The 139,056-nt window shown below is 61.6% G+C and overlaps 1 protein-coding gene across 2 annotated transcripts; it reads left to right on the forward strand.

Moving 5' to 3' along the window:
• The first annotated feature begins 14,318 nt into the window (after positions 1-14,318).
• Positions 14,319-110,935, forward strand: EBF4 (EBF family member 4). Of its 2 annotated transcripts, XM_074951985.1 has the most exons (18): positions 14,319-14,576; positions 15,195-15,313; positions 33,798-33,954; positions 35,157-35,220; positions 36,128-36,183; positions 36,540-36,613; positions 38,832-38,900; positions 76,256-76,337; positions 80,724-80,841; positions 83,955-84,088; positions 84,745-84,871; positions 93,132-93,220; positions 104,337-104,402; positions 105,637-105,814; positions 106,223-106,408; positions 106,949-107,152; positions 107,958-108,033; positions 108,751-110,935. In XM_074951985.1, the coding sequence occupies exons 1-17, from the start codon at positions 14,319-14,321 to the stop codon at positions 108,026-108,028; spliced, it is 2,052 nt and encodes a 683-aa protein (XP_074808086.1). In that variant the 3' UTR covers positions 108,029-108,033; positions 108,751-110,935. The 2 variants fall into 2 exon arrangements, with proteins under 2 accessions (XP_074808086.1, XP_074808087.1); XM_074951986.1 differs by lacking the exon at positions 14,319-14,576 and having other exon boundaries at positions 15,165-15,313; positions 105,637-105,886.
• The last annotated feature ends 28,121 nt before the right edge of the window (positions 110,936-139,056 follow it).

The following is a 139,056-nucleotide window of genomic DNA, read 5'->3' on the forward strand; positions in this document are numbered from 1 at the left end:
CGGACGTCCCCCCTTTTTCGCTAAAGCCCTGGCTCTCAGCAGCCCTGCGTTGGCTACTCTGGAAGGAGCCATTGGCCACCGTGTCACGGCCACTCGGTTTTCCCCAGCCAGACCAGGGCAGGGGAACGTGCGGGCTGACAGGTCGGGGATGGTCGGGGTGGGGGCTTGGCAGAGGCTTCCCTTCTCATGCAGCTCCCCCCGGGAACTGGCTGCCCTGGCAGGGCAGGAAAGGATGCCATAGGAAGCGCTGGAGATGGGGCCCAAAGCCCACTGGCCTGGATGCGAATCTTTCCACTGCCTTTGAGCTGGTATCCGGGGCCATCCGAGGGGCCAGAACCGTCACCGGGCCTCGGTCTGCACCCAGCCCCGTGGCACCAGGGCGCCCTGCGCCAGTGTGATGTGAACGGTGACCAGCATTTAGCCCATGTCGTCGCCCCTGCTCCTTCGCCCCTGGCACCGAGTGGGTTTAGTGCAGAGCCGTGATCAGAGCAGTCCGGGCCCACGCTGTGTGCACCGTGCAGGTCGAGGGTCCATCCCTATGGGGCCTGTTCCACCACCTGGGACTGGCCCCCCGAGAACTCTCTGGCTCCTGCACTGATGTGCCCCCTTCCCCCCCACAGCAGACAGCTCCAGTGTGCCAGCGGGGGGAGCTGGGGGTGGCCCTCGAGGTCCCAGAGCGGGCTCTGAGTGCCAATGCCCTGGAAGGTGGTGGCCAGCCCCTCGGCCAGCGTGGACGGGCTTCACTCCCATGCAGTCAAGAGCATAACCGAGTCACGCAGCCGGGGGGCTGCTCCGGGGCTAGCCAGGCGATCGGAGCGAGGCCACGTGCCCGGACCGGGGGACCGGCTCCGGAGAGGGAATGGAAGGCTCAGCCCAGGAGCAGCGGGTCACGGGGCCGTGCGTGAATGTTGGGGCTCCTAGGAAGCATGTGTGTGTGGTGGGGGGGGAGCGAGGGCGTTTCGGCCAGGCCCGGAGGAGCCCGTGGGCTGGGCCTGCCGGGGTCAGAGGAGCCGTGTTCTGACATGGGGCTGGAAGCGCTGAGCAGGTCTGCCCCTCACCGCCGTGCCTGGGCACTGGCTTTATTCGGGTCTCTGCACGAAGGCAGGAAAATCCCCTCCCCGGGACGGGCCCTGCTGGCCAGCGCCAGAGCAGCCTGGTGCGAAGCGAGGGGGCACCAGGTGACGCACGGGGCGTCAGGGCTTGGGGCCGGAGACGGGCCAGAGGGCTGGGACGAGGCGGGCTCAGGACAGAGCCAGCAGAGAGCGCGGGGACAGGAGGGCGGAGGCGTCTGGGGCCGAGGGAAGGGGGCAGCATGTGAGGCGAGAGCAGAAACCAGCAGGTCTGGAGGAAGGCGCCTGCCTGGAGCGGGACCCCAGCGCCTGGTTAGCCTCTCTCCTGCCTTGGGAGGGCGACACAAAGCTGAGAAGTGGAGCAAGTTCTTCCACACACACACGCACCCCGGGCAGCACCCCGGGCCAGGCGCTGAGCGTGTCTCTGCGGTTTGCATCTGAGGCTGGGGAGAGGCAGGGATCTCAGCCCGGGGCCTCGCCAGCTCTCCCACCCGCTGCTGGGAGGGGAGACGACTGGGCCAGGTGGGACTCGGTCGCTGAGGGCTCCAGAGGAGACATAGGACCCCTCTGGGGTAAGGATCCAAGGAAGGGCCGGAGCCGATCCCAGACGTTTCCTCTCCGCACACCGATCAATAGCCTGGAACGCCCCAGAGGCTGCCGGTGGCCGCGCTGCTATGGACGGGAGCGTCGGCCAAGGTGGCACCTAGTGAGAGGCCGAGTCTGTCCCAGGGAGCTCCCAGGCCACATGGAGAAGACAGACAAAGGGGCGGGGGCTGGAGGGAAACTCCTCCAAAGTCCCATGGCAGCAGAGCCAGGGATACAGCCCAGCCCAGCTCCTGGTTCCCAGCCCTGTGCACTGAGCTCAGGGCACGGACATGCCCAGCAAAGTGCCCTGTGTGTGCACCTGTCAGGGGAGAAGTGGTGGCCCCTTGGTGATGGTGGATGGATATGAAAGGGCTAGAGGAGAGGCAAAGGGTTAGCTTGCCTGCCCCCCAGAACCCTGGCCTTCGGGGACATGGATTTATCCAGGGTTGGATGGGCAGGGCAGCCCAGTGCCCCCTCATCCTGTCTCTCTGGACCCGTGAGCTCCCAGAGGGGCCAGACGCCAGGCCTGGGGCGCAGACACCCACGGCCTGGCCTGGCAGAGAGGGGGCGCTGCGCTGGCTGAGAAAGGCTAGGGGCTGACCCAGGCCGGCACCATCCAGCCCCTCCGATCACAGATCCCAAAGTGCCCCATGGATCTCTCTCTCCATGTGCGACATGGCACAGTCACTGCCCCACGCTTGCCAAGTCTCATGATCTGACCCGCCGGGAGGTGGTTCTGGCCCCTGTTGCAGGCAGGTCTGTGCTGGGGCAAAGAGCTGCAGCCCTCACCTGGGGAGTTTTGGGGAGGCAGCGAGAGCCCCCACCAGGCAGTGCCAGGTGGCCTAGGGGAAGGTGCACTAAACTGCAAGCCCAGAGCCCCGTGCAGTCTAGTCTCAGCTCCTCTGCTGGCTGCTAATAATGTTTCTGTGCATTTCATAGCCCTTGTTAGGTGCCACGGTCTCACTTGTTCCCCTACTCCCACGATGAACCTATCGACAGCTTACGCGAGGCCTCTCCGGGCAGAGCTGGGCACAGAGCCCGGATTTCACCCAGCCCAGCCCAGGCTTCCCCGGGAACGGGCCAGTCTAGGTGCTTATGTGACCCACACTGACATAGTCTGACTGGGTCACGCTCTGCAAAGCAGACGGCGGGTACAGGCTTATGAGTGACTGCAGCCCAGACCCTCAGAGGCATCCCGGTGTCTAACGCACCCCGATGCGCAGCCGGGCCTCTGCCGTGTCATGGAGCTGGTGACAGGTTTCTGGCCCAAACACGGGCATTGTTACATTTGCTATGTGCAACCACTAGACCGCACTCTGCTCCCAGAGCCAGGCCCAGAAAGCAGGAATCCTGCTGCCTGGTGGCACCCTGCTCGTGACAGCCGGTAACGCTCCCCCATGTGGTCTGCTTCACCCGGAGGAGAGCAGCATGCCTCCCCTACACCTCTGCCGCCTGTCGTGCGGATCAGGGCTGTCTGCTTGTTCCCTGGGGCTCCCCTGCGATCTGGCTCCATCTGTTGTCTCCCACCTTGTGAGCGCTTTGGGGCAGGAGCGTGTCTGTACCGCACCTAGCGCAATCGGAGCTTTGGTCATGCTGGGTGCTATGGTGTGACGAAGTGGGACTGTTCTTAATGTTTCCTCTGAATAGTGTGGGGGGTGCCTCAGTTTCCCCTATCCAGTTCTTAAGTATCTAGGGGGTGGGATAAGGGTGTATGGTCGTTGCAGAGCCCTAGAGGGCAGGTGTGTGCAGGGGTCTGGACACAGACAATGGCCGACACCCTGTTTCCTGGCAATTGATGGCCTGGGCCCTTCCCCCCTGCAAGGTGAGAGCTAAAGGGTTGGAGAACAAAGGAATCAGGTGCCCTCCTGGCCCGGGAAAGGGACAAAGCTCAGAGGAGGAGGGGCTGGAGGGAGTTTTCAGTTTGGGGCTGGCTGGTACATGGAGTGAAGGGCAGAGGTGGTTGTCTGGCTCACTACCCCCCAAAATGGACCCAGCTGAGGGGTCCTGTTCTCTGCACCTACAAGCTCTGTGTTAGACTATGTTCCTGTCATCTAATAAACCTCTGTTTTACTGGCTGGCTGAGAGTCACGTCTGACTGGGGAGTTGGGGTGCAGGACCCTCTGGCTTCCCCAGGAGCCCCGCCTGGGCGCACTCGCTGGGGGAAGCGCACGGAGGGGCAGAGGATGCTGAATGCTCCGAGGTCTGACCCAGGAAGGTGGAAGCTGTGTGAGCTTTGAGTCCTGCAGACAGGCTGTTCCCAGAGAGCAGATGTCACCAGAGTCCTGACTGGCTTCATGAGGAGCAGTTCCAGAGCATCGCCCGGGGACTCCGTGACAACTGGTGGCAGAGGTGGGATGTACTGCACCCCATGGACGGCGCTTCCTGCAGTAAGTGACGGGGGAGCAGTAAAACGAAGGGGGATTGACGAGGACCAGGCGTGCTGAAGGCTCAGAGGGGAGCGGTTTCGGGGGGCGGTTAACCCCTGGGAGTGTGTGACCAGCGAGAAGGACTGTGCAGTAATGGGGTCCCCCTGGGGACTGCGGGGAGCAGTCTCAGGGGCGGAGGAGCCTGCGGCTTGGCCCTGGGAGAGAGAAGGACTTTTGCAGTAACAGGGTTCCCCTGGGGATTGCAGCAAGCGGTCCAAGGGGCGGAGGAATCTGCAGCTCGACCCTGGCAAAGAGGTGGTGACCTCGAGAAGGGCTGGCACACTAGGGGTTCTCCCTGGAAACCGTGGGGAGCTGAGAGCACACAGGCCTGTGAGTCCACAACAACTTGGGAAGAGCGGAGTGATGGCCTGTCACCGTCTCCTTAAGAAGGACATTGTAACCCTGTGCAGAAAGAGAGGGTTGAGCATTGGAAAGTTCACCAAAGCACAGTTAATCGTGCAGTTGGAGGAGGGTGACCGCTCTAAGGAACAGATTCCTGACCCCAAATGGGGCTATAGCAGGATCTGGGAGCAGCTGGAGTGGTAGCCAGGCATCCCCAAGACTCCTGTCCCCGACCAGACGGAGGTCTTCACGATCGGGTTCCCCATCCGGGGATCGGAGATGGACGGGATTGGAGCTGAGTCCGAGAGAGCCAGAGGACTGTGAGAGACAGCGAGAGCCCGAGAAAGAGCTGCAGAAGCAGCAGCTGCATGAACTGGCGGTGGGGGAGCGGAGAGGCCTAGGGGACCTCCCAGGGGTGAGTGGGGATAGACCCCGGGGGGCCAGTTCCACAGGGAACCTCGAGACTCAATTGCTGCCCCTTGTTAGGGGGGGGGGGGATGTGGATGCCACCTCACTGCCCTTGAGCAGGCTGGAGATTTGAACCAGGGGGACCCTGCGGAAAAGCCGGGTGTCTATCTCCCTTGCTGGGTCCCAAGGCCACAGACTCCGTCAGCCAGATGGGTGGGGAGGTGGACAGGCTCCCACTCCTGGTCCCAACCTATATGTCTGTGTGGAGTTTCCTGGGGCCAGGCCCCTCGGACCCCCAGTGGGAGCGGAAGGTGATGGTCAATGGGGAGACATTCCTGGGGTGGCGAGATCCTGGGACAGAGAGAACTGTTGTCAGGCCCTGGGTGGTGCAGCCTCAGATGCTGAGGGGCTGTGTGAGCTGGGTGAGGGTCCCAGGGACGAAGCCCCTCGCCCTGCCTATGGCCCAGATCCCTGTGCAGACCCAGGAGGGGTGGGGCTGGCTGGTTGTTGGGGTTCTCCAGGATACCAGCTGCGAGACCCTGTTGTGGGGTGACCGTGTCTCTTTGGGGCAGGATCCAAGCCCTGCTCCTGTAACTGCCGAGGGTTTGAATTTGAATCCAGGGAACCAATCGGTGGAGAGGGAAATGGTCACTGAAAATGCAGATGACCTGGCTGGCAGTGGGGAGGAGCAGCTAGGCTCAGGGTACCTGCCTGCCTGTGACCAGACCCCTGGGGCTGGGTGGGACAGAGAGATGCTCCCCGCCCCCTTGCACACCGGAGAGGGGGGCTCAGGGGGCTCAGGCTGGCTCTGATGCAGTGAGGAAAGCAGCGAGCTCGCTGCCTACCCCCACTGGGACAGCAAGGGCAGCGCTGAGCCAGGGGGAGCTGAGACCCCAGCTGAGTGGGGGGAGACACAGGCAGGGCAGGGGATCTGTGGGGAGTGGCAAGGTGTTTGGTAAGGAAAGTCTGGATGAGCCTAGGCAGCCTTGTGAGCTGATGGCTGTGTCTAGTCAGCAGGGCGGGAAGGAGAGGAGAGTGGAAGATGAGTGTCCCTGGACCTTACCTGTTAGCTGGGTGGAGAATTGTGACAGTGAAGGAAACGTGCCTGTGTCTGTCAGGGGTATTGACTTGCCTGTGGAGGGAGCTACCCTGATCTCCAAGCAGGTGTCTGTGACCAGCCTTGTGTGCTGGGACCAGGGGAACGAGATCCCAAGCTGTGTGTCTGGGAAAGGAGAAAGTGTGTCCGGCTCTTCTTGGTCTGTGGAGCAGACAGAAGGGGCCTTGCAGCCTGTGATGGTTGAGCGTTGTGCAGTTGTCTCAGAGCTGGTTCTGGATTCAGCTAAAGCCCAGGAAGGGAATGGCCCTAAGTTTGTGTCTGCTCAGGAGAATGGCCCTGTAACTAGGTCGCATCCAATTAGGGTCTATGTAAAATCCCAGAGCCCAGACAATTCTGGTGCTTGTATTTTGCCTGTTGCTAGTGTGTGGCTGGGAAAGGCTGTAGCAACTCTGTCTGATCAGGGTGAGATCCTAGCCAGGGCACAAGGGGAGCATGAAGGTGTGTGATTGTGTTACCTACTGAGGGGGTGGAAACCTGTAGCAAGAAGGAAAAGATTCCTGAACTTGTGTGTGGCAAAGGGAAGGAGAATGCTTCTGACCTTTTATCTAGGAAGTCTGTCAGTTTGCCTGAAAAGGGATTGTGGAGGAATCCGCCTGATGGGCCAGAGGTAATTCTGGATGTAAGGGAGACCCAGAAAGAGTCTGTTGTTGCTCAGGAAAGTGTTCCTCTAGAGCAAGCCCTAGGTGAAGAGGGTAAGGGCAGAATTTCTGTGAGGGGTGAATTGTTGCATAGAAAAGCCCCGAGGGAAAGGAATCCTCATGGAGTCTTTGCAAGCAGTTTACTGCAACTGAAGGGTGTGAAAGTGATTTAATCAAGAAAGTTTTAGTTCCTAACAGCCAGAAATTTTCTGTTGTGAATGGATCCACTGACTTTCCTGTTGAAAGACCCAGTGTGGATAGCTTTGAGAAGGTCTCAGATGAAGTGAAAGCTGTTAGGAAAGTTAACCAGTCCTCTAACCAAGTGGCTGTGTTTGGCCAGCTTGTTGGGGAGAAGACCCAATCCCAGTTTGACCCCCTGGGGTTTTGGGGTGGCTAAAGGGCACGGGCCACATAAACCTTCCCACATGCGGCTTGCAAGTGCTATCGACCACCCCCGACCTAAGGGAGGGCGTGAAACTGGAAGGGCCTGGAGTAACTCCCACCAAGGAATGGGAGAGATGCTGGGGCATCCATGGGAACGTTGGTGGCTTCGAACTTCCCCAGGTCACTGGCTAAAGTTACCCCACTCGGTTCGATCTCGAAGGGGGGGAGAGATGTGACGAAGTGGGACTGTTCTTAATGGTTCCTCTGAATAGTGTGGGGGTGCCTCGGTTTCCCCTAGGCAGTTCTTAAGTATCTAGGTGGTGGGGTAAGGGTGTATGATCGTTGCAGATCCCTAGAGGGCAGGTGTGTGCAGGAGTCTGGACACAGAGAATGGCCGACACCCTGTTTCCTGGCCACTGATGGCCTGGGCCCTTCACCCCTGCAAGGTGAGAGCTAAAGGGTTGGAGAACAAAGGAATCAGGTGCCCTCCTGGCCCGGGAAAGGGACAAAGCTCAGAGGAGGAGGGGCTGGAGGGAGTTTCAGTTTGGGGCTGGCTGGAGACAAGGAGTGAAGGGCAGAGGTGGTTGTCTGGCTCACTGCCCCCCAAAATGGACCCTGCTGAGGGGTCCGGTTCTCTGCACCTACAAGCTCTGTGTTAGACCATGTTCCTGTCGTCTAATAAACCTCTGTTTTCCTGGCTGGCTGAGAGTCACGTCTGACTGGGGAGTTGGGGTGCAGGACCCTCTGGCTTCCCCAGGAGCCCCGCCTGGGCGGACTCGCTGTGGGAAGCACACGGAGGGGCAGAGGACGCTGAAGGCTCCGAGGTCAGACCCAGGAAGGTGGAGCCGGGTGAGCTGTGTGTCCTGCAGACAGGCTGCTCACAGGAAGGCGACTGCCCCAGAGTCCTGCCTGGCTTCATGGGGAGCAGTTCCAGAGCATCGCCCGGGGACTCCGTGACATATGGTAACACACATAACCCATAATCCTGTAGTAGAGGTGGCTGAGAGCTGTGTGGGGTAGATTTGAGGGTTCAAAACCTGCATGTGTGTGTGAAAAAACACATGGCTGCCTAACTGTGAGTGTAGGACCCACAGAATAGCTGTCGGCCGGATCTGAGATCGCAAAACCTCTTAGCTGGTTGTTGTGCTAATAGCCGCACCGCCGTTGTGTTATCATGGCCTGTGTGTGGTTGTGTGGAGCTGTGCCTTTAAGAACCGGGTGGGGCAGATTGAGCGTGTTCGAGAGAGAGGGCAGTGTGTGGGAGACTCAGCCTGCCTGAGCTCTGGAAAGGTCGACCTTGGATTTAATCGACTGGTCTCTCCAGACAGCAGCCACCGTCTCCAAGGCATGACACTAGCATGTCTGGGGACTGGCTGCGCCAGGTGTTGCTAATGAACTCAGAGCCATTCACCAGCAGGTGACCCAGCTGAACTCAGCCCCACAGCGGATGGAAGCTGTTCCCATGCAATGGAAGCTCAGCAGCCCCTCTATGAGGTGAGTTTGTGAGGTCCCAGCCCCCAGGTCACCGACCCCCCATCATGGGTTGCACTTAGAATCATAGAATCATAGAATCATAGAATATCAGGGTTGGAAGGGACCCCAGAAGGTCATCTAGTCCAACCCCCTGCTCGAAGCAGGACCAATTCCCAGTTAAATCATCCCAGCCAGGGCTTTGAGCATGAGCTCTTCAGGGGCTGTGTTTGTACAGCGCCAGGCATGGTGGGGCTCAGATCTCTGCTTCCCTAGACGTTTCCCAGTTGGGCACTGTGTCCTTGACACACCTGTTGGGGGCGGGGCTGGGGGCAGCCCAAAGGCACCAGGGAATCTTCTGGGCCAGCCTCCTGCGCGGGGGGTGGTGTCTCGCCCAGTGGGACCTGCTGGGGTTGGCGAGCCTAGATCTGTGGTACCGGCTCGCGGCTCCTTCCCCGGCTGGTGGAGGGCTCGGTAGCCAAGCTGTTTGCCCCGCAGCAGGGATGCTGTTCCTCACGGGCAGATGACAGAGCCGTGTCGTGCTGCCCTCGGCCGAGGCTGCCAGCTGGCACCTGGGTGCTGGGCCTCGGGGGAAGCTTTTGGGGCAGCGTTTGGCCATCTGCCCCATTCTGGGTATTGAGGAGCGAACCCTTCTGCAGTCACTTGGTCTGTCTCCTCTTGCCGTGCCAGTCTGGGAGACTCTCCCTGCACTCACCTACCTGCCTCCTTCCCCAGGCCTGCAGTGGGTGGCACTGGCACCTCGCTGACTGGCAGCTCTGCCCATCTCTCCCCTGAGCTCCCAGGGCATCTCCATCCCCCCGTCTCCAGCATCTGGTCTGCCCTGCGCTGAGCGTACCAGCGCTCTCCCCATCTGACTCCCCCTTCTTCAGGGCCATTCCTCCACGGCTCATGCCGTCTCTGCCAGCTCCTGGTAAGGAGGAGCGGGGCAGAAAACCCAGCGGATCTCCCTTCCCTGCCCCATACCAGCTGGGTGCCAGGCTCCAAGTTCTCCACAAGGCCCTAGAGAAGGTGATCTTGCCTCTCGGCCCACCACGTTCGCTGGCGCCTGCCTGGGGCTGCCCCTCGCTGCCTGGGGCGCTGACCCTCCCTTGCCTCAGGCAGGGAAATCACTTGATTGGGCGATGAACCCTCCAGGGCACAAGCCACCCCGCAACTGCCAGGGTCAGGAAGGAACGCCTCCCTCCGTGGGCCCCTAACCTCTCGCTGCTTTGGCCTCGGGCTGCAGCCGGGCCCTGGCGTTTTTGGGGAGCAGCCCCAGGAAAAGACAGCAGAGTCCCAGGTCGCTAAATCTCCCTTGACTGCTCCATGGAGTTTGATTAAATAATGCCCACCTCCTCGCCCGCCCCGGGGGGCACTGACCACCCGCTGCAGGCCCCTGCGCCCAGGCACCGCCAGCCCCTCATCCCACCAGTGTGGCATGGAAGCTGGGGGCTGGGGCAGTTGCTGCTCCAGGCAGCAGCGGCTCCTGTCCCCTGGGGCTGGGCCTGATGTCCCGAGCTCACCCCACAACGGACGCTCCTGTCCACTGGGAGCTGGGTCAGGTGCCCCATTCCCAGCATGCAGTGGCATATGGGCTCATGGTGCCACTCAGGCTTGGCCCACCCCTCTGTCATGATGCCAGGGCACGGCCCAGCGCCACTCGCTGAAGTTTGGCCTGCCTGCCCCATCGTGGAGCCAAACCTGCATGGCGCTGCAACCCAGTGTGCCAGGTCTCACCGCCTGGCAGGGGAGCCAGGCCCAGCCCCATGGGCCTGCAGCAGAGCCAGAAACTTCACCCAGGTCCTTTGCACCCCAGGCCCGTGCCTTAGCCGCAGACCTTCCTCCTTCTCCAGCCCCCTTTGCCCAGCAGCAACAGGTCCCGGGAGCTCGCCCGTGTGTGCCGGAGCAGCCCATTCCTTGCAGTTGCAATTGTATTTTTCAAATGACATGGCTCTCCCCGCAGGGGGACCTGAGCGCTGGGAAGGGGAACAGAGCGAAGGGCTGAGAATCTCTCCTTCCGGCCTGGCTGGCTGGTGGGGTCAGGACTGCAGCCCCTTTCGGCTGGGCTGGGGCGCAGAAATACGGATCCCTTTGGAGAGCTCGGCTGTCTGCGCCCGGGATCTCTGAGCTCTCCGGCTGGGTGCAGTGGGCCAGGCGTGGGGTGCAGCAGTGAGCTCCTTTCGTCAGGGCTGGGTGCTGACAAGCAGCTCACAATGGAAAAGAACCGGTAGAGCATCCCTGGGTATCGATAGTGTCAACAAACAGCCCTCTCCAGAACTGATCCTTGTGCGACATTCCCCAGGGCTTTGCCCAGTCTCGTGCTACAGACGCCAAGCAACAGAGCTCCCACCCCTTCTGTACGGAAACAACCCAAAGCCAGAGACTTCTCCTGCCAGGAAACGTCCTGATGTCCAGCCAAAATGTTCCTGTCTTAATCTCATCCCGTTACTTGCTGGCCAGAACCCCACGTCCCACTCTTAACTCCTCTCCCTCCTGGGGGTGCGGGCCCCTCACACGCCCCTAGACTGGGATCGTGGCTCTTGCTCAGCTAATCCAGACTGATTCACTTTTTTCAGCTTTCCTCCCAAACCAGTCCCACCAGCATCCCCTCCCTGAACCCCCTGCTGCCCCGTCACGATCCCCTGGGGAACGCCCTGCCCTGGCACCAAGGCACTAGTCAGCCTCTCCCCAGAGAGGGACAGAGGAATGGCCGGACGGGCTCAGCCCCGAGAGCTGGTGTCCCGTCTCTGGTGGGCCAGCGCCGGCTGCTGCAGAAGGTGCGAGAACCCTGCAGTAGAAGGTGTGGGCTAGCCTGCCCCCAGGAAGGTCTCACCCTGAGAGTTGTTTAAACTCTGGTGCACGAGGCAGCCTCTCCCTTCCAGCAGGGTCATTCCCTGTGGCAGCCCTGATTAGTCTTGTCCATATCAATGCCCAGTCCCCCGTAGGCTGTGTCTACACCAGAATCGCTGGAGCAGCCCGGCTGGAGCGCTGCAGTGCAGACACTTGGGACAGCGACTTCCATCGCCGTAGGAAATCCACCTCTCTGCGAGGCAGCAGCTAGGCCGCTGGGACAATTCTTCCGGCCGCGCTGGGGCTTCAGCTGGCTGAACTATGGCACGCCGGCCGAGCTGTGTTCCCCAGCCCAGGGCGATGCCGCCAAGCTGACCTGGTTTTGCAGCGCAGAGCAGCCCTGGGAAGCCTGCTAGGTTCTGGGCTGCAGGGACAAGTCGCGCTTTGTTCTCTCTGCCGCTTGCAGCCCAGAACGCCCCTGGCCCTTTCTGGGAGCCACCGCTCGGTACTAACCCACGGGCTACTCTGCACGGCAAACAGGGCAGCTTAACGCCTTGCGCGGGGCTGGGGGGACGGCGCGCTCCGGACGCCGCTCGGGGACGGAAGAGTTCCTCCACTGACCGAGCTGCCGCCTCTCGGAGAGGAAGAGCAGCTCCAGCTCTGGAAGAACCGCGGCACTGCTGTCACCGCTCTAGTGTAGACGGAACCCGTGTCAAACTGGCTGCCTGCCCAGCCCGCTACGTGTCTCAGCCATTCCTCACCCACCCTCCTACTGAGCATCCAGGTTCTTTCCCCCCAGATATGTCAGCTGCAGGGTTCCCAGGGGACCCTATTTTATTTTCTACCCACGTCTCCTGGCCCCCGTCGTTATTTCCCATCCTTGCAGCTCTGCCCCCATTAGTGATTGCATCCCACCTCCCCAGTCCACTGTTTGTCCTTATCCTTGGTCAGGGTTTTCAGCTAATCTCCAGGTGTCCTTAGCGGGGCTGGAGGTTGGGGTGCAGATGGGGAGGTCCCACTTTTTGGAGTGCAGTGGGTGAGGCTTGCTGAGCTTGGCTGAGCAAATGGTGTGGTCCTGATCTCCCTGACAAGATGTTGAGGTGTGACACTGAGGATTTGCTTGAGCTGGGGTGGATGGGGGGGCACTACAGGGGAGCCCCTTTCACCGCAAGCCTTTAGGATGCAAAATTTGAGGAATCCCTTTTGCTAGCTGCAGCTCGGGGTGCAGAATTGGGGGCTCCTTACAAAGATCCATTGAAGGGTACAGTACTAAGGGTTGCCAAGGGGGAGCATTTTGGGGGTCTCTAGATGGGAGGGTTTTGGGGGGACTGTAATGGGGTCCTTTTGGATAAAGTGGATTATGGGGGAGCCGTTAGTTTGGGTGGATTTAGATTAGCAGAATTGGGGGTGTCTCTAGACAGTGGGCAGCAGTAATTTGGTATGGGGGATTCCTTTCATGGGTGAATTGGGGAGCCAGTATTGAGGTACCATTTACATGGATGGATGGGGGGGCAGCATTGGGGAGAATGAGGGCATATTGGGAGGTCCCTTTAGCTGAATGGATCTGGGGGGCAACATGGGGGCCCATTTAACCAGGTGGATTTGGGGAGGCAAAATTGAAGCTCCCCTTGGATGGGTGGACTCGGGGGCAGCATTGGGGGCTCTTTTGGGGGCAGTATTGGGAAGTCTATTAATTTGGGTGCATTAGTGTGTCCTTGAGCTGTGTGAAGTTGGGGGTAGTATTGGGGTCCCTTTCACCTGGTGGATTGGGGGGACCCATATTGGGAGGTCCCTTTGGCTGGGTAGATTTTGGGGCTGTATTAGGCCTTTAGCCTGGTGCATTTGGTGAGGCCGTGTTGGGGGTCCTTTTAACCTGGTGAATTTGGGAGGGTTGCATTGGGGGTCCCTTTAACCAGGAGGATTTTGGGGGACGTGTTGGGGTCCCTTTAACCTGGTGGGTTTGGAGGGCATGTTGGGGGTCCCTTTAACCTGGTGGATTTGTGGGGGTGTGTTGGGGGTCCCTTTAACCTGGTGGATTGGGGGGGAGCATTGGGGATCCCTTTAACCTGGTGGATTCGGGGGGGGTGTTGTGGGTCCCTTTAACCTGCTGGGTTTGAGGGGCTGCATTGGTGGTCCCTTTAACCTGGTGGATGTGGGGGGCCGCGTTGGGGTTCCCTTTAACCTGGTGGATGTGGGGGGCCGCGTTGGGGGTCCCTTTAACCTGGTAGATTTGGAGGGCTCTGTTGGGGGTACCTTTAACCTGGTGGATGTGGGGGGCCGCCTTAGTGGTCCCTTTAAGCCAGTGGATTTTGGGGGGCCACGTTGGGGGGCCCTTTAACCCAGTGGATTTTGGGGGGCACGTTGGGGCGCCCTTTAACCCAGTGGACTTTGGGGGGGGCCGCGTTGGGGGGCCCTTTAACTCGGTGGGGACCGCATTGGGGGTCTCTTTAACCTGGTAGATTTGGAGGGCCGCGTTGCGGGTCCCTTTAACCCAGTGGATTTTGGGGGGCTGCGTCGGGGGGCCCTTTAACCTGGTGGAGGCTGTGTTGGGGGTTCCTTTAACCTGGTGGATGTGGGGGGCCGCGTTGGGGGTTCCTTAACCCAGTGGATTTTGGGGGGCCCTTTAACCTGGTGGAGGCTGCGTTGAGGGTCCCTTTAACCTGGTGGATGTGGGGGGCCGCGTTGGGGGTTCCTTTAACCTGGTGGATGTGGGGGGCCGCCTTGGTGGTCCCTTTAACCCAGTGGATTTTGGGGGGCCGCATGGGGGACCCTTTAAACCGGGGGGGCTGCATTGGGGGTCCCTTTAACCTGGTGGATGTGGGGGGGCCGCGTTGGCGGTCCCTTTAACCCGGTGGATTTTGGGGGGCCCTTTAACCCGGTGGATTTTGGGGGGGCCGCCTCGGGGGTCCCGCTCAGCGGGCGGATTCAGGGGCGGCCGCCGGGGGAGCCGCTCCCTGCCCTGGCGCTGCCCCTCGCCCCCCGCCGCCGGCTCGGGGAGGGGCCGCTCCTCCCCGGAATGATGTCAGCCTGCCCGGCTCCGGCCCCGCCGCCCGCCCGCCCTCCCCGGGGAGGAGGCGGCGGCGGCGGCATGGCCCGGGTCGGCCAGGCCGGCAGGGGACCGGGCCGCCCGCGGGCGCAGAGCGGCGGCTCCCCGGGGGCCGGGCCGGCGGCGGCGGCGGCCGGGCGGCTGGTGCTGCTCATGGTTCTCCTGCCCGGCGAGGGGCGGAGGAGCCGCAGCGGCAGGAGGCGGCGGGGAGGCGGCCGGCCCGGCGCCCCGGCCCCGCGGCTCCCCCGGGAGCGCCCGCGGCGGCGGCGGCGGCTGCTGCCCGCTGCCCCCGCCTGGATGGTAACCAGCGCCCCGGCCCCGCGCCTGCATCCCGGCTCCCCGCATCCCTCCGCCGGCCCCATCCCTCCGCCTCCTCCCCGGCCCCGCCGCTGGGATTTCCTGCCCTGCTCTGCTTCCCCTCCCCGCGCGAAGCTGCCCCTCCCCGCTGCTGATTTCCACTTGGCTCCTGCTCCTCTCTCCAACTTCCCTGGACCTCCCACCCCCCCCGAGCACCACCCCTTCGCCGCACTTGGAAACAAACAACCCCAGATGCGGCTTCCCTGGCTGCTGGGCCAGTCGCCCCTGGCACCTGGGGGTCGCCTGGGCTGTTGCTGGGCGGGAGGTGGCCAGGAGGACACTGGCCTGAGCCTGCGCCGGATCCAGAGCCCTGTGTTGCTCTGAGCTGGGATCTGGGATCAGCTGCAGAGCTGGGGGCTGCCTGGGGCTTTGAGGATTCGGACCCCCCGCCCCCTTTTTAAATAGCATTTTCTAGAAGTTTGGCCAAACAAACTTTTGGTGTCCATTGCTTCAGTGGAGCCTGGATTCCTGTCTCCCCCCGGGAGGTGGCCTGGGGGCGCTGAGGGGCGAGCTGATCCCCCCCTTCCCCTTTCAAAGGCGGTTTTGATGTTCTCCATCCAGGAGGGTCTCCCCAGAGGAGGGCTGACCATGAAAGAAGAACCCTTGACCAGTGGACTGACATCCGTAAGGTCCTGGATGCAAAGCACTGGGATCCTGGATGCCAACACCGCAGCCCAGAGGTAAGGGACCAGCCGGCCCCAGCCCTGACACTTCACAGCAGAGCAATCTGTCATGCCACCGCTCTGTGCAGGCGCACACGTCCTCCCAGAGCCAGAGCCCCGAAAGCCAGTCCTGCTGAGTGCTTGCTTCTGTGTGTGGGCATGGTACCTGCCAGACCAGTACACACCTGACCCACAGCTTTATGCTCGAGGGGGAGAGGGTTTATGGAGGAAAGTTGTTAGTTTTATTCTAAATGGCCTCTATTGTTTGAGCTGGTTGGTGAGGAAACGGCCAAAGAAGTAAACTGAGGCTTCCTGGAAGGAGAATTAACGAAGGAATTTCAGACCCCAGGTTTTTTTGTTCTTAGTACATGTTATCCTTCCCTCTTCCCGCCCCCTCAGGTTCGGGAAGGTTAATGTTACCATCGTCTTGTCGACGCGCCGAGCGATGATAAACCATTGAGACCTGTTCTGGTACCAAGGAGACCAGAGAGAGAGAAACGCGCTTTTGGGGGTTGTTCTTAGAGCTGTGCAAACCGTCAGAACTTGCAGAAATATAAATGCTTTCAGATGTATCTCTCCACAGCGTCGAAACGATTTAGATTGGAAGGGACGAGGGAGCTCAGTTGACATGACTTTAAAAAATCGGCGTTGCGTTTCCTTTCCCCAGGCCGCTGGAAAGTGTTTTGAAATTAACACTTCTGGCTGAAACGGCAAAACTCTGTTGCCAAGACAGCTGAGGGTCTCCAAGATGCAGGGAAAATTGTTCCTTTCCCCCCCTCTCCTCCCTTGCCTAACACCCAGAGGGTTGAAACTTCAGATCCATGACTCTAACTGGCCGGGAAAGTTCTCAGGACTGGTAGATGTGTGGGGTTAGGTTGGGTTTGGTTTTTTAATCGGTTGCTTTATTGATGCTCCGTACCAGGCTGATGGATTTCAATGTGGAAATTTAGAAGCGTGGCAGGCTTACTTTTCAGGTTTCTAATGCACAAATAGACACCTCTCTTTGTTGTGTGGGATGGCTACGTCTGTCTACAGTGGACCTGACTTCATCCCCATTAGATTGTTTCCGTACACTGCTAAACAGGAATATGTGAATCCCATGTCTCTGTGCTTGGAGGACATAGATTTGTGCTTCCTTTGATTTAAATTGGTTTTTGTATTGATCTTGAATGTTGCCAAAGCTTTGATTTCTGCTCTCCTTGAGCGTTTATTTTAGTTCAGTTATGCAGAGGGGAAATTGAGATTATGAAAATAATGTGCATTAGATAATATGTAAAGTGTGTGTGTGTGTGTAGATAGATATATAATATGATGTAGCATCTCTGTTGTCTTTCCAACTCACTGTCCAGCTGGCTTTTCACAGAAGAAGGAAAGGTGCTGGAGCGCTTGACTTTAGGCAAAATTCCCTAGCTGGGTATTTTCCTAACCTTCTCTATGAAACAAGAGGCAGTGAACTTGGCCAAACCTTGGTCTAAGCCCTGATCTTAATGTAGCCTCCTTCCCTGCAGCGTGTGACACAGCAGCTCCTTGGGTGTAATGTATCATTTCCCTCCTGCTGTTCTGGACTTGGACACTCACCTCAAACTGTCAAACAAAACTGAAATATCCAGGGTAGAATTGTGGAGGAGACGGTAAAGACCTCTTAGTTCCTGTCTGGTCTATCCCCAAGCAGGCTGTTCCGTTTTCTCTGTTTCCTAATTCTGAGTCTAGGCTAGTTTTAAGCATCAGAAGCAAGCAGGCTGAGCAGGACTTTATCTATTAAATGTATTTTGGGGTGGTGTTTGTGTGGCGATCCCTGGAGAAATTGTAAAGGCTTATTTTAAAACCCTGTGATCATAACCATACAAAAGATCTATCTATCTATCTGTCCCCAAAGGTTACACTGAGATACTTTCTGTGGACCAGATGGCACCAGACAAAGCAGGGTAGATTAGCAGGAATTCTGCCCCATCTCTCTGAAGCACCCCCCAGATTGTGCCCGACACCGGGGAAGAGCAGAAAATCCTTCAAACCCAGCCAGGAGGGCTATGTGCGGGGCACAGAGGAGGGTGGAGCTGGGCTTTCACAGCTGACCTGGGCTAGGTTTCTGGACCTGCACCGTGCCCTGCCTTTCCTCAGTGCTATTGCTAATGCTCGCCATAGGGATCAGCAGCCCCTTCTTCCACTCCTGGGCTTGGTGGGGCCAGTCCACAGAAGCATCTTTTAGGCCAGGCAGCCTTGATGGCTGAGGGAATAACCACCTGCAACGTCAGACACAGCGGCCGCGCTTAGCTAAATTCTGCCCTTGGAGCCGCAGGCCCAGCTCCGATCAGCGGAGAGCGGCCTCTGTGTGTCCGAGGCTGGGTTCTGCCCCGTTAGCACTCCTACAGCGCTTTGCAAACACTGAGCAATTAACCCTCCCAGCCCCCTGCCAGGGAGGGGAGGGGCGAAACTCCGATTGAAAAATAAATACATAACGCGGGCAGAATGGCGTAGGATGAAAGGGGAGATTTATTTTCCCCCTCGCACTGGTTGCAATAACAGACAGAACCAGACGTTCACAGGGAAACTGACAAATTCCAAGATTCCTCCCTGCTTTTCGGGGCTCCCGTATTGCCTAACCCAACAAAAATTATGCTTAGTAAAAGATTTCCAGCCTGGCCTTGTAACCGAACCTTCCCGCTGTCCTGGAGAGGTCAGGTTGAATTCTGAGGTCAGAGGGGGGAGAAGGTTTGCACTTAGACAGGTTTCCTGCAGTACAGAATGTGTGTTGGATTTTGTTCCAGGGATTAACTCCGCTGTCCAAATTAATGCCCCTGGCTAATAATGCTGGCGGGCTCTGCTTGGGGGCGGGGGGTGGGACAATGGGTCCAGAAACACGCAGGAGTTCTTCAAACTGGTGCTGTTAGAAAGACGTCCTGGGAGCGTGAGGCTGTCCTTAACTTCACTGCCTTCTCCTGATCCCCAGGCCCCCTGGCCCAGATCTCCCTTCTGTCAATGTCAGCTGAGGGAATTGATCAAAGGCAGGAACAATTTGAGCTCCTGGCTAATTGCACCTGATGGGGATTTTTTTTCCTTTTAAATCTTTCAACATCCTTTCCCAAGTTGCTTTCCCCCCCCCACCCCAACTCCAAGGGCTGGGTGATTCCCTTTCCCTGACTGAAGAGAAATTTTACCAGGGCAAAATCATGGTTCCCCAGAGTGGGATTTTCAGTCCAGGGTTTGGGTACAGGCGCTAATTAATCCTTAGGGTTTGGAGGATCATGCTTGGCCTTTCCAAATGCACCATTGGGATCCGAGTGCAAGACAATAAGCGATGCATGGAGGGTTGGGGGGGAGAGACGAAATGCATCGGGCCAAACCCTCTGCGAGCGTAAATCAGCAGGGGTCTCTTGACTTCAGTGGAGCTGGTCTGGATCAATTCCCAGGGGCGTGTTCTCTAGCTGGGACTCTTGGGCAGGTGTCCTTGGAGAAGCAGGGCACTGGGATGAGGAGGGCAGGGATGTCACAGAGCTGTGCAGGGCGTGGGGCCGGTGGAGCGGGGCACTGCGGGATGGGGGAGTGGGCAAAGTGGAGGCTGGCACCCCGGGCAGGGAGCGTGCCTTGAGGGGAGACGGGAGGGAGGGGCAGAGCAGTGCCGGGCTGTGCACGGGGAGGGTGAGACACCTGAATTTGTTGCAGTGGAAAAGAACAACATCGCTCCCATATTCAAGCAGATTTAGGCCCTCTACTGATTTACGCCCAGTGAGGATCTGGCCCTGTGGGAAGTGTTATGTCCCCGGGTGGCAGGGAGCAGCTCCCCGAGCACAGCGTCATAGAGCTGGGGTCTAGCCCCGCAGCCGCCTCTATTCCGAGCTGTACACCAGGGGCCTGATCCTGTCTTCCTTGTGTGCTGGGACCCAGGATCGGCCCTCTGGAGAGGGGGCAAAGGCTTCCCGCTCAAGCCCTGGGTGCAGGAGCAAAACGCCCCCCGGCACAAGTCTGGGGTGCTGTGGGTTGAATTAACCCCTTGAGCGCTGAACGAGGCCTGGCCTGCCATTGCCAGGGTCCCCGTCTAATGCTTTCGCTGAGCTGGTTAACCCGGCCTGGCCCCCGGGGTGACCATTGAACACTGTGCATGCTGAAAGCGAGGAGAGCCCCAGCGCCGGGGAGAAACCGGGCCTGATTTCCAGGGGGCAGACCCAGGCCAGCCAAGGAACTAGTCAGGCAGCAGCCTGGGAGCGTATGTACCTCTGGCTGGGCAGTGCCTATCCCAGACCGCCACACGAGAGCCAGGGCACCTGGGGGCCCACTGACCCAGGAGATGGCCTGGAGGCCGCCGGCTTTCCCTGCGGTCCCCCATTCCCACCCTCGTGTCTCCCAATGTCTGTCCTGACCAGATCCAGCCAGCGCCCGCCACGCAGGGGTGGCACACTGGCAGACCCAGGCGTGGATGTGGGCTGCACGCACACGCTCGCTCTCTGCCATCAGGCAGCCGGCGGGGTGCTGCAGTTTGGGTTTGCCCTGGCACATTGCCAGGCTCTTTATGGGAGTTGCTCCTGGGGCTGCTCCGCTTGCGGGCCGGTTATTAAAAGTAAAATCCTGCTAGTCGCCACCTGCAAAGACCCGTTAGATCCCATTCCCCCCCCACCTCACTCCAGCCAATGCAGGATCGTTCCCTCCCACGGGCTCCCAGCAGGAGGATAAAGTCAGTGGAGACCTGGTGACCCGGTGTGGCCATTTGCAGATCCGAAAGGCCAGGGCCCAGCTGGTGTAAATCAGTGGCTCCATCAACTTCTGCTGATTTGCGCTGTCTGGGCTCTGGCCCCTCTCTCCCCCGCCCCTCTCTGGAGTTAACGAAGGAAGAATCTCGGCAGTGTAATTGCCTCACGCCCCTTGTTCCTGGAGGATCCGGGAGTGGAAGCTGGTGCTTTCCTGTAACAGACATTCACTGGTCTTGTTTGCTAGGAAATGCTCTGATTTCCTTTAATAATTAATGGCAGCCGGGCCCGGCACTCAGCGCACCGGGGTCTCCGCAGCGCTGAGAAGAGAAGCAGCCATTAACCGCGTGACGGCTGCCTCGGTCACTCAGAGTTTGCCTGTTTGTTTATTTCTCTCCTCCCCGGCTGTGGGGAAGTGGCGTGGAATTAAAGGCGGGCTTGCGGTCTCCCCAATGGGCAGGGAAAGATCGCGGGCCTGGGTGCCAACTCCCGGGAGCTGGCGACAGGGGTGCCTGTGCCAGGGGATCGTGACACTTCGCGTCAGACTGGACAGAGTGCCAGGACACCTCCCGGGGGGAGCCAGACAGAGGGGAGAGCGGGGGGAATGGGCCAGCGGGTCACTGAATAGGTGCTAGAACATGGGGTGATCGTCCCGAGCCGTCGCTGGGCCATACACGGCACTGCGGCACGCTGGGCGGGGCGGGCGTCGTCGTCATCCCTCCCTTTCCTGCCTCCTGCGCCCACTCGGGAGGGACGTTGTAGCCCGGCCTTCGCCATGGAGGACTCCTCTGCCTTGCTAGCGTGTGCGTGGGTGTTTGGGTCTCTCCAGACGCCTCTGCCCCAGCAAAGCCCCATCGGGGCGGTTTAGCTACGTTTAATTCCAGGCTCTCCTTGGTTAGCGTGGGGAGCAGGGCAGCGAGGTGGCTCGGGGCAGCTCGGAGCCCGGCGGGGCAATCGAGCACTCTCTCTCGTTCGTTGTCTGGCGCGGGATGGGGTCTCTGCTGTGCCCTCGCCCGCTGCGTGCTCCCGGGCCCCGGGGAAGGGTCTGGCTCAGGCAGCCTTTCCGTGCTCGGCCCCAGCGCGCTCCGGCTCCCCTGGTCCTGGCAGCTGCGCGCAGCCCTCCGCCAAATCGGTCCCACCCAGCTGCTCGGGCCAGCTTTCGGACAGGGCCCTCGATGGATTAGCACTGACGCTCGCCTGGCTGCCTGCTCACGTGTGGGCAGCAGGGGCAGGGAAGGCCCCGATCCGGCAGACTGACTCTTGCGAGGCAAGATGTACATGGAGCCCTATGGAGCTAACGAGGCAGCTCCAGGGATCGTGTCACCCGTGGGTGAGAGCGTGTGCAGGGTCAGTGCTGGGGCCCCCCAATCCCGGCCCCTCTAGTCGCGGCTGCCTTATTTCAGGTGAAAAACGAAAGGCGAGGTTGGATTAAAATCCCCCCAACCCAAACAGCAGCAGCAGGGTGATCACTGTGCCGGAAACCTACCAACGCAAAGAGGACGGAGAGAAGCCGGGGGAGGAAGGGAATCGCAGCGAGCGGAGGGAGCCTGGCGCTCAGCACAGGGGGCTGCGTGGCTGGGGGTGGGGAGCAGCCCACCTGTGTTCCCTGCGCTTTATTCGGGAGAAACACTGCAGCTAAACAAGCTTTCTACCTGCGGCGGGGGGTGGGGGGAAGCGATCCAGCTGTCAGCTCTGTTCTCCTCAGCCCCTGGCTGGGAAGAGCCGGGCTCGCTGGCTTCGCAGCAGGGATTGTACAAGGAACCCAAAAGCAAAGGGGAGGCAGCCGTCCGGCGACGGGGGCGACTCTGGAGCGCCCGTGCTCGCCGTACACGGTGCCGGCGCGGGGCTGGAGGACAGAGTCATGGGGCCTGTCGCGCTTTCCTCTCCACTCGCTCTGCTCCCCCCCGGCCTCTCTCACTCCTGCGGGGAGCCGCAGCTCCCCAGGGCAACGCTTGAGCCTTTCAATCCCTCGTGCAAACGGCCTTGAGCCTGAGTCTGGGTCGGCCCCAGGGGCCTCGGCGCGTTCGCCAGCTCTCCTCAGCCATCAGGCAAATCGGCTTCCACAGCCGACCGGCGAGTGAGCTCGCTCGCTTCTGCCAGCCCAGTGCATCCTTCATTTATTTTCTTCTTCCCAAAGGGATCTTTTTAACCATACCCCCCTCCCCCACCCCGGTTATAACCCAAGAGACCCAGCAGTGCTCTGACAAGCCAGAGGTTTCAAGGGACCCCATATGAATATTGGGCTAATCAGGATTCTGGCCAGAAGACTCTGCAGTGAACACCCAGGATGCCCCCAGCCTGGCTTTGAGCATCCCCCAGGGCTGGCTGCCCCGTCTGCACCCCGCTGTTGGAGCTGGTCCAGGGGGCGTGGAGGTGGAAGGCTTTCCCAGGGGGGCCTCACGCAGCGAAGGCTGGTGGGTTTGGCTGGCGGGGGTTTGCCGTCGGTACTGAGCGAGTACTGGAATGGCTTTTCCTGGGACAGTTTGTGTGAACTGCCTCTTGTGTTCCCGCTCGCTGGATGTTTGAGCCCTGTGGTGCTCTAGCTAGGGTACTATCTGCCCCATCTCCATAGTAGCATCACTCTGTGCTGGCTTCATCCTCACGCACCCCTGGGAGCTAGGGCAGGGCCAGTCTCCCCATCGTACCGAGGGGAAACTGAGGCACAGAGTGACTGGCCCACGTTACAAGGACTCTGTGGTGGAGCAGGGAATTGAACGCAGGTCTCTCAAGTCCCCATCCATGACCATCGCCTCGTGGCTGCCCTCCTCTCCCTTCCTAGAGCACGCACGCAGGACACGCTCACATGGATGCTTGCCAGGAGCATGTTCCCAGCCATGAAGCACTCGCTTGGGAGCTCTTGCGCTTTGCCCTGTGTCGTCAGGGGGCTGTCACGTGACCCACAGGCCTAACTTTGGGCAAAGGGGGACGATAGTTGGCTGACAGCTGGTTGAGAATCTGCTGCGGAGGATGCGCGAGCGGGCGGGGGGCCGGCTGCTCTCTGCATGGCCAGGGACAGTCACTAATGAGCCCGGGGGTGGGGAGCGCTTGGCCCAGCTCTGGCTATTGGAAGGTGAGCCAGAGAACAACGGCTGTTCATTCCCTCTGGGGCACCTGGCAATGGCCACTGTCGGCAGACAGGATACTGGGCTAGCTGGACCTTTGGTCTGACCCAGTCTGGTCGCTCTCATGTTCTTATGATAAAGCCGGCGTAGGTCCCTTCCAGTCAATGGAAGCGGGCCCATGGGCATGAGGGCCGAACGGGCGCTGATGAGCTCCAGAGGAGTTTTGCCATTGGTTTGAATGGGAGCAGGATCTGGCCTTTCAGCTACAGTGGGTTTTCCTCTCGGCCGCAGCTTGGAAGGGAGGGAAGGAGCGGCTCTGTTCATGGATCCACCCGCCCGCTTGGCCACTTTGCTGCCCGGGGGCTCGTCTCGCCACGTCCCCTTGAGTTCTAACCTGGCGACATCCTGGCCCGCCCCCAGCTCTGGCCTCCCCGGCCCGCCAGGGGACGAGGGTTACAGACAGGCACCTGGCCTTGGCTGAGCCTCTGCCGACATGTCTGCAAGGGTCTTGGGGCCACTCTGCTGGTGGGGGGGGCACAGAGGGGACCTTTGGCTGAGCCCTGTGGCAGCAGACAGGGCTCCAGGGAGCCCCGTGCCCTTAAAGAAGTCTGGGCTGGATGAATGGCCGGTTTTGTTCAATATCTTCATTAATGATCTGGAGGACGGTGTGGATTGCACCCTCAGCAAGTTTGCAGATGACACTAAACTGGGAGGAGAGGTAGATAGGCTGGAGGGTAGGGATAGGATACAGAGGGCCCTAGACAAATTGGAGGATTGGGCCAAAAGAAATCTGATGAGGTTCAACAAGGACAAGTGCAGAGTCCTGCACTTAGGACGGGAGAATCCCATGCAGCGCTACAGACTAGGGACCGAATGGCTCGGCAGCAGTTCTGCAGAAAAGGACCTAGGGGTGACAGTGGACGAGAAGCTGGATATGAGTCAGCAGTGTGCCCTTGTTGCCAAGAAGGCCAATGGCATTTTGGGGTGTATAAGTAGGGGCATTGCCAGCAGGTCGAGGGACGTGATCGTCCCCCTCTATTCGATATTGGTGAGGCCTCACCTGGAGTACTGTGTCCAGTTTTGGGCCCCACACTACAAGAAGGATGTGGAAAAATTGGAAAGCGTCCAGCGGAGGGCAACAAAAATGATTAGGGGTCTGGAACACATGACTTATGAGGAGAAGCTGCGGGAACTGGGATTGTTTAGTCTGCAGAAGAGAAGAATGAGGGGGGATTTGATAGCTGCTTTTAACTCCCTGAAAGGGGGTTCCAAAGAGGATGGATCTAGATGGTCTCAGTGGTGGCAGATGACAGAACAAGGAGTAATGGTCTCAAGTTGCAGTGGGGGAGGTTTAGGTTGGATATTAGGCAACACTATGTCACCAGGAGGGTGGTGAAGCACTGGAATGCGTTACCTAGGGAGGTGGTGGAATCTCCTTCCTTAGAGATTTTCAAGGTCAGGCTTGACAAAGCCCTGACTGGGATGATTTAGTTGGGGATCGGTCCTGCTTTGAGCCCGGGGTTGGACTAGATGACCTCCTGAGGTCCCTTCCAACCCTGATCTTCTAGGATTCGATGATGGTGCTGTTCACAAGAGATGTACAGCAGCCCGGAGGCTGGAGACACGCGCTGCCCGTGGGCGTCCAGCGGGCTCGCGGAGGACCTGCCCCTGGCAAAGGGCTGTGTAGACGTGCCGAGAGAGACGGGCAGGGGGCTAGGTGGTGTCATGCCCCTCCAGGTGCCCAGTGTCCTCCGGGAGCTGCAGGAGACGGTGGAGCTCCCCGCTGGCCCCGCCTGGGAACGCTGCTCAGTGGTCATGGGTGAGCTGAGTTTGGGAGGGCTCTGCCCAGCTCCTAGAGGCAGCAGCTCTACAGCAGGGGGGCGAGAACTGCCTAGACTTGGGGAGCGGCTCCCCCTGCCCCCCCGAGGGGGCTCCCTGGTTGAGGGCTCTGGGGACACTGTGGGAAAGTGCCCACAGCGTGACTGTGCCCCTCCCTGGCCCAGGGCTATCCTGGCTCCTTAGTCCACCCAGCCCCCGTCTCTGTCTCCAAGGGGAGTGCAGTGGAGCAGGAGGAGAGGGGGCTGGGGGCGGAGAGGACGGCAGCCCCTGGGGGTGATTGCTCGGGGGTCCCTCACCCCGCATGGCCCTTGGCCTGGGACTAGTCGCGGAGCTGCTGAGAGCTCACAGGACTGACAGACAGGCCCAGACGGACAGTCACAGGCTGCCCGTCCCTCTGGGTGGATGCGGGGAGGCGGGTTGCAGTCTGGTGACCCCTGGATGGGCAGGTGAGCCCGGGCATCGCAGGAGTGGGGGGGTTGGTGGCCAGGGCGCAGGCTGAGGTGAGTCTGGGTCTTGCCACAGGGGGCGGGGTGTGTGTATACACACACAGCCGGTTGTGTAGCTCTATGTGTGTGTTTTGGGGGGGAAGGGGAGGGACCCGGACTCCTGGGTTCTGTTCCCAGTTCTGCCACTGATTTGTCGCGGGGCATCAGGTGAGTCACGCCCCCTCACCTTGCCTCAGTGTCCCTGTCTGTACAAGGGGGGCAATGTGCCTGGCTGGGGGGACGGGGGAAGGGCTGTGCGAATTAACTCACTGCTGCCTGTAAAGCGCTCTAAGCCCCCCTCAGGGAAGGAGCCGGAGGTGGGCACCGGGCAGTCAGTATGACCCTCCTGCCAGCTGAGTACGGGGGGGCCCTGGAAATACCCCTGGCACAGGGCAGAGGGGACTGCCTGGGGGCAGGCTGCACCCCTGAGAGACCCCCTCTGTCCCTGTGCAAGGAGCTGTCACACACACACCCACACACACGCACACCCAGAGGGGGCCTGGGCGGCATGGAGCCCTGGGTGTCCACAGGGCAGGCCCAGCGCTGCCAGCTCTCCCCCCGGATGCCCTCCCATGTGGGCTGGTTTCTGTCACTGCTGAGCACGGCTGGATCACAGCAGGTGCCCCCCTGCCCCCGTCCTTAGGGCACTGAGCCCCACAGCACCCCACAAGCCAGGGCTGGTTCTCGGTGGCTCCGTGTTGGGGCTAAGGGGGCCATGCACCTTCGCACTCCTCGCCCTGTGGTGATCAGGGCCCTCACCGGCCTCACCCCCACCTGTGCTCTGCCGCCCCCGCGCCCCCACCCCGGGGGAGTCTCTAGGGGTTGGCTCCAGAGACAGGGTGGGGCCGACAGGGGCTGGGCGTGTAATGTTCTCAGAGCAAGCCCAGCTGGCCAGGGCCCAAGGGCCCAAGCCAGGGGCTCGATGAAACGGGGCGTGGGAAAGCCGCTGGTGCAGGAGGCCTCCTTGGGGACATGACGGTGCCTTCTTTTTAGATATACGATGAAAGAGTCCAGAAAGTGGCGATTCCTCTTGGGAGGGCGAGGGCGGGTCTGTGGGGGGCAGCCCCAGAATAGCTCTGATTCTGGGGTCCGGGGGCGGGAGGGCGGTGGCTGCAGCGTGGTGTGGGGGGAGCCCGGGGCTGGAATAGCAGCGTGTGGGAGTGTTTGGGGGGAGGGGGGTTAGCGATTTGGGACCTGCGTGTCCTTGCTCAGATGTTTCTGTGATCTGGTACATCACGGATTGCATCGCAAGTCTCGTGGTATTTGGTGTGTCTCTCAGAGCCCCTGGAGTCAAGTGATGGGTTTAGAGGAAGGCTTAAATTCACGTGCAGAGTCCGTTTCTGCCCTGCCTGGTTGTGGGGAGGCTTGGAGAGGTGACCCCAAGCAGGCAGAGAGAGGCTGGGGACGGGGGACGGGTTTGATTTTTTTTTAAATCACAAAACATTTTGATTCATGCACAGCTTTTGTCAGTGGGTCTGGCTGGCAGAGAGCTGGTTCCCGGGCTGCAGCTCCGCACCGTCTCTTTGAGGGTTGGGTGTAACCTCCTCGTTACAGGCAGCCAGTCTGAGGATGGGGTTCAGCTGTGTGGGGGGCTCTGCCCTTAGGGGCAAGGCCCTTGTGACAACCTGTAGCCGTGCAGCTCTGACTTCTCTGCTCGCCAAGGCTGCCTGGAACCAGATGGCAGCAGCTGGAGTAGGACTGGGCTCCTCCAGCTTTCAGAGGCACCTGAGCTGCCGGAGAATCTCCGTTAACAGTATAGGGTCCATGACACGCAGCCAGCCACTCTGATCCCCTCCGGTGGAGGCAGGTGGGCACACAACAGCCATGTGCATTGTGGCAGCGTCAGGTGGTGGTGTGGATGTTTCAGGAAGTGCCCAGACGGAGGACACGGACCCAGCCAAGGTGTGGGACGGGGAGCTGTGACCTGATGGACTGTCCGGAGATGGGGCTCCTCCAGATGAATGGGGGTTGATGGGTGGGGAGTCAGAGGGGTCCCTAGGCTGGGGGTTCTGGGCTGGGGCTGGCTGTGCTGCATGAGAACCCCAACATGGATGTTTAGGGGTACACTCACTGGTTCTCTAGCTCCCCCACCTGCAGGGGGGCCAGGACAGCCACAGTCCTGCTGCAAAGGGCTACGGGCTGCTTCCTCCCCTGCCTGTGCGCGCGGGGGCAGGGCCGGGATCCATCGGGGCCGGGGGGGCCGGGAATTGAATGTTGTGAAAGTGAGGGGTTGGTTAACGCTGGCTAGAGTCAGGGGTGAGTTGTGCAAGCTCCCCACACGCAGCCCAGCCAGTGCCCCTCACTCCCGACCTATTGCCCCCTGCTAGCCTAGTCCTGGGATCCCCCCCTGGCTCTGCCAGTGCCCCTCACTCCCGACTCACAGCCCCTGCTAGCCCGGCCCTCCCCCCACACTCCGCTGGTGCCCCTCACTCCTGATCCACAGCCACCTGCTAGCCCGGCCCTGCCCCCCAGCTCTGCTGGTGCCCCTCACCCACAGCCCCCTGCTAGCCTAGTCCTGGGATCCCCTCCCAGCTCTGCCAGTGCCCCTCACTCCCGACTCTCAGCCCCCCCTGGATTTCTGCAAAGTGTGCGGTGATTTTCTGATAGGTCTAAGCCACCTGATTCGGTTCCATGTGGTGACCTGACCCAGAGATGTCAGCAGGTGGGGCGGGGCGCATTCTCTCTGGGGAGCTGGGGCTGGCTGCAGAGGGGGAGCCCTGGGGCTGCCCCATTGACATCAATGGCAAACTCTCACTGGTGTCCAAGGGACAGGCTCAGCCCCTCGGCTATGGAGAGACGGGTCACAGGGGGCACTAGCCCATCCTGCAGGGAGCTGGGCACCCTCGCACCCAGGGCCCTGAAGGCTCCCCACACCCTGTCTGTCTGTCCGTCCAGTCACCGGGGCATCTAGGCTCTGTGGACAGTGGGCTCTGCCCTGGAGGAGCGATACCCTCACCCGGGTACAGCCTGGCAGGCCCCTGCCCCGGGGGGCTTGCCGGGGTGTCAGCCGGGATCCGGCCTCGGGCAAGCACTGAAGGGTCAAGGCAGGGGAGACTTCCCGGTGCACTTCGCAGAAGGGCCAACAGGGGGCAGTGGTTTATCGTCTGTGCTGTGGGTGCGCGGGGCTGGCACCAGGCGCTGGGCAGACGTGCCTGGAGCCTGGCGCCCCCTCGTAGTCCCGTTCCCCCCCCTCAGCCTGGGTGACGGCTGGTCCGGCTGCCCCCCGGCCCCGCTCTGGGCGTGAGGGGAGTTCCGGTAGCCGCCCCGTCCAGGCTGCCAAGGCAGGGTCCGGTGCTGGCGTGGTGGACCCTGGCCCTGCGCGGAGCGAGGCTGAGACCCCCGAACTCATGGCACGTGGGCTCGCCCAGCAGCCGTTAGCCAGGAGCGACTCCCGGACTCGAACCAGCAAACGCGGCACCGGGCGGGGCAGCAGGACACGGCCCCCAGGGAGAGCAGGCGCCACTGCCCCGGAGACGCCCAGGGAGCTCCCTGCTGTCGGCAGAGGGGCCAGGCCGGGGTGCCTGGGCCAGGGCATCCCGGGTCTCTGCACACACAGGCCCAGCCGAGGCTGAATTGCCGGCTCCCTGCGGGGCGGCCAGGGGGCTGGAGTGGGGGCCAGGGCTCTCCGACAGTCCTGTCCTAGCTGTGTGGGGCAGGGGGAGTTTGCCCCACGCCCACCCTCCCGGGGGCTGCACGGATTGCAGCGGAGAGGTGGGTTCAGGAGGGCAGGGCCCAGCAGGCAGCCGCTCAGAGGGGCCGGGGGGGCTCTGGACCTTTGTGTGCTGAGTTATCTGGGGCGGGGCTGCTCTTTGGGGCAGAGACAGGGCGGGGGGGGGGTCTCTCCAGAGCCAGCTGCACAGGGGTCTCCTCAGGCTGCGTCTTTAAACGAACAACCCCCCCGGCCCGTGCACCATACGGGACAGTTACGGCTCCGTCACTCGGGCTCCGAGTCGGCTCCGGCACTGGGAGACGTGGGCAAAGCAGGACGTGAAACCGCCCTGCCTCGCGGCCCTGTCCCCATCCCCGAATGGGAGACGGGGCCAAGAAAGCACACGGAGTAACTCCCCGGCCAGCTGGGACAGCTGGACTCGGTCACAGCCGGCGGGCGCCCGCTCTTTGATCACGGGACGTGAGGAATTATTCCTGATCTATATTTCCCTCGGCATCGTCCCCCCGATCCGCTGTGTGCGCCGCAGGCCTAGATCCAGGGCCAGATCCTGCTCTCAGGCACACCCAGAGAATCGAGAGCGCTGCCGTGGCTCCAGCCCTCGCCCGGGTACCTGAGGGCAGCGTCTGCCCCGCTGCGTATGACGTGGGCCCGCGGGATCGCCGTAGTGGGGCAGCCTGGGGGGGGGGGGCAGTTGTGGTTGGACATATCCCTTGGGGTTTCCTCACGTGACATCATCTTTAACTAAAGACGACTCTTTCATCCCTGGAGACTCCCGGCCAGTCCTGGTGGGTTGGCACCCCCTGGCAGAGCCGGCTCAGATGCAGACCACGTGGGTACCCCTGGCAAGGGGCGAATGCAGCGGACAGGGGTTTGTCGTGGATCTGGCACTGTTTGGGGGTTTGCTCGGAGCTCCTGCTCTCGGCGGCAGGGTTACAAGGGAACCCAGCTTCTGTTTTCCTAGCTCTCAGCGTGGCAGAGAAAAGCCCTGGCCGTGTGACCCCAGCACGACCTCCAGCCTCCGAAACCGGAAGGCAGAAAAAACCGGCAGGGAGTTTTGGTGCCCGGCTGGTGATTTTTGAACACTCGGGCTTGTCAGCACTGTGGGTTCCCCCCATTCGTGCAGGTAGTCCACGCCGACCCCTGTGCATGCCGACGGGAGGGACTGGAGCAGAGGCCCCTCTGCAATCTGTTGGCTAGACAAATCTCCACTCCCTGCCCTAAGCTGTTGTGTAGCAGTGCTGGGTGCTGTTAAACAGCTGCCGCGCCCTGTTTCAGAGGTGGCTGCATTTTGGTGGTAGGTGAAGTGATTCGTGTGTGTGTAAAGGCTGCAAAGCCTTCTGGGATCTGCCGGGGTGTGAGGCGTTGTCTGACGGGCAGACGTGGTTGTGGCTAAACAGCTTCTGAAAGCGTCATGGTGCCGGCAGGGGCTTGGTAAACAGCGTGAAATTGGTCAGTTGTTTCCGTAGCTTCTGGTACCCCAGGGCTGGCTGACTGGAAGGCCGGGGCTGCAGTTCACACCAAGGGACCCAAGCCCCTCCCAGGAGCAAAGCAATACGGGGCGTCTCCTCCCAGTGCCCATTGGCGTGATCCATGTTCTACTCAAACCATGCCGCGGAAGGGGGGGCTGCTCTGCATCTAGGCACAAACCAACCCCTTTGTGCCGGTCGCTGGTGATTTCGAAGGGGGGCACTGGCAGAGCTGCAATCTCAGGGGAGGGGTCTGTGCAGTGCCCGGCATGATGGGGGCCCCAATTTCGGGGGAGAGTCTGTGCAGTGCCCAGTGTGACAGGGCCCCCGATCTCAAAGGGGGGGGGGCGGTGTCTGTGCAGTCCCTGGCACAACGGGGGCCCTGATCTCAGGGGAGGGTCTGGGCGGCGCCAGCGCGACGGGGGCCCTGGTCTCAGGGGGGGTCGGTGGGAGCCTCTGGCAGGACTGAATAGAAAAGGTGATACCCCACCAATACGTCATGCTCCTTGATCATGTGCCCGTGGCCAGAGAACAGCACGCAGGGGATAAAACAGGCCCGATGGGGGGGCTCTGGCAGAGCTGGGGGGTGGCCAAGCCTAGACTAGCCGGGGGGATGGGGGTACCTGTGGACCGCACTTAGCTCCCCACGACCCAGTCCCGTGACGACGAGGAAAGGATTGGCATTTTCAAAAGCAGCTAATGAGAGACGCAGGATGCCACCGGCTCTGGCGCCATGGGGCCCTTTCCCTGGGCCGTGGGCAGCCCCCTCTTCCAGCCCTGCCCCAGGCCCTTTGGCTTGCTGGGCAGCGTCTGGGCCATGGGGACTTTGGAGCTCACTGCTCCAGGTTTCCGAACCCTAAGGGAGCTCCCCGGGGTTGGTCACGTCTGCAGGTTTCCTGGCGGGTCTTTTGGCCGGTCACTGTGCCCGGGCTGGCTGCCCCAATGGCCCTGCGGCTCTCTCGGGTCCCTCGCCAGGTGGGAGCCTTGGACATTTACCCTCCGGGGGTGGAATCCTGCATCTCTCCCACCCCTCGCCCGGCCCCGGGCTACAGCCCCCGCGTACCCGCCCCACATACTGGCAGGTCTGACCGGGCTCTGGTGGTTCCTCCCGTCGGGAGCTGTGACCAAACCCCCGTCTTCACACCGATGCTGCGTGGGGCCGAACGCAGGAGACAAGGGGCTGTAGCAGCTGCCAGCTGCACCCACGTCTGCCTGGCCCAAGGCATCCGTGCCATGACCAGGTGACCACATGCCCTGCACCAGCTACCACAGAGCCACTCCGGTGCCCTCCCAGCCCCATCTTCGGTACTCCTGTGACGGGTTCCCAGGGTGCCACCTGGAACTGGGGTACCACTGAGCCCTCTGACCCACCAGCCTGAGCTCCCTCTCACCCTGGGCTGCTGTGACGATGTCCGAACCCCTCCAGGCTTCACACAGGTGGGGACACACCCAGCTGCAGTTACACACAGGCCCTCTAACTACCAGCTTCCCAGCCTAGGACCCAGAGCAGTACTGTCCTGCCCTGGTCAAATCTGGCCAGTATATGGGTTTAACACCCGGTCCGCCTCTCCCTCAGTGTGAAGAGAACAACGCACACTTGTGGTAACCATGCAGAGATTTTCCCCAAGCACTCCAGTCAAAGCTCACGGGTTTGGATTAAAACTGAAAATAAGTTTATTAACTACAGAAGGATAGATTTTAGGTGATTATAAGTGATAGCAAACAGATCAAAGCAGGTTACCTAGCAAATAAACAAAACCGCAAACTGAGCATAACACACTCCATCGATAGGAGATGAATTAGCAAATTCTCACCCTGAGTGATAAACAGGCTGGCAGATTCCTAAGGCACAAGCTGCCTTGGCTCTGCAGCTTGGGTTTCTCAGGTTTTCATACACAGGCTACACATCCCTCGAGCCTGGGACCATCAATTCTCCCCGTTCAGTCCTTGCCCCTCAGGTGTTTTCAGGCGCGTTGTTGTAGGGAGAGTGAGGTACCCTCGTGATCTCATTGTCCCCTTTTTATATCTTCTCCCCACTTGCTGGAAGCTCTTTTGCTGGGACCTGGGTCAAGCAGTTCCCGTTGTGGAGCGCTGTCTCTGAGAGGTTTCTGTTGTACACAGTTCCTGAGGTAATCCTGGTGCTTGTGTGTCTTTCCCGAGTGAGCCATTAACGTTGTTTGGCCCTTTGTACGGTTGTACCTGAAAGGCTGCTTGTGGGTGTTTTCAGCCTCACAACACATTCCAGTAACACATACAGAGCCAAACTCCATAACTTCACACACAACGGTAGCGCATACCGTCCAACGAGATACGACTGTCTAGCAGACCAAGACTTTTAGAGTGACACCTCACAAGGCAGACTTTGTACAAAACATGTCCTAATTACATGCCAGTGGTGAATATTGGGGTGCTCTGGTGGTTGGTGCTCTGCTGGAAAAGCCAGGGCTGCCAGGCCTTGGGGCAGGATGTACCGTGTCTAGCCAGGCAGGGGGAGCTCAGCCATGTGTTCTGGCTTCTTCGACATGCCTCAGCAATGGCCACTGGGCTCTCCTGGGCTCTCTCCCACCCTGGTTCTGGATGCAGGCTCGTGGCAGGGGGCTGTGGTGGTCTCTGGGGGCCCGTTCACTCAGGGCAGCTGTGGTGGGTGTGGGGGGAGAAGCCTCTATCACTACCAGAGCCTCAGCCTCAGCTGCATCATACTCACCAGCCACGCATTGGTTAAGTCAGGCCTCGGCCGCGCTAGGTGCTGCATGGGGCAGACGCAGCCCATGCACCTCCCGCCTTGTGGCCAGGGTCTGTGTAGCCCCGATGGGCGCGCGGGGGGGGGTGAGGCGGACGACGGAGCCCAGGCTGTGCTCGGGAGAGGAAGGGTGGGCCCAGCGGGCGGGGAGACCCACTCGCTAGGACTGTGGGTGTCTGGGAGTAGTGTCGCTCCAGCTGTAACGTATCCACCGCCGGCAGCGAGGTGCCTGGACGCCCTGGGGAGGGGGCCGGCCAGGGTGTTTCTCTGCAGCCGGCGTTGGGCCAAGGCAGAGCAGGGAGCTGTGGGGCAGCCAGGGGGACAGGGTTGGACCGGGTGGGGCCTGTGAGGGGCAGTGCAGGGAGCTGGGGGGCAGCGAGGGGGAGGGGGTCTGAGCAGGCAGGGCCTGCGAGGGGGAGCCCAGGGGTCCCGGGGGGAGCCGGGCGGGGGAGGCTGGTGGAGCCCGCGACAGGGACACCGGGCGCTGGGAGCGAGGGGTGGGCACGGCTGGGGGGGCCCGGCGGGCATCTGGCACTCAGCACCCTGCGCTCTCCCTTGCAGTGGGGTGGGCCTGGCCCGCGCCCATTTCGAGAAGCAGCCGCCCTCCAACCTGCGGAAATCCAACTTCTTCCACTTCGTGCTGGCCATGTACGACCGGCAGGGGCAGCCCGTGGAGATCGAGCGCACCTCCTTCATCGACTTCGTGGAGAAGGACAGGGTGAGAGCCCGCCCTGCCCCCTCCTTGTGGCCAGCGTTGCCCCCGCCCCCTCCCCATGGCCAGCCCTGTCCCCACCCTGGCCCCGCTCCTGTCCCATGGTCAGCCCCGCCTCCGCCCTATGCCGCACCCCCACCCCATGGCCTACCCCACCCCCGTTGGGGTTGCCAGGTGTCTGGTTTTCGACCTGAACGCCTGGTCGAAAGGGGACCCCAGCGGCTGCGGGCAGCACTGCTGACCAGGCCGTAAGAAGTCCAGCTGGCGGTGCAGCGAGTCTAAGGCAGCTCCCTGCCTGCCCTAGCTCTGCGCGGCTCCCGGAAGCAGTGGCATGTCCCCCTCCGGCTCCTAGGCCTAGGGGCAGCCAGTGGGCTCCATGCGCTGCCCCTCCCCAAGCGCCGGCTCTGCAGCGCCCATTGGCCAGGAACCATGGCCAATGGGAGCTGTGGGGGCGGCGCCTGCGAACAGGGCAGCGTGCAGAGCCGCCTGGCCGTGCTTCTGCATAGGTGCCGGAGGGGGGACATGCCGCCGCTTTCGGGAGCAGCTTGAAGTAAGCGCTGCCCGAAGCCCTTACCCTCCCCCCATCCCCTCACACCCCAGCCCCCTGCCCAGCCCTGATCCACCTCCCACCCTCCAAATCCCTCGGTCCCAGCCTGGAGCCCCCTCCTGCACCGCAAATTGCTCATCCCTGGCCCCACACCAGAGCCTGCACCCCCAGCCCAGAGCCTGTACCCCCCCACACCCCAACTCCTTGCCTCAGCCCGGAGCCCCCTCCTGCACTCCACACCCCTCATCTCCAGCCCCACCCCTGAGCCCCAGCCGGAGCCTTCACCCCCCCACGCACCCCAACCCCCTGAGCCAGCCCAGTGAAAATGAGCGAACGCATAAGGGTGGGGAGAGTGAGCAAGTGAGGGGGGGGATAGAATGAGTGGGGAGTCCAGCCCCAGCCTCCCGCTCAGACCAATCCCCCAAGGGGGCCGAGACCCCCCCCAGACTCACATCACGGGCGGGGGACCCTGTGCAGCCGGCAGATCCTCAGCCCATCCCACCCCGTCCGCCTGCGTGGTGGAGGCCACGCCAGCTCGGGCGGGGGCGGGGGCTGGAGGGGGGGGCAGATAGCCGTGTCCCAGGTACCCCGGAGGAGGGGCAGGGCCAAGGGCTCGGCTCCCTGCGAACGGCCAACGTCGACCTGCTGTCTCCCTCCCCAGGAGCAGAACGGTGAGAAAACCAACAACGGCATCCACTACCGCCTGCAACTGCTGTACAGCAATGGTAGGGGCTGGGGGGCTGCGGGGCCGGGGGGCTGCGGGGCGGGGGCCTGGGAGACAGGGGCTGCGTTGCAGGGGGGCGGGGGGCAGGGATTATGGGGCCAGGGGACTATGGGGGATGGGGGCTACAGAGCAGGGGGGCTGCAGGGCCGGGGGCTACAGGGAAGGGGGGCTGCGGGGCCGGGGGCTACGGGGCAGGGGGGCTGTGGGCCCGGGGGCCTGGGAGACAGGGGCTGCTTTGCAGGGGGGCAGGGATTATGGGGCCAGGGGACTATGGGGGATGGGGGGATGGGGGCTACAGAGCAGGGGGGCTGCGGGGGCAGGGGGCCGGTGGCAGGGGTTATGGGGCTGGGGGTCAGGAGTCCGGGGAGCAGAGGGGTGGGGGGCAGGGGTTATGGGGCTAGGGGACTATGGGGGATGGGGGCTACAGAGCAGGGGGGCTGTGGGGCCAGGGGCTGGGGGTCAGGGGGCTTGGGAGCAGGGGCTAGGGGCCCAGGGGGCTAGGGGGCTGGAGGGCAGGAGGCTGTGGGATCAGGAAGTTTTGGGGCCGGGGCCTCAGCACCATGAATGGCACCCAGGACTGACTCCCTGCCGCAGCCCAGCGCCTGCGGTCCCATCCCCCTCTCCTGTGTGCCCTGCCTCCAGAGGGGCCGGATGGGTCTCCTGCCTCCCCATCGATGTGCCGAGCTGCACGTTCTCAGCTGCTGAACTCCCCGGACAGTGGCCTAGAACTACAGGGGAAATAGCATCGCCTGGGGGGGTCCTGGAGTATGCGGGGGCTGCGGGTCGGGAGTGAGGGGCACCGGCAGAGCTGTGGGTTGGGGGGAGCCCAGGGCTGGGATAACGGGGGGCTGCGGGTCGGGAGTGAGGGATCAGTGGCCAGGTGAGAATGTCTCCTCTCCCCCGCGCAGGGCTGCGGACGGAGCAGGATCTCTACGTGCGGCTCATCGACTCCATGTCCAAGCAGGTAACGCTGCCAGCTGGGGACAGTGCAGGGGGAGGCTTGGTCCGGGCTGGGGGCTGGGGGTTCAGACCGGGTCACCCCCCACCCCTCCCAGTAAATCCTGTGCCGCTGAGGTGCCACCCAGCCCCCGCCGGGCCTGCATCTCGGGCCTTCTTCTGCCCCCAGGGCTTCCCCCGCAGCACCCGTGTCCTTCCCCGCGGCCCGCCGGCCGGGCAGCTCCCGGTCTGCTCCCTTCCCGCGGGGGCTGTGAGAGGCTTGGTGCCGGGTCCGAGCCGCCCCCCAGCCGGTGCCCGTTGCGATCAGAGACCCCACGGGCTGCGCGCTGGCAGAGCCCCTCACCCGGCGCTCTCTCCCGCCAGGCCATCATCTACGAGGGGCAGGACAAAAACCCCGAGATGTGCCGCGTGCTGCTGACCCACGAGATCATGTGCAGGTAGGTGCCGGGCTCTGCCGCGGGGCCGGCGGGGCAGCGAGAGTGCGCAGGGGCCACGGCCCCGCACGGCCCCCGTCCAGCCACTCGCGCGGCCGCAGGAGCCGGCCTGCGGGCCCAGCACGCACTGCGCAGGCCGCCGGTGGGGGGCACTGCCAGCCCGTTCTGCCGGGGCCCGGCGCACTGGCCGCAGCCGCCCTCCTCTCTCCGGCTCAGCGTTCCCACCGCGGTGCCCCCGGGGGCGCCCCGGGCGGGGCGGGAACGCAGGGCACCTGCCGAGGGCGGTGGAGGCAGAGCCGGGGCTGGGTTGTTGGGCGCTGTCACGGAGTCCCCGGGCGAGGCTCCGGAATGGCTCCTTACCGAGCCAGGCCGGACTCTGGGGCAGTCTCCTCTCGGGGAGCAGCCTGTCTGCAGGACACACAGCTCCCCCGGCTCCACCTTCCTGGGCCTGACCTCGGAGCATTCAGCCTCCTCTGCCCCTCCGTGTGCTTCCTACAGCGAGTCCGCTCAGGCAGGGTCCTGGGGAAGCCAGAGGGTCCTGCCCCCCAACTTCGCAGTCAGACGTGACTCTCAGCCAGCCAGTAAAACAGAAGGTTTATTAGACAACAGGAACATGGTCTAAACCAGAGCTTGCAGGTGCAGAGAACAGGACCCCTCAGCTGGGTCCAGTTTGGGGGGCAGTGAGCCAGACCACCATGTCTGCCCTTCACTCCATGTCCCAGCCGGCCTCAAACTGAAACTCCCTCCAGCCCCTCCTCCTCTGGGCTTTGTCCCTTTCCCGGGCCAGGAAGTCACCTGATTCCTTTGTTCTCCAACCCTTTAGCTCTCACCTTGCAGAGGGGAAGGGCCCAGGCCATCAGTGGCCAGGAAACAGGGTGTTGGCCATTCTCTGTGTCCAGACCCCTGCACATACCTGCCCTCTAGGGCTCTGCAAGGATCATACACCCTTACCCCACCCCCTAGATACTTAAGAACTGCCTAGGGGAAACTGAGGCACCCCCACACTATTAAGAGGAAACATTAAGAACAGTCCCACTTCGTCACAGGTGCGTTGGTGGGAGGCAGGGGGCAACTGGGGGGCGTCTGTGCCTGGCAGGCTGACAGAGCCGAGCTGGCCCGCCCGGAGCACCGCCCTGGGGCACTGGAGGCCCGTGTCTCCCGGCCGGCTGCACGCGGGTGGGGTTGGGGGGCAGCGAGCCCGCGGGGCCGGGAGCGTCTCTCCCCCAGCTGCGTCTCCGCGTGGTCCCTGGTGCCCCATTAGAGCTGCCTTGTTTATGACACTCGTGCTCGGTGTTTGTGGGAATTAGCGGCTGTGTCAGCGCCGGCTTTCCCAGCTAATTGATCTCCAGGAACCTCACTAATGATCTCGGGGCTCAGGGAATAGGGGCGGCCTCCCGCTGGGTTGTTTATCCCTCGTCTCCATCCCAGCCCTGTTTTCGGTGCCTGGAGACCCAGGGGCCAGGCCGCAGCTCCCGTCCTCAGCCAGCCCTGACCATGGCTCCAGCTGCGACTGGGGGCCGGGCTGGGGATGGGGGGCAGAGCCTCTCCCTGCAGGGCCAGCGGTTCAAACCCACCTGGCTGGCAGCGAGGGGGCACCAATGACCCCCCCCACTTACCCAGCGCTCGGGGTGTGTAGCTAGAGGGGCGCAGGGGGACCCGGGGCTCTGAGCGCCCCCAGCAGACGAGCCTCTTGATTGGTGCTTTGCCCCCAGGCTGGGAAGGGGCGCGGGTCACCCAGGCTCACAGCAGGGCCCCAGAGCACCCCCAGAGCTGTGCGGGGACCAAGACACCTTCTTCCACCCTGGGAACAGTGCTCCTGGCCCCCAGGGCACCCCCCAGCTCTCTGGGGCCTCCCACAGGGGTCTTGGAGTCTGGGTGCTGCCCCATACAGGCTCCCCACAGTCCTGGCTCTGCTCCCTCCATGGGGCAGAGCCTGAGCCTGTGTGCTGCGGGCCTGGCTCTGGTGGTGGTGGGGGCATTCGTGAGGGGTGTCGGGGAAGGGGATTGGAGAAGCGGGGGGCAGAATGGCGGGGAGGGGCGGGGGAAGAACGGGGGGAGGGGGAGAGGTACGGAGATGGGACAGGCAAGGGGATGGGGAGCTCCTAGCCTGCCCCCCTGCCCCCATCAGCCGTCCCTGGGGGTGGGAGGGGCGCCAGGCCCTGGGGGTGCAGGTTCTCCTCCCCCACTCACCCCGACTTCTCTCCCCCTCGCCCCGGCCCAGCCGCTGCTGTGACAAGAAGAGCTGCGGGAACCGCAACGAGACACCCTCCGACCCCGTCATCATCGACAGGTGAGCGGACCCCGTGCGCCGTGCCCTGCGCCAGGCCATGGGACCCCCCGGCCCCAGACCGTCCTGGGGTCCTGTCCCTGTGCACCATCCCCAGCGCGCCGACAGACCGTGGGACCCCCCCAGACTGTCCCAGGGTCCTGGCCCCACACGCCATCCCCAGCACCTCACCAGGCCATGGGACCCCACCCCGTCCCGGACCGTCCTGGGGTCCTGTCCCCGCACCCCGTCCCCAGCACTACAACAGGCCGTGGGACCTCCCCAGACTGTTCCAGGGACCTGGCCCCACACGCCATCCCCAGCACCCCACCAGGCCATGGCACTCCCTCCCCCACGACCGTCCTGGCCCTGTGGGCTGGATCCCCGTCAGGCGGGGCTCAGTGCTGGGGCCCGACCCTGCCAGCGGCTGAGCACCCTCAGCACGGCCAGTGGGGGGAGCTGGGCACAGGCTTGGGCCCTGAAAGACTGATGGGCACCTGGCTTGGCTGAGCTGAGGGGTGATGCCTGGAGCCCCGTCCTCTCCCTCCCCCGCTGCCTCGGGATGCCCTCAGCTGCGTCTCCCCGGTCCCCGGGCTGTGTGGCTGTCTCCTCCCTGGACTGGGCCCCGCGCTGTCTGGCTCCGTTCAGCCCCTCGTCTGCTCCTGCCCGCTGGCGTCGTGGCTGGCCCGGTGCAGAAAGGGTGACCGCAGGATGGGGAAATCGGGGGTTCCTGGGTCCAGCCTGGCTACTGCCCTGCTCCATGCCGCGGTCCCCCCAGCTGTAAATTGGGGGTGCTGATGCAGTCCTACGCTCCTGGGGCTGTGCAGTGAAATGCGTTAAAGCTGGCCAGTGGCCCTTGGGCAGGAGAGGCTGGAACGTCTGTTCTCACCCAGCACATGTCTGGCCTGTGGAACTCACTGCCACAAGAGAGCCCTGAGGCCAAGAGCTTTGCAGGATCCCAGGGGAGCAGGCCTTGGCATCAACAAGGAGAACGCCCAGTTACATTGAGGGGGCAAGGGAAGGGGATGTAACTCCTGCTGCTTCTGGACATCAGCCACCCTCCCGCCTCCGGGCCTGGGATGAAACCCCCCCGGGGCAGGTTATTCCATAATTGGCCATTGTGGGATTTCTTGGGGTGTCCGATGCGGGCTGCTATCAGACAGGATACTGGACTGGACTAGCCAGACTCTGTGTGTGACTGCACTCTGTTGGAACTGTTCTGCTCTGTGTCATAGGCCCTATACTGCCAATAGCAGCGATTCTCTGTTATCTGCAGCAGCAGGAGAAGTGGAGTTCTGTCCCTGCTGTTGCTGTTCAGTGCCTCCAGCATGGGCATCGTGCCAGCTCTGGGGCTGCGTCCTAGGGGCCCATGGCTTTGCTATGTGCTGGGGACGGGGCGCCAGCATGTGTGACATGTGGCGAGGACATTCCCTGACTGCCAGCGCAGACAGCAGGGGAGAGCTGGCCTGGGAGCACGAGCCAGATCTGTGCTCCCCCTTTCCGGTGTCTCCACTGCCCCGTGCACCGCGTCTCGTCCCCAGCGTGTTCCCCTGGAGAAGAACCATCCCCAGCCAGCTCCGGTTTCCTGCGTGGGCGGCTGCAGTGCCCAGAGCCACGCTGCAGTGATGCCGCATAGCGGCCATTTCCCTCTGAACAAACCGGCCCGTCCAGGTGACATGCCATGGGGCTGGTGCCTCCCGGCAGCACCCAATACCTGTGCACCCCTACTGTGAATGGGGCGGGGGGGCGGGGAGAGGTGGTGACACGAGGGAAGAGACCTGGGTCACAGAGCCCCTTCCTGCACTCAGACCCCAGACGGCTCAGGAGCTCGCAAACCCGGGTCAGCAGGAAGGGTTGAGGGGCAGTGGGGGGGCACTTGCCATCTGTCCCACTCGGCTCCCTGCCTCCCGGGAATAAGCAGGGCTGTAAATTCCCCCATTAAAACAGTCTCACCCCAAAGGCCTCCAAGCCTCAGGCTCCCCTGGGGACCCTGGAAGCCCGAGAGGAGGCGGAGAGCGGGCCGGGGGGACCTCGGGGCTCCAGGGAGCGAACGCCTGCTTCATTGATGGGCCGAGCTCTGCAGTGCCAGCGCCAGCCCCGGTTTCGAGGCTTGGCCTGGGTTCTTTATGTTGGTCCCAGCAGGGCTGGGTCTGCGCACGCCCCGGCTTGGGGCCCGAAGCTGGTCCATAAATCAGGCAGACAAGGAAGCCTCTGTCCCCACCACAAACTATTAGCATCAGCTGCCTCCATAGTGGCTAAGGGGCTGAATTCATGGTGTCGTCCCAGCCACTGCTGGTCGCAAATTAGGCCGTGCTTTGTAAATTGCCCTGGCCCCTCGCTGCCCCCCACGCAAGGCGATGGCTCTGTGTCAGAGCCTGCACGGGGCTGGCTGGCCGGTTGGGGGGCCCGTGGGCTAGGGATTGTGCTGGCAGGAGCCTGTTGAGGGGTGCTGGGGACCCCAGGAATCCAAGGCGGCAAGGGTGTTTGGGCCAGGTGAGCTTGCTCGGTTCATGCATTAGATCAGCTCCCGGTTCTGGGTGTTTGGGTCAGGGGAGGTCCCACAGGCCCCGCATTGGATCGGATGCGGGGTGGAGCCAGGTCCCTCAGGCCCCGCATTGGATTGGATGTGGGGTGGAACGAGGTCCCTCAGGCCCCGCACTGGATCGGATGCGGGGTGGAACGAGGTCCCTCAGGCCCCGCATTGGATCGGATGCGGGGTGGAATGAGGTCCCTCAGGCCCCGCATTGGATCGGATGCGGGGTGGAGCCAGGTCCCTCAGGCCCCACGTTGGATCGGATCCAGGTGGAGCCAGGTCCCTCAGGCCCCGCACTGGATCGGATGCGGGGTGGAACGAGGTCCCTCAGGCCCCGCATTGGATCGGATGCGGGGTGGAACGAGGTCCCTCAGGCCCCGCATTGGATCGGATGCGGGATGGAGCCAGGTCTCTCAGGCCCCACGTTGGATCGGATGCGGGGTGGAGCCAGGTCCCTCAGGCCCCGCATTGGATCGGATCCAGGTGGAGCCAGGTCCCTCAGGCCCCGCACTGGATCGGATGCGGGGTGGAACGAGGTCCCTCAGGCCCCGCATTGGATCGGATGCGGGGTGGAACGAGATCCCTCAGGCCCCGCATTGGATCGGATGCGGGGTGGAGCCAGGTCCCTCAGGCCCCGCATTGGATCGGATGCGGGGTGGAGCCAGGTCTCTCAGGCCCCGCATTGGATCGGATCCAGGTGGAGCGAGGTCCCTCAGGCCCCGCACTGGATCGGATGCGGGGTGGAGCCAGGTCTCTCAGGCCCCGCATTGGATCGGATGCGGGGTGGAGCCAGGTCTCTCAGACCCTGCGCGGATTAGTCCCCGGAGCCGAGGTTCGGGGCGCTGACCCTGCCTGTGTCTCCCCCAAGGGGGGTTTCCCCAGGGAGGTTTGCCTGATGAGACGTCAGTCTTTTCGCCTGCTTGGAGCCCCTTCCGCAGGGACACAAGCCGCATACTCGAAACCAGGTTCCCTCCTGGCTCCCTCCCTCCTGCTCGCGGCAGCCAGGCAGCCAGACGCGGCAGATGGTGGAAGTGACATTTGCCGTCAGCGCCGCACTTTCACTGCAAATAAAACAAATAAATAACACAAACAACAAGATGCTGCTTGAATTAGCCAAATGGGGAATGTGTGTCAGCGCCGCTCCTGCTACCCTGGGACGCGACAGCCTCACCGAGCGTGGGACATGCGCCATGCGGGGCTAAGACACACCTGGACACAGACACGGCATCCACGCGACACACACAGAGACACCAACCCAGACACCCCCGGGCCCCCACCCGTCCAGACATAGCCAGGCCGTGCCCATACAAACGTCACACGAACCCGCCGCGCCCCCGCCCCCGTATGGACGCAGACGCCGCCAGCTCGCGAACCCGCCGCGCCCCCGCCCCGTATGGACCCAGACACCGCCGGCACCCGAACCCGCCGCGCCCCCGCCCCCTTATGGACCCAGACACCGCCGGCACCCGAACCCGCCGCGCCCCCGCCCCGTATGGACCCAGACACCGCCAGTTCGCGAACCCGCCACGCCCCCACCCCGTATGGACCCAGACACCGCCGGTACCCGAACCCGCCGCGCCCCCACCCCGTATGGACCCAGACACCGCCGGTACCCGAACCCGCTGCGCCCCCGCCCCGTATGGACCCAGACACCGCCGGCACCCGAACCCGCCGCGCCCCCGCCCCGTATGGACCCAGACACCGCCGGCACCCGAACCCGCCGCGCCCCCGCCCCGTATGGCCGCAGACACCGCCGGCACCCGAACCCGCCGCGCCCCCGCCCCGTATGGACCCAGACACCGCCGGCACCCGAACCCGCCGCGCCCCCGCCCCGTATGGACCCAGACACCGCCAGTTCGCGAACCCGCCGCGCCCCCGCCCCGTATGGACCCAGACACCGCCGGCACCCGAACCCGCCGCGCCCCCACCCCGTATGGACCCAGACACCGCCAGTTCGCGAACCCGCCGCGCCCCCGCCCCGTATGGACCCAGACACCGCCGGCACCCGAACCCGCCGCGCCCCCGCCCCGTATGGACCCAGACACCGCCGGCACCCGAACCTGCCGCGCCCCCGCCCCGTATGGACCCAGACACCGCCGGCACCCGAACCCGCCGCGCCCCCACCCCGTATGGACCCAGACACCGCCAGTTCGCGAACCCGCCGCGCCCCCGCCCCGTATGGACCCAGACACCGCCGGCACCCGAACCCGCCGCGCCCCCGCCCCGTATGGACCCAGACACCGCCGGCACCCGAACCCGCCGCGCCCCCGCCCCGTATGGCCGCAGACACCGCCGGCACCCGAACCCGCCGCGCCCCCGCCCCGTATGGCCGCAGACACCGCCGGCACCCGAACCCGCCGCGCCCCCGCCCCGTATGGACCCAGACACCGCCGGCACCCGAACCCGCCGCGCCCCCGCCCCGTATGGACGCAGACACCGCCGGCACCCGAACCCGCTGCGCCCCCGCCCCATATGGCCGCAGACACCGCCAGTTCGCGAACCCGCCACGCCCCCGCCCCGTATGGCCGCAGACACCGCCGGCTCGCGAACCCGCTGCGCCCCCGCCCCATATGGCCGCAGACACCGCCAGTTCGCGAACCCGCCACGCCCCCGCCCCGTATGGACCCAGACACCGCCAGTTCGCGAACCCGCCACGCCCCCGCCCCGTATGGACCCAGACACCGCCGGCACCCGAACCCGCCGCGCCCCCGCCCCGTATGGACCCAGACACCGCCGGCACCCGAACCCGCCGCGCCCCCGCCCCGTATGGACGCAGACGCCGCCAGCTCGCGAACCCGCCGCGATCAGCTCCATTAGATCAGCTCCCGGTTCTGGGTGTTTGGGCCTGTGCAGATCATACATGCACACCTGTACCTGTACCCCCCGGCCATGCAGACTCCCCGCTCAGCTGCACCGACACACATTCGTTCATGCCACGAAGACGAGATGCCCACACACAACCCTGCCATGCCCCTGCAATGTGCCCAAAGCACCCCTTATAGAGGTGTAGACGTGCCGTGCGCCAGGACCCACTCATGGAAGATGCCGGGAACACGCAGGCATGCTGAGACGCACAGGCCAGGCCGTGGTTTTCTGTCAAGGGGCCAGTTGTAGTGGCAGGTTTTGCAAAGCAGAGATTTGTCCACTAGGAACTTGGCTGAGGCCCCCCAGACTCACTGCACGTGAGCTGCCTCACCACTTGTGAGAAGGCAATGACTTTCAGCCCCAGCCGCCGTGGGATGGGTTGGGTTAACGGCTTTGTAGCCAACTCCAATTCCCTGAGACACCCGGCACTCTGACTCAGACTTTTGGGACCTAGACGGTCTCTGGGCCTGAACCCCCCAGCGGCACTGAAGGGGGGGTCCTTGGAATATTTAGTTTCTTTTGTATAATCCCAGGTGACCCCTGTCAAATGACTTAATGTGATCAAAGAGACTCAAATACGGAACCCCCAGAGGAGACGACCATACCTGGGTAGCCCTGGTCCGACCGCCCAGGGAATTACTGAGGGTGCCTAACTGTGTCCCTCAGACTCGCCTGTTTGCAGTCCCACATAGCTTTCTGAAGAGCTGAACTTGCAGGCTGAAATTTCCCTTGTTTGGATTCTGCCCACGGGTGTATATTTCTGGAAAATTTGGGTACAAGCAGCTTAGCTGTTTTTGAGTAAGAATAAAATGACCAAAAAGCCCCACAACAAACAAACCCAAAACACACGCACACTTTTCCCCTTGCCAAAAAACACTCCTGCAACCCTTTTTTTTTTTTTGGCCGCCTTTAAAGCCAAAGGGCGAAAGTTAAAAATTGGCTCCCTGGGGAGGAGCGTCTGTGAATGTCTGGGTGCAAACAGGTTTGGATTTGACGGAATTAGGACCCATGCAGTGACGTGCATGGCGAAAGGAGGCTGTGTTGGGCATACGTGCCTGGCTCGTTCAGCTGGTGTGGTGTGGGTGTGCAGTGCCTGGGACAGGAACCTGTGTATGCTGGAAGACAAAATCTGACCGGCTCCGAAGCGAGCTGTGGGAAAGCCATTGTCCCTGCTGATGTCCTAAGCTGTGTCACTGTTCCGGGAGGGTCTAGCCACTAGTGACCCGGTCTGGAGTGTTCCTTTTAAACAACCGAGGCAATTCCACCCAGACAAAAACTTTGTTAAGGGAATTTTAAGGATAAACAATCAAAGGGCAGGAAAAAGCCAAGGCGATGGGCTGGGTTCTTCCTGGACTAAAATAACACCTTGCTCTGAGCACCTCAGTTCGCCTGCTTGTGGAGTACGGTGCTACTGAGCATGGGGAAGGGTGCTCGAAAGTTACCCCTCCCTCTTGCTTTACACAGCAGTCTGTGAGGACTCGCTGGCTAGCAGACAGTACAGTGTAACCACCTACCGGGGGAATTGCTGATCATCATGTGCAGCGTTTCCCCCGTCCTTGTCTCCTTCCTCGTTCCCCCCGTCCTTGTCTCCTTCCTCGTTCCCCCCGTCCTTGTCTCCTTCCTCGTTCCCCCCGTCCTTGTCTCCTTCCTCGATTTCCCTTTTCGCAGTGCTCTGACCTGTCTTTTGCTTTGTGTTTTTCCCGTGCGGCGGTTTCTCCGAGGCTTGTATCTGCAGCGTTCTCCCAGAGCCTGGCATGATGCGGTTTCTTTTCAGGCAGTAGCAGGTTTCCCTGTGCAGTCCAGGGAGGAGAAGACTCGGAGGGGACATGATAGGCAGCAGGGCCCAATGGGCAGGGCAGCAGGCTGGTGCTCGGAAGAGCTGGGGTCGGTTCCTGGCTCTGCCGGCTGACACCCCGCCCATTGCTTCTCTGGCCTGTCGATGCCGGTAGGGCACTGCTCGGGGCAGGGACGGTCTCTCCCTGCGGGTGCGGCACCGCCTGGTGCTACTGCTCTGTGAAGACACGCTGCCATGATCCTGGCGTGCAGAACGAGGGGGGAGACGGGAGCACTCTGAATACAAGCGCCGTCAATGGAGCCGAAAATCCGCAACTCTCAAATAGCCGCAGGGACCTGCTCTTCTCCCCGGTGAGCCTGAGCTGCCAGGAGAGAGCGCCGCAGCCAAGAGCTCCGTCAGCTTTGTCGAGAGACGTGGCATTGCCTGGAGAACAAGAACATCCCCAGTGGTAGGTGCTCGAAATCTGCCTCCTCCAGCCCACGAGGCAGCCCTGCCACCCAGGTATGAGCAGAGAATTTCTCCGAGATGATCAGGGCTTTAGCCAAGATGGTCAGGGAGGCAGCCCCGGGCTCTGCGTGTCCCTAGCCTGTTTGCCAGTAGCAAGGGGATGGGTCGCTTGATGATTCCCTGTTCTGTTCGTTCCCTCTGGGGCACCCGGCACTGGCCACCATCAGAGGACAGGAGACTGGGCTGGATGGACCTTTGGTCCGACCCAGTCTGGCCGTTCTGATGTTCTGTGGGCAGGTGGTTCTGTAATTGTCACCAGTGGCATTTCTTCCGCTGACTCATTGGTCACTGGCCTCTGGTGGAGGCAGGAGACTGGATGGGCCACTGCTCTGACCCCTGCCAGCCCAGGCTAACAGGATGGGGCTCTCTGCCCTGTCTAGTGGTAGAGCGTGCAGAGAGGTTTGCCCAGGAGGGCTGGCCCTGGCGCTCAGGTGGGGAAGCCTCATGCTTGTAGATCCCCGCAAGCCACTCACCCAGTCGTTACAAGTGATGGTCCATATGTGGAACAGACCTCTGAGGGACCTTTCCCAGTCTGTAAGAGGTTTCTGACCCTCCTGCTGGCTAACACACCCGGTCCTTCCATGCAGGCAGGAAAGCCTTGTGCATTTGCTCCAAGAGCTCTTGGGTTCGATTCCCACAGCTGTCCCAGACGGGATCGGCATTGCATCCCCGCTTCCCCAGGTGCCGCACGGGAGGCGAGGAGGTGGAGATCCCTGCAGGTAACAGCCGTGTGCTTCAGCTCCCGCTGTGGAGGGGGGGACAGTTCCATCCCTGCAAGCTGGGGAACGCGCTTTGGGAAGGGTAGAGGAGCCCACCCCCCACCAGAGTCCGGGGTGTCTTTGCAGCACCCTGACTCTCCGGTTCCACAGCGCTGCAGTAGCCAGGGAATGTGTGCTGGGACCCGGGACATAGGCGCGGGAACTGGGGGTGCGGCGGGGAAGCTGCAGCACCTCTGGCATGCACTGGGGGCTCTGCTCCTGGCCCCATGCCTGGGGTCCCAGCTGCCGGCCCCATGCCCAAGGTTCTGTTCCAGGCCTTGGCTCCCGGCCCTGCGCCCAGGGTCCCAGCTGTGGCCCCAACCCCGGCCCCCTTACCCCTGTCTGGGGGTAAAAAGTTTAGGGCCAGTTTCGCTGGCTTTCAGCAGCCCCACTATAAAAAATATTCCAGTGTCCCTGACCAGGGACGCTCCTGCGATGGGGCTGGCTGGGGGAGAGCTGGTCCTGCTGGCCCGTAGCCCGTAGTTCCCTAAAACAATCCTGTTCTATCAGCATCCCACCTGTCACCCTGCAGGGCCCAGTGAACGGACCTGAGCAGGAGTTATACACAGGCACCTTCACCGGCCTCGGCAATGCGGCTAGCTCTGGGGGGGTGGCAGCCGCTGCCCAGAGGTGCCACTCAGCGGTGTAGGAGAGGTAGCGAGGTGGAATCCTGTGTCCAGTGAGACAGTAGGGGCTGTCTGAGGGCAGCCGGCTGTGGTGGGCTGGACACCAGGGTTAACACTCCAACTCTGGAAGGAACGTGCCTGGGGACCCCTGATGGCCCCCGGTGGTCAGGGCCACGCTACCTCTGGCTCCCCGCAGGGAAGAGCTCAAGGTGAGGGGGAGTGCCGGGGCAGGGAGGACGTGCGGAGCAGAAAAGGGATGGCTGACAATTAATTTTGTGGGTGCCAGGGTGCATTGTGGGAGAGCGATAGGAGCCCAGCTGTCAGTTTGAGAAATGAGGTGTGATGCCGGGAGCCAGATGTGCCGACGAAGGGAAGAGAGCTCGTTAGCTAATTGCACATGCAAATCACCGTTCTCTGTCCCTTGGCACCAGGACTGGTCCGTGCAGCTGGGACCATGGCGGCCAGGTGAAGGGGAGAGTGCACCCCCCCCATGCCTGTGCACCCCAAATGCTGCTTGGGCTGGGCCGCGAGCGTCCTGCTCCTGGGAGAGACCGTACCCCTCCTGTGGGGCAGCGGGGGACAGCCTTCCTCTGTGGGGATGGGGGGGATGTAGGGACCCGGAACGGCCAGTTGAGGTCAGGGGATGCTGGCTCTGAGCCATTCAGGCCGGTCGCTGGGTCAGACACTGAGCTCCTTCTCTGGGGAGCCCCGTCCCCGCCAGGGGGGGCACCAGGGCTTTTTCTGCCCTTTACGTCAGAACAGGGGAATCCAGGGAGAACCCTCCTTTTCTTCCCATCCCTAGCAATTCAGGAACACGGCAGTGCCATGCTGGGCCAGACATCAGCCCAGCTCCAGCGGGATCTCCCCTGCCTGGCCAATCAGGACGGACCATTGGCCCATCTCCAGTGGGATCCGCCCTCCCTGGCCAATCAGGATGGACCATTGGCCCAGCTCCAGCGCAGGGATTTCCCCACACCTCCCCTGAATTTCCCCAACACCTCCCCCCACCCCAGTTTTGGGAACTAGTTACATGCAGTATTGCCAATTTAGTGATTGTTTGGACATTTGAATTAAAATGGAAACATTAATACACACTTTAAAAGCATACACAGTGTATGATAAAATACGTGTATCTGAAGAGGTATAATAGATTTGAAAAGTATGAACAGAGACCAGCTTCCTTACACAGCTGTTGTTTTTATGACTATGTCACTGCCTTCATTTCGGTGATGTTGGCCAACCTAACATTTCAGATGATGATTTGTAAGCAAAGTCGAAAGGAGCTCTCCCTGACAGCTAGTGATGAGCTGGGGCTGGGGGGAAAGGCTCCAGGACCAGATTATATTTACATTCACACCTAATCTACCCAGGTATCCAGCAAACAGAGCTGCGTTGCCCAAGTGATAGATTTGGGCTGGGGTTAGGTTACAAATCACTTGAATGTGGGGGGTGACGGGGGATGAAATGTTGTTGTTCTTATTGCAGGAGTAAAGGGCAGTAGAACTGGACGTAGCCTCTGCTGACTGAGGGCATCGAGAGGGAGGGTGAGGACAGGTGTTTTGCTTGATGGTCTGCCTGAGTCACAAGTACGATTTGACCTGCCCCTCTCCACTGTTTAAAGACAGAGCTGATTAGGCTCCATAGAGAGTCTTTTGTTCTGTTAAGTGACGACTACTATAGCTGAAATCAGGTCTAAGTGCTTAGACCTGCGGTGGGACAGTGTTTCTGTGGCAGAGATGGCCCAGTCTGCACCAGCAGCGAGGTTCCCCCACTGAGAGCTCAGCTGAAATCACTGAGAGCTGGTGGAACCTCAAGAGACCCACTGGCAGAGGTCACAGTGGCAGGTGGCAGCAGAAGGTGACAGCACAGGGCCATTGGCAACAGAGCGAAGGAGTGAACGGTGGCACAATGAACAGCAGTGGCCAGAGCGAACCGTGAGCAGCTGGAGGAACGAGCGAGGTGCCTTCTTGCCGCCCGCCTGGGAGGTGAACTCATGTGAAAGCACCTCTGAACTGTGAGTCCCCACTGACCAAGGACAACACCCGTGTGTGTTAATGATGCATGTGGTGCAACAGTGAAAGACTCAACAGCTGAAAAAGTGAAGACCTCTCTCACCACATTCAAAAAATGTGCATGCCTGGCTGATGAATGCACCGTTGCAAATGGTCATCAAGTATTAAGTCACTGTGTATGTTATCTTGATGTCGGGGTAGGCCAGTCGATGCATTTCTAGATGTTCAAGTTATAGAAGACACATCGGCTGCATCTGTGACAACCCACATCTTAGAAGAGTTAAATGCTTGTCAGCCGGATCCCAAAGAGATGGCTGCTTGTGCATTTGATGGAGCTGCAGACTTCTCTGGAAGACGTGGTGGAGCACAAGCTTTGCTCAGAGAAAAGTGTAACCCTAGTGTCTCCTATACACCCTGCAGAGGCCATCTACTCCAACTAGTGCTAGTACGAGCTGCAGACTCTTCAAAAGACATTAAAAAAGCTATAAATGGAATGTCTTCCTTCTATTCTTTTTTCAGCAAGAGTCCAAAAAGACTGACTATCTTGGAAAATATAGAAGATACACTGGGACTGAAGTTCAAATTAGTCCAACCTGGGAAAACCCTCTGGCTTTCTCATGAGCGATTCTTGGCTGTTGTCTTAAAATTACTCCAGCCATTATTACTGGCTTTGGAAAGGATCTACCAAGATGGGATGGATCTAAGTAGTGAGGCTGGTGGATTACTTTTGCTACTACGTTCAGAGAAGACTATCGCCATTCTCTCTCTTGCAAGTCTATTCTTGAAACCACTTGGGTCATTAAACAATGGCCATCCAGGCATCTGCTACAACAGTAGCAGATCTTTGTCCAGCAAGAGAAGCTACATTTGGATCAATCCGAGAGCTATCCACTGAAAAAGTACTGGAAGAAGCAAAGACTTCAGTCCAGAAGTTGACTAATGAAGGCATTTATATCGAATCCTTAAGTGAAGAGGACAAGAAGTATTTGTTAAGACAACTGGAAAAGTCCACAGACTTGATTCTTAAAAATCAACAACAGCGACTTCTAGATTCTACTCAACCTCCACGTAGCTTTTACAGATCCCTGTTCTATAAAACGCCAACAGCTGAGTGGAGTGAGGCACTGCCAGCAATGGGGCTGCCGTGTGCTCAGGATAGAACAGAGAATTTGAACACAGAGTGGAATATCATATGACGAATGAATGAAGATTTGACTTCAACTTCTTTTTCATCATCGCTAGTGGCTCGGACGGATCTTTGTGCTCTGTTTCCTGGGCTGGAAGAAGCAGGAATTCATCTCTTGCGGCTCCCAGTCACAACAGCGACAGTCGACCGTTCTTTTGCCGCATTGAATAGAATTTTGTGCCCTGAAAGACGTCGCCTTCTGCCTGATCCTGTGAATGATCTAATGAGCCTAGCACCTGAAGGAATGGAAGTACCGGACACACGAGAAGCCACCAAAGATGAATGCATTGCATTCGAGAAGTTCATTAACAGAGTTGTGCAAAATTATAACAAGAAACCAAGAAGGATGTAGATGTCGTGCTTCATAGAAGGCTTGAGTAGCCAACTTTAATTTGTGCGATGATTTTAAAACATGAGTTAAATCTAATTAAATGGTCATGAAACATTTTTCAGTTTTTACTATGGTGCCTGTCATGGAGTCACCAGGGCGATGCTCTGGAACTGCTCCCCATGAAGCCAGTCAGGACTCTGGGGAAGTCTCCTTTCTGGGAGCAGCCTGTCTGCAGGACACACAGCTCACACAGCTTCCACCTTCCTGGGTCTGACCTCAGAGCATTCAGCATCCTCTGCTCTCCATGCGCTTCCCACAGCGAGTCCGCCCAGGCGGGGCTCCTGGGGAAGCCAGAGGGTCCTGCCCCCCAACTGCGCAGTCAGACGTGACTCTCAGCCAGCCAGTAAAACAGAAGGTTTATTAGACGACAGGAACATGGTCTAAAACAGAGCTTGTAGGTGCAGAGAACAGGACCCCTCAGCCAGGTCCATTTTGGAGGGCAGTGAGCCAGACAACCACATCTGCACTTCACTCCACATCCTCAGCCAGCCCCCAACTGACTCACCCTCCACCCCCTCCTCCTCTGGGCTTTCCCCTTTCCCGGGCCAGGAGGCCACCTGATTCCTTTGTTCTCCAACCCTTTAGCTCTCACCTTGCAGGGGGGAAGGACCCAGACCATCAGTTGGCAGGAGGCAGAGTATTGGCCATTTATGTACCCTGGCCCTTTGCTCTGCAACAATTACACCCCCTTATCCCACCACCTAGTGACTTAAGAAATGTATAGGGGAAACTGAGGCACCCCTACAGTATTCAGAGGAAACATTAAGAACTGTCCCACTTCGTCACAGTGCCATAGGGCCACCTTCACCCTCACGGTCTCACCCCTCATCGGCTCTGACCACCCCCCCCCAATTTCAATTCCTGGAGAAAACACTGCGCCAGCGGGATCCCCCCTCCCTGGCCAACTCAGAACAAACCATTGGCCCAGCTCCGGCGGGATCCCTGGCCAATCAGGACTGACCATTGGCCCATCTACAGTGGGATTCCCCCTTCCTGGCCAATCAGGACAGAGCAGTGCCCATATAGTCTGGTAACCCCGACCTGGCCAGCAGTGGATACGTCAGGGGAAGGTGGACCCCTCCCGCCGTGTGCCGGGGTTGGTGCGCCATGGCCAGTGGGTGCAGAAATCCCCTGCTTGCCCACTCTGGTAAAGGCACTGGTGGGCACCTTGGTGGGTCACTTCATGGTCACCCTGGCGGGCCGGGGATGGAGTCTGCTCGAGTGCAATAGGCCCCCCAGCCCTGCATGCACTGCGTCCGCCCTGCGGTAGGAAACAGAAGGGCCAAGAGGTGGGCGCAGGGGGTGAGATGTGACCCCACGTCTGGGCCTGTGCACACCCACCCTCCCGCCCGGCACTGTTCCCGCTAGCTCTCCCCATGCTGGTCCGTCACAGGCGGTACAGGGGGGCACCCGCTGGGCTCACTGCGACCTGGGGGCTGCAGCCAGGGACAGTGCCGGAGCAAGTGCCGCGGCCTTTCTGCGGGTGGCCATGGTGAGGCCGGCAGTCGCTGCTGTCGGGGTTCGGACTGTCAGCGGGGGGCATTGTCGGGGGGGGGTGTCTCGGTGTGGCTTCAGGAGTCGGTGTATACGTGTGTCTGGGGTGTGATGTTAGCGCGTGTGTGTTAGTGGGTGTGTGCGAGCGCGCACCTGGAATCATAGACATGTGGGACCCTGGGGGATGCTCAAGTCCTGGGGCAGGACCGAATGCGCCTAGCCCAGCCCTGGCAGGCGCCTGTCCAGCTGTTCTTACAAACCTCCAAGGCCGGGATTCCTCAGCCTCCCTTAGACACACGCCTGGGCTAGAGCTTAACGAGTTTTTCCCAGTATCTGACCCAAATCTCCCTGGCTACAGATTAAGCCCATTGCTTCCTGTCCTGCCTGCAGTGGACATAGAGAACAAATGATCTCCGTCCCCTTTATAACAGCCCTTAATATACCTGAGACTGGGATCAGGTCCCCCTCTGTCTTTCCTCAAGACTAAACGTCTAGTTTTTTTAACCTTAGAACGGCCAGACTGGGTCAGACCAAAGGTCCATCTAGCCCAGTGTCCTGTCTTCTGACAGTGGCCGATGCCAGGTGCCCCAGAGGGAATGGACAGAACAGGGCAATTAGCGAGTGATCCGTCCCGTCACCCAGTCCCAGCTCGGGCAGCCAGAGGGCAGCTTTTTGAAACCTTTCTCCCTTTCGTTGCTCTCCTCTGGACTCTCTCCACTTTGTCCACGTCTGTCCTGAAAAGGGCATCTGAAGAAGTGGGGTTTTTACCCACGAAAGCTTATGCTCAAATAAATCTGTTAGTCTTTAAGGTGCCACCGGACTCCTTGTTGTTTTTCCTAAAGAGTGGCACTCAGACCTGGACTCTGGACTCCAGCTGAGGCCTCCCCATGCCGAGCGGAGCAGGACAATGATCCCCTGGGTCTGCCGTACGGCACTCCTGTTAATACACCCCAGAATATATTGGCCTTTTGTGGAACAGCATCACCCTGTTGGCTCATGCTCCGCCTGTGATCCACTAGAACCCCCTGCTCCTCTCCAGCGATACAGCCGGCTTGGCACTTCGTCCCCGTTTGGGAGCTGGGTGTTTGGTTTCCCCTCCCCACGTGAAGTACTTTGCACTTGTCTTTCTTTGACTTTCAGCCTGTTGATTTCAGATCAATTTCCACGGTGTGTGAGCCTGTTGTGTGGCTGGGTCATTGTGTGCATGCATGTTAGTGAGTGTGTGCTAGCATGTCTGTGTGCAATAACAATCACCTGTCTCTCTCCGTCCCCCTCGGAGGGCTGGAGAATGGGCTGGGAAGAAAGGCCCTTCCCAGCGGTGATGGGGGAGCGCTGATAGCGCGGTGACCTTTCTCCGGGTTTTGTCTGCCTCGATAGCATCTGATGTGTCCTGTTGAGGCTGGAGCAGCGGGGACACTGCCTGTCACTCCACCGGCAGCCAGGGAGCCCGCAGCTGGGAGGAGAGAAAAGGGGCTGACAGGGCAGCAGACAAGATTAGAAGGAGAAGAATCAAACCCATTACAGCCAGTCCACACACCCATTGTGTGCTCCGGCCTTTCGTACTCCCCTCCCCCACCCGCCTTAACCCCTGGAGCCCCAGTGCGGGGAGCAAACGCAGCCCCCTCGGGGGGCTGGGGAGGGTGGTTTGGACAGGGAGGTTGTGGGTCGTCCTGGGGAGGGCACTCTGGCTGGCTGGCTGTCCCTATACACGTTTGTCTGTCCATCTACCTGATCCTCTCCTTCCATCCGCTCAACCCCTGCCCTCTGTTGCCCTGGCATGAATCCAGGGGAGCTCTGTGGAAGCACCCAGGGGGAACAGAGATTGGGTCTGAGCCCCAGGTTTACATTGCCCCCGTCAGCGCAGGTTTGTAGCACGTAGCCAAAGCCAAAAGAGCTGCCCAGGCACCAGCGAGCCTCCCCTGCGCTGGTCACGGAGCCCCGGGCAGGCTGCCTCTTTGGGCCAGCGTGGCCGGAGGGGTCAGTGCCGGGGCGGGTCTCCCAGAGACGGGGGAATGGGCTGTGGCAGACGGGGCTCTGTGCGGTCAGAGCACTTAACCAGGGCAAGGGCAGGAGCAGATCCGGCCCCTCTGCTGTCGTGCCTACCCGTCCCTTTAGCGGAGAGCAAGGTGACAGGGCACCTTTAAGCCAGAGGCGCCAGCGAGCGCCGGCTGGGAGCTATTGTTCCTGCAGGGAGCATTGTGCTGAGAGTGCCAGGAGACAAACTGGCTTTTCCCAGCCTGTGCAAACAGAACCCGCCTTCCCTGCCACCGCATTTCATCCCCTGCACAAAGGAGCCCAGTGGCTCAGTGCCCTCGAACGGAGGGGAGCCGGGCCGGGCTGTCTGGGGAAATAGGAGGCTGGAGGGCCCATTAGAGGGAGTGGACGGGGAGCGTGCTCGGGGGAGACAAGCGGCTAGGTCTGAGTCTGCAGCGGGATATGGCAGCTGCAGCAGTGGCTTGTGCGGGGCTCTTGCCCCACGGAGCTGGCAGGTGAGAGACCCTCGGTGTGCGATGGGTGGTGCCCGCACCCGGGACACTGCGTCCATTCCTGGGCTGTCTGGCAGGCGGCAGGGCAGAGGAGAGCAAGGCCAGCCTGTGGCCCGGTGTCTGCTGCAACGCTGCTGCCCCGGGGGCGTGGTGCTGCCCATCGCACAGACCCAGCCGTAGCCAGGGGCGAGAGAGCTGGCTCCTGTCCTCTCCGGGCGGCTCCAGCCCACGTGGCAGAGGGCTCAGCTGACGACTCGCGCGGGCACCGGCCCAGGGAGGGCGCTGGGCATGATGAAGTGGGCCCAGCTCAGAGCGAGGGGATGGGCCGAAGGAAGGGTAATGGAGGCCAGGGACCCAAGGGCGTGGGCGAGAGTCCCGGGAGCCGGGCCAAGCCGAGTAACGCTGCAGGGGCCGGAGGGGGCGAGAGGCCAGCGGGCCCTGTCGTCTCCATGCGCGACGCTCGCTGTGACTTGCTATGGGAGCTGAAAAGCCGTCTCTGGGCGGCTGGTTGTGGACGGCATTGTTCTAGGGGTACTTTGTATTGGGCGCCCGCTGGGGCAGAACCTGCGTCGTCCGCTGGGCTGGGAAATCACCCCGTGCGTTGTAAGGGCTCCTGCCATTTGAGTAACGCCAATAAGCAGTAGCTTGTGACTTCCTCCAACTCTCTGGCCCTGTCACAGCAGGGTCTGAACAGCCCCTAGCCTTCGAAATAGCCGAAATAACCCTCTCTCCCTCCCTCCCGAGTGTGCAAGTGAAACAACTTACTTAGTTCAGAGAGGCTTCTCTGGTTCATTTGGGTGGGGCTGTGGGAAGGGGGGCTGGGTGTGTCTGAGGGAGGAATGTGTGTGTCTGGGTGTGAAGAATTTATTGAAGAAAGGAATGAGCCATTTGGGTCTTCACAGGCTGTGGCCTCTTCTTTCTAGTGGCAGGGAGTTCCACAGTCTGGGCCCAGCTCCTGTGTAAATTCTGTCTTCTGCGCTGCTGAGCATTCCCTTGTTGGCTTCGTTGCCCTAGCGGGCTCTGTAATCTAGCAGAGAGAGGCAGAACAAGACCCGAGGGCTGGAAGCTGAAGCCAGACACACTCCAGTCGGAAAGAGACAGACATTTTTCACACTGAGGCCGATTCACCATTGGGCCGAGGGCAGTGGGGGAATCAAGGCTGGCTGCGTTCCTGGGAGACACGCTAGCCAAAGTGACTGGGCTCCAACAGGGGCAGCGGGGTGCGGTGTAATGGCCCCGGCTATGCAGGGGGTCAGAGCGGATGATCTAATGGTCCCTCTGCCCTTCTGGCCGCTTACGTTTCAAGCTCTGAGCCTGGCAGCCGGCAGCCTCACCCTGGCTCTGCCCAGCCTGGGTACTCCTGGCAGGCCAGCCTCTGATTCCTCCAGCCCCAAATTCGCCCCCAGTCGCTGTCCTGCAGGGATTGGCCCCACGCTGGGCCCTCCCAGAGCCACCTGCACAGAGACAGGAAAACACCCCGGCCTGGCCGCGGGGTGAAGTGATCCCAGGTAACGAGGAGAAAGCCAGTGGCGGTTACTCACATCGAAAACATAACCTAGCAGACCCAGTCTTTGTCCAAGACGGTTTCTCTCACCCCCAGGCTCCTTTCCAGCTTTCACCGGCCTGGCCAGGCCCCGTCCCAGAGAACAAGTCGCTTAGCTCCCGTGTCGGCCAAGGTGGAGGCTAAAGACAGTCTCTCTGTCCCTCCTATCCCCAACGGGATCGTTTTGTCTCAGTCAGGGAGGCCTCCTGGGGGCTCCATCTCCTTCGTCTCCCTGGGTGCAGATGCCATGGCACGTCTCTGCCTCCCGAGTTCAGGCCCGCCCGGGACAGCCCCTGCTGAGCTAGCTCCCTGGCTTGTTTACAGCTAACGTGGAAACCGGGGTAAAGCCAGATTCCTTTGGCTAGGCAGCCTGTCCCGAGGCCCGGCTGCCTGCTCTGAGGGTTGCAGTGGCATCACGTCACCATGAACACCCGCCTTTCACAGCGATGTTCAGACCCGGCCTGTCCTTAGCGCTCCGGGCAGAGCGCACGGCACCCTTTGCACAGCGGCCATGACAGCCGTGTGTTGGGGGCAGAGAGTGGGCTGGGTCTGAGGGCAGACAGTGCCCCAAAGCCACTGGGCACTAGGGCTCGGAGGGTCCCAGGGAGCTTTGCCACTGACGTCAGTGGAGCCCGGCTTTCACCCCGTGGGAGGCAGCTGGCTGCTGCTGGCCCCAGGCCGGATGTCTCTTTGGAGTGATCTGTCCAGGCTCCCACTGGCGTATCCTCTGCTGGGTTCCTCCTGCCCTGACTTGTCCCAGGGAGGGACGTGGGCCTATCAGGCAGTGGGATGCCAGACATGCAGGGAGCCGCCAGACCACTGAGTCCCGCGGGCTGGCACTAGGGAGGGGAGATGGGGAAGATCTGATGCACCCCCAGATGCCCATGGACTGGACACGGGACGCGGTGCTGGTGCTGTGGTTAGGGGCGAAGCATCGGATACTCCGGAGTGGTGGCGGATGGAGGGATCACTTGCCCTCGGTTCCTAGAACAGTGGCTCCTACGGCCTCTCCCAGGCTGGAAGATCAGAATGTCGCGCTTCCGGCCCCGTCTGGTGTGCGGCTTTCGGGTGCCCAGGGCTCCCAGCCCCGTCTGGTGTACGGCCCTCTGGTGCCAAGAGCTCCCTGCCCCGTCTGGTGTACGGCCCTCGGGTGCCCAGGGCTCCCAGCCCCTTCTGATGTACGGCCCTCGGGATAGGACACAGAGGGCCCTAGACAAATTAGAGGATTGGGCCAAAAGAAATCTGATGAGGTTCAACAAGGACAAGTGCAGAGTCCTGCACTTAGGACGGAAGAATCTCATGCACCGCTACAGACTAGGGACCGAATGGCTCGGCAGCAGTTCTGCAGAAAAGGACCTAGGGGTGACAGTGGACGAGAAGCTGGATATGAGTCAGCAGTGTGCCCTTGTTGCCAAGAAGGCCAATGGCATTTTGGGATGTATAAGTAGGGGCATAGCGAGCAGATCGAGGGACGTGATCGTTCCCCTCTATTCGACACTGGTGAGGCCTCATCTGGAGTACTGTGTCCAGTTTTGGGCCCCACACTACAAGAAGAATGTGGAAAAATTGGAAAGAGTCCAGCGGAGGGCAACAAAAATGATTAGGGGAGTGGAACACACGACTTATGAGGAGAGGCTGAGGGAATTGGGATAGTTTAGTCTGTGGAAGAGAAGAATGAGGGGGGGTTTGATAGCTGCTTTCAACTACCTGAGAGGGGGTTCCAGAGAGGATGGATCTAGACTGTTCTCAGTGGTAGCAGATGACAGAACGAGGAGTAATGGTCTCAAGTTGCAGCGGGGGACGTTTAGGTTGGATATTAGGAAAAACTATTTCACACGGAGGATGGTGAAGCACTGGAATGGGTTCCCTAGGGAGGTGGTAGAATCTCCTTCCTTAGAAGTTTTTAAGGTCAGGCTTGACAAAGCCCTGGCTGGGATGATTTAGTTGGGGATTGGTCCTGCTTTGAGCAGGGGGTGGGACTAGATGACCTCCTGAGGTCCCTTCCAACCCTGACGTTCTATGATTCTATGATTCTATGTCCAGGGCTCCCTGCCCGGTCTGGTGTACGGCCCTCAGGTGCCCAGGGCTCCCGACCCCGTCTGGTGTATGGCCCTCGGGTGCCCAGGGCTCCCTGCCCCATCTGGTGTACGGCCCTCGGGTGCCCAGGGCTCCCTGCCCCGTCTGGTGTACAGCCCTCAGGTGAGCAGGGCTCCCTGCCCCGTCTGGTGTACGGCCTTCGGGTGCCCAAGGCTCCCTGCACCGTCTGGTGTATGGCCCTTGGGTGTCCAGGGCTCCCTGCCCCGTCTGGTGTACGGCCTTTGGATGTCCAGGGCTCCCTGCCCCATCTGGTGTATGGCCCTTGAGCGTCCAGGGCTCCCTGCCTGGTCTGGTGTACGGGCTTCTGGTGCCCAGGACCTCAGCCTGAGGCCCCATGTGCACAGGACAGAAAGCACCAGGCCTGGCACTGACGAGCCCCTTTGTCAGCAGCCGCGGCCCTGAGGCCAAGGACTGAATGGCCCATGGAGACTGAGCTGCTCTCACCCCTGCAGGGCAAGTCTGATGGGTGGCTCTGGGTATGGCTGAGCATGCATCTCCCCGTCCCCCTCACCGTGCTGGTCTCCAGCCTCCAGGACTGTCCATCCTAAACCTCCCATCAGCCCAGCCTCGGGGGCAGGCTGCAAGGGGGACCCTCTGTGCGCCTGCTAGCTTCATCCAGGTGATCCCCCCTGGCGGCCCAGGGGAGCAGCCTCATGGTGCTGTCATTGCCGGTGGCTGCCGGGTGACCTGAGCACCTGGCGAGCCATTGCTTTCCCGATGCGGACACGTGCGAACGAGTCGTGGGCCAGCTGGGGGAGGAGATGGGGTCGAGCTCCTGCCCACCACAGCCTCCACGGGAAGATGCTCCCAGCTGACTGGAACCGGATTTCTGCCCCCTGCCCCCTGTTCCCTCTGTTCTGAGTCAAGTGGATGCTGGCAGGTCTCTGGACACCACGACACACAGTAACAGCAGCAGCATCTTCTGCAAAGGGGAGGCCCTGGAGCGGGACTCAGGAGTTCAGCGTTGGAGTCCCAGGACCCTAAACGCCATGCTGCAGTTCCCGGCATCCAGCGGGGTCCTGGCCGCCCAGGGCGTGGCTATGGGAGGCGTCGAAGTGCGGGATAGACAAATCTGCACCTTCATCCCGAAGGAAGGACACTGGTGGTGGATGAGCCACATCCATAAACCTTCTCCGGGAATGGCCACACCGACAGCCAAGCTTTGTGTTCTCGGCCCGTGAGCCCTGGGGTGATGGGATCTGAACCTCACTGGTGTTTCTGGGACAAGAGCTGCATGAGAGCCTGCTCCCACTGGCCGGGCTTGCACGCTGTAGCCAATCCGGGAGCAGAGACAAGCCCATATGGTTATTTGGCCAGTCACAGAGAACCGGTGCGACTCAGATCCGGTGCAACTCAGATCTGGAAGGCTAGAAGTGCCCACGAGAATCCTTGGAGTGAATAAAACAATTCGAAAAGATGTGTCTGATGAGGAATCAATGAGAGGGAATTGCACCTTGCCCGTAGGCGTAACAGGACCACAGGATCCTCAGGAATCACATCACGCAACCACCAGTGAAATGCAGCCACTGCTGGGCTGGAACACGCTACGAAACCGCCTCAAACAGGAAAGGAAGAATCCCAAGGAGACAGGAGCTGGGTTTTGGCCAAGACATGGGTTGATATCCCTGCTCTTGGGCTCTGTCAAGGCACAAAGTGTTTGGTGGGGTGGTCATTTCCAGCACAATGTCCACCAAACCCCTTCCGGCCTTAGGGGAGTCACTGTGGCTGTATGCCACTGGTGGTCCCATGGGAGAGGCTCTGGGATCCCTGACGTGTTCTCTTGACCTTTCTCCTTCCCACCGGAGCAGAGATAAAACCCTCTGCTCTCCTCGGGGGACGCCATCCCATCTTCCCCCCACTCGCCATCTTCCCACCCCTCACTCTGCCATCACCACCTCGCCCTCTCCCTCCGGACACTGCTACCAAGGCATTGTTGACTGGGACATTTTGGTCTCTCCTGACAGACAAGAGACTCCGTATTGTCTCCTGCGTTGAAGATGCCGAGTTCCCTTTGGGGCAGGCCAGGGCAGGGGGAGCCGCCTGACCCATCAGGCTCTCTCTTCCCGGGTCCAGAATCCTCTGCAATGTCACTGCATCATTACAGTTCCTCCCCCCTGCCCCCCATCTCCGTCTGGCTGTTCTGGCTTCTCCCCCTTCCCCACCAGCTTCTTCATCTAGCTGGTGGGGAAGGGGGAGAAGTCAGCTCAGCCCCATCCTTCTCCTCTTTCCCCCTGCACCTCCTCTCTCCAGGCAGAGATGGCGCCGAGCCGCTCCAGGTGAATGACTGTTGGCTCTGGGGTGAGAGGGGCTCAGTGCATGGGGCCGGGGTTTCCTGGGGGAGACGGGAGCCTCCGGCAGATCTGTAGGGGTCAGGGTCTCCTCGGATCTCTAGGAAGGCCTAACAGCAAAGCAAACTGCCCTTAGGGGTCCCTCCCCCCCAACACCTGCTGCGTAGCCTAAGGGGCCTTTCCTCCATCCTCACCAGGGCTGTTCCCCCCCAGCAACACTCCCTGTCCCCAGAGCGCTGTGCCCAGAGCCCTGCTTGTGGGGGGCAGAGGTGGGGGCAGCTGTGCAGGCTGAGGCTGAGGCTCCTCTCTGACCCCCTGGAGCAGCCGAGGCCAAGTGCCGCTGGGCTAGCCACGGCAGGGGCTCTGACAGCAGCCAAGGCCAAGTCCTGGGTTCCAGGGCGAGAGCCGGGAAGGGCCAGGTCTGGTTTGGTTCCTGTTCGCAGGGCGGGTGAACTCCCAGTGCGACGGCCGGCATTCATTTCTGCTCTGCGTGCCCAACTCCGGCTGCCCAGGGACCCACAGGGGAGGGGCCCAGCCCCAAAATAATTCCCCTGTAGGCGAGGGGCCCGGCCCGGTGGTGAGTCCCCCGTAGGTCAGGGGCCAGGCCTGGCGGTGATTCCCCCGTAGGTCAGGGGCCAGGCCTGGCGGTGATTCCCCCGTAGGTCAGGGGCCAGGCCTGGTGGTGATTCCCCATAGGCAAGGGGCCCGGAGGTGAATCCCCTGTAGGGGAGGGGCCTGGCCCAGCGGTGAATCCCCCCAGGCGAGGGGCCCAGCAGTGATTTCCCAATAGGTCGAGGGGCCCAGCAATGAATCCCCCATAGGGCAGGGGCCTGGCCCGGCCCTGAATCCCCACCTAGGCAAGGGCACCAGCCCAGCGGTGATTCCCCCGTAAGTGATGGGCCCGGCTCGGCAGCAAATCCCCCGTAGGTCGAGGGGCCCAGCCGTGAATCCCCCATAGGGCAGGGGCCTGGCCCGGCCCTGAATCCCCACCTAGGCAAGGGGACCAGCCCAGCGGTGATTCCCCCGTAAGTGATGGGCCCGGCTCGGCAGCGATTCCCCCATTGGCTGGGGGCCCGGCCCGGCAGCAAATCCCCCGTAGGTCGAGGGGCCCAGTGGTGAATCCCACATAGGTCAAGGGGCCTGGGCCCAGCAGTGATTCCCATGCGAACCAGATGGGGAAATGTTCAGGCTGCAAGAAGGTCTCATAGCTCTGCCTGTACCCACATGTATCCCCCTCCCCTCTTGGCCCGGGGGGAAGGACGCTCCATGGCCAAAGGGCCGGCACAGCCCTGAGCCTCGCACCGCGAAGCCTTCCCCAGGAGGCTGTGGCGATCCCCAGCAGGGCAGGGCTCCGGGACGCCTCCGGCCCCGGCCCTTCCGGGGTGTCTGACTCGCTGCACCTTGGGAGGCTGGGGTGTCTCTGTTCCTTCCTCCTCTCCCCCGCCTCATGCCTCCCTCTTTCATCCCCCCTGCGCCCCCCACCAGTGCTCAAGGGATCCCTGTCGGGCCCCTCCTGCTGGGCAGACCCTCTGCCCCTTGTTTGAAACGTGGTAGCGCTGCGGGGAAGGACCATGTAACCCGCTAACCTGGAGCTTGTGAGCATGGTGCTGTACACTTGGGGCAGCGGAAATGCGAGAGGGCATTTCCCTAAAAGGTCCCTTCAGATAAAGCCTGGCCCTCATTTTTCCTGCGGGTTTCCCTTCATGCCATCCAGCATCGGTGGCCACCATCTCTCCTTCCAGCCTCCTCTCTCTTCCCGCCCCTCTCCGTCCATCCCTCCCACTCCGAGAGCAACCCTGGCCTTGCTCAGGTCAGCTGGGGGGCAAGGATCTCCCCAGCCCACCACCTTCCTCCAGCCTTCCTTTCCCCTCGCCGCCCTGCTCCCGCGTTCCCTGATGCCCAGCCCCACTGGTTTAGGGAGCCCGATAAGTGCCCTATCAACATGTTAATCAAATTACTTAGGATCTAAAATTGATGCTTTTCATTAATTATACAAGATTATTCTAATTGCAAATTCAAATTTATGCGCTCGGAACAGAAGGTGTTCGGCAGCGTTGCTGGGAATTTGCATATTAAATGGGGAGCGTTGTGCATTATAGATGCTAATGTATGCACATTGTCTTTATTTTTAACTCCCGGGCCCATATGCGCGGCTGCCGCTTAAGGAGGTGAAGAAGTCCGACGTGGGTTTATTATTATTTTTCCCCCCTCCTCTTAGGCAAAGTCGGCGGTGCCGGAGGGGTGTGGGAGCAGCCATGTGGGGGTTCATTGGGGGATCAGAGCTCACTTGCTGTCAATCTTGGATCCTTCCTGGGATAGGGAGGGGGAATAGTGTCCCCCCCCCACTGCATTTCCACGTTCCTTCCTTTCTTTGATTACCACCTGGGACGGTGGCTGGGCCTCCTAGAAACGGGATCCTTACCTAGGTGCCCTTCTCGCTTTCTGTCGCTCTGTCTTCTACGTTCTCGCGCTCTTGGAGGTTATCTCCTGGACTCGATTAGCCTCAAAGGCTGGGTTGTTTCTTTATTTCTTTATTTGAACGGGAGACATGACGAGAGAGATTTTCTCTCTTTCCTTCTTTGGATTCCCCGAGACAGTTTTGTATTTTCAGTGCGTTTAGTTGGACTGATTGACTTTTCCGGGGGAGGAATCGCCCCCTTGCCTGGACCCTGCCTCCAGCTGGCATGGGGGAGAGCCATGCAAGCGGGGCGAGACAGTCCTGATTGAATGCGGGAGGGGGGTTGCCATGTGCATAAGATTGAGACTGCCTTAGAGGTGCTGTCCAGGCCGGGGGCAGAGCTGAGCCGTTCTAGGGTGGGCACGGAGGGGCTCCAGCACGTCTTCATGTGGGTGCTACAGGTTCTGGAGCATTTCCGATGGGGTTCGAGAGCAGCAGCGTGTGTTAAGGACTCTAGATGGCGGTTCTAAAGCGGTGGCGTGCACCGAGGGTTCTAGGTCAGGGTTCTAGAATGGCGGCGCACCCTAAGGGTTCTGGAGGTGGTTCTAGATCCGCCGCTTGTGCTCGGGGTTCCAGACCGCCACCCCCCCGCCATTCTCTCCACGAGGTGGATTTCCGTTCTCTGGGGCTGGAGGTGTAGGACACCTGCTCTTTGCACCGGTTTGTCTGAGCTCAATCTGCGAGGGAGCGTTCGTGGGCACCGTGCCCTGGAGCGGGGGATGGGGCAGTCCCTCGCGGGGCAGCTCTGCTGTGGCCGGGTCTGGATTAGTGCCTCCGGGTCAGGACGCCACGTGACCAGGGAGGTATTGAGAAATGCTGGGGAGCTCCGAGAAGAGCCACGAGCAAGCTCGGGGTTGGGGGGGCTGGAGGGATAAGCAATGACGAAGGAGGGACTTGAGAGTTGTCTGCCAGTGCCTGATGGGCAGTGACCCTGGGGGAGAGCCTGGGGTCAGCCGGGTGCAGCTAAGAGGCTCGGGGCTGGTGTTCTTTGTGTTGTGCTGGGTCCCATTGTGCTGAGCAAGGCCCAGAGCTATGCGGAGACGTGGTCCGCGCCACGCAGCTCTCATGGTCTAATTAAAACCAGACCCAGTGGGCCAGACTCTTAGCTGGTGTTGATGGGTGTGGCTTGGCTGACCTCGGTGAAGCATCACTTGCTGGTGGATCTCCTCGGACCTCTAGGAAGGCCTAACAGCAAAGCAAACTGCCCTTAGGGGTCCCTTCCCGCCCCAACACCTGCTGCGTAGCCTAAGGGGCCTTTCCTCCATCCTCACCAGGGCTGTTTCCCCCCAGCAACACTCAGTGCGGGGTAGGGAGGTGGTGTTACAAACCATAAAGGGATGGGGAAGGGAGGGTAAGTGGGGTCATGATAATGAGCCTGCAGGTCTGTCTGCTGCTGATTAATTATTCTTTGTACAGTGGTAGCGCCTAGGAGCCCCAATCCCAGAGCAGGGCCCCACTGCGCCAGGCGCTGGACAGACAGGGCAAAGAGAGAGTCCCTGCCCACGGACCAAGAACCCACAGGAGGATCCAGGTGGATGGGGGAATACAAGGGAGCGAGGAGCTCATGCTGGGCACCATGTGCATGGCTTGGTGGTTCCAAGGCATTTCAGAGTGGGGGCGTGGGGATTTTAAACATACTAGATAGGGACTGGCAGCCCCACGTGCCAGGATCCCTGCGGCTATGCTGCCCTGCCATTGTCACAGCAGCTGGGGGTCTCAGCCCAGGGCTCCCCACACTGAGGGAGGTTGAGAACAGGTGTTGGGGTCCTTGCCACCCTGCCCTTCCCAGCTGGCTAAATGGGGGGGCTCGATCCTGGCTAACCGGGGGGGGGGATCGCAGTGGGGGAAAGGGTGATGCCCTGGGCTTTGGGATCAGTGTAGAGGAGTAGGGGGGAGTGATATGGTAGGAGCCATGGGCCAGCAAGACGACTGGAGCATGTTGAATGGAGTCGGGGTGAGGCACGGCTGCCTGGAACCTGCTGCAGACCTGAAGCCAGGTATGCAGAGGCCCCAGTGATGAGACACGAGCGTCTCTGCCAGCCCCCGCTGGGATGGCCCCATAGAGAGCTGCCATGCTCCGGTGTGGGGGCACGCAGGGTGTTGGTGGGATGCTGGTCACGGCAGAGACTGCCTCTCTCCATGCTCCATCCAGCACTGCGCACACTCGACAAATAGTAACAACTGCAGGTGTCTGCAAGCGCCATCATCTGCATAGCGCGCCCACGGGGAATCCGGCAGGCACCGGGGTCGGGGACGTGCCCACGGCCCGGACGTGGGGTGTGGCAGGGATGGTGTGCGTGCAATGGGGGTACGGGAGTGCTGGGTTTGTGGGGAGTGATGTGTGTGGGGCGTGGGAGGGCAGGGTGTCGGTGTGGGGGGAGGGCGGGGGCCGTAGGGTGCAGTGTGTAGAGAGGGGGACTGTATTAAAGTGCTGGTGATGGAGTCCCACTCCTGGCTGCCTTCTGTTTCCTGTCCCCTCCTGTCCACTCTGCCGCAGGGGCTCCGTCCATCCCCAGCGAGCTCTGAGCCATGGAGCAAAGGGCAGGGAGGGTGGCTCTGGGTCTGTAACCACACCCCTGTGTCCGGGGTCCTGGCTGGGGCTGGGGGCAGCAGCAGATGTTGCAAAGGAAGGTGCAGGAGCCTCACAGTAGCAGATGTGGGATAATCTGCCCCCTGCATTCATAGACTCGTAGACAGGACGGGCTGGAAGGGACCTCGAGAGGTTATCTAGCCCAGCCCCCCGTGCAGAGGCAGGGCCAGGTACACCTAGACCAGCCCTGACAGGGGTTTGTCCAACCTGTTCCTAAACACCTTCAGTGACAGGGATCCCACAACCCCCCTTGGACGCCTGGTCCAGAGCTTCACTCCCCTGAGAGTTCGACAGCTTTCCCCAATATCTGACCTAAATCTCCCTGGCTGCAGGTTAAGCCAGTTACTTCTCGTCCTGCCTCCAGTGGACACAGAGAACAGTGGATCCCCGTCCCCTTTATAACAGCCCTGCACAGCTGTTATCAGGTCCCCTTTAGGCGTCTTTCCTCCAGACTAAACATGCCCCGTGTTTTTAACCTTCCCTCTCAGGTCAGGTTTTCTGAACCTTTTCTCGGTTTTGTTGCTCTTCTCTGGAGTCTCCAATTCATCCTCCTCTTTCCTAAGTGTGGCACCCAGAACTGGCCACAATGCTCCAGCTGGGGCTTCACCAGTGCTGAGTAGGGCGGGACAATCAGTGCCTACAGCCCGGAATATTGGCCCTTTTGGGGGACTGCATCCCATTGGTGGCTCTTATTCAATTTGTGATCCACGTCAGCCCCCAGAGGCTTGTCAGCCGTCTGCCGCCTCGCCAGCGAGCCCCCAGTTTGCTTTTCCCTTCCACACTGAAGTACCTGTATGCTTGTCTTAATAGAATTTCACCTTGTTGATTTCAGACCAATTCTCTAATTTGTCAGGGTCCTTTTAATCCTCATCCTGTCCTCCAAAGTGCCTGTAACCCTCCCAGCTTGGCGTCGGCCACAGAGCTTATGCACAGACTCTCTACTCCATTGCCCAAGTCATTAATGAATATGCTGATTAGTAGCACGCGCAGAGCTGAGCCCTGAAGACCCCACTAGCTGTGAGCTCCCAGTCTGACAGCAAACCATTGATAGCTCCTCGTTCATCCAGCTGGACACCCACTTTACAGTCATCCAATCGAGACCACATTTCCCTAATTTTCTAGGAGACTGTCCCGTGGGACTGTGTCAAAAGGACTAAAATCAAGCTCTATCATGTCTGCTGGTCCCCCCGATCCACTAACCCAGTAACCCTGCCAAAGAAGGAAATTTGGCTGGTTTGGCATGATTTGTTCTTGACAAATCCATACTGGCTATTCCTGATTGTTCAATAATTTGTTCCAGTATCTTTCCAGGTATCAAAGTTAGTCTGTAACGCCCCAGTTCTCTTTGTCCCCCTTTGTAAAGACTGATGCAATGTTTGCCCTTCTCCAGTTCTCTGAGACCTCACCCGTCCGGCCTGAGTTCTCGAAGACCATCTCCAATGGTTCTGAGATTGCTTCACCTAGTTCCTGAAGCACCCTCGGGTGGATTTCCGCAGGCCCTGCCGACGTGAATCCATCGCACTTGAGTACATGCAGAGCTGGAGTAGCTAAGGTTGGCCGAGGCCCTGAAGCAGGAGGTGTAATATCCCTTCTGGAACTTGGGGGGTTAGTTGGGAATCACTTGGGATGTTCTTGTTATCCATGGGAAAGTCCAGCCCCTCTTTGGATCTTGCTTCCCCGAGAGGAGAATGGGGAGAGCTGGAGGCCGGCTGATGACCTGGAGTCGTTCCCTTGGGGCAGGTTCCTTCCTTTCCCGCCATCGTCCACATTAGCGGTGATACCCTGGAGTGTCCCTCGCCCCCAGCCCCACAGTGATCCTTCGTGGGAGCGTAGCCATCCCAGGGGGCTGCAGGGCTTTGGCACAGAAGTGGGGAGAATACTGGGGGTAGCGAGGCCTTGGAGAACCGGCTGCGTTTGCTTTGGGAGCAGAGGGGCAGCTGGTGAGATCTCGGGGAAGGAGCTGGCAGAATGACAGGGAATAGGGCTGGGAAAGATCTGTGTGGTCCCCTCTCCTTCAGTTCCTGGGGCCACTGCAGGTGGGTTCATCCTCCCGGGCTGTGTCCTGTCTACTCTGCCATGTCCCAGGTGCCATCCTCCATTCACAGCCCGACAGACTCCCCTCCTGCGGCCGCCAGCCGGCTCTCCCTTCCCCTGCCCAGAGCACCCCGGCCTGCTGGAGCCCTGAGCTAATGGCTCCCGGCGCCGGGCTCCTCACCGCGCACCCATAGAATCATAGAATCATAGAATATCAGGGTTGGAAGGGACCTCAGGAGGTCATCTAGTCCAACCCCCTGCCCAGAGCAGGACCAATCCCCAACTAAATCATCCCAGCCAGGGCTTTGTCAAGCCTGACCTTAAAAACTTCTAAGGAAGGGGATTCCACCACCTCCCTAGGTAACACATTCCAGTGTTTCACCACCCTCCTAGTGAAAAAGTTTTTCCTAATATCCAACCTAAATCTCCCCCACTGCAACTTGAGACCATTACCCCTTGTCCTGTCATCTGCTATCACTGAGAACAGTCTAGATCCATCCTCTTTGGATCCACCTTTCAGGTAGTTAAATCAGCTATCAAACCCCCCCTCATTCTTCTCTTCCACAGACTAAACTATCCCAATTCCCTCAGCCTCTCCTCATAAGTCATGTGTTCCAGACCCCTAATCATTTTTGTTGCCCTTCACTGGACTCTCTCCAATTTCTCCACATCTTTCTTGTAGTGTGGGGCCCAAAACTGGACACAGTACTCCAGATGAGGCCTCACCAATGTCGAATAGAGAGGAACGATCACGTCCCTCGATCTGTTGGCAATGCCCCTACTTATACATCCCAAAATGCCATTGGCCTTCTTGGCAACAAGGGCACACTGCTGACTCATATCCAGCTTCTCGTCCACTGTCACCCCTAGATCCTTCTCTGCAGAACTGCTGCCGAGCCATTCGATCCCTAGTCTGTAGCGGTGCATGGGATTCTTCCGTCCTAAGTGCAGGACCCTGCACTTATCCTTATTGAACCTCATCAGATTTCTTTTGGCCCAATCCTCCAATTTGTCTAGGGCCCTCTGTATCCTATCCCTACCCTCCAGTGTATCTACCTCTCCTCCCAGTTTAGTGTCATCCGCAAACTTGCTGAGGGCGCAATCCACACCATCCTCCAGATCATTAATGAAGATATTGAACAAAACAGGCCCCAGGACCAACCCCTGGGGCACTCCTCTAGATACCGGCTGCCAACTAGACATGGAGCCCAGGCCTGCCAGGAATGGCTACGGCGAGGTGGGTGCGCCGGACACTGGACGGAGAGGATCGGGCACTGGGGGAGCAGCCTGCCAGGGAGGGCTCCTGGGGCAGGTGCCCGCAGCAAGAGGGGGAGCTTGCTGGGGCCAGTTACCTGTGGGGGGATTACTTTACTGAGACCCTCTCCCTGGGTCCAGCCCTGGGGAAAGGCACTGGGCTGCCACGACAGTGGTGGGGCCGGCTCCCTCCATGTGCCCTGGCAATGGGCCCCCTGATGACGGGGGGGTACGCAGTACCAGTGGTTTTTTGAGGTGCAGCCACCCGTCCCATTGGGAGCCAAACTGAGACCCCCCCCGCCACGCTCGTTCCCTCCAGGGCTGGACTGGATTCCCCTCAGGTCAGAGGCCCCATCCCCTGAGCCATCCAGTTCCCCCAACCTCTGCAAATGTGAGCCTGCAGCCAGCTTGGGGTGCTCGCGAGGCCCAGGGGTCCCTGTACCTGGGGGGTGTGGGGGTGGGTACAGGGCTGGCACCGGGCCAGGGAACGGCTGTGACCTGGCCCCTGCTGCCCCCTCTGATGCCGCTTGGTTTCCTCCGGGCCCAGAGACGCCCCGATTCTCCGGCTAGCCGCAGTGACCCCAGCTCCTCTCTGCCCCTCCCCTGCACTCCAGACTCGCTGCTCAGCGGCTAATGGGGCTGCTGCTAAGTGGGCTCCTTCCTGCTGCGGCTCCTCTTGGCTGAGTCAGCTCCCCCTCCACCCCCCCATCAGCTGCCTTCTCCTCACCCCCTTCCCCCATCTGCCCCTCCGCCAGCCCCCCCTTCATGCACCTCACGGTCCCCTGGCCGCATCCCCCTTGCTCTCCTCACCTCCTTTCCCCACAGTCTGCCCAGTCTGCTCTGCCCGTGGCCCCAGCTCTGCCCTGGCTCTGCCCCCTTCCCGGCAGTGGGGCAGGAGCAGGAGGAGGGATGGGATGGGTGTGGGGGAACAGCTGGGGTTGGTGCAAGGTGGGATTGAGGTGCATTAGCAGAGCCGGGGCGGGGGGGAGGGCAGGCAGACGGGCTGGGCTAGCAGGGGCTGCAGGCTGGGATGGGGGGCACAGCAGTGAGGCAGGGGAGCCCAAGGCTGAAGCACTGGGGCTGTCGGTGTGGAGTGGGGGAAGCAGGGAGCGGCCTGGGGTCCCAGACCTGGCCCTTCCCTCCGTGGAATCTACTAGGCTTGTGCACGTGCCCACCAGAGACACGTCCTGATCGGTGAGTTCCCAGCCCCCGCGCTACAAAGGGGGAGCCGCGTTCCCCGCCTTGCATGGCCCCGGCCACGGATAACCCCCTGGGGCTGAGAGCAGAGCCCCGATCCACAGCTTGTGCGCACACACCCATGCATGCACACACCCATGCACACACCCCCATGCGCACACCCCCACACACGCACATGCACCTGTGCACACCCCCATGTGCGCACACCCATGTGTGCGCACACACCCATGCACACACATGCACACCCACACCCATGCACACATGTGCACATGCCCCCCAACATGTGCGCACACACACACGCACATGCCCCCCCCCACACGCACAGGGCTCCCCTCGGCACACTCCCTGTGTTAACACCTGCGCGGTGTCCCTGCTGAGGCGAGAGGGGAGCTGGCCCCGCTCCAGCTGGCCCGAGTAGCCAGGCAAAGCTTCTGCTCCCAGCCCTGGCCTTACGTTCCCTCCCACTCCCAGCTGCGGGTGCCGGCAGAGAGGCTCCTAACGCCAGCCCCGGGCACTGGCAGGGGCAAACTCCCCGCAGCCGACCGTAAAGGCTGAAGACGGAGCAGACCTCCCAGGCCCGTATCCTGGGGCCAAGGCAGGAGCGAGCGCCCAGTGTCGCACCCATTGGGTGTGGAGAGGGTCTGGAAGGAATCGCTGCTGGGGTCCTGGGCCCCAGCCCTGTGGCTGGCCCTCGTGTGAGTGCAGGGGGCTCCAGGGTCCTCGTGCTTCCCCGGGTGCAGGGGCTGCTCCCTGCTTGTGTCTGGCTCAGTGGGGTGGCCATGGAGCAGTGGCTGTGACCGGGGGCTGTCTGCAGTGGGGGTACAGTGCCCTGGCGTGGAGGGGAGGGTGTGGATTGATTTACTGGGGGAGCAGGGTTTGTATCACAGAAGCACTTAGAGGCCTCGACTGAGATCAGGGCCTGGTGGGCCAGGCGCTGCGCAGACACATGGTGAGAGACAGGCCCTGCCCCAAAGAGCTCACAGGCTAAACAGAGCAGGCAAAGGGTGGGAGGGGAAACCGAGGCACAGAGCAGGGCTGGGACTGTGCGTTTGTGTAGCTGGCTGTGAGGGGGTGATCTAGGTCACAGGGTGGCTGGCTCTTTAAGGTGTGGGGTGCCCAGACTCACCTGTGACTGATCAGCCAACCAAGCCAGTGTAAAAGCCAGGGGGGAGCTGCCAGCAGCAGGAAGATTGGCAGGAAGCCCCTGGACCTGGAGGGGTGGATCCAGGGAGTGGGTGGGCTCCTGGAGCAGGGTGACTGAGGCAAGCCGTAGGGACTAGAGAGGCCTCAACGGAAGATCCCAGCTCTGGGGGAAGCCTGGAAATTGCACTGAACTGTTTTACCGGAGAGAAAAACGGTGCGGGTCTGGCCAGAGCTCTGGACGTGGGGGCGGCCGAGGCAGGGCAGGCAGGTCAGACCATGCAGTGGCTCAGTGTGCCTGGGCTGGAGGTCGCAAGCGCGTGATTTAGGGCACGTGCCCCTTGGCACACACCCCGTAAGTGGGATGTGGAAGGCTCCAGCCGGATACTTGTACGTTTGGTTTTGGGGGCACTGGCTGACAGGAGTGTCCTAAATTCTAAGCCTGACTTGTTCAGCCGTGTGTCCCTCCCCCACTCTCTGCCTCAGTGTCCCCATCTGCAAAATGGGGGTGAGAGTCCTGTAAACGGGCAAGCGTACATGTGTCACCACTGCCCTCTGCTGGGTGGAATCAGAACTGCCCCACCACGTCTCATAGGCCCTGTGCTGCTAGCAGAGAAGATTCTCCTTGAGCAGCCGTGGCAGGGGCCTGGGCAGTTAGATCAAGGGATTCAAGTTCTAGCCCCCTTCCCGCCCCCCATGGCTGTGAAGTTCCATGGGGTGCAGCAAGGGGCCCCCCACATAGGGTATATTACTCCTGCAGGATCCTTCCACCTCTTTCCTGGTTCCTGCAGCCAGCTAGGCGGGTTCTCCCCAGCCTTCCCCTCCCCTGGGGCGCAGGGGTGCCCCTGGGGAGGGGGGACTATGGTGGGGGGCCGGAGGGTGCCAGCTGTGATAGCAGGGATGATGAAGGATCCCCTCCACGTGTCACTTACAAACCTGGCCCCCTGGAGCCACTAATGAGGGGTCACCTGCTAACGAGGCACTAGGAATACCCCAGTGTCCCCAGCCCCCGGCGGGGTAAGTGAGAGGGGAAGCGGGAGGAAGAATTATCCCTGTGGTAGAGATGGGAACTGAGCCCCCCACCCCCGTCTGGTGACCGCCCCGGCATTCTGCAAGGCCCATCTCCGTGCCCTGCCCCTGGGGGAGAGGGGCATGTTAAGGGCTAGTGATGGGGGGAGAGAACTTGGGCTGAATAATGTTCGGGGCAGGGGGGCTTTTCCTGGCTAGGGGCTGAGGGGCAGCGGGTGCTGGCTTTCCCCAGGAATGGGCCGTATGCTGGAGAGCTGGCCAAGGGCAGGCGCGTTAGCCCAGGAGATGAGGGGTCTCGCGATGGGGACAACTCAGGGGGAGCTCGGTGCTGGGTGGGGGGCCCCGGCTAGACTGGACACGGCATGTGTTGGTGGATCTTTGGGTCTGTCCAGGTAGGTGCGGGTTTGTAGATCCCCGTGTGGCCAGGTGTGTCTAGGTGTCTGTGCGTAGAGGTGTGTGCTGCTAGACCCCTTGGTGTGGCCAGGGTGTGTGTCTGGATGTGTGTGGGCTGGTAGATCCCTGTGTGGCTGGGCGTGCATGCGTGTATAGCTGTATGTGTCTCTGTGTGTAGGTCTGTTGCTAGGTCCACGTGTGTCCGGGTATTGGTAGGTCCTGGGGTGCCCGGCTGTGTGTGTGAGTAGGGATCGGGGTGCCCGGCTGTGCGTGTGGGTCAGTCCTGGGGTGCCCGGCTGTGTGTGTGAGTAGGGATCGGGGTGCCCGGCTGTGCGTGTGGGTCAGTCCTGGGGTGCCCGGCTGTGTGTGTGAGTAGGGATCGGGGTGCCCGGCTGTGCGTGTGGGTCGGTCCTGGGGTGCCCGGCTGTGCGTGTGAGTAGGGATCGGGGTGCCTGGCTGTGTGTGTGAGTCGGTACTGGGGTGCCCGGCTGTGCGTGTGAGTAGGGATCGGGGTGCCTGGCTGTGCGTGTGGGTCGGTCCTGGGGTGCCCGGCTGTGTGTGTGAGTAGGGATCAGGGTGCCCGGCTGCGCGTGTGGGTCAGTCCTGGGGTGCCCGGCTGTGTGTGTGAGTAGGGATCGGGGTGCCCGGCTGTGCGTGTGGGTCGGTCCTGGGGTGCCCGGCTGTGCGTGTGGGTAGGGATCGAGGTGCCCGGCTGTGCATGTGGGTCGGTCCTGGGGTGCCTGGCTGTGCGTGTGAGTAGGGATCAGGGTGCCCGGCTGTGCGTGTGGGTAGGGATCGGGGTGCCCGGCTGTGCGTGTGGGTCGGTCCTGGGGTGCCCGGCTGTGTGTATGAGTAGGGATCGGGGTGCCCAGCTGTGCATGTGGGTCAGTCCCGGGGTGCCTGGCTGTGCGTGTGAGTAGGGATCGGGGTGCCCGGCTGTGCGTGTGAGTAGGGATCGGGGTGCCCGGCTGTGCGTGTGGGTCGGTCCTGGGGTGCCCGGCTGTGCGTGTGAGTAGGGATCGGGGTGCCCGGCTGTGCGTGTGGGTTGGTCCTGGGGTGCCCGGCTGTGCGTGTGAGTAGGGATCGGGGTGCCCGGCTGTGCATGTGGGTCAGTCCCAGGGTGCCCGGCTGTGCATGTGAGTAGGGATCGGGGTGCCCCGCTGTGCGTGTGGGTCGGTCCTGGGGTGCCTGGCTGTGCGTGTGAGTAGGGATCAGGGTGCCCGGCTGTGCGTGTGGGTCGGTCCTGGGGTGCCCGGCTGTGCGTGTGAGTAGGGATCGGGGTGCCCGGCTGTGCGTGTGGGTCAGTCCTGGGGTGCCCGGCTGTGCGTGTGAGTAGGGATCAGGGTGCCCGGCTGTGCGTGTGGGTCGGTCCTGTGGTGCCTGGCTGTGCGTGTGAGTAGGGATCGGGGTGCCCGGCTGTGCATGTGGGTCGGTCCCAGGGTGCCCGGCTGTGCATGTGAGTAGGGATCGGGGTGCCCGGCTGTGCGTGTGGGTCGGTCCTGGGGTGCCCGGCTGTGCGTGTGAGTAGGGACTGGGGTGTTCTCCTCCTAGGCCAGCCCTGCGCGAGCGCTGGTGCGGCCCATTAATAATTGACGGCGTGATGGCGATTACGGGGCCTGTACAAGCGTCCTGAATATTTCCTCGGGCCCTGCTGCTGCTGGGAATGGATGGGGCTCCCTCCTCATCCATCGTCCGCAGGGGGCTCTTCCCTGCTGCTGCCTCAGCTTCTCCCTGTGGGGCCGGGCTGGGCTGCCCCACACTCCTGGACTCCTCTCCCCTTCTCTGGCCCAGCCCGCTCTGCACCCTCCCCATGCCTGGGGCTCTCACCCCCTGCTCTCCAGGCTGCTCCTCCGGGGGGCGTCCTACCCACAGCCCTCGGCATCAATCCCGGCTCTCCCCTCCCCCCAGGACTCCTGAGTCCCCCGGCTCGGGCTCCCTGGTTGATCGGCTCTGCAGCAATAAAACCCATTAGCTGCCTGCCGCCAGGGAGGGCTCAGGGGGTGGTCGATACCCAGAGCGGCGGGGAGAAGCCGCTGGAAGGGCCAGCCCGGCGCTCGCCGGCAGAGATAGCTGGAGATGTGTCTGTGGGGACCGATGGGCCGCGGGTGGGCGGGGGCATCTGCACGCGGGAGTCGGGGTGGGGGTGCTCTAGCCGGGTGCTGGGGGTGCTGCAGGGGGGCATGGCTGTGACTGGCGTTGGGGTGGGGGGGCATGTGGGGGTTCGTGTAGCCTGCCACAGGTCTGCCAGCCCTCGCCACCCCACCCCCCGCTGTCGGACCAGCCACCCGAGCTTGCTGTCCCCCCGGGGGGGCGGAGGAGAGACCTGGCATGGCATCCCGCCTGGCCTGCTCGGCCCCCACCAGGAAGCCAGAGCCCTGGGAATGGGGCTGGTTCCCCAGGTCACCCCAAGGGCACTGGCCTGGTCCCCGTCATTTCACAGCGGTGTGGGGACTCTCCCCGGGACATCCCCACCCCACAGCCCAGGTGGGGAGACACCCAAGGCTCGGGGGGGGGCCCACGGGCTCTGCCCCTGCTCAGTGGGTACGGATCTCCCTGGGGGCATGTGGGATGGGGCAGGCGTGGTGGGATGGGAGATGTATGGGGGGTGGGATTGGGAGGTGAAGCCATAGGCTGCGGGACCAGTAGGACAGGACCCCCCCCACACACGCATTAAACATCCGGATTTCTCCCCTTTTCTCTCAGGTTTTTCCTCAAGTTCTTCCTCAAGTGCAACCAGAACTGCCTGAAGAACGCGGGGAACCCCCGGGACATGCGCCGCTTCCAGGTGAACCCCGCCCCCCGGGACAGGGGCCCCCGCCCGGCAGGGCGGGCCTGCAGCACCCCCCAGGCGCCGGGGCTGGGGACGGACAGCGGGGGCTCGGTCAGGCCTGCAGCCAGGCCCCCGCTGCCCGCTCTGCTGCTGTCCCGCTGCGCCACCCCCTGGGTGGGGGGAAAGGGGGCGCTGGGCTGAGGACGGGCCCCATGGGCCCCCCAGCAGGTAGCTACGAGCGCAGCCTGGGACGGGCCTGGCGGGGAAGGGCACAACCCCGGGGTGTTCCTGACACGGAGGTCTGGGGGTGTGGAGGCGGCTCCCCTGGGAGGGCTGGGGGGGTCCGTGACTTGGGCCAGGCCTGGCTCGCAGGGGCAGGTGGCCTGGCTGCCTTCTCGGTCTCTGCTCCCCGCGGCCGGTTGCCTGGGAGGCGGCTCACGGGCTGGCTCAGCCCGGGCCCCTGAGGGTGACCAGTCCAGTCTCTGGGCAGTGACCGGTGGTGAGGGGGGGCACATCTCAGCCTCCTCTCGGCCCGCAGCGAGGGGAGAACCCCGCTCCCCCAGGGGATCCCCGCGGTCTGACGTGGCCAGGCCACGGGGCGGGGGCAGCCTGTGTCCTCGCTCATTGCAGAGACTGCAGCCAGGCCTGCTCTGGGGACCCCTGGAGGGCCGGCACGTGTGGGGCTAGGAAAGATGGGTCCTCTGCTCTCCGGGCTGTGGAGTCGGCTCCCCTCGCCAGCACGAAACCCACCAATAGATCCACACAGCGACGGCTCCCGGCCCTGCACCGTGACATCTGCGCGCCTGAGAGCTGTAGGAGTTTCTGAGGGGCCTAGGGGAGTTAGGAGCAATCCCCCCCAGAGTGACTCCACGGTCTGATCTTGCTGGATTCTGGCACCGTTGCTCTCCTTGGAGCTGCTTACCTGCCCCCTCGCCCCAGCCCAGACAGAAGGAGCCGAAAAGTGGCACCTTCCCCCTTCCATTAGCCCCTCGCTGGCTCAGTGCAGCAGCTGGGGGCTGCCTAGATGTCTGGGGGAGGGGTGGTTTGGGGACGTCTCTGTCTCTGCGGCTCGTGGCGTTACGTGGGGTCGGAGGGCTGCATTGTGGCGTGGAAGGCAGAGGCAGTCGCAGCTGTGCCCGGCGGGCCGTTCCCCAGGGGGAAGGGGGGTCTGTCTGTCTGCCTGTCCCGTCTGAGGAGTGCCAGAGTGATTGTGACACTGGGGACTGTGTGAATAACCAGCCTGGCACCATCGCCAGCTCCTGGGGGCCTCGGCGGGCCTGCCAGCCCAGGGCCACCTCAGGGTGTTGGGAGCCCTGTGTCCGAGGCCCCAGCTGCACTACCAAGCTCACCGGACTGAGCCGCGTTGTGCCGGGCGGCTGTGGCCCAGCCCGCAGGAACGGGGCATCCAGGAAGCTGGGTTCTTGAGGGACCAGGGCTTTGGCCAAGGCGCACTGTGGTTCATTCTGTAGGATGGGGGCGGGCAATTGTATTGGACCCCCTGGGGCAGCTGTTCCCATTCTACCACCCGCACTGTCTCAGGCAGCCAGGGATCTGTAACCCCAAAGTATCTCTCGTCCTCCATTCTTCTGCACTTCTCACATTTCACAGATGGGGAAACCGAGGCATGAACAGTTCAGTGACTTACAATCACCCGCGGTGCAGTGGCGGAGCCAGGGCCCGCTGTGCGTAGGGTCACCGTTCCCCGCTGGCTCTCCCAGCCAGAGGGGTACATCCCCTCGTCACAGCGACCGCCGTTGTCTCACAGGGCAAGGGCTCGTTAGCAGCAGTACAGCCCTGCCTCTCTCCCAGGTACGCCAGCCCTGCCCCTGCCCGCCCCCTGCATCGTGTGCCTCCTCCGGCCTGCCATGCCCAGCTCCCCCGTGGTGCCTGGCGGGTGCAGCTCGGCAGGCGGAGGTGGCGGCTCTGGCCCGGCTCCCCAGCTCACCCCCAGCGCGGCGCCTTCATTAGGGCCTCTCGGAAAGATATGATAATTGTGACATTTTTACATGATTAACAACCCATCCAATTTGCATAGCGCCGCGGTTCCTGGGAGAGCAGCCAAGCCCGCCACCCCGACGAGCCAGCGAGCGGGTGGGGGCAGGGAGGAGACCTGGCAGCCAGGCTGGGGGCTGGGGCTGGCCTGGCCCCCTCGCCCCCTGGAACGCTGACCCTCGTGTAACGAAGCGGCCTTTGGCGGCACACTACTGAGAGTACCAATTCAGGACAAATTGCTTCGAGCAGGGCAGTCACAGCCCCAGACTGGGGTTTCTGTGCACCCCAAGGCAAACCAAACCAGCCAGCCAGAGAGGACTTCGGTCTCACCCCACTGGCTAACCACAAGTCACACAAGCAATTCCCTTAGACACCCCAGTTTCCCAGTATCCCCACCAGCACCGCTCCTTATGGGGATGAATGGTTATGAAAACCAATACCCCAGTAAAAGTAAAAAGGTTCTCTCGATCCCAAAGGACCAAGCCCCAGACCCAGGTCAATATACAAATCAGATCTTACCCACAAATCACGCTGTGGCCAATCCTTTAGAATCTAAAATCTAAAGGTTTATTCATAAAAAGAAAGAAATATAGATGAGAGCTAGAATTGGTGAAATGGAATCAATGACATACAGTAAGGGCAAAGTTCTTGGTTCAGGTTTTCAGCCGCGATGGAATAAACTGCAGGTTCAAATCCCGTCTCTGGAGAACATCCCCAGCTGGGAGGGGTCCTTCAGTCCTTTGTTCAGAGCTTCAATCTGTAGCAAGGTTCCTCCAGAGGTAAGAAGCAGGATTGAAGACAAAATGGAACGGTTTCCAGGGCCTTTTATATCCTCTGCCATGTGGAAGGACACCCCTTTGTTCTTACTCTGGAAAATCGCAGCAGCAAGGTGGAATTTGGAGTCACCTGGGCAAGTCACATGTCCACGCATGACTCAGGTCTTTACAGGTAGAGCAGCCATTGCTCACATGCTACCTTGAACGTTTCCAGGAAGACTTTTCATATGTGGATTGGAGTCTCCCAAGATCCATTGTCAGTTAAGTGTTTCTTGATTGGGCACTTACCGAGAATAGTCTTTTCTCAAGAAGCTGACCAAATGCTTCCCTGAGGCTACCTAGAATCAAAACACATTGAGATGCGAGTACATAGCCAGTATTCACAACTTTAACTACAAACATGACACACCCACACAGATAGGATAATCATACCCAGCAAATCATAGCCTTTCCGTAGACACCTCCCACGACCCCCTTTGTACAATATTTGCTGCAAATAGAGAACAGTGGTGGCAACGCTGATCCGTGCGGTCCCCGTTCATACTAGTAACGTCCCAGCGGTCCCAGTTCACGTCAGTAACTTCACACCTGGCTCTGCAGGGCACATGGCAGCAGGGAGTTGCCGCGGCTCAGGGTTCAGGACTGAACAGCTGCCCTGCCCCAGAACCTCCCCTCCCAGCTTTCCCACAATGCACCAGTGGGTGGCGTGGGCCATCGCCTAAGCAGCGTCAGACCCTGGTACTTAGCCCCTAGTAATGGCATCCCCCACCCCCTACCCCCGCCGGAGAGGGCTGGGCCACGGCTGGCATTCAGGGGCCTTGCAGTGCCTTGGGCTGCCCCATTGGGGGTAGGGTTCAACAGACACTGCCGTGCGATGGGCTGCCCCATTGAGGGGGCCTCCAAGGACCCTATGGTGCAATGGGCTGTCCAGTTTCGGGGGGGTTCCAAGGACTCTGCATTGCAATGGAGCTGTCCCATTGAGGGGTGGTGCTAAGGACTCTATGGTGTGATGGGCTGTCCCGTTTGGGGGGCGGGGGTGCTAAGGACTCTGCATTGCAATGGGGCTGCCCCATTGAGGGGTGGTGCTAAGGACTCTATGGTGTGATGGGCTGTCCCGTTTGGGGGCGGAGGGGGGGTTCTAAGGACTCTGCATTGCAATGGGCTGCCCCATTGAGGGGTGGTGCTAAGGACTGTGGTGTGATGGGCTGTCCCATTTGGGTGGGGCGGGGGTGCTAAGGACTCTGCATTGCAATGGGGCTGCCCCATTGAGGGGTGGTGCTAAGGACTCTATGGTGTGATGGGCTGTCCCGTTTGGGGGCGGGGGGGGGTTCTAAGGACTCTGCATTGCAATGGGCTGCCCCATTGAGGGGTGGTGCTAAGGACTGTGGTGTGATGGGCTGTCCCGTTTGGGGGGGGTGCTAAGGACTCTGCGGTGGGATGGGCTGTCCCGTCTGGGGGGGACTCTACCCCTGACCTGCACTCTTGGGGTACAGGCAATGTCCCAAACTGGGGCGGGGTCCCTGAGAGCTGCCGCGGGGGCCCGGGCCATGCAGTGCACCGGCTGCCGAGGTCTCGCTGGACCGGCTCTCCTGCCGCACGGCTGCCATAACGCTGAGATGCTCTTGGCCCCCAGGTGGTGGTGTCAACGACGGTGAACGTGGACGGGCACGTCCTGGCGGTGTCCGATAACATGTTCGTCCACAACAACTCGAAGCACGGGCGCCGGGCACGACGGCTGGACCCCTCTGAAGGTGAGCACCCCCCGGCTCTGCCGGAGCATCCAGCCCCCTGCTGCACGCAGGTCGGCGGGAGCGGGGGGCTCAGAATGAGCAGCCGCTTTGGGAAATTGCAGGGGGCGGGCCCCAGCTAAGCGTGCAGGGGGTCTCCAGGCATGGAGTGCCGGGAAACAGCCGCAGAGAGCAGCCCTGAGCGCAGCCCTGTGAGCACTCCCCTCGCACGGGTCTCCCCAGCACCGACCACCATTGCACCGCCATGATCTCCATTTCCCTGTGCGATCGCACCAGGCCACGACCCACCCCACCCACCCGGGTCCACTTTCAAGTCCTGAGCCAGAAACCAGCACCCCACCCCAAAATAAAAGCAGCACGAGCCCTCCCCAAGACCTGGCCCCTGCGCTCTCCCCGTGGGTGGCTGGGCCCTGGCCAAGGCCCGTCCCCTGGAGGCAGCCAGCCGGCTCTGCTGGCATGATGCCCAGCATTGCAGAGGATCCCGACACACGCCATCTGCCCTAGAAATGGCCTGGCACCAAATCCCACAGCGCTGCCCTTTGAATGACCCTGTCAGCCCCTTAAGGACTTGCTGGCCCTGCCCCAAACCTGCCGCGGCCCAGCTGCCCACGGGCTTGATGCTTCAAACGGGGCAGCCCCAAGTTCTTGGCTAGCGGCCAGCACATCCCACCGCGGGCTCCGTAGGAGCAGGATGACCTGCCCTGTTGATGGCAGTTGCCCAGCGCAGGCTGTTCTGGGAGAGATGGGGGGACCTGTACGTCACCCCAAACACACCGCTCCCTGCACAGCACTCGCTGTCAGCGCTACCGGCCCCGTGGTGGGTGCTCTGGGCAGCTGGGAACACTGAGTGCCCCCAGGACACCCCAAGCCCAGGACACCCGGGACCCCCCAGCCCCGGGCCCCCTTTCTAAGCCGGCAGGTGGATGATCGTTTCCTCGCTGCCCCACAGTAAAGGGGGGGCTGAGCCCTTCGGGGGGCGCTGCCGTCTCAGGTGGCGGGTGCACAGAAGCTAGACAGCCCCCCCCCGCAGGGGCCCAGTGTGTTCTGATCGGCTGCTGCTGCCAGGGCCCGGCACCCACGTCCTGGCCCGTTCCCGTGTCATGTGCGTGGCGAAGCCTGGCTGAGACGCCGGTCACCCCCCACCCCTGCCCCAGCAGCCCCCAGACTCCCCGATCTCCACCATCAGGGCTCCCCCGGGCAAGAAACTCCACTGGCTCCTGCTTCGCCCCTCCTGCTGTCGAATACAGCTTGGGGGGTGGGGGTGGCGAGGGGCAGGGCCTGGCACTTGGCTCTGGGGCCTGCTGTGATGCAATGCCATCGGCAGGGCACAGGTGCAGCCAGACCCACACATCACGGCCCCGGGACCTGCACCCAGCGGGATGGGATCTGTGGCAGCACCGATGCGGACCCGGCCAGGCTGGCACTGGCCTGGGGTCTGGCTCCTGGCATGGTTCTGCCAGGGCTGCCACTGGCCATCCTCAAAGCCCCTGGCCCCAGGGGGGCTCTCCTGAGCCTGGAGAGTTGGACCCAAGGCCCACTGATGGCACCCGGAGGCTTCCCAAGGATCTCACAGGGGTTCGGGTCCTCCCGCCTTCCCCCCAGGCCTGCCAGGGCTGGGACCGGGAGCTCTCCGACGCGGGCCTTTGCAGCAGGTCCCCGGGGGAAGTGTGTGTCCCCCGCGAACCTCCACTCGCCTGCCATGCCCTGGGATCCCTCCCCACTGCAGCTGCTGCGACACCGCACAAGTCCACCCTCTGTTCCTTCCGCTCCCCACCCCACCCCCTCTGGCATTTGGGGGCCAGGCCCCCAGCCACGCTATGTTACGGCCTCTGTGGAACTGCCAGTCCCAGCTGGCAGACCCCCGGCTCGGCGTCTGTGTCTCCCCCAGCGCTGACCCCCCGGGCCTGGCAGGCTAGACCCTCTCTGGAGCCGGCAGTGCCCAGCGGCCCTGCAGTGCCCCGCTCTAGAGCTCCCCCCAGCCCCCTCCCCGGCCGAGGGAAGCTTTGCCATTCCCACGGGGAACGAGTGTCCCAGCCCTACTCCCCTGCAGTAAGTCCATCTGCCCCCCTCCCTCCATCCATCCGCCCTTCCATCCTTCCCTATTCACACCCCTCCCTCCATCCATTCTTCCCCCTACACACCCCTCCACCCATCCTTCTATCCACCCCACCCTCCATCCATCCCTCCCCCTACACACTCCTCCACCCGTCCTTCCATCCACCCCTCCCTCCATCCCTCCCCGTACACACCCCTCCCTCCATCCATCCATCCCTCCCTCCCTGTACACACTTCTCCATCCATCTCTCCCCAGTCTCACCCCTCCATCACACCCCTCCATGCATCCACCCCCATACACACCCCTCTGTCCATCCTTCCATCTCTCCATCCATCCTTCTCCATCACACCCCTTTCTCCACCCATCCCTTCCCATTAACACCCCTCCCTCCATCCTTCCGTCCTTCCATCCACCCCTCCCTCCATCCCTCCCCATACACACCCCTCCATCCATCCATCCATCCCTCCCCGTACACACCCCTGTCTGTCCCTCCCTCCATCCCTCCCCATACACACCCCTCCATCCCTGTACACACCTCTCCATCCATCTCTCCCCATTCTCACCCCTCCATCACACCCCTCCATATATCCGCCCCATACACACCCCTCCGTCCATCCTTCCATCCATCCCTCCCCATACACACCCCTCCATCCATCCATCCCTCCCCCTACACACCCTCCATCCTGCAACCCCATCACACCCCTCCCTCTATTCCTCCATCCATCCCTCCCTGTACACACCTCTCCCTCCATCCATTTCTTCCCATTCTCACCACTCCATCACACCCCTCCATCCATCCGCCCCCATACACACCCCTCCGCCCGTCCTTCCACCCCCATCACGCCTCTGCATCCATCCCTCCCCCTACACATCCCTCTGTCTGTCCCTCCATCCATCTGTCCCCATTCACACCCCTCCTCTCTACCTGTCTGTCTCTCATCCCAGCCCTGCTCTCTCCTCTCCTCGCCTGCTTTCTCCTCCTCCCCGTCCCGGCTCTCCCCGTGCTCCCCGCTCTCTGTCACCCCCTGACCACGCGCTGTCTCTCCCTCCCCGCCCGCAGCAGCCACCCCCTGCATCAAAGCCATCAGCCCCAGCGAAGGGTGGACGACGGGCGGTGCCACCGTCATCGTCATCGGCGACAACTTCTTTGACGGGCTGCAGGTCGTCTTCGGCACCATGCTGGTGTGGAGCGAGGTGGGTGAGCGTGAGCCCCCTTCCCCCGGTGCCTCTCCGCCCCCCCATGCCCGCCCCCCACGTCTCTGTCCATCCTGAGGCCTCCCGGCGCCGCGCAGCCCCATCCCGACGCGCCGGGCAGGGCCCCTTCGGGCTGGGCCGGGGGTAGCTCTGGGTCAAGGCGAAGGGGCCCTGCCCTGTGGGGTGCAGCCCCTGGAGGTGCGGAGCCAGGCTCCCTTCAGAGCTCCGACCCCGCCGGATCCTGTCTCAGCGGGCACCGCGCCAGATCCCTCCCGCCCATCTCCCAATGCCAGGCCACTTCCCCGGAGGGAGCCCCGGCCCAGCCTGGCCTGGGGAACTGGGCAAGGGCAGAGGGCCCGGGGGACGGGCTCCAGAGGCACAGCGGCACCCTGGGGGCTCCCCACGAGGGGGGGCTGGGATGGAGGCTCCTCATGCCCCTGGTTAGCCAGCGAAGGGTCCTTGGACCGGCTAGTCTGTGAGCTTGAGAGGCTGGGGGAGCCGGCTGGGCTCAGCCCCGGGGGAGGAGAGTGAATCTGCTCCTGAATCGGGGCCTTAATCTCCTCCCCCCCCATTGCCCCTCCGGTCATCATCTCCCCTCCTCCATCCCCCCCTGCACTGCACATGGGCTCAGCCCCCCTCTCTCCTGCCCCGTGCAGCTGATCACCCCTCACGCCATCCGGGTGCAGACGCCGCCCCGCCACATCCCCGGCGTGGTGGAGGTGACGCTCTCCTACAAGTCGAAGCAGTTCTGCAAGGGAGCGCCCGGCCGCTTCGTCTACACAGGTGAGGGGCGCGGCCGGGCCGGGCAGCTCTGCCCTCGGGGCTCACCACCCTGCTCCACCACCGCTCGGCCACGGCGGGACGGGTGACGTGCCCAGGGCCAGAGAGCGAGTGGGTGGCAGAGGTGGGAGTGGCACCCCAGAGTCCTGCCCCCTCTGGTGTAACTGCCAGGCCCCGCCCCGGGGGAGTCTGGGAGTCACTGGGGGTCTGGGTGGCCAGGGACTGGTGGGTGATCTGTCGCCCCCGAGGCCTCCAGCCCATTGGATGGCCAGGAAAACGCATTCTTGGTGGCCAGCGTCTCCTTCGTCTGCCCTTGGGATGCCGTTTCCTCCTGCCCCAGGGCGAGGGGCGTCGGGGAGGGGTGCTGTGTCCTGGGCTCCGGGAGGGAGCCGTCACATGGCTGCTCGCAGGCGTGATGGGAGCAGCAGGCAGCCCCTCTGCACGGCCGCCCACACGTCTCCCCGCCACCGGCCCAGCAGAGACCGGGTCCCTGCTCTGAGGGGCGCCCCCAGCCTGGGCACGGTGGAGCCACGCTGGAGGGGCAGGGCAGCAAGGACCTGCCTCTCCTGACCCCGTGGAAATGCAGGAGTGGGAGCGGGGCCTCCGTCTGGGCCCTGGTGAGCTCTGAATCACCCCCCCAGCCCAGGCTAGGCACAGAGGGCCTGTGGGGGCGGGCGGGAGGACAGTGAGGGGGCAGATGTCTCTATAGGGCTGGTTTGGTGATAGATGTGTGTGCAGGGGGGAGGGGCGGAGGGGTAAATGGAGGTAGGTAGGGGTACATGGGGTAGATTATAGAGGATTGGTTTGGTGATAGGATGGATGGATGGGTAGGTAAGTGGGGGGGTGGGAGGGGTGGGGATGGAGGGAGGGAGGTGGATGGAGGTGGGTCGGTAGGTGTGGGGATAGATGTGGGGGGCATGATGGATGGATGGGTAGGTAGGTGGTAGATGCATGGAGGATGGGTAGGTGGGGGGATGGGAGGGGCGGGGATGGAGGGAGGGGGTGGCTGGAGGTGGTCAGTGAGAGGTAGATGCATGCGGGGGATGGATAGGTGGGTGGGGAAGATGAGAGGGGCGGGGATGGAGGGAGGGGGGCGGCCGGAGGTGGGTCGCTGGGGGGTAGATGCATGCGGGGGATGGGTAGGTAGGTGGGGGGGGATGGGAGGGGCGGGGATGGAGCCAGGGGGCGGCCAGAGGTGGGTCGCTGGGGGGTAGATGCATGGAGGATGGGTGGGGGGGATGGGAGGGGCGGGGATGGAGGCAGGGGGGCGGCCGGAGGTGGGTCGCTGGGGGGTAGATGCATGGAGGATGGGTGGGGGGGATGGGAGGGGCGGGGATGGAGGCAGGGGGGCGGCCGGAATTGGGTCGCTGGGGGGTAGATTCATGCGGGGGATGGGTGGGTAGGTGGGGGGGATGGGAGGGGCGGGGATGGAGGCAGGGGGGCGGCCGGAATTGGGACACTGGGGGGTAGATTCATGCAGGGGGGACGGAGGGCAGAGACTCGATGCTCCCTTTCGTAGGGCACTCGTCCAGGTCCCCCACTCCCACTGCTGCTGCTCTCCCTGCTGTGCGGGGGCCCGAAAGGGGCCTGGGGGGGTTCCCGGCTGTCACAGAGTCCCCAGGCGATGCTCTGGAACTGCTGCCCATGAAGCCAGGCAGGACTCTGGGGAAGTCTCCTCTCTGTGAGCAGCCTGTCTGCAGGACACACAGCTCACCCAGCTTCCACCTTCCTGGGTCTGACCTCGGAGCATTCAGCCTCCTCTGCCCCTCCCTGCGCTTCCCACAGCCAGTCCGCCCAGGTGGGGCTCCTGGGGCAGCCAGAGGGTCCTGCCCCCCAACTCCGCAGTCAGACGTGACTCTCAGCCAGCCAGTAAAACAGAGGTTTATTAGATGACAGGAACATGGTCTAAACCAGAGCTTGCAGGTGCAGAGAACAGGACCCCTCAGCTGGGTCCATTTTGGGGGGGCAGTGAGCCAGACAACCACGTCTGCCCTTCACTCCATGTCCCAGCCAGCCCCAAACTGAAACTCCCTCCAGCCCCTCCTCCTCTGGGCTTTGTTCCTTTCCCGGGCCAGGAGGTCAACTGATTCCTTTGTTCTCCAGCCCTTTAGCTCTCACCTTGCAGGGGGGAAGGGCCCAGGCCATCAGTTGTCAGGAAACAGGGTGTTGGCCATTCTCTGTGTCCAGACCCCTGCACATACCTGCCCTCTAGGGCTCTGCAATGATCATACACCCTTACCCCACCCCCTAGATACTTAAGAACTTCATAGGGGAGACTGAGGCACCCCCACATTATTCAGAGGGAACATTAAGAACAGTCCCACTTCGTCACATCTCTCCCCCCTTCGAGATCGAACTGAGCGGGGTCACTTTAGCCGGTGACCTGGGGAAGTTCGAAGCCACCAACGTTCCCATGGATGCCCCAGCATCTCTCCCATTCCTTGGTAGGAGTTACACCAGGCCCTTCCAGTTTCACGCCCTCCCTTAGGTCGGGGGTGGTCGATAGCACTCGCAGGCCGCATGTGGGAAGGTTTATGCTGCCTGTGCCCTTTGGCCACCCCAAAACCCCAAGGGGTCAAACTGGGATTGGGTCTTCTCCCCAACAAGCTGGCCAAACACAGCCACTTGGTTATAGGACTGTTTAACTTTCTTAACAGCTTTCATTTCATCTGAGACCTTCTCAAAGCTATCCACACTGGGTCTTTCAACAGGAAAGTCAGTGGATCCATTCACAACAGAAAATTTCTGGCTGTTAGGAACTGAAACTTTCTTGATTAAATCACTTTCACACCCTTCAGTTGCAGTAAACTGCTTGCAAAGACTCCATGAGGATTCCTTTCCCGAGGGCTTTTCTATGCAACAATTCACCCCTCCCAGAAATTCTGCTCTTACCCTCTTCACCGAGGGCTTGCTCTAGAAGAACACTTTCCTGAGCAACAACAGACTCTTTCTGGGTCTCCCTTACATCCAGAATCACCTCTGGCCCATCCGGCGGATTCCTACACAATCCCCTTCCAGGCAAACTTACAGGCTTCCTAGATAAAAGGTCAGAAGCATTCTCCTTCCCTTTGCCACACACAAGTTCAGGAATCTTTTCCTTCTTGCTACGGGTTTCCACACCCTCAGTAGGTAACACAATCACACACCTTTATGCTCTCCTTGTGCCCTGGCTAGGATCTCACCCTGATTAGACAGAGTTGCTCCACCCTTTCCAACAACACACTAGCAACAGACAAAATACAAGCACCAGAATTGTCTGGTCTCTGGGATTTTACATAGACACTAACTGGATGCGACCTAGTTACAGGGCCATTTTCCTGAGCAGACCCAAACTTAGGACCCTTCCCTTCCTGGGCTTTAGCTGAATCCAGAACCAACTCTGAGACAACTGCACGACCCTCAACCAGCACAGGCTGAAAGGCCCCTTCTGTCTGCTCCACAGACAAAGAAGAGCCGGACACACTTTCTCCCTTCCCAGACACACAGCTTGGGACCTCTCTCCCCTTGTCCCAGCACACAAGGCTGGTCACAGACAACTGCTTGGAGATCAGGGTAGCTCCCTCCATAGGCAAGTCAATACCCCTGGCAGACACAGGCACGTTTCCTTCCCTGTCACACTTCTCCACCCAGCTAACAGGTAAGGTCCAGGGACACTCATCTTCCACTCTCCTCGCCTTCCGGCCCTGCTGACTAGACACAGCCATTAGCTCACAAGGCTGCCTAGGCTCATCCAAACTTTCCTTACCGAGCACCTTGCCACTCCCCACAGATCCCCTGCCCTGACTGGGTCTCCGCCCACTCAGCTGGGGTCTCAGCTCCCACTGTGCTCAGCGCTGCCCTTGCTGTGCCAGTGGGGGTAGGCAGCGAGCTCGCTGCTTTCCTCACTGCATCAGAGCCAGCCTGAGCCCCCTCTCCGGAGTGCAAGGGGGGCGGGGAGCATCTCTCTGTCCCACCCAGCCCCAGGGGTCTGGTTACAGGCAGGCAGGTAGCCTGAGCCTAGCCGCTCCTCCCTGCTGCCAGCCAGGTCATCTGCATTTTCACTGACCATTTCCCTCTCCGCCGATTGGTTCCCTGGATTCAAATTCAAACCCTTGGCAGTTACAGGAGCAGGGCCTGGATCCTGCCCCAAAGAGACACAGTCACCCCACAACAGGGTCTCGCAGCTGGTATCCTGGAGAACCCCAACAACCAGCCAGCCCCACCCCTCCTGGGTCTGCACAGGGATCTGGGCCATAGGCAGGGCGAGGGGCTTCGTCCCTGGGACCCTCACCCAGCTCACACAGCCCCTCAGCCTCTGAGGCTGCACCACCAGGAGCCTGACAACAGTTCTCTCTGTCCCAGGATCTCGCCCCCCCAGGAATGTCTCCCCATTGACCATCACCTTCCGCTCCCACTGGGGGTCCGAGGGGCCGGGCCCCAGGAAACTCCACACAGACATATAGGTTGGGGTCAGGAGTGGGAGCCTGTCCACCTCCCCACCCATCTGGCTGACAGAGTCTGTGGCCTTGGGACCCAGCAAGGGAGCTAGACACCGGGGCTTTTCCGCAGGGTCCCCCTGGTTCAAATCTCCAGCCTGCTCAAAGGCAGTGAGGTGGCATCCACATCCCCCCCTCCTTAACCAGGGGCAGCAATTGAGTCTCGAGGTTCCCTGCGGAACTGGCCCCCCGGGGTCTATCCCCACTCACCCCTGGCAGGTCCCCTAGGCCTCTCCGCTCCCCCACCGCCAGTTCATGCAGCTGCTGCTTCTGCAGCTCTTTCTCGGACTCTCGCTGTCTCTCTCAGTCCTCTTGCTCTCTCGGACTCAGCTCCAATCCCGTCCATCTCCGATCCCCCGATGGGGAACCCGATCATGAAGACCCTCGTCTGGTCGGGGACAGGAGTCTTGGCGATGCCTGGCTACTACTCCAGCTGCTCCCAGATCCTGCTATAGCCCCATTTGGGGTCAGGAGTCTGTTCCTTAGAGCGGTCACCCTCCTCCAGCTGCACGATGAACTGTGCTTTGGTGAACTTTCCAATGCTCAACCCTCTCTTTCTGCACAGGGTTACAATGTCCTTCTTAAGGAGATGGTGACAGGCCATCACTCCGCTCTTCCCAAGTTGTTGTGGACTCAGAGGCCTGTGTGCTCTCAGCTCCCCACGGTTTCCAGGGAGAACCCCTAGTGTGCCAGCCCTTCTCGAGGTCACCACCTCTTTGCCAGGGTCGAGCTGCAGACTCCTCCGCCCCTGGGACCACTCGCTGCAGTCCCCCGGGGGACCCTGTTACTGCAGAAGTCCTTCTCTCTGGTCACACACTCCCAGGGGTTAACCGCCCCCTGAAACCGTCTCTCTCTGAATCTTCAGCACGCCTGGTCCCCGTCAATCCCCCTTCCTTTTACTGCTCCCCCGTCACTTACTGCAGGAAGCGCCGTCCATGGGGTGCAGTACATCCCACCACTGCCACCAGTTGTCACGGAGTCCCCGGGCGATGCTCTGGAACTGCTCCCCATGAAGCCAGTCAGGACTCTGGGGAAGTCGCCTTTCTGTGAGCAGCCTGTCTGCAGGGCAAACAGCTCACACAGCTTCCACCTTCCTAGGTCAGACCTCGGAGCATTCAGCATCCTCTGCCCCTCCCTGCGCTTCCCCCAGCGAGTGCGCCCAGGCAGGGCTCCTGGGGAAGCCAGAGGGTCCTGCACCCCAACTCCCCAGTCAGACGTGACTCTCAGCCAGCCAGTAAAACAGAGGTTTATTAGACGACAGGAACATGGTCTAAACCAGAGCTTGCAGGTGCAGAGAACAGGACCCCTCAGCTGGGTCCATTTTGGGGGGGCAGTGAGCCAGACAACCACGTCTGCCCTTCACTCCATGTCCCAGCCAGCCCCAAACTGAAAAACCCCCCAGCCCCTCCTCCTCTGGGCTTTGTTCCTTTCCCGGGCCAGGAGGTCACCTGATTCCTTTGTTCTCCAACCCTTTAGCTCTCACCTTGCAGGGGGGAAGGGCCCAGGCCATCAGTTGCCAGGAAACAGGGTGTCGGCCATTGTCTGTGTCCAGACTCCTGCACACACCTGCCCTCTAGGGCTCTGCAATGATCATACACCCTTACCCCACCCGCTAGATACTTAAGAACTTCATAGGGGAAACTGAGGCACCCCACACTATTCAGAGGGAACATTAAGAACAGTCCCACTTCGTCACACCGGCACTCAGCCTCCCTTTCCAGACCAGGGCTGCTCTGTGCATATCGACCTGGCTGAGGGGGCCGGGGGGAGTGATTGATTTGGCCCCCGCTCCGCTGGCTAGATCCCAGTTTCCAGCTTCTCTGGCTTTGCCCAGCCATGGAAGATTAAGGACGGGGGGTGGGGGGGGATCAATAGGGTGTGTGTTCCTGGGAGGGGCTTTCCTCTGTGTGTGACACCGTGTGTGTGTCTAAGACTCTGTGTGTGTGACGTGACACTAGGGTGACCAGACGTCCCGATTTTATGGGGACAGTCCCAATAGTTGGGGCTTTGTCTTATATAGGCTCCTATAACCCCCCACCCCCTGTCCCGGTTTTTCACACTTGCTGTCTGGTCGCCCTACATGACACCGTGTGTGTAATATCGTGTGTGTGTGTGTGTGTGAGACCCTGTGTGTGTAACACCATGTGTCTGAGACCCTGTGTGTGATGCTGTGTGTGTATGTCACTCAGTGTGTGTGTGTCACAGTGATTCTCCCTCCATCCCCATCTGCCCCCCCGGCTGGCACGTGCTCCGGGTGAGCCCCGGCTGCTGAGTGGCAGCTCGGGCGGTTTGGGCACCTCCCCGGCCCGATGCCCGTGCTCCCTTCTGAGGGGTCGAGCCGCTGGCGGGCGTCCCAGCACACAGCGCCGGGTGGCTCCTGCCCGGAGCGTGGGGCGACGGGTGGGGAGACGGCCCGTCGGCCATTGTCGAAGGGCTGGGGCAAGCCTGCCTGTCCCCAAGCCTTCCCCGGGAGCCAGCCCGTCCCACCCACGGAGCGGCCAGGGGCTCCTGCTGCCAGCCTGCAGAGCCTCTTCTCTCCCCACGCCCTGCCCCCCTCCCAGCATCCCTCTGTCTGTCTGTCTGTCCAGCCCTAGCGCCCGGGCGCACCCCTGTCCATCCAGTCCTAGCCTCCACGTGCCCTGTCTGGCCGTCCAGTCTCTGCCCCTCTGGCCTGGTGCCAGCCCTGGCCATGGCGCTGAACCCTGGGCTTGGACCCTGGCCATGCAACTGCGGGGGTTTGGGGAGAGGCAGGGACGTCCCGGCCCCCAGCCCCGGGTAGACTCCATGTCACTCGCGCAAGGAGGCGACGTCCATCTCTAACGGGAGCAGAGCAGGTGGCTGGGCCCAGGGGTCACGGATCCATGGGATCGGGGCGACGCCCCACCTTTTAAACAGTCCCTGGGAGGGCCCCTCAGTATGCCAGACCCCCACTGGGTCCCACTTTTCCTTGTGTGGGCCCCACTTCCTAGATGGAGCCTCTGGGCTCCAGCCCCCTGCTTCATGCCTGGAGCTCAGCCCAGCGGGTCGCATGGGGCCAGCCCCCCGGAGACCCTCGCCCCCCTACATGGAGCAGTGCACCCGCAGGTTATGCAGTGACGCCCGGCTGAATTTGCAGACCAAGCCAGGTTTGTTGGGCACCTGGGTGCAGCCCTGGGGCAGCCCCGAGACGTACGGGTGAAAGCACCGTCTGTCTATCCTGCCCCCACAAAGCACCAGTCGGGGGCGGCGGGTTCACCCCTGGCTCTGGCTCTCTCTGGCCTGCCTCAGCCCCTGGAGAGGGCAGACAGCCTGTGCCAGGAGCCGGCCCCTTATCCCCGCCGGTCCCCTCCCAGCCCTCTGTGCCCAAGCCTGCGGGCCAGGCAGTCGCAGGGTCACCGGGGTCAGTGTTCTGGCCTCAGGGATTGTCCGTCGTCATCTCGGGTTCTCCATGGCTTTGGGTCAGACTCAGCCACTCTTTAGCCTGGCAGCTCAGCAACACGCATGCCTGCGTCTCCTGGCCTGCCCTGAGAGCGAATGTCGTCCTTTCCTCCCCCTGGGAGGCAGGCAAGGCTGGAGGGAAACTGAGGCAAACACCGGGGTCATAGTATCATTACAAAACTTTCCCACTTTGTCACCCCAGGACTCCTGGGTTCTGTGGCCTGGCTCTGTGCTCATGGGTAGGTCAGCCCCCTGCACCATACCTCAGTTTTCCCCACGGGGACAGCGCCAGCCCTTCCCCTCAGGCAGGTGGGGTTTAGAGGGAGCCCTGTCCATGGCACCTGACCCTCTCTGTTTCCCTCCCTCCCCAGCACTGAACGAGCCAACCATTGACTATGGGTTCCAGCGGCTGCAGAAGGTGATCCCCCGGCACCCCGGAGACCCCGAGCGCTTACCCAAGGTAGGGCTGCTCCCCTGTGGGGCATGGAGGCAGCACGGGTCAGGGTGGACAGCCCCACGGCGGTCAGGTTCCCGTGCCGCTAGCCCCGCACGGTGACTAGCGGGTGGCCCTGTCACAGAGTCCCCGGGCGATGCTCCGGAACGGCTCTCTACGAAGCCAGTTAGGACTCTGGGGAAGTCTCCTCTCGGGGAGCAGCCTGTCTGCAGGACACACAGCTCACCCGGCTCCCATCTTCCCGGGTCTGACCTCGGAGCATTCAGCCTCCTCTGCCCCTCCCTGCGCTTCCCATAGCCAGTCCGCCCAGGCGGGGTCCTGGGGAAGCCAGAGGGTCCTGCCCCCCAACTCCACAGTCAGACGTGACTCTCAGCCAGCCAGTAAAACAGAGGTTTATTAAATAACAGGAACATGGTCTAAACCAGAGCTTGTAGGTGCAGAGAACAGGACCCCTCAGCTGGGTCCATTTTGGGGGGCAGTGAGCCAGACAACCACGTCTGTACTTCACTCCATGTCCCAGCCAGCCCCCAAATGACTCCCCCTCCAGCCCCTCCTCCTCTGGGCTTTGTCCCTTTCCCGGGCCAGGAGGTCACCGGATTCCTTTGTTCTCCAACCCTTTAGCTCTCACCTTGCAGGGGGGAAGGGCCCAGGCCATCAGTTGCCAGGAAACAGGGTGTCGGCCATTCTCTGTGTCCAGACCCCTGCACACACCTGCCCTCTAGGGATCTGCAATGATCATACACCCTTACCCCACCCCCTAGATACTTAAGAACTGCCTAGGGGAAACTGAGGCACCCCCACACTATTCAGAGGAAACATTAAGAACAGTCCCGCTTCGTCACAGGCCCACAGTGATGACGGGCTCCACAGCACTGCTAGCAAATGGCTGCATGGCTCTGTCCCCGTGCTCCCCATGCCCGGACAGCACGCTGGCACCCGGGCTGAGGAGGCGGGGGGGGAAATGGCGTGTCATGGCCAAGCAGCTGCCTGGGGCTCCCCGAAGATCCTCCTATTCTGCTGTGACCCTGCCCTGGCGTTACTGAATTTATACCCCTCCCAGCCCTCACCTCCTGAGGGGGAAACTGAGGCGCAAGTGGCAGGGAAGTCCCTGGGGCCTCCCTGCTGCCAGGGCCGCCCGGCTGGGTCTGCTCGCAGGATCGAGGCCACCGTCATCAGTGGGAATCTGGTTTTTGTTTCCCGAGGCACTTTCCCAACATACAGACACCCCAGTGCTGCCCGAGAGAGCACAACCTGACCGACAGGCCCAGGGGGAGCAACGTGGCCATCGGCCATGGGGAGGGGATGTCGGGCTGGCTGGGGACTCCAGGACTGGCACGCCGCACCCCTGAGAGGCCAGGTGCCTCAGAGATTTGAGCCGCCCCTGGCACTCCTCCCTCTGTTGGCACTGCTCCCTCCCTGTGCCCCCCTTTGCGCCCCTTGCCCCGGCAGGGGACAGCGGTTTGCCATCGCTGTGCTGGTCGGGGAGGGGGTGGACGCTGCCTGGGGCAAACATAAACGCAGTGTGAAACAGCCCCCGAAACGACCGCCATGGGGCATGGGGGGCCCTTTGGAGATGGTGCCAGGCAGCTGGGATGGGGGCACAGCCAGTGCTGGGCTGCATGAGGGGTGGGGGCTGGCGGGCCATGGGGCGCTGCAGGGAGCAGGGTCTAGATGGGCCAGTCCTTCCCCCCCCACCTCCCCCCCGTGCGGTGACACTAATGGCTCCAGGCAGGGCCAGGGCCGCCTGATGAGAAGTGACAGGCCAAAGCTGCTGACAAATTGAAGCCATTCATCATGTGGTGACAGGGCCCAGCCGCCCACGCTGCGCTCGCTGCTGCCCCTGTGGGGATAGGGGGGCAGGGACCCCCGTCCCAGTGTACACACGGGGGCCACAAGGGGGAACGACCTGCCCCACGGCCCAGAGGCCATCGGAGTCAGACGCAGGATTAGAACCCGAATCCTGTGCTCCGGCCCTATGGGGCATCGGCCCCTCCGCCGGGAGTGGGGGGACAGCACGGCATTCTCTGTGCCGCCCACTAGTGTATCGCTGTCAGATAGCCGGGGGGCCGGTGGGTAGAGCAGGGGGTGGGCCTCAGGACTCCTGGGTTCCATTCCTGGCTCTGGGAGGGGAGTGGGGTCTGTGGGTGAGAGCCAGGACTTCTCCCCCAGGCCTGCAGTGCTCCCCTTTCTCCCACCAGCTGTCCCAGGCGTGGGCGCGTGAGGCTTGGGGAAGGGTGCTGATGGGGTGTCCAGGCATCCAGGGTTGTACTGGGGCCACCCACCCCACCCTGGTTCCCAGCTCAGCACTGGCTGGGGCTGCTGATCGGGTTCCCGGGAGGGGAAGGGCACTGTGTCCGTGCTGCAGCCCAGATGAGGGGCCCCCCTCCTTCCCCCATGGCTGGGTGGCTTTGTGCCCCCAGCCCGTGCCCATAGCTGAGATACGTGGTGGGCGCGGGGGTATTGGCTGCATTCAGCCCCAGCCGTAACCAGCTGCCTGGCTCGGCATAGCCGGCCCAGGCCGGGGGCCAGGTGTGCCTGGAGAAGGGCAGTCACTGCCCCCCCGCCACCTGCCCGCGCCCCAGCAATCCCAGGGTCAGTGCCACCCGCGCTGGCGATCAGCCTGAGCGAGCAGTCGGCGGGTGCGGGCCGCAGCCGGGCTTCTCCATGGCGGCATTGATCGGACAGGGATTACAGACGGCCAGCGAGCGCGTGGCTGCCATTGTCCATGCTTAGCTTGACAGCAAGTCAATACCACGGATCTCAGTGGCTGGGGGCGGGGGGCTGGACGGACGGGGCGCTGCCCACCTCGCCCCCACACATGCCGTTGCCGCCCGCCAGGGGGCCCTGGGCAAACAGCTGGGAACCGGGCGGGGGGCCGAGGCCTGGCAGACTCCTTCTCTGTGCCCGTCGCCCCACAGACCAGCTTCCCATGGAGGGGCCTGGGCTGGGGTGCTGTGTGTGTTGTATATCGGGGATGTGTGTGTGTGTGTTTGTTGTGTACCAGTGTGGGTGAGCGTGTGTTGTGTATTGGGGGTGCTGCCTATTGGGGAGGGGTGTTGTGTATCTGTGGATGAATGTGTGTTACATATTAGGGATGTGTGTGTGTATTAGGGGTGGATGTGTTGTGTATCGGTGTGTCTGGTGTTGTGTCTGGGGTGTTGCGTATTGGGGTGTGGATGTGTGTGTGTATCGGGGTGCTGCGTATTGGGGGGGTGTTGTATATCGGGATGTATGTGTGTAGGCATGTATGGGGCGGGTGAGTTGTGTATCGGGATGTGAGTGTGTTGTGTATTGGGGTGTGGGTGTTGTGTATCGGGGTGAGTGTGTTGTGTTGTGTATCGGGGGCACATGTGTTGTGTATAGGGGATGTGAGTGGGTGTGCTGTGTACCTGTGTGGGTGTGGGTGGGTGTGTTGTGTACTGGGGCGGGGGGTGTATCCAGGGAAGGGTGCGCCTGTGCACCCTCTAGTGGCAGACCCCCGTTACAGCACGGCCCTGCCTGCCCCGCAGCGTCCGGTTGCTGTCCGGTGTCCGTGTGGGCAGAGGCCTGTGGGGCCGGGGTGACGGGAGGCTGGGGCGGGCCGGGGGGGCCGGGACTGGAGAGAGGAGAAAGGGGCCCCCGTACCTCCAGCTGTGGCTGTATGGTTGACCCCTGGGGATAAAATCTCGCCGGATGCACCCTCTCCAGAGAGCGCCCCGCCCTGCCCGTCCCTCGCGTCACCCCTCCCGGCAGCCCCCTTGCGGCCCCGGGACTGGGGAGCCCGGGTGCGTCCGGCTGCCCACTCTGGGCCCGAGGCACCCACGGCTCTGCGCTGCACCTGACCCGGGGCTTGTCCCCGGGGATCGAATAGGAGTGGCCACGCCTGGCGCTCCTCAGGACCGGCTGCTGCACTTCCAGCCCCGCCCTCCCGCCCGCCCGCCCGGCGGGTTACTGCTCAGCGCAGACAGGGCTGCAGGGCTGCCCTGGAAGTGGTGCCGTGGCCCCCTTGCCATGTGGACGCCCGGACTCCAGAGGGACCCATTTCCCTGGCGTAGGGGAGGAATCGACGGCGGTCGGCGTGTCCACACTGGCTCCGCACCGCTCTCACTGAACTGCTTGGAACCTGATTTAAATTAAACCAGTGTGACTCGGGGGTGCAGCCAGGCAAGCGGGATCGCTCCCTGTTGGGCTGTATTTCCTGGGAGCTTTCAACACCCTGGCCGGGTAAGGCCTAGGGCCAAAGGAATTGCTGTGGGGCGGGTCTCTGGCCTGTTCTCCAGGAGTCAGACGAGGTGAGCACAGTGGCCCCTTCCGGCCCTGGAATTTATGAATCTATGGATCCCTGGGCCACAGGCCCCCCTGCGCCGGGCACGGCCCAGACACGAAGCGCTGGTCCCTGCCCGAGGAGCTGGCAGTCCGAGGGCCTGATCCCAGCCCCTGGAGCCAGCCGGGGTCTCCCGCCGGATCAGCCCCAGGGAGCGTGGCAGGGGCGTTGGGGAAGGCCGCGCCGCGGGCAGTCACCGTTCGGGCCCTGTGATTGGCGTGGGGAGGCCCGGGATGGCCGGCTGATGACAGGGTGCGCAGCCCGGTGGAAGGAGCCGTTCGTGCAGCCGCGCCGGTGCCGGGAGCGGGGGCCTTGGCCAGCATTTCGTCACTGCAGCGTCTGCAGGCGCTTCGGGGTTCTGCCAGCGTCCTCTCGCGGAAACCTGAGCTCGCCCAAAGGTGGGCAAGGGGTCCTGAGGCCAGCCACGGCGAATCAACCAGGGCTGGCCCCGATGCCCCAGTACAGCACGAGGGGGCGCTGTGCTGCCGGGAGCGGGGAGGGGCTCTGTAGGGGGCGCTCTCCCCAGTCCCCAGCATGCTGCTAGGGGGCGCTGTGCTGCCGGGAGCGGGGAGGGGCTCAGTATGGGGCGCTCTCCCCAGTCCCCAGCATGCTGCTAGGGGGCGCTGTGCTGCCGGGAGCGGGGAGGGGCTCAGTAGGGGGCGCTCTCCCCAGTCCCCAGCATGGTGCTAGGGGGCGCTGTGCTGCCGGGAGCGGGGAGGGGCTCAGTAGGGGGTGCTCTCCCCAGTCCCCAGCACGCTGCTAGGGGGCGCTGTGCTGCCGGGAGCGGGGAGGGCTCAGTAGGGGGCGCTCTCCCCAGTCCCCAGCACGCTGCTAGGGGGCGCTGTGCTGCTGGGAGCGGGGAGGGGCTCTATAGGGGGTGCTCTCCCCAGTCCCCAGCACGCTGCTAGGGGGCGCTGTGCTGCCGGGAGCGGGGAGGGGCTCAGTATGGGGCGCTCTCCCCAGTCCCCAGCATGCTGCTAGGGGGCGCTGTGCTGCCGGGAGCGGGGAGGGGCTCAGTAGGGGGCGCTCTCCCCAGTCCCCAGCATGCTGCTAGGGGGCGCTGTGCTGCCGGGAGCGGGGAGGGGCTCAGTATGGGGTGCTCTCCCCAGTCCCCAGCACGCTGCTAGGGGGCGCTGTGCTGCCGGGAGCGGGGAGGGCTCAGTAGGGGGTGCTCTCCCCAGTCCCCAGCACGCTGCTAGGGGGCGCTGTGCTGCTGGGAGCGGGGAGGGGCTCAGTAGGGGGCGCTCTCCCCAGTCCCCAGCACGCTGCTAGGGGGCACTGTGCTGCCGGGAGCGGGGAGGGGCTCAGTAGGGGGCGCTCTCCCCAGTCCCCAGCACGCTGCTAGGGGGCGCTGTGCTGCCGGGAGCGGGGAGGGGCTCAGTAGGGGGCGCTCTCCCCAGTCCCCAGCACGCTGCTAGGGGGCGCTGTGCTGCCAGGAGCGGGGAGGGGCTCTATAGGGGGTGCTCTCCCCAGTCCCCAGCATGCTGCTAGGGGGCTCTGTGCTGCCGGGAGCGGGGAGGGGCTCAGTAGGGGGCGCTCTCCCCTGGCTGGCTCTGCCCCAGTGCCTCTGGAGGTAGCAGGGGAAGCCTGCTCACCCGCGGTTTGTCGTGCTCTCCCCCCACACCGCCTTGCAGGGGGCACCCTGGGCATGGCCCTGCCTCTGACCCGCCTGGCTAGGCCCCTGCAGGGTGTGGAGCGCCTCTGTGCCCGCTTGCTCTCACGCTGCCCAAGCAGGGAACTGTCACAGGGCTCTTCCAGTCTATGGGCAGCCGGGCACCTGGCCATACCCCGACGGGCCCCCTGGAACCGGGAGCCCCATGTCTCTGGCTGGTGGTTGCCAGGTTCCCTGGGAATCCTGCAGTGGGGCCAGCTGGTTCTCCTCCTTCTTGGGGTGTGTATTGCTCCAACCCGAGCTCCTCCTTGGGCCCCCCCGTCCTGGGACTCCTCCCCTTACGCAGGCCTCCTGGGCATGGCCAGTACCTCAGCCCCACGCCCACCCCCAAGGGTGAGATGAGGAGCAGAGCCCAGGAGACAGGACCCAGCCAGCGCACTGGCAGGGCCAGCTGCAATCCAGTGTACGCCAACGGCTCCCGGGGGCTCTAACGGCCCCGCACCCCTCGCCCCTCCGCATTATCCCTAGTGGGCTGGGGCGCGGGCAGGGAACAAGGGGCAGGCAGCCCCAGCTGTAACTCGGATACCCCCCCCTCCCTGGGGGAACAGCCCCTTCTTCAACTCTGCCAGGTGAATGCAGCCTCGGGGAGCGAGAGTCCCCTCCAGGAGCCACAAGCCCCCACTCCACGGCCAGCCCACACCCCCATCCCTGACCCCTAGCCACAAGCCGACACCCGGGGCAAACAGAACATCTTGGATCCATGGAGAGCTCCCCACGCCAAAAGGAGATGGGGGACAAGCAGCTAGTGTAGGGTTTTGGGGTGAGGTTGTTGACGGCCCCTTTGGGGGGATACACTAATGCTCTGAGCACTGTGCTGCGGGTCCAGGAGGTGCATAGAGTGGGGGCGACACTGGCAGAGCTGCTGCCAGCTCATGCCAAGGTCTCTATGGCTGAACTGAACACTGACAAATATGTATCTTGGATCTGCCTGCCCCTCCCCCCCTCGCCCTCCCCCCCCCCCCCCCCCCGTTAGTGCTGGTAAAATAGGGTTAGGGTTATAAGAATGTTTTTGGTGTTTAGACTTTACTGAACTCTTGTGGGTTGCTGCCAGCATTAATCTCACTTACTGCATCTGTGTCCCGTACTGTAAGGTACTATTTGAGCGGTTGTATTGGGAGCCTCTCTGACATTGTAACTCACCAGACAGGAGAGAGACAGTAACTGGTGTGAAGTGCTGGTCTCCAACAGAAGGTGTTACGTCCTGGCCCACAGGGAAGGCCCAGCAACATCGGACGGACTATTGTGGGACATTAAAGAGGACAAAAGACATTGGCTGTTCTGCCCTCCCTCCGTGAAGATGAGTCATGCAAGTGGATTCCTCCCGTCAGCTGAGTTTGCAGCTCAGAGCACATGGTGGGAAAGGAATAAAAACTCTGGAGGGTGAGGTTTCTTGGCATAAGCAAAAGATCCCCAGTGCTTAGCCTAGGTTAACCCTAAAGGACATAAAGAGCTTGTTTATTATAGAAGATTGGGTTACCTTTTGAAGCTTAAGATTGGAACTCGTGTGTGTGTATGTTTACGTGCTTTAAACTTGTAAATAATTCTCATTTCCTTTTTCTAGTTAATCGTTAGATAGTTTATTGTGTCTCTGGTGTGAGATCTAAGGTGCAACTGACCTGGGGTAAGTGACTGGTCCTTTGGGACGGGAAGTAAGCTGAATATTGCTGTGATTCTTGGTGTAAGGGACCAGCTGTCACTAAGGCAGGCTCACCAGGGGAGCAAGAGAGATCGGAGCACCCAAGGGGACTGTCTGTGACTCCGTGTTGAGGCTGTTATGGTGCATGAGGAGTTTGCACTTGATGATTAGTTGGTGAAATGGAAGTACAGAACTCACAGACCATTTGGGCTCTGTGCCCTGGCTCCTGAGAGCCTGCCCTGAGGTTGGTTCTCACGCTCTGGAGCCCTGCAGGGCAGCCTGACCCCCGTGTAACCGTGGCAGGCGTCACATCTCCCAGATGAGTGATGTTTACAGATCCGGACCCCTGCGCTGTTAAAAGTGTAAACTTGATATTGAGAATTGCCCAGGTCACAGAATAGACATGAGTGACCCATGGGGGGAAAGACCTGGAACAGATCCGTTTGCAGAGGGGAATATCCCATAACAGGAAAACCCCAGATCAGGCGCTGAGAGCTTGGATGCCCAGGGAAGAAGGGGTGGTGAAGCCCCAGGACCCTCCAGCCCCAGATGCCACAGAGGAGCCCCCCGCAGGGGAACTGGCCCGACTGCAACCCCCGAGAGCCCAGGAAGAACATGAGCACGAGAGACTGATGGGGGAACTGTGGGTCAGGGAGACAAGCAGCCCAGACAGTGGCAGACCCCACCAGAGGCAGGTGGGAGCTCCAGCAGTGAATCCCAAAGGACTGGAGCAGTGAAAGGAGTTTCTAGTCCGTCCCCTAAAACACCCCTTCCCAGCACCACGGAGTGGGAGAAAGTCTGCCTGACTGCAGAGAAGAGTTCCTGTCTGCCTTTGAGCTTTTGAGAGACTGTGGGGCGCGCAGTGTCCCAGAGGACAAGCAGATGCCTGTCCTCTTAACCAGATCAGCTGGGAAAGCCAGGCAAGTTTGTAACGATCCGGTGGAGGGCGATGCTGAGGTGGACAAGATGGGTAAAGAAAATGTGTTGAAAAGATTGGAGCTCACCCCTGAGCCCTCTTGAGTGATTAGAGAACCATGGGAGTGTTTGACAGGGTCACTCACACTGAATATGTCCGGTTCAGACTAATACATTTATTTGGGCATAAGCTTTCCTGGGTGGTTTTTTATCCACAAAAGCTTATGCCCAAATAAACGTTAGGTGCCACCAGACTCCTTGTTGTGTTTGTGGCTACAGGCTAACACGACTACCCCCAATACTGAATATGTGCACACAATGGGTCATTGTATGAGACAATGGATAATGAAGGCAGGGGCTGATGGAGATCATGAAAAATATCATTCTGGGATGTATTAGCGGGGCACGAGAAGTAATTCTTCCACTCTACTCCACACTGATACGGCCTCAGCTGGAGTAGCGTGTCCAGTTCTGGGCACCACATTTCAGGAGGGATGTGGACAAATTGGAGAGTCCAGAGAAGAGCAACAAAAATGATCAAAGGTCTAGAAAACAGGACCTATGAGGGAAGATTGAAAAAATTGGGATTGTTTAGTCTGGAGTAGAGAAGACGGAGAGGGGACATGAGAACAGTTTTCAAGTACATAAAATGTTACAAGGAGGGAGAAAAATTGTTCTCGTTAACCTCTGAGGATGGGACAAAACGCAATGGGCTTAAATTGCAGCCAGGGAGGTTTAGGTTGGACATTAGGAAAAACTTCCTAAGTGTCAGGGTGGTGAAGCACTGGAATAAATTGCCCAGGGAGGCTGTGGAATCCCCATCACTGGAGATGTTTAGGAGCAGGTTAGACACACACCTGTCGGGGATGGGCTAGATAATACTTAGTCCTGCCATGAGTGCAGGGGACTGGACTAGGAGACCTCTCGAGATCCCTTCCAGTTCTACGATTCTAGGACCTTGTTGTTAAGAAATTGCTCTATCGCGGTGGATGTGGAATCCCCATTGCTAGAGCTGGCAGCTACCAGAGCAGGGACAAGGACGAGTCACTAACCCGAGGGACTGGGCTCTGACTGAACAATGGGTGTGCGAAGGAGATTGCCTGAGCGGGGAAACCAGCTTGACCAAGTTTAAGGATGCTGCCTTTGGTGGGACAGGACTGAGAGTATTCAGGACAAATTGCGGCAGGAGTGGGGCATGGAAATAGCCCGTAAGGAGGGGAAAGACGGCATAGAATAGGAGAACCCTGAGGTGCGGTCAGGAGCATCGGTGACACCTGGATGTTGGGGGTCGCATCAGGCTGCCCTGCCGGGACTCAGGAGCACGAGCCCCAATCTCAGGGCAGGCTGCCAGGAACCAGGGCACAAGCCTCACATTGGCTGGGAGATCTGTGCTCAGATTTCACCAACCAATTACCAAGTGCAAACTCCTCAGGCCCCGTAACTGCCTGAGCACGGAGTCACAGACGTCCCCTTGGGCGCAGCAGTCTGTCTTGCCACCCAGCTGAGCCTGCCTGTGTGACAGATGGTCCCAAAGAATCTCAGTAACATTCGGGTTACTGCCAGTGCCCAAGGACCAGTCACTGACCCCCGGTCGATTGCACACCACAGAGAACACCTGTAGCCCATCTTGTAATAAATGTATTAATAGGAAAAGGAAGCGAGACTTATTTACAAGGCTAAAGCAGGTAAACATAGATACACAAATGAGTTACAGTCTTAAGTTTCAAAAGGTAAGAGAAGCTTCGATCATAAGAGAGCTCTGTATGACCTTTAGGGCTAACCCAGGCTAAGCACTGGGGCTCTCTTGCTTATGCCTGGAAACCTTGCCCCCCAGAGTCCAAGCCACGTCGAGACACAGTTCCTTCTTCTTAGGGGTTTTATCCCCCTCTCCCCACGTGCTCTGAGCGGCGAACGCAGCTGGTGGGAGGAATCCACTTGCACGACTCGTGTCGGGCAGGACATAACACCTTCTGCTGGAGACCAGCACTTCCCACCCTCATGTCCCTCCCCTGTCTGGTGAGTTACACGGTCACAGGAGCTCAGAGTACGGTGCGGAACTAGCGCCTCCCACGGGACTACGTGGGATATCGATGGGATCCGTGGGGGTGGCAGCTCAAAACAGTCCCTAGAACACCAAAGCCCTTCTCATGCCCCTCGTGCCCGGGGCAGCCAGCCTGGTTCCAGCCGGGTACTGCTCAGGGCTCAGCTGAGACACGGGGACCTTGGCAGGAGCTGGCACCTGCTCTGCAGCATCACAGTGGGGTGATGCCCAGAGGCAAGTGGCGCTGTGGAGGTGGGAATGGGCACGCGCGTGGATTTGGGCAGAGGCAGGGCATGGCCGGGCCACCCCGTCCCAATGGTGATGGGCACCGTGCAGCCCCGCAGAGGTGGGGCTGGGCAGGCGAGGGGTCTGCCGAGCGTCTGGCTTTGGGGGTGGCGCTGTGGAGCGGCCAGGGATTAGCGTGCCAGGCGTGCTGTGCGGGTGCAGCGCCATTGAGAGGCGACAGGAGAACTCTCCTTCTGCTGGGTGTTGCCAGCCTGGGGAGGCCAGGCGGAGCCCCCGCCGGCCACCTCTGAGCCCCCTCTCTCCTCCCAGGAAGTCTTGCTGAAGAGGGCAGCAGACCTGGTGGAGGCCCTGTACGGGATGCCGCACAATAACCAGGTACCACAGAACTGGCGCCCAGCTGAAGACTCTGGCTGGGACGAGGGGGGTGGGAGAATGCCCCGTCTGCCTGCCCATCACCAAGGCGTCTGACCCCCTTCCCTGGGCATTGGCCCAGCCGGAGCTGCCTGACGTGGCTTGGTGACCAAAGTCTCTGATGGCGCGACAGCCCCGCGCTGGCACCCAGGCAGGAGTCGGGACATGGGTCCTGCCACCGCCCAGCCAGAGCCTGGGGCCTGGGGAGACTGTGAGCAGTGACAGTCTCCTGCCCAGCGGGACCTGTCCCGGCCCCCCCGTGCCCCTCACTCTGTGACTGGCTCCTGCCCCAGACTGCGAGCTGGGACCCGAGGGGCCATCTGGCGTCAGTGCCCGCCTCCCTGAGCCCAGGACCGGGGGTGGGCACGGTCTGACACCGTGGGACAGAGATTGGGTCAGATAACACCCCATGCACAGCCCCACCCCCACCCCTTCACTGCCCTGTCCATCCCCTCCACTCCCTGCGCCCTCCCTGCACCCCCACCCCATCCAAGTCCTCCCACCCCCACCCCTTCACTGCCCCGTCCATCCCCCTCCACTCCCTGCACCCTCCCTGCCCCCTCACACTCTGTCCATGTCCTCCCACCCCCACCCCTTCACTGCCCCATCCATCCCCCTCCACTGTGTGCCCCCCATCCCCCTGCCACCCCCCCCGGCCCCGTTGGGGAAGGCAGGGGCGGTGGAGCTGGCTGGGCCCAGCCCCACATCTGCTTCGCATCAGGAATTCCAGGGCCGTTGAGTAAGGAGCGCCCGGAGCTGCCTCCGCCCACGTGCAGGGGCTGCCACTTCCCCGGCCCCCGCTCCCGCGCAGCCTCTGCTGCCTGCCCCCTGGGCGGACCAAAGCCCCAGGAGCCCCCGCGGGTCGGGCCCAGCCCCCTCGGCTCCCTGTGCCCCAGGCTCGGGCTCTGTGAAGCCCCTTTGGTGCCAAGCCTGTCCCAGGCCTGCATGACACAAGTTTGGGAGGCCTCCGCCCCCACCCCCCTCGGCCGGGCAGCCGGGCTCACCCATGCCCCCTGCCAGCAGGAAGGGTCTGAATGAGCTGTGGGGGGTGGGCCCCTCAGGCCGGGACCCTCTGGCCTGGCTGCCTTGCCCTGGCCGCGCCAGGCTTGCCGGGTAGATGCTTCTGCCTGGCAGCTGCCGAGCTGGTCCCTGGCCTGAGCGAGTCCCCGGGGGTAAGTGGCAGCTCCTGTCTCTGCAGGACATCATCCTGAAGCGAGCAGCAGACATCGCCGAGGCCCTGTACAGCGTCCCGCGCACCCCTAGCCAGCTGTCCTCGCTGGCCGGGAACCACGCCCACGCGGGCATGATGGGCGTCAACTCCTTCGGGAGCCAGCTGGCCATCAACATCAGCGACTCGGCCCCGGGCACCGAGCAAGGTGTGTGCGGGGGCGGGAGCCTGGTCAGACCAGACCAGCCCTCGGTGCCACCAGCTGGTCCCTGGGGAGCAGGTGGGTCCTGCGCTGTGTCCCCCGGCCGGGGCAGGGCCCTAGGGACTCTGCCGAGCCCCCGTCTGGCCCCAGCCCTGCCAGCTGCCCACAGGGCTGGGGCTCTGTGCAGGGGGGTGGTCTGTGGTGAGCCCGGGTCAGGGAGGGGAGAGGACTGGGCGTGGTTTCAGATGGGCCAGGGGGTCTGGTGCCGTGTCCTGCCCAGGGAGCCCACTCCCATAATGCACCTGGCCGGGGGGGCGTTCCTTCCTCCCCTGCGACCAGGTAGCGGGATCAGCGGGCGGTGGGAGCAGCCCCCCCCCCAGCCATCCCGCCAACGCTGCCCCTTGTCGCCCGCAGGTTACGCCCGCAACACAAGCAGCGTCTCGCCGCGGGGCTATGTGCCCAGCTCCACCCCGCAGCAGACCGGCTACAACACCATCACGTCCAGCATGAACGGCTACGGGGGGGCGGCCATGACCGGCCTCGGGGTGCCCGGCTCCCCCAGCTTCCTCAACGGCTCCACCGCCAACTCCCCCTACGCCAGTGAGTCGCAGAGGGGCACGGGCGGGCGCTGCCACCCTATGCAGGGGGCACCTCCTGTCGTGCATCCATAGGGGGCTGCACCGGGGGCTCTCTGGGCAAAGGTGACTCCACCGGCGCCCCTAACCCCCCCGGCTCCACCCGCAGAGAGCGCAGGCGGGCACTGGACCCCCAGGTTGCTGCCCACAGGTTGCTCTGTAACCCCATTGGAATGGCTCCCTTCTGGGGGGGGAGGTGTCCCATGTCTCCAGGGCCCCTTGCCCAATACAGCCCTGCCCCATGGCATCACAGAGCCCCTAGCCCTGCCCCCTGCCCGGCGCCCAGCCCCTCTGCTCAGCCCTGCCCTGCGGTGTGCCATGGGCTCCTGTCCTGCACCTGCTCTCAGGGTCTTCCTCGCATGCCACCACCATACAACCTGTGCTGGGTGGGGCAGGGGGCGCCCCCTGGAGTCCCCTGCCCAGCCCCCCCCCAGACCACATCTGATACCCGACTACTCCGCGGGCCCCTGCCAGCCTGTCTGACTGTCTCCTCTGCCCGCTGCAGTCATGCCCTCCAGCCCCCCGCTGGGCGCGTCCTCCATCACCCTCCCGTCCGGCGCCAGCTCCTCCACCCCCGCCGGCGTCTTCTCCTTCTCCCCAGTCAACATGATCTCCGCCGTCAAGCAGAAGAGCGCCTTCGCCCCCGTGGTGCGGCCGCCCACCTCCCCCACCCCCACCTGCACCAGCACCAACGGGAACAGCCTGCAGGGTGAGTCGGCTGCACCCTGGGGGCTGGGAGGCCGTGTGGGTCGCCGTGCGCCCCCTCTGGATCCCTGGGCAGCGGGGGCCCAACAGGGCCTTGGCCTGGATTCCCACAGGGGGCTGGGATACTAATGCCCTTGATGGGCGCAGCCAGTGCTGGACTGGCACAGCTAGGTATTCACCCAGGTGCCGCCCCGCCAGCCAAGGTGCCGAGCTCCTCTCCCTCCCACTCTGCTCCCAGCCCAGGATCCAAGCAGGGAGCCTGGCCAGGCCCGCGTCCATCTGTCCCCCATGCTTTTTGCCTCTGTTCTTTTTGGAAGCGTCAAAGTCATTTCCCACTCTCCCGCCCTGCGGCAGCCAGTCCCGCAGGTTGACTATGCACCGCTCCAGCCTGCTCTAGCAGGTGTTCCCTTCGGATCACATGGCGTTCCCACTGCTCCTGCCTTGGGACACCTCCTCGCAAGCGCCGGCGCCTTCTCTGGACCAAGATGTGAGGCCTACCTCTGGCCAGAGACTGGGCAGAGCGGATCCTGCTATGGCCGGGTGGGGATCCCCTGCAGAGACCAGGCGGAGCGGGGCCCGCCGTGGCCAGGAGGGAATCCCCTGCAGAGGCTGGGCAGAGCGGGGCCCGCCGTGGCCAGGTGGGATCTCATACAGGGGGCAGGGGGCCTGTAATTCCTGGGGGCCGGGTGCGGATTGGCCAGTGGGCTGGGGGGTAAAGTGGCCGCACTGGCTCCAGTTCTCCCCTCCCGCCCGTGTTGACACTTTCCCTCTCTTCTTCCCTCCCCGCTGCGCTTTGCTCGGCTGCCCAGACCAGTCTTTCGAGGACTCCGACAAGTTTCACCCCCCTGCTCGGTCGCTCCAAGGACTGGCCTATTCCTAGACACGGTACGTCTGTCCACGGGCTCTGCTGCCCCTGTGTGAGGAGGGGGGCCGTCCCCCAGGGCTCTGGGCGGGGCCCCTCCGCATTGCGGGAATCTTCGCGTTGCAAGCCGGGCTGGGTGGGACCCAGGCTCGCCCAGTGGCCTCTCCCCATCGCCGATGGGAGCGGGCCCGGCCCGGTGACTAGGGCATTGGCCTGGGGAGACTCTGAGAGCCTGTGAGTGCCCCGGGGCCACCGGTCTGCACCGCCTGGCATCCCACACTGCAGCATACCCTGACCTGGGCTGGACACACCGCGGCTGTGGCCGTCCCTGCCGTGGGGATGGGAAGTCGTGGGACATCCCCGGGCAGCGGGGCCAGGCCCCAGCGAGCCCTTGGTTCGTGGCCCTGCCCAGTGCTCTGAAGGGGCGAGAGGCTCAGGACAGCTGCTGGGGATCCTGGCATGCCTACCCGCCTCTCTCCATGCGCCGGCATCTGCAGCGCTGAGCTACAAGCCCCCCGGGAGGGAGCGGGCGGCGGGACGCTGTTGTGGGGAGGCTCCCAGGTGCCTGGCGTGGCAGCCCCTCCCAGCTCCGTTCTGCTCCCCCACACGACGCCCTGCTGCTGGGGCTGGCGCTTCCCGCTCTCCCCGGCTGCATGCGGCACGCAAGCGCCCCCCCCACCCCGCCCCCCCGTAGCCCCCAGGCCAGGGATGCTGGCCAACGCCTTCTCCTTCTCTTGCAGCCACGTCGGGTCTCATCGTGCTGCCCATGTGACCCGGGACTGGACCAGGACCCCGGAGGGAGCAGACCATGCACGGGGACCGAACCTCACCATTGACTCTGGGGCCCCCCAGGGGCTGTGGGGGGCTCGTGCCCACAGGCCCCCCCGCTCCAGTGGTGGTTCGGTGGGAAGCCAGGCTGCGGCCAGAGGGGAAGCCGTGCCCTCTAGCCAGGGGCAGTTCTCCTGCCAAGCTCCTGCCAGGGCCTGGCGGCATGGACAGGCTGGGTCCCTCCACAGGGTAGTGCAAAGGGATGGGGGCTGGCTGGGGGCAGGGGTCTCTCACTCTGACTGCACCTCCCGCTCCTTCCTTCGGGGAGCTCCCCCGGGCTGCCCCAGCCTGGCACAGGAATGCCGCTCCTGGCCGCCCCAGGTGGTGAGCTCCCGGTAACACCCCCCGAGCAGTGCTAGGCTAGGTGTGGGGCACTGCCGTGGGGGGAAGGGCCCCTGCTGGGGAGCTCTCCCCCATGGCTCTGCCCTGGGGCTTGAGAAGGGAGCTCAGAGAGGGCAGCTGCCCGAGCACAGGCTCTGGGGCCAGGAATCTTGGGTTCTGATCCCGGCTCCGCCCGACTGCCTCTGTAGCCTTGGCAACCGGCTGCCCCTCTTTGGCCCCATCTGGAAAGGGGGCTGGCAGGGGGCCGAGGGTGACTTAGTGACTGGGCCGGATTCTGGTCTTTGGAGTGCTGGCACCACCACGGGCCAGGCCACGGGCTGACCAGAGCCTGGCCCAGCTCACTCGCTCTGTGGGGGGGCACTGGGGCGACCGCAGGCCGCTGGCGACGTGTCCTGCGCCCCACAGCATCCGAACTAACTGCCCAGAGTCCGGGGAAGCCCAGAGACCTGGGGGTGGGAACTGACCATTCCCACATTAACCAAACTTTATTATTTTAACGTCAAAACCCCAAACCCCAGCTCAGGGGCCGGGCTGGAGTTTGTGGGCAGAGGCTCAGGGCAATTCGTGCCTTTTCCAACCCCCCCCCCGGGCATGCCCCGTCTCCTACGCGCTGGGCAAAACCTGGGGAGAGTCGCTCCCGGCACGCCTGCTTTGTTTCCCTCCTGCCTGGCCACGCATCTCTGGAAGGGTCACCTAAGCGGGGGGCAGGAGCCGGGCAGCCAGCCGGGACGCCAGGGCAATGCAAGAGGGGCTCATGGCACCAGAATCTGCCCCGGCACAGCCCAGAGCCCGCAGCGGTCAGAGCCCGGCCCTAGAACCGCAGCTGCCGGGGTTGGCCGCGCAGGCCCCAGCCCCTCGCGCCTCCCTTCCCAGCTCGGATCGTGGGCTGGTCGCTCAGCACCGGGATGTTCCCAGATGTTCCCAGCCAGCTATGGAGCTGCCCGCCCACAGATCCCCCACAGGCTGCTTGCTGGGACCGCGGCAGCCGGCACCGGAGCAGCCTCGTTAGCCCAGGCGGGGTAGTTTGGTGTGGAGCTCGGCCAGGTCTGGCTGGGCCCAGCCCTGCGAGCCGAGGAGGAACCGGAGCCCAGGCCAGCTGCTGGTTTGCTCTCCCAGGGCCGCCTCCAACGCCCCCTGGAGTCCCTGGGTCCCCTGGGCTGGGGGTCCGGCCTCTGCCCTTCCCCGGGCCCGGGGCAGGAGTTAGCAAAGCGTGAGAGGCTCAGGCCGGCTCCGGCGAAAGGCAGCTCCCTTGGTGGAGCGCACGGCCCTGCCGCGCTGGGAGAAACGCTGTGTGTAAAGCCGGCGTTGGCATTTTCCATTCGGCTCCGTTTTAACCCTGCAGAGCCAGGCCTGAGCCGCGGCCCCTGGGCCCAGATGCCGAGCCAGAGCTGCCGGCTTGGAGATGTAATAAATCCCCCCAGCCCCACCCCTGGGATGTAGTACCGGGAAAGGGGGCAGGAGGAGTTTCGGGCTCCTTCGCCCCAGGCGGCAGCGAGGGGCCCAGATTGTGTCAATAAGGGAAAGGGAAGGCCCTGGTGCCAGCTGGGCCCCCGGCTTCTCCGTGTTTCTCTGGCTGCCGAGCGGGTGCCTCCCGCACGTTGACTTTTTTACTCTGTCTGTCGTCGTCTGTGAAGCCTGTACAGGAGCCCTGGCGCTACCTTCATGCACTGTGTAAATGTAAGCACATGTAAAGCGAATATTAGCCTCCTTATCCACCCGCTAGGCGCTGGGGCCTAGAATATACTGCCCGACGCTGCCTTCCCCGGGTGCTCCGTGTGTCGTCTCTGCCCCGCGCCGAGCCACGCCAGGGCCGGGGAATCCCAAAAGGCCCAGCTTTGACCAGGCTTTCTCCGCGCCAAAGCCTCAGGGCTGGGCCAGCGCTTGGTTACGCTGGTGAAAATCCAGAGCAAGGCCATGGATGGTGGTGGATTTGCGCCCATGTAGCTCCCTGAGTGGCTGTGGGGCAGAGGGCTGCTATGGGGCGAGGGGGTTCTGGCCATGGACTCCCAGCAGCAAAACTTGTCCTAGGGTCAGAGATGCGAGGCCAGAAAGGTCACCCAGCCAGGCTGCCCTCCTGCATAGCCCTGGGCAGAGACCCTGGCCAGTGCCCCTGGCCCGCCCAGAACAGCTCGGGGAGCCCGAGGCATTTTGTAGCCAGACGTCCCATCTCGAGCCTGGACACCAAGCACGGGAGACTCCCCGTGCCCCTGGGCGCGCACGCCCCAGGGCCAGCGCCCCCCGCCACCACCTGGCTGCCCCATCCTGCGTCACTCGCACCGGCTCCCCACGGCAGCAGCTGAGGGTCAGCGTGGGAGAGCCGAGCTCCAGGGAAAGCCCCTTGCGGGATGAGCCAGGCTGTTCCCCCGCCCTGGCCAATGCAGGCTGGGCCCCCCGAGTCCATGCTGCAGTGCTGCGGCCAGTCTAGTCCCAGCCCTGCCCTCGGGGACTCGGCCACGCTCAGGCCGGGCACCGTTTCCCAGCCTGCGGCCCACCCCCTCGCTCTCCGGTCTTGTGCCCCACCGGGGGACCAGCCCCCAGGGCAGCACTGGGCCCCGGCTCCCCACAGGACCAAGGCTGAAGGCATCTGTAGGGGGGCAGGGAGCTACCCATGTGGCGAGGAGACAGGGGCCGAGGGTGTCTCCGGTCCCAGTGGGGTTTCGCAGGCTCCATCCAGCCCATGAGGGGGTTGGCTCAGGCTGGCAGGCAGCAGTTGGGGGAAAGCCCTTGGCTGCCCAGCCGGGCACCCGCAGCCCTGGCACAGCTGCCTTAGCCCAGCCGACACCCAGTTCTGGGAGGAGCGATGCCCAGATACGCCCGGGCCTGCTCGGCACAAGCAGGAGGGAGGCAGAGAGCCAGAAAGACCCTCTCCCTGGCCCCCGCCCGCCTCACTGGGGCTGCAGAGCCATGCGGGGGGAGAGTCCAGCCCTCCAGAATCTGAGCCCCACGCTGGGGGACAAGGTGACTCCCCCCCAGCCCCGGCTCTGATGGCATTTGAGGCCAGGGGACTTGGGGGCTGGGCCTGTGCCACGTACAGGACCCCAGCTTGAGGTGAGGGGCCTGGGCTAGGGTGGGGCATGGGGCAGGGTGACGCCAGCCTACGGAGACGCTGGGCGCACAGGCAGCCGCCAGCTGGGAGCCAGGCAGCACGAAGAAAGAGGTGGTGAGACCACGGGCAGTCATGGGATGAGCTGGACGCTAGACAACATGGCCCACCAAGGCAGCATGGAAGGGGGCGGATACAGGCAGTATGGCCCGGGGGCAGATCTGGCGCAGAAGGGGGCGGATACAGGCAGTACGGCCCGGGGGCAGATCTGGAGCGGAAGGGGGCGGATACAGGCAGTACGGCCCGGGAGCAGATCTCGCGCGGAAGGGGGCGGATACAGGCAGTACGGCCCGGGAGCAGATCTGGAATGGAAGGGGGCGGATACAGGCAGTACGGCCCGGGGGGCAGATCTGGCGCGGAAGGAGGCGGATACAGGCAGTACGGCCCGGGGGCAGATCTGGCGTGGAAGGGGGCGGATACAGGCAGTACGGCCCGGGGGCAGATCTGGCGTGGAAGGGGGCGGATACAGGCAGTACGGCCCGGGGGGCAGCTCTGGCGCGGAAGGGGGCGGATACAGGCAGTACGGCCCGGGGGCAGATCTGGCGTGGAAGGAGGCGGATACAGGCGGTACGGCCTGGGGGCAGATCTGGCGTGGAAGGGGGTGCACACACACACACAAGCGTGCGCACACACATATGCACACGTGCAGACACACGTACACACTTGCACACACATGCACGAACCTGGGGTGCCCTGCAGGATTCGGGCTACCCCACCCCCCACACACACACCCCTCATCCCCGGCTCCTTTAGCCAAGCCCTGTCCCGGAGCTCCCTGGTCTGGCTGTCCTGGGCATGGGGAGCCCCTGGATCAACGGGCTGATGCCCGTGCCCCACTCAGTGGCTGTCAAACCGCACCGGGGGCCCTGGGCGCAGCCCCCCGGATGCTGGCGGGCCCCTGCCTGGCCCTGGCTCTGCACTCGAACCCTCTGGGTGGTGCTGCTTTCCCTGCGCTCAGCAGAGCCGGGGGCCCGAGCCAAGGCAAATATCCTGTCTCCGCCTCCACAAACCGCAGTGCGGCCCAGAGGAAGCAGGTGCAAGCCCCACGGCCTCCAGTGTGGGCCGCAGGGCCAGATCAGCCCTCCCCTCGCCACCCACGCCAGATCAGCCCCGTCCAGATCAGCCCCCACCACGCAGTCCTGCAGCCACTGCGCCCGCTCGCCAGCACACGCGCAGGTATGCACCAGGCTGGTGGACTCAGGCTACCCACCATTCACCCCACACGGGGGCTGGGCCCAGCCCAGGCAGGTGGGGGAGACGCTGGGCTCTGGTGTTCCTCTTTGGGCCTCCCTCGCATCGTTACAGAGCACAGAGGGTCAGGATACCTGGGGGGGTCCATCACCAGCTCTGCCACTGACAGCCTGAGTGGCCTTGGGCAAGTCACTGCCCACCTCCGTGCCTCAGTTTCCCCATCTGGCGAAGAAGGCTAACCCGCCTTCCTTTCTCTGTGGCGACTGTACAAGGGCTGGGCCTGGCCCCTACCCTGCCAGCTCTGGGTGGGGGCAGGGTGAGAGCCCCAAGACACGGCTCAGTCTCACCCCAGTCCCCACTTGACCCACGTGAGTCAAGCCCTGGCCCGGGGAAAGCGCTGTGGGGCTGTAGCCCCCGAGGAAAGGGCAGGGGGCCGCCTCCAGCATGGGCCAGCAGGAAGCAGTGGAATAGGAGCGGTGCTGAGCCCCGCCCCAGCTGCATGGGCTGGGCCCCGGGGAGCCCTTCGCCGGCCAGCGCGGAGAGCAGGGCCCTTTGCCAGGGGGCTAATCGAAGCCAGATCCATCCCTCCCAGCCTCCTGGCTTGTGCTGCATGAGGGGGGTCCGGGGGGGGGGGGTGGTCACGTGCTGCCTGCCAGGGGGGCGAGAGCTGCAGCTGGGACCCGTGGACGGGTGGTGGGAGTGGGGGCCCGGGGCAGGAGGACTGGGCAGCCCGAGCTCCGCCCGCCATGCCAACGGGAAACCCGCACCACCAGAGCCCGACTGCTGCTCCCCAGCCGGCCTTGCACTCGCCCCAGCCTGGAGAGGGGTGAGGGGGCTCCAGCTCAGGACCGGCCCCGGCTCCAGCTTTCCCTGGCAAACTCCAGAGCAGCCCACCTTTGCCCAGCATGCTCCGAGCTGCAGGGCTGCCGCGGGGGTGTGGGGTGGGGGTGCGGAGAGGGGAGCCAGTTGGGGGAGCAGGGGGCTGCCATGGGAAGGACGTTTCCTTCTCCCCCAGCGCTCCGTCCCTTCGACACTAGCCAGCCCCAGCCCCCGACCTGCTGCCGGCCCAGGAGCTGGCCTGGGGCAAACGGGGGCACTGGACTTGCAGGGGACTTGGCTGGGCTCAGGGTTTATTTCATTACTACGGGGCCCGCGGCAGTGCTGCCTGGGGCTCGCCCATACACAGTCCCGAACCCGGTGCCTGCGGGGTGAGGGGCGGGAGCTGGGCCACGGCCGACAGGCTGGCAGCCGGGGCCCTGGCAGTGGCGGGTCTCTGATGCCCAAGCACCTGGGAGTGGAGTTGGCAGGCAGTGCCCGGCCTGGAGGGGCTGCCCCACTTCCGACTGGGTGGGATGGGCCACGCCACGGCTCGGCAGCCCTCGCTGAGCTGACCTGGGTCTGAGGCAGAGCCCAGGCCCCGGCTGCTTGGGGGAGCATCTTGACACGCGCACCTGTGTTTCATGGCACAAGTGCTGTGGTCACCCCCAGAGCCATGGCCCGCGACGCAGAGGCGGCCGCTCCTGGCTCCCCGACATCCCCAGACGAAAGGTGCCACATCAGAGCCAGGGCAGATACCGTCCTGGCTGGTCTGTGTCACCAGCTCCCGCCACCAGATGGGATCAGCGCTGAGCAGCTGTGTGTCATAGCCCCTGCACTGCTCACCGCTAACGGCGATTGGGCACTTCCCTGCTCAGTGACACGGCCGAGGGAGAGCACCCGGGTTCAGGGTCCAGCTTGCAACAGCCCCGAAATCCCACTGGGGCACGGCCCCTGGCCCTGGCATGGAGCCCCATTAGCAATAGGCTGCCCCCAGCAGATCTCAGCACCTGGGCTGGGAATCCGGGCTTGTGATTGAGAACCGCACCAGACAGGTTCAATCCTCAACAGCCCCCCGGACCCTGCTGCCCTTCCCCCTCTCCCCTCCCCAGAGTGACTGACATCAGTTTGAACTCTAGCGTGGGCTCATTTCATAGAGTGGGAAACTGAGGCACAGAGTGAGGGAGTGACTTGCCCGAGGGCACACAGTGAGTCAGTGGAGGAGCTGAAAATAGAACCCAGGAGTCCAGGCTCCCAGTCCCCTGCTCAGACCTAGCTCTCCACTGGCTCGTGCCTCCGCTAAGTGGGTGCTGTCTGCCCCTCCCCCTCCAACTAGCTTCTGGAATTTGAGGTGCTTTCTGGAAAGGCCTGGGCAATCCCTGTTCAGCACTGGTCCCTTGAGGGCCCCCCCTGCTCACATCCATGGCCTTAAAGTCACCCCGTCCTGCACAAAATCCACACTTGATGTTCCTGCTTCCTGTGGTGGTGAGTTCCGCCGGCCAGTCACTCGTGGCACAGGGCTCGGAACAGGGGCTCCAGCCCAGGGGCTCTCAGCCGATCACTGTGGACAACCCCCCGTGCTGATCTCTGCCCCCCAGGGCTGACCCCAATCCCTTCCATTCCCTCCACCTTCCTCCTTGTCTGCCCCCGTTCCTCCTCTCCCCTCCCCATTCCCTGCCCTCCTCCTCCTGCCCAGTCCCTTCCCCTGCCCAGCTCAGCCACCCTCCTGGGCCTCCCTCTTGCTCACTGCAGGGAGCTCTCAGAAGCCTCCGGCTGGGGACACACGGGTTGGGGGGCCTCACATGAAACCCCCCTTTGATGCCAGCAGCTTGCTGACGTCCCCCTCCTTTGCCACCTCCGCCCTTCTTGCTCCTGGATGGGAGGTGCTGGCCTATCCCACACCTGCTGTGCGGCAGCGGGAGGGTCCCCTGCAGACCACCCACCGCCGGGCTCCCCACGCTGAGGCAGACCCCTGCAGGACTCCCCCCTCCGCGGCCCCTCTGGCCTAACCCCCAGCTCCTCCTCCCAGCCCGGCTTCCTTGTCCCACCACCCGGACCCCGCTCAGGGGCTTTGCTCTCCGCCTGGCTCCCTTGCCATGAGCCCGGGACTGGACAGCTACAGGTATGGGGCCAGCCCCAGGGCTTCCCCAAGGGCTGGGGGGGAGGGCTGCAGGAGAAGGAGGTGGTGCAGGCTCGGGGGAAAGGGCTGCAGGCCTGGCTGCCAGACAGGAGGGGAAGGAAGAGGGGGAGCAGGCGAGGCTGCCAGGGGCGGGGGGTGCAGGCTGAGCGGGGGAGCGGGGGGTTTGGCTGGGGGAAGGTTGCCCAGCAGCCCCAATGCAGCCGAGCAGGGAGGGCCGGCGGGGGGCTAGGAGAGGCTGGGTGGCCTGGCTGTCGCCCCGTGGCCCCCTAAATCCTCCCCAGGAGGGAGCCGCTCAACCAGCAGCCCCGGCTCAGCCTATAAACACCTTGGGTAGGCGGGGGGGAGGAGGGGGAGTGTGTGCACCAGGCGGGCAGGGAGCCGGGGCAGAGGGGGGTCTGGGGTGTCAGGCCCGGAGCCACATCCCAGCGACACCAGGGCCGCCCGTGTGCGTGACCGGGGCGTGAGCCCCGGCGCCACCCTGCGGGCGGGTCGCTGCATGCGTCCTGCCCCCGGCGCAACCCCGGCCCACGGGGTACGTGGGCCTGGCTGGTGCCCGCCTCTGTGCCCTTGTGTGCGGCTCCGCCTGCCCCTCCCCGCGTGTGAGACGTTTCAGACCCAGCGGGTTCTCTGGGGCCTGTCTGTGAGCAGAACCCGCAGGGTCCGGCGGAGGGGGCCCCCTGCCCCGGGGAGCTGCGTAACATCGGAGCCCAGCCCCACGCGGCGGGCGAGCAGAATCTCCAGCCATTCCCTGGCCCCCCGGCCCACCACTCCCATCGCCCCACGTCTGAGCGCGCAGGGAGGGGCGCTCCGCCAGCACCTTCCAGCACACGGCGTTGGATCCAGCCGGCCTGCTACCCCCCCCGCTCCGTGATGGGGCGCCCGCGTGGGCGGCAGAGCCGGCTCTCCAGCACCCTGAGAGCCGCGCTGGGTTTGCACCGGGTGCTTACGTTGCCACGATACGCAGAACCCGCCCCCGTGATGCCATCGTCCGACGTGTTTGTTGCTGCCCCAGGTCCTCCGCTTCACCCTCCAGCACCTGCGGCCAGGGGCTGATGTCTGAGCCCCTCAGGGCACCCGTACTGTAAGGAATGGGCTGGCGTGAGCTTGTCACCACTGCCCTCTGCTGGATGGAATCACAACTGCTCTATTGTGTGTCAAAGTCCCTACACTGCTCATGGAGATTCTCCTTTAGTTCGAGGAGAGTCACTGTGTTCTGGGAGAAGGGGGAGCTGAGTTCTGTGTCCCCCCTGCCACCTTGGGGTCCAGCACAGTGACAGACGGTGAGTCTCACAAGCCGTGGGTTTGTTACGGTGCCAATTAGTGACATGGCTGAAGGAGGAGGCTGGGTCCCAGCACCCCCAACCAGAATCCTAGAATCAGAGAAGCTCAGGGTGGGAAGGGACCTCAGGAGGTTCTAGTCCCACCCCCAGCTCAAAGCAGGACCAACCCCAACTAAATCATCCCAGCCAGGGCTGTGACCAGCCAGGCCTTAAAAACCTCTAAGGATGGAGATTCCACCACCTCCCTAGGTAACGCATTCCAGTGTTTCACCACCCTCCTAGTGAAAATTTTTTTCCTAATATCCAACCTAAACCTCCCCCACTGCAACTTGAGACCATTGCTCCTTGTTCTGTCATCTGCCACCACTGAGAACAGCCGAGCTTCATCCCTTCAGGTAGTTGAAAGCAGCTATCAAATCCCCCCTCACTCTTCTCTTCCACAGACTAAACAATCCCAGTTCCCTCAGCCTCTCCTCATAAGTCATGTGCCCCAGCCCCCTAATCACTTTTGTTGCCCTCCGCTGGACGCTTTCCAATTTTTCCACCTCCTTCTTGTAGTGTGGGGCCCAAAACTGGACACAGTACTCCAGATGAGGCCTCACCAGTGTCGAATAGAGGGGAACGATCATGTCCCTCGATCTGCTGGCAATGCCCCTACTTATACACCCCAAAATGCCATTGGCCTTCTTGGCAACAACAGCACACTGTTGACTCATATCCAGCTTCTCGTCCACTGTCACCCCTAGGTCCTTTTCCGCAGAACTGCTGCCTAGCCATTCGGTCCCTAGTCTGTAGCGGTGCATTGGATTCTTCCATCCTAAGTGTAGGACCCTGCACTTATCCTTATTGAACCTCATCAGATTTTTTTTGGCCCAATCCTCCAATTTGTCTAGGGCCCTCTGTATCCTATCCCTACCCTCCAGTGTATCTACCTCTCCTCCCAGTTTAGTGTCATCTGCAAACTTGCTGAGGGTGCAATCCACACCATCCTCCAGATCATTTATGAAGATATTGAACAAAACCGGCCCCAGGACCGACCCTTGGGGCACTCCACTTGACACCGGCTGCCAACTAGACATGGAGCCATTGATCACTACCCGTTGAGCCCGACAATCTAGCCAGCTTTCTATCCACCTTATCGTCCATTCATCCAGCCCATACTTCTTTTACTTGCTGGCAAGAATACTGTGGGAGACTGTGTTAAAAGGTTTCAGAGTAACAGCCGTGTTAGTCTGTATTCGCAAAAAGAAAAGGAGGACTTGTGGCACCTTAGAGACTAACCAATTTATTTGAGCATAAGCTTTCGTGAGCTACAGCTCACTTCATCGGATCCAATGAAGTGAGCTGTAGCTCACGAAAGTTTATGCTCAAATAAATTGGTTAGTCTCTAAGGTGCCACAAGTACTCCTTTTCTTTTTGTGTTAAAAGCTTTGCTCAAGTCAAGGAATAACACGTCCACCGCTTTCCCCTCATCCACAGAGCCAGTTATCTCGTCATAGAAGGCAATTAGATTAGTCAGGCATGACTTGCCCTTGGTGAATCCATGCTGACTGTTCCTGATCACTTTCCTCGCCTCTAAGTGCTTCAGAATTGATTCTTTGAGGACCTGCTCCATGATTTTTCCAGGGACTGAGGTGAGGCTGACTGGCCTGTAGAGGGCGGGTTGCAGAACCAAAATCAGGGTGCATGGCCTGGTGCCAGCCTCTGGGGTCAGATTCCCCCCAGCTCTTTGCACAAGCTACAGTGAAAACCGTGCAGAAGAGACAATCTCTCCCCCTGCAGGGCCCCGGGGTGGCCCATGTGCAATGAGCACCCGGTACCACTGCGCTAGATGCTACCCGTAACACCAATCAGAAAATCACTAGCCCGGAAATGAGTCATTGCAGCTGGATCAGTAGCCGCAGCTCAGATTGGATAAGAGCCTCCTACTGCTAGCAGCTAACAGAGCGACTCCTTTAGCTCAAGTGAGCAACACACGTGTTGCAATGCCAAAGACTTGGGGGTCCTTGGCTCTTACCCTGAGTCTGGCATCGGAGCCTTCTGGGACTCCCCCAGCAGGGCCCAGATGTGCCAGTGTAACGAGGCTGGTTCTGGCGGGACCCAACAGAGAGGTGCCAATTCAGGACAAATTGCTTCGAGCAGGGCAGTTACAGCCCAAGGCTGGGGTTTCTGTGCACCCCAAGGCAAACCAAACCAGCCAGACAGAGAGGACTTTGGTCTCACCCCACTGGCTAACCACAAATCACACAAGCAATTCCCTTAGACACCCCAGTTTCCCAGTTTCACCACCAGTGCCCCTCGTTATGGGGACAGATGGTTATGAAAACCAAATACCCCAGTAAAAGAAAAAAGGTTCCCTCGACCCCAAAGGACCAAGTCCCAGACCCAGGTCAATACACAAGTTAGATCTTACCCACAAATCACGCTGTTGCCAATCCTTTCGAATCTAAAATCTAAAGGTTTATTCATAAAAGGAAAAAGAGAGAGACGAGAGCGAGAATGGGTTATATGGAATCAATGACATCCAGTCATGGCCAAGTTCTTGGTTCAGGCTCGCAGCAGCGATGGAATAAACAGCAGGTTCAAATCCCGTCTCTGGAGAACATCCCCAGCTGGGAGGGGTCCTTCAGTCCTTTGTTCAAAGCTTCCGTGTAGCAAAGTCCCTCCAGAGGTCGGAAGCAGGACTGAAGACCAGATGGAGGAGCTGCCGCAGCTTTTTATAGTCTCTTGCCATGTGGTCTCTCTTTCTTTGTCCCAAAGACAAGCTGCCCATCCCATGGCCTGGAAACACCTCAGAGTTCTGTCCCTAGGCAGGTCCCTGCACACCTGGCTGAGTCCCCAGGTGTGTCTGCCTTCTCTCAGTGGGTCAGTTGTGTCGCTGATGGTCCTTAACGGGCCACCCAGCAGGCTAGGCAGAGCTGACGCCAACTTGTCTGGGGTGTCACCCAGAAGCACAGCACAAGTTTGAACTACAGACAGTGTAGAGCCAATGTTCGTAACTTCAACTACAAAAATGATACCCACAGACAGACAGCATCATCATAACCAGCAAACCATCACCTTGTCTGAGACACCTCATTTGACCCCCTTTATATAAGATTTGGTGCCACTACAGGATCTTGGTTGCAACAATGATCTATACGGTCCCAGTTCAAGTCAGTAACGTCACAGCCGGGGAGCTCAGCTTCGCCCCCCGCGCCTGACAGGCCCTGTGGTTGTTCTAGGACAGGGGCTCTCACGCTGGGGGGGGGGGCACAGCCTGCGGCGGGGGGAGGGGGATGGAAGAGGCTGAGCCCAGTCCCAGCAGCACCGGGCTTTGGGGAAACCCTCTCCCAGCAGAAGGAAACGCCCAGCCACCTTGGGAAGTGCCGGAGATCCTGAGGCTGCTCCCTTGGGAGCCCCTGGGAAAAGACCCTGGAGGGGAGCAGGATTGGGCCCTCAGAGCGCTAGCCCCTGGCCATGTCTGGGGGAGCTGCGACTCGCTGGTTCCCAGCCCTGTCACCGCAGCGTGGGGCAGGGTGCTCCCGGCTCACACGGGGTGGTCTGCGGCCCAACCAGGGAAGAGCAGGCAGCCTGCTGGGGGTCCGGGAGGCAACTGCTCCCCTGGTGCTGGCCTCCACGGCTCTACCAGCCTCAAGAACTGGAATAGCAGCACCACATTCCCCCTGGGGCTTCCCCTCCCAGCCTGCGCCGTGGTGCCCGGGCACTGCCTGATGGCACACAGGGGCCGGGGGCCCAGACACAGCCTCTCAGCCCCTGTAGGCCTGGCCCAGGCTGTGGAGGGAAGGGTGGCCCCGTGGCACGGGTACGAGTGGGGAACCTGCGAGACCTGGAGTCAAGTCCCTGCTCTGCCACTGACTGCCTGTGTGACCTTGGGCCAGTCCCTTAGCCTCCCTGTGCCGCAGCTCCTCTCAGAACCACCCTGCTGCCCAGACTGCAGCAAGGGGGCCAGATAAGAACAATGATCATTGCTGAGGCTCAGCACAGACACCAGGGTCTATCCATACACAATGATGGGGTCTAAATTGGCTGTTCCCACTCGAGAGAGAGAGATCTCGGAGTCATTGTGGGGAGTTCTCTGAAAACATCCACGCAGTGTGCAGCGGCCGTCCGAAAAGCGAACAGAATGTTGGGAATCATCAGGAAAGGGGTAGAGAATAAGACAGAAAATATCATATTGCCACTGTATACATCCATGGTACACCCACACCTTGAATACTGCGTGCGGATGTGGTCGCCCCATCTCAAAAAAGATATATTGGAACTGGAAAAGGTTCAGAAAAGGGCAACAAAAATAATAAGGGGTCTGGAATGGCTTCTGTAGGAAGATTAATAAGACTTGGACTTTTCAGCTTGGAAAAGAGATGACTTCGGGGGGATATGGCTGAGATCTTTCAACTCATGACTGGGGTGGAGAAAGTAAATAAAGAAGTGTTATTTACTCCTTCTCATAACACAAGAACTAGGGGTCACCCAATGAAATTAATAGGCAGCAGGTTTAAAACACACAAAAGGAAGTATTTCTTCACACTCTGCACAGTCAACCTGTGGAACTCCTTGCCAGAGGATGTTGTGAAGGCCAAGACTATAATGGGGTTCAAAAAATTGCTAGATAAGTTCCTGGAGGATGGTCCATCAATGGCTCTTAGCCAGGAAGGGCAGGGACACAAAACCATGCCCTGGGTGTCCCTAAACCCTTAACTGCCAGAGGCTGGGACTAGCTGACAGTCGTTAACTGTCTGTTCTGTTCATTCCCTCTGAGGTACCTGGCCAGTGCTGGCAGACAGGATGCTGAGCTGGATGGACCATTTGTCTGACCCGGTCTGGCCGTTCTCAGGAGGTTGCCCCCCTACGTCTCAGCAGACGTTCCAAAGGTGGGGCCCACATTTGACAGCGGGGGGAAGCAACTTGCCCAAGTTCCAGTGAGTCAATGGCAACACGCCAAGAGCCCAGCGAGAAGCTGGAAAAGAAAGTGAACTCCAGGAACTGCCGGACACTCCCGGCAGCCAGCCTCGCCTCGCTGGTCTCCGCAGCGGAGGGCAGAGCCCCGGCGTGGTCACACTGCTCCAGCCACGCACACAAAACCAACGCCAACCTCAGTCAGCGCCGTGGGCTCGGCAGAGAGACTGTGAGACCGACCCCACCCACAGAAATCATGAATCAAAGGGTGCAAAACCCGATATCTGCTTCTCCCAGCCCGATGCAGAGAGGAGCCCCGGGGATGGGGGGGAAGTTGGGGAAGGGCTTGGAAAGGGACATGACAGAGGTCACAACGCCTGGAGTGGGGAGCCGGGTCCCGCCCCATGGGACAGAAGCCATCGCTGCGGGGTGAGCGAGGGGCAGGGTCACTCTCCAGCCCACCCCCCATGGCCTCCCCGCCACACTGGGCCGGGATTAGGCTTGTGGAGCTGGGGTGGGGGCTGTGGCTTCACGTGTCCCCTCAGCTGCTTAGCACAGTGCACCCGCTGCATGGGGGCCATGTCCCCCCCAAACTCTGACCCCCACATGGGAGCACCAGCCTCAGCCTCGCGACTCCAAAGCGCGGAGCTCTCCGGGGTGGGGGCGGGAGATTTAGACAAGACTTTCGACAGCCCCTAAACTTGCCCTGGAAACAAAACTGTCCGTCCTGGCGGATTCCGAAGGGAACTTTCCAAACTGCTACGAGCCGGCTTATTGAATCTCCTGTAACCTAGCACGGCCCAGGGAGCGCGGGAAGCCTGCGGTTGACAGTGGGCATCAAAGAAAAGCCTCCATCTACACCGTCGTCGGGGTTTCACTGGGTAAGTCTTGGAAAAATAACAAATCTTTGGTCAAACTTAACCCGCCCTCCCCTCCTGCCCCCTTCGAAACACCCGTCTCCGATCCTTCGCACATTTAAGTACAGAATTTTATACTTAGTTTAACGCCTGACCATAGTCTTAGCTGTTTTCCACTTGTGTTCTCCTGGTTTTGAAACCACACTTATAAAGACCACGTGGCTGTTGGGTCGTGTTGTTTCTTTTCACTGTTTGTACTTCTGAAACGGCCACGCTCACCACCCAGCCATTCACAGGCGCCGAGGCCAGAGAGGAAGACGCTGATTGCCTAGTCCGACCTCCGAAAAACACAGGGCTTCCCGGGAAAAACCCCAGAGCAGATCTTGTAGTAAAAGAGCCAGTCTTGATTGAAAAGTTGCCAGGGATGGAGAATCCACCATGACCCTTGGTAAGACCTGGTGGTAAGTTGTTCCTATGGTTAATTACCTTCACAGCTAAAAATGCATCCCTTATTTCCAGTCTGAACCGGTCTCGCTTCAACTTCCAGCCACTGGATCTTGTTAGACCTTTGTCTGCTCGACTGAAGAGCCAATTCGCAAATTCTCTTCCCCAAGTAGACACCTGGAGGCTGTGATCAAACCACCCCTTGACCTTCCCTTTCACTCAGAACTGCCCCAGCTATGAATAGCGAATTGATATGAACAACATGGAATTTTTTTAAAAAACCCTGTGTATTTTACATTGTCAAGGGTTCATCATCAGGGATTGTGCAGTTTCAGTGAGATAAGAACATTCTGCACTTTTACAAAATTAAACCCTTAATGCACAGAGCGCTCCCAAGGCAGGTCAGTAACATTTACTGTCCCCATTTTATAGATAGAGAAACTGAGGCACAGATCAGTTATGTAACAGAGGAAATCAGTGTCAGAGAGGGGATCAGAACCCAGGAGTTCCTGGCTCTTGAACACATTCTCAGTCCGTTTCTTCATGTGAAATTACCTCCCAGGTAAATCCACGAGCTAACAGCCAGTATTCGTTATTTCCAGCCAACGAATTAATACAAAATAACATCATTCTGTGTTGCTGTATTTCTGGCCTGCTGGGTTGAAGCAGCACAAAGGATTCTGGGGTAGGAGTGCAAAGGACTGTGGGGAGCAAAACGTGAGCAGATGTCCCATGACAAAGCCAATCAATCAGTGTTTTTCCCCGTGCCTTCTGGGTTTGGAGCCATCATGTTCCTACTGAATCACATGCCTCCAGGAGCTGGGGCTTTTTGGAAAACACCAACTCCCCTGAGACTTGAGATAAAACCAGGAGAGCCACTCTGGTCTTGGAGAATGTGCGCGGGAGGAGAGGCCTGATTTCATTACACAGACCAGCACTGAGCCAGAACAGTGGGGAGGAGCCCAGAGGGAACACGGCATCACTAAAGGAGGTGTGTGACGATGTGACGCAGCAGGGAGGGGGGAGTGTTGACCTGGGAATGTGCCCTGGGGACGGGAGACCTGAGAGCCTGTCACCTGAGCCAGGAGGGGGAGGGGGAGGTGACACCTCTGCCCAGGAATGTGGACGGAGGCTGCAGCAGGGAACCTGCTGGGTGGGTTTAGTTTCAGTTTGGGGCTGGGTGGAGGAACACAGGGAACCCCAGGGCTGGGGTCTAAGCTCCCTGCTCCCCCAGAAGGACTTGACTGAGGGGTCCTGGGTGTACCCACAAGCTCTGTTTTAGACTGTGTTCCTATTGTCCAATAAACCTTCGGTTTTACTGGCTGGCTGAGAGTCTCAGTGAATCCCAGGAAGAGGGGTGCAGGGCCTGGACTCCCCCACACTCCGTGACAACTGGTGGCAGCGGTGGGATCTACTGCACCCCGTGAACGGCGCTTCCTGCAGTAAGTGACTGGGGAACAGTAAAACGAAGGGGGATTGACGGGGACCAGGTGTGCTGAAGATTCAGAGAGAGACGGTTCCAGGGGGCAGTTAACCCCTGGGAGTGTGTGACCAGAGAGAAGGACTTTTGCAGTAACAGGGTCCCCCGGGGGATTGCAGCGAGCGGTCCCAGGGGCGGAGGAGTCTGCAGCTCAACCCTGGCAAAGAGGTGGTGACCTCAAGAAGGACTGGCACACTAGGGGCTTCTCCTGGAAACCGTGGACAGCTGCCCGGCCTGCTAGTGGCCAGCAGGGAGACGTACGCTAAACGCCTTAAGAGCGACCTGGTGGAGCTGTGCAGGCAGAGGGGGCTGCACATCAGGAGGTCCACCAAGGAACAGCTGATTGCCCAGTTGGAGGAGAGGGATCGCTTGGATGATCTGATCCCTGTCCCGGAGGGAAGCCGCCCGGGGGATGCAGCGTGGGCCCTGGGGCCTGACCAGGCTGGGAGGGGTCAGACTGCTGCCGAGGGCATCCCGAGACCCTTCCTACCTATGCCTGGGGGAGGGGTTGGGGGAAGCCCAGCGAATACCGAGGGCACCCTGACCCCAGCAGCCAGCAGGGGATCCTCCCGGCGGAGCTCCCCATCCCTGGAGCGGATGCGGCTGGAATGGGAGAGGGAGATGAAAATGAGGGAGCTGGAGGATCATGAAAAACAACGTCAACATGAGCAGGAGGAGAAGGAGAGGGAACATCAGGAGAAGGAGAAACAAAGACAGCATGAACTGGAGCTGGCCAGGCTGAGGAGCAGTGGGGCCCCGGCTGCGGTGAGTGAGGGGGGATCCAAGACTGCAAGGAGCTTTGACAAGTGCTTCCTGGCCCAGCGGAAGGACGGGGAGGACATAGATAGCTTCCTGACGGCCTTTGAGAATGCCTGCGAGATGCATAGGGTTGACCCTGCAGACAGGCTCCAGTTCCTCACCCCCTTACTGGACCCCAAAGCCGTGGAGGTGTGCAGCCGGATGACAGGGGCGGAGGCAGGGGACTATGAACTGTTCAAACAGGCCCTGCTCCGTGAGTTTGGGCTGACCCCCGAGATGTACCGGAGAAGGTTCCGGAGTCAGCGTAAAACGCCTGAGGTCACCTACCTACAACTGGTCAACAGGATGCAGGGATATGCCCGCAAGTGGACAGCGGGGGCCCAAACTAAAGAGGACCTGCTTGACCTGTTTGTACTGGAGCACCTGTATGAACAGTGCCCTTCCGACCTGAGGCTGTGGCTGGTGGACAAAAAGCTCGCCAACCCCCAGCATGCAGGGCAGCTGGCCGACGAGTTTGGGAACAGTCGGTCAGGGGGTAGCAGGGAGGAGTCCCAAAAGAACAGGCTCCCCCCGCTGCAGAGAGAGAGTCACCCTGGGACCTCCCAGCGGGGAAATAGGGAGAACCCCCTCCAAAGGGGAACGCCTGGCGTCGGGCCCCTCCGACCCGCTCAAGGGGACCAACGTGACCTGAGCTGCTATCACTGTGGCCAGAGAGGCCACGTACGGACCCAGTGCCCCGGGCTCAGGGACAAACTGAGCAGACCCAACCTACCCAGGGTTAACTGGGTAGGGACTCAGCTGGACGAGGGGCAGACGACCCAGGAAAGGGGGGCTACCAGTTTACCACCTGCGCAGGAGGGAAGAGTACCCCTGGCCAGCTCCGCCAGAGGGCCGGATGCTCCGGACTCAGGGTGCTCGGTTTACAGGGTGGGCGCGGGGCTGTCCCTCCGGAGAGAGTGCCTTGTTCCCCTGGGGGTGGATGGGAGGAAGGTCAATGGATACTGGGATACGGGGGCGGAGGTGATGCTGGCCCGGCCCGAGGTGGTGGCCCCAGATCGGGTGGTGCCCAACACCTACCTGACCCTGACGGGGGTGGGCGGGACCCCATTTAAGGTGCCCGTGGCAAGGGTACACCTGAAATGGGGGGCCAAGGAGGGCCCCAAGGATTTGGGGGTACACCACCATTTGCCCACTGAAGTTTTGATGGGGGGAGACCTAGAGGACTGGCCAAGCGACCCCCAGACCGCCCTGGTTGTGACCCATAGCCAGAGCCGGTGAGGGGCACTGCGCCCTGACCTTGGGGAGGGTACCACACCGGAGGCGCAGGACCCTACTCTGGTGGGGAGGGAGCGCCGAGGGGCACGGCTCAGAGAGGCTGCGGCCTCAGACCTGGCCACGGAGGGGGAACCGGGCCCCATCCCTTCCCCAGCCGCTGAGTTCCAGGCCGAGTTGAGGAAAGATCCCTCCTTGCAGAAGCTCAGGGACCTGGCCGACCTCAGGGCGGTACGGACCATGAGGAGAGGCTGCCAGGAGAGGTTCCTGTGGGAGAAGGGGTTCCTGTACCGAGAATGGGCTCCCACAAGGGAAGGGGAGTCCTGTGGGATCAGGAGGCAGCTGGGGGTCCCCCAGAAGTATTGCCGCAAGCTCCTGTCCCTGGCCCATGACATCCCCCTCGCAGGGCACCAGGGAATCTGGCGCACCCGGCAGAGGTTGCTACAGAACTTTTACTGGCCCGGGGTCTTTACCACCGTCCGGCAGTATTGCCGATCCTGTGACCCCTGTCAGAGGGTGGGGAAGGCCCGGGACAAGGGGAAAGCGGCGTTGAGACCTTTGCCCATCATAGAGGAGCCTTTCCAGAAGGTGGCCATGGACATCGTGGGGCCTCTCAGCAAGACGACCCGGTCGGGGAAGAAATACATTCTGGTGGTGGTAGATTTCGCCACCCGCTACCCCGAGGCAGTGCCCTTAGCTTCCATTGAAGCAGACACCGTGGCAGATGCGCTCCTGACCATTTTCAGCCGAGTGGGGTTCCCCAGGGAAGTCTTGACAGACCAAGGCTCCAACTTCATGTCGGCCCTGCTCCGGTGCTTGTGGGAGAAATGTGGGGTCCGGCATGACTGGGCCTCAGCGTATCACCCCCAGTCCAATGGGCTGGTGGAGAGGTTTAACGGGACGCTAAAGATGATGCTGAAAACCTTTATGAACCAGCACCCGCAGGATTGGGACAAGTACTTACCTCACCTGCTGTTCGCGTACAGGGAGGTGCCCCAGGAGTCTACCGGATTTTCGCCGTTTGAACTGTTATATGGAAGGAGGGTGAGGGGCCCCTTGGACCTGATGAGAGACGAGTGGGAGGGGAAGGCCACTCCCGATGGAGAGTCAGTGGTGGAGTATGTCCTGATCTTCCGAGAGAGACTGGCTGAACTCATGGGCCTGGCCAGGGAGAATCTGGCCAGAGCCCAGAGGAAGCAGAAGGTCTGGTATGACCGCACGGCGCGGGCCCGGGCCTACGCCACCGGGGATCAGGTGATGTTCTCATCCCCGTGAGAAAGAACAAACTACAGGCCGCCTGGGAGGGCCCTTTCAAGGTCGTCAAGCAGCTCAATGAGGTAAACTATGTGGTGGAGCTGTCGAACCGGGCCCACCACCGCCGGGTGTACCATGTGAATATGATGAAGCCATATTATGCCAGGGGGAATGTGGTGTTGGCCGTGTGTGGACAGTGGGAGGAGCAGGGAGATGACCCTTTAGTAGATCTGTTCCCTGGGACCAGAGCTGGTTCCCCCCTGGAAACAATTCCCCTCTCGGATCAGCTAACCCCTGCCCAGCAAGCTGAGGTCAGGGGGGTGCTGCATCCGTCCCGACAGCTGTTTTCCAACCAGCCTGGACGCACTAATCTGACTGTCCACCGGGTGCAGACGGGGTCGCACCCGCCGATAAGATGCTCCCCCTTCCGAGTCACAGGGAAAACTGCTCAGGACCTGGAAAGAGAGGTCCGGGACATGCTGGCTTTGGGGGTGATCCAGCCATCGGCCAGCCCTTGGGCCTCACCGGTGGTGCTGGTCCCCAAAAAAGATGGGTCGGTCCGGTTCTGTGTGGACTATCGGAAGCTCAATGCCATCACTGTATCTGATGCCTACCCCATGCCCAGGCCGGACGAGCTCCTAGACAAGCTGGGAGGAGCTCGGTACCTTACCACCATGGACCTTACAAAGGGCTACTGGCAAGTGCCGTTGGATGCAGATGCCCGGCTGAAATCGGCCTTTATCACCCCTCTGGGGCTCTATGAGTTCCTGACCCTGCCTTTCGGCCTCAAGGGAGCGCCAGCCACCTTCCAGCGCCTGGTGGACCAGCTCCTGAGGGGGATGGAGAGTTTTGCCGTGGCGTATATTGATGACATCTGTGTCTTTAGCCAGACCTGCGAGGACCACGTGTCCCACGTTAGACAAGTGCTGGACCGACTCCAGGGGGCTGGGCTGACTGTCAAAGCGGAGAAGTGCAAGGTGGGGATGGCTGAAGTATCTTACCTGGGCCATCGGGTGGGGAGCGGCCGCCTAAAGCCGGAACCGGCCAAGGTGGAGGTGATCAGAGACTGGCCCGCTCCCCACACCAAAAAGCAGGTCCAAGCCTTTATTGGGATGGCAGGATACTACCGAAGATTTGTGCCCCACTTTAGCACCATAGCCACCCCCATCACTGAGCTATGCAAGAAGGGGAAGCCAGACAAGGTGGTCTGGACCGAGCAGTGCCAGGAGGCTTTCCGGGCGCTGAAGGAGGCTCTGGTCAGTGGCCCGGTTCTGGCAAACCCAGACTTTGACAAGCCCTTTGTGGTGTTCACCGACGCCTCCGACACGGGACTGGGGGCGGTGTTAATGCAGGAGGATGAAAAGGGGGAGAGACACCCCATCGTGTACCTGAGCAAGAAGTTGCTACCCCGGGAGCAACACTACGCGGCCATCGAGAAGGAGTGCCTGGCCATGGTGTGGGCCCTCAAGAAACTAGAGCCCTATCTCTTCGGGCGACACTTCACCGTGTACACCGACCACTCTCCCCTGACCTGGCTGCACCAGATGAAAGGAGCCAACGCCAAGCTCCTGAGGTGGAGCCTGCTTCTGCAGGATTACGACATGGACGTGGTCCACGTGAAGGGAAGGGCCAACCTGATAGCAGATGCGCTGTCCCGGAGAGGGGGCCCCGAACTTCCCCAGGTCACTGGTCACAGTGACCCCGCTCAGTTCAGTCTCGAAGGGGGGAGAGATGTGACGATGTGACGCAGCAGGGAGGGGGGAGTGTTGACCTGGGAATGTGCCCTGGGGACGGGAGACCTGAGAGCCTGTCACCTGAGCCAGGAGGGGGAGGGGGAGGTGACACCTCTGCCCAGGAATGTGGACGGAGGCTGCAGCAGGGAACCTGCTGGGGGGGTTTAGTTTCAGTTTGGGGCTGCGTGGAGGAACACAGGGAACCCCAGGGCTGGGGTCTAAGCTCCCTGCTCCCCCAGAAGGACTTGACTGAGGGGTCCTGGGTGTACCCACAAGCTCTGTTTTGGACTGTGTTCCTGTTGTCCAATAAACCTTCGGTTTTACTGGCTGGCTGAGAGTCTCAGTGAATGCCAGGAAGAGGGGTGCAGGGCCTGGAGTGATTTCATTACACAGACCAGCACTGAGCCAGAACAGTGGGGAGGAGGCCAGAGGGAACACGGCATCACTAAAGGAGGTGTTGAGCTTTTACACTCTGCTGAAAGGTAGCACCTCTTTGCACCGCAGTGAGACACAGGGGACTGTGATGGGGGAACGCGCTCTCCTGAGTTAGCCAACCCCACCCTCCAACAGCCCTGGGTTCTCCTCATTCAAGCACTACTCCGGCCTGACTTGGTTCAGGTCCAGCTGCAATGAATAAGGAATGGGACGATGAATCATACAGAGAATATTCAAACAGCCTTGTATGACTCTGTGGTGGTCTCCATCTGGGAACCAGAGTGGGCTCCCCATCTCCAAAAGGATATTGCAGAGCTAGAGGGGGTTCGGAGAAGAGTGATGAGAATGATCAAGGGCCCGGAAAACTCTCCTACGAAGCGAGATTGACAAGACTGGGCTTGTTACCTTAGGAAGAAGACGATGAAGAGGGGAAATGATAAAAATCTTTAAAATTACGTCTTGGCTGGAGAACGGAATCGGGGCTTCCCTTCCCCCATCTCCTAACACAAGAACGAGGGGACAGTCAATGGAATTGAAAGGTGGGAAATTCAAAACTGGTACAAGGAAACACTTTTTCACACAGCGAGATTTAGCCTGTGGAACTCTCTGCCACAGGATTTCATTGTCGGCCAAGAACTTGGCACAATTCAAATAGGGACTAGACATACCTGTGGATAAAAAGACTCCCCAGAACTAATGACGATAAAATGTTGGTAGGGATTTAACCCTCACACTTCAGGGTTTAAAGCAACCTCTGACTATTAGAGCCCAGAGGAGCCCTAATTATCCCCCATCTGCCACTGCCAGGTTTTGACACCTGCCTCTGCAGCCCCTGGCCCTGCCCGTCGGCGAGCGGCCCTGGGGCTAGCTGGAGCTCGGGGCTGGCCCAGTCTGGCTAGGGCCAGCGTGTAGCATTAGCAGCTGCTGGATGAGGTTGGCAGGGATATTCCTGAGCCCACGTGAGTTTGTCCAGTGAACGGATTCTGATCCCAGCCACCTCGCCCCCCAGCACCGGCTTTCCCACCCCGTCCCGCTCGTGCTGCCTGGGGCAGCCCAGGGTGCCCCTGCGCTGCAGGTGGTGGCTACACGCATTATTTGCAAATATGCAAAACAGCTCATGCCATAATTTGCATACGTCACTCTCAACGCAGCCCCGGGCTTGGCAGCTCTGGGACATGCCCACCCCCGATGCGTTCATAGCAGCTACTCCGCAGGGCGAGGAGTCAGAGCCACAAAGTGGGGCTGGGCAGGTAAGTAAAGGCTGAAACGAATGATCCAACCCGTCCTTGTCCAAACTCCACCCAGGCGCGGTCTGGCCCTGCCGGGGGTCTTCCGAGGGTGCTCAGGGCTGCAGAGGAGGGGCTCAGCGCCCCGAGGACAGGCCAGCATCCTGCCCCTCCTTTGGGAATGCGAACACACCAAGACCTCGCTGTTCACAAGCTCTGCGGGCCACACGTCATCCGAGCCATGTATCAGCTTGCTAGCCCTGCCTGGTGTCTTGCTTCACCGGCGACTCCTGCTGCAAAGTGTCCGGCGATGCCGTCGCGAGAGGAGCACGAGACCCCAGCCCCCTTCTCCGGACGGCAGCGTCCCCCCAGTGTGTCTCATGCCCATGGCACGGCAGCTGCTTCCTGGCTGGGCTTGGCAAGCATCCTCCGCGGGGCGCGGTGACCGGCAGCCGCACACGAGCACTCCAGGGACAGGAGCCGGGCGCAGGGCGCACTGGCCGCTCAGCTCAGCTCTTTTGGCTGCTCTGGACTGGAGCAAAGGCTCCTAGGAGCCTTTGCGGACCGTCCCAGCTGCACCGCGCTCAGCAGCTGCAGCCGAGAACGCGGGGCCACTGGCTCTGGAAACGCGAGTCCTCTGGGCCACCATCCAGGCGCCTTGTCCCCCATCGCTCCGAGGGGAGAGGAGTCTGGGGCAGGAATCAGAGTGCATGATGGAGGGAGTCGAAGCTGGGGGAAGCACCGGGCTGAGGGCCAGGAGAGGGGGTTTCATTACACGGTGTCCAGCACCTGGCACAATGGGGCCCCGAGCCCCGACCTTAGGCCAGAGGGGAGCAGCGGGGAAAGCATTTCCCAAGGCAGAGGACGTGGAGCGAGGGTGCCACCCCCGGCTCGGATCGGCCCTCAGCCTGGCAATAAATGAGGAGAGGCAGCGCGGCCTAATAGCTAAGGCAAGAACTAGATTCCACTCTCCACTCCACTGCTGCGCGAGCTGGGCATTGCCCCCCTCCAGCCTCAGTTTCCCCATCTGCAGAACGAGGCTGAAGTGCTATGGGCGTGACAGGTAGAACGAGTTGTAAAAAGCCTTGGGGTTTGCCCCCCATGTATGGGCGGGGCATTGCTGGCTCGTGCTGAGCCAGGCCTGCAGCCCACTACAGAAATGTGGCCCTGTGGGCAGGGAACTGCCTGGGGTCTGGCTGGACCTGGGTTCGAGGCCTGTCTGTGCCATTGAACCGCTGGGTGCCCCAGAGCGAGAGCCCCTCTGTTTCCCCCCATCCTTTGTCTGGTCTCTGCAGACTAAACTCTTGGGCGCAGAGTGTGGCGAAACGGGGTCCTGAGAGCCAACGAAGCGTGTGAGCCCACCCTGGCTCCCAGATACCACCTCCTCCATGCCCACTCCCCCAGCATGGGCTTGGAACAGGCATGGCGGGGTCTGGTGGAGCCGGTCTCCAGGGGTCCCCCTTGGCTGGGGGCAGTTGCTGATCTGCAGGGTGCCCCCTTGGCAGGTGATGCTAATCTGGGGGGACCCCTTCGTCCAGGGCTGTTACCCACAAAGGGGATGTCTTGCAGCAGACCCACTCTGACTTTCCCTGCAGCAGCAGGGCTGGAAGTCACATCCTCCTGCTCTAAAAGTACAGGCCAGCTGAGCCAAGGGAGAATCCTCAGTCACAATTAGCAATGTAGGGGCTGTGACACACAGCCGGTTATGGCTGTAGGAGCTATGACAATGGCTTTGCAATGGCCGCAATGGGCCTCAAGAGAAGAGGCAGCCTCGGAGATAACCCGCTTGAGGCTGTCAAGGTGTCACGGAGTGTGGGGGAGTCCAGGCCCTGCACCCCTCTTCCTGGGATTCACTGAGACTCTCAGCCAGCCAGTAAAACCGAAGGTTTATTGGACAACAGGAACACAGTCCAAAACAGGGCTTGTGGGTACACCCAGGACCCCTCAGTGAAGTCCTTCTGGGGGAGCAGGGAGCTTAGACCCCAGCCCTGGGGTTCCCTGTGTTCCTCCACCCAGCCCCAAACTGAAAACTAAACCCACCGAGCAGGTTCCCTGCTGCAGCCTCCCTCCACATTCCTGGGCAGAGGTGTTACCTCCCCCTCCCCCTCCTGGCTCAGGTGACAGGCTCTCAGGTCTCCCGTCCCCAGGGCACATTCCCAGGTCAACACTCCCCCCTCCCTGCTGCGTCACATCGTCACATCTCTCCCCCCTTCGAGACTGAACTGAGCGGGGTCACTGTGACCAGTGACCTGGGGAAGTTCGGGGCCCCCTCTCCGGGACAGCGCATCCGCTATCAGGTTGGCACTTCCCTTCACGTGGACCACGTCCATGTCGTAATCCTGCAGGAGCAGGCTCCACCTCAGGAGCTTGGCGTTGGCTCCTTTCATCTGGTGCAGCCAGGTCAGGGGAGAGTGGTCGGTGTAGACGGTGAAGTGTCGCCCGAAGAGATAGGGCTCTAGTTTCTTGAGGGCCCACACCATGGCCAGGCACTCCTTCTCGATGGCCGCGTAGTGTTGCTCCCGGGGTAGCAACTTCTTGCTCAGGTACACGATGGGGTGTCTCTCCCCCTTTTCATCCTCCTGCATTAGCACCGCCCCCAGTCCCGTGTCGGAGGCGTCGGTGAACACCACAAAGGGCTTGTCAAAGTCTGGGTTTGCTAGAACTGGGCCACTGACCAGAGCCTCCTTCAGCGCCCGGAAAGCCTCCTGGCACTGCTCGGTCCAGACCACCTTGTCTGGCTTCCCCTTCTTGCATAGCTCAGTGATGGGGGTGGCTATGGCGCTAAAGTGGGGCACAAATCTTCGGTAGTATCCTGCCATCCCAATAAAGGCTTGGACCTGCTTTTTGGTGTGGGGAGCGGGCCAGTCTCTGATCACCTCCACCTTGGCCGGTTCCGGCTTTAGGCGGCCGCTCCCCACCCGATGGCCCAGGTAAGATACTTCAGCCATCCCCACCTTGCACTTCTCCGCTTTGACAGTCAGCCCAGCCCCCTGGAGTCGGTCCAGCACTTGTCTAACCTGGGACACGTGGTCCTCCCAGGTCTGGCTAAAGACACAGATGTCGTCAATATACGCCACGGCAAAACTCTCCATCCCCCTCAGGAGCTGGTCCACCAGGCGCTGGAAGGTGGCCGGCGCTCCCTTGAGGCCGAAAGGCAGGGTCAGAAACTCATAGAGCCCCAGAGGGGTGATAAAGGCCGATTTCAGCCGGGCATCTGCATCCAGCGGCACTTGCCAGTAGCCCTTTGTAAGGTCCATGGTGGTAAGGTACCGAGCTCCTCCCAGCTTGTCTAGGAGCTCGTCCGGCCTGGGCATGGGGTAGGCATCCGATACAGTGATGGCATTGAGCTTCCGATAGTCCACACAGAACCGGACTGACCCATCCTTTTTGGGGACCAGCACCACCGGCGAGGCCCAAGGGCTGGCCGATGGCTGGATCACCCCCAAAGCCAGCATGTCCCGGACCTCTCTTTCCAGGTCCTGAGCAGTTTTCCCTGTGACTCGGAAGGGGGAGCATCTTATCGGCGGGTGCGACCCTGTCTGCACCCGGTGGACAGTCAGATTAGTGCGTCCAGGCTGGTTGGAAAACAGCTGTCGGTACGGATGCAGCACCCCCCTGACCTCAGCTTGCTGGGCAGGGGTGAGCTGATCCGAGAGGGGGATTGTTTCCAGGGGGGAACCAGCTCTGGTCCCAGGGAATAGATCTACTAAAGGGTCATCTCCCTGCTCCTCCCACTGACCACACACAGCTAACACCACATTCCCCCTGGCATAATATGGCTTCATCATATTCACATGGTACACCCGGCGGTGGTGGGCCCGGTTCGACAGCTCCACCACATAGTTTACCTCATTGAGCTGCTTGACGACCTTGAACGGGCCCTCCCAGGCGGCCTGTAGTTTGTTCTTTCTCACGGGGATGAGAACCATCACCTGATCCCCGGTGGCGTAGGCACGGGCCCGCGCCGTGCGGTCATACCAGACCTTCTGCTTCCTCTGGGCTCTGGCCAGATTCTCCCTGGCCAGGCCCATGAGTTCAGCCAGTCTCTCTCGGAAGGTCAGGACATACTCCACCACTGACTCTCCATCGGGAGTGGCCTTCCCCTCCCACTCGTCTCTCATCAGGTCCAGGGGGCCCCTCACCCTCCTTCCATATAACAGTTCGAAAGGCGAAAATCCGGTAGACTCCTGGGGCACCTCCCTGTACGCGAACAGCAGGTGAGGTAAGTACTTGTCCCAATCCTGCGGGTGCTGGTTCATAAAGGTTTTCAGCATCATCTTTAGCGTCCCGTTAAACCTCTCCACCAGCCCATTGGACTGGGGGTGATACGCTGAGGCCCAGTCATGCCGGACCCCACATTTCTCCCACAAGCACCGGAGCAGGGCCGACATGAAGTTGGAGCCTTGGTCTGTCAAGACTTCCCTGGGGAACCCCACTCGGCTGAAAATGGTCAGGAGCGCATCTGCCACGGTGTCTGCTTCAATGGAAGCTAAGGGCACTGCCTCGGGGTAGCGGGTGGCGAAATCTACCACCACCAGAATGTATTTCTTCCCCGACCGGGTCGTCTTGCTGAGAGGCCCCACGATGTCCATGGCCACCTTCTGGAAAGGCTCCTCTATGATGGGCAAAGGTCTCAACGCCGCTTTCCCCTTGTCCCGGGCCTTCCCCACCCTCTGACAGGGGTCACAGGATCGGCAATACTGCCGGACGGTGGTAAAGACCCCGGGCCAGTAAAAGTTCTGTAGCAACCTCTGCCGGGTGCGCCGGATTCCCTGGTGCCCTGCGAGGGGGATGTCATGGGCCAGGGACAGGAGCTTGCGGCGGTACTTCTGGGGGACCACCAGCTGCCTCCTGATCCCACAGGACTCCCCTTCCCCTGGGGGAGCCCATTCTCGGTACAGGAACCCCTTCTCCCACAGGAACCTCTCCTGGCAGCCTCTCCTCATGGTCCGTCCCTCACTGAGGTCGGCCAGGTCCCTGAGCTTCCGCAAGGAGGGATCTTTCCTCAACTCGGCCTGGAACTCAGCGGCTGGGGAAGGGATGGGGCCCGGTTCCCCCTCCGTGGCCAGGTCTGAGGCCGCAGCCTCTCTGAGCCGTGCCCCTCGGCGCTCCCTCCCCACCCGAGTAGGGTCTCGCGCCTCCAGTGTGGTACCCTCCCCAGGGTCAGGTCGCAGTGCCCCTCGCCGGCTCTGGCTACGGGTCACAACCAGGGCGGTCTGGGGGTCGCTTGGCCAGTCCTCTAGGTCTCCCCCCATCAAAACTTCAGTGGGCAAATGGTGGTGTACCCCCACATCCTTGGGGCCCTCCTTGGCCCCCCATTTCAGGTGTACCCTTGCCACGGGCACCTTAAATGGGGTCCCGCCCACCCCCGTCAGGGTCAGGTAGGTGTTGGGCACCACCCGATCTGGGGCCACCACCTCTTTGCCAGGGTCGAGTTGCAGACTCCTCCGCCCCTGGGACCGCTCGCTGCAATCCCCCGGGGGACCCTGTTACTGCAAAAGTCCTTCTCTCTGGTCACACACTCCCAGGGGTTAACCGCCCCCTGAAACCGTCTCTCTCTCTGAATCTTCAGCACGCCTGGTCCCCGTCAATCCCCCTTCGTTTTACTGTTCCCCAGTCACTTACTGCAGGAAGCGCCGTTCACGGGGTGCAGTAGATCCCACCGCTGCCACCAGTTGTCACGGAGTGTGGGGGAGTCCAGGCCCTGCACCCCTCTTCCTGGGATTCACTGAGACTCTCAGCCAGCCAGTAAAACCGAAGGTTTATTGGACAACAGGAACACAGTCCAAAACAGGGCTTGTGGGTACACCCAGGACCCCTCAGTGAAGTCCTTCTGGGGGAGCAGGGAGCTTAGACCCCAGCCCTGGGGTTCCCTGTGTTCCTCCACCCAGCCCCAAACTGAAAACTAAACCCACCGAGCAGGTTCCCTGCTGCAGCCTCCCTCCACATTCCTGGGCAGAGGTGTTACCTCCCCCTCCCCCTCCTGGCTCAGGTGACAGGCTCTCAGGTCTCCCGTCCCCAGGGCACATTCCCAGGTCAACACTCCCCCCTCCCTGCTGCGTCACATCGTCACACAAGGGTTAATAGTTTAGTCACCAGTAGCATGAGCTGGTGACCAGCGCCCTGTGCCAGGGCCATGTGCCCTCTCTGGTCTGCCCAGCTGCACCCTGCACCAGGCAGGTGGCTCTAGAGGGGAGTCGCAGGCCAGGCGCCCATGCGGCAGGGCCAGCAAGTGGGTGCAGAGCCGCATGTCCCGGATCTCCAGGATCGGTGCTCGTGCCCAGCTTGGAACAGTCCCTCGGAGGAGCTGGCAATGACAGGAAAGCGGGGCGCTCTCAGCCTGGTTCCCCTGCCACCATAACGGGCGGTCACAGGCAGCCCGTAGCCATCGTAGCCCTGAGGCCGGGGTGACAGGGGACAAGCCACTGATGGCTCTTAAGCTGGAAGGGGCTGGTGCAACCATCTGGTCCGACTTGCCCAGCACAAGCCAGAGAACCTCACCAAGGAGGGAAGGAGCATTCTCCCCATTTTGAAGAGGGGAAACTGAGGCACAGATTGGTGCAGTGACTTGTCCAAGGCCCCCCAGCAGGCCAGTGCCAGGACTCCTGAGCGCCAGTCCAGTGCTCTATCCACTGGGTGACGCAGTCTCCCATGCCTCGCTGCTGGGCATCAGTACGATAGGGGCAGGACTGTGAGATTTCTCGCTCCAAGGGGGACCCTCCCTAGGGGGCCTGGCTTGGGCCTGACGTGCTGTGGTCTGTGGTCCAGGGGAGACCATGGAGTCCAGGGCTGCCGATGTGGCTCACTTGCCAGCACTGAATTGACAAGCCATGAGCCCAGGGCAGGCCAGCTCACCGCGCTCCCTGGGCATGGCCCAGGTCTGGGGAAGTACAACCACGTCTGCACTTCACTCCACGTCCCCAGCCAGCCCCCAACTGACTCCCCCTCCAGCCCCCACACCCTGGGCTTTGTCCCTTTCCCTGGCCA

This window comes from Natator depressus, chromosome 4 (assembly GCF_965152275.1).
Source record: "Natator depressus isolate rNatDep1 chromosome 4, rNatDep2.hap1, whole genome shotgun sequence".
Lineage (NCBI taxonomy): Eukaryota > Metazoa > Chordata > Testudines > Cheloniidae > Natator > Natator depressus.

Excerpts from the sequence above, each read along its gene's own strand:
- EBF4 (XM_074951985.1), top strand. The coding sequence starts at position 14,319 with ATGGCCCGGGTCGGCCAGGCCGGCAGGGGACCGGGCCGCCCGCGGGCG. Across the intron at positions 76,338-80,723 it reads GGGACATGCGCCGCTTCCAG|GTGGTGGTGTCAACGACGGT; the intron begins GTGAACCCCGCC and ends CTTGGCCCCCAG. Across the intron at positions 80,842-83,954 it reads ACGGCTGGACCCCTCTGAAG|CAGCCACCCCCTGCATCAAA; the intron begins GTGAGCACCCCC and ends CCCCGCCCGCAG.